This window comes from Pristis pectinata, chromosome 1, assembly GCF_009764475.1.
Source record: "Pristis pectinata isolate sPriPec2 chromosome 1, sPriPec2.1.pri, whole genome shotgun sequence".
Taxonomy (NCBI): Eukaryota; Metazoa; Chordata; class Chondrichthyes; order Rhinopristiformes; family Pristidae; genus Pristis; species Pristis pectinata.
The window spans coordinates 145700863-145815603 of NC_067405.1; the positions used below are offsets into that span (position 1 = coordinate 145700863).

At 47.0% G+C, this 114741-nt stretch overlaps 3 protein-coding genes across 4 annotated transcripts in view; 2 read left to right on the forward strand and 1 right to left on the reverse strand.

The window, feature by feature from the left end:
* The first annotated feature begins 13059 nt into the window (after positions 1 to 13059).
* LOC127578985 (uncharacterized) lies at positions 13060 to 73408 on the forward strand. The gene is made up of 12 exons (XM_052031633.1): positions 13060 to 14165; positions 23226 to 23308; positions 25764 to 25872; positions 33516 to 33598; positions 36565 to 36673; positions 51257 to 51406; positions 56611 to 56716; positions 57461 to 57513; positions 61117 to 61211; positions 66915 to 67132; positions 72312 to 72443; positions 73281 to 73408. Exons 1-11 carry the CDS (start codon positions 13115 to 13117, stop codon positions 72430 to 72432), a joined length of 2178 nt encoding a protein of 725 aa, XP_051887593.1. The 5' UTR covers positions 13060 to 13114; the 3' UTR covers positions 72433 to 72443; positions 73281 to 73408.
* A 16922-nt stretch (positions 73409 to 90330) lies between these two features.
* On the forward strand, positions 90331 to 103982 carry LOC127579067 (uncharacterized). Its single transcript, XM_052031727.1, has 4 exons — positions 90331 to 90413; positions 91375 to 92350; positions 102641 to 102821; positions 103823 to 103982. The coding sequence occupies exons 2-4, from the start codon at positions 91402 to 91404 to the stop codon at positions 103827 to 103829; spliced, it is 1137 nt and encodes a 378-aa protein (XP_051887687.1). The 5' UTR covers positions 90331 to 90413; positions 91375 to 91401; the 3' UTR covers positions 103830 to 103982.
* Positions 103983 to 109016: 5034 nt separating this feature from the next.
* LOC127579166 (B2 bradykinin receptor-like) overlaps positions 109017 to 114741 on the reverse strand; it is an 8292-nt gene continuing 2567 nt past the window's right edge. Inside the window, exon 2 of one of the 2 annotated variants that reach the window (XM_052031808.1) lies at positions 109017 to 112828. In XM_052031808.1, coding sequence (XP_051887768.1) covers positions 111740 to 112786 — 1047 coding nt within the window. In that variant the 5' untranslated portion in view covers positions 112787 to 112828 and the 3' untranslated portion in view covers positions 109017 to 111739. The remainder of the gene's footprint in view (positions 112829 to 114741) is intronic. The other variant, XM_052031888.1, reaches the window with a different exon arrangement.

Consider the following 114741-nt stretch of genomic DNA (forward strand, 5'->3'; position numbering starts at 1 on the left):
TATATAATGGCAAGTGGCCAGTAATTCCCCAGCACATTCTGATCTTGGGAGCCTCTCCCCTTTAGGCTCATTCTGCCTGTGCTTTCCACATCTTCCCCAGTGACCAGCCTCTTTCACTGGGTCAATATTTATTAATTCTGAATGATAAATTTCACTATAGGGTTGCAAATGACACCCATATACTGGAGGCAATTTACAGCAGCCAATTAACCTACCGACCTGCATGCCTTTGGGATGAGGAAACTGGAGCACCCAGGGGTCACAGGGAGAACATACAAACTCTACACAGACAGTACGAGGTTAGGATTGAACCTGGGTCCCTGGTGCTGAGACACAGCTGCTTTACCTACTGCACCAGTGTGTCATTGCAAGAATCCACAGATACCGTGGAAGGTGAGAAACATTTCAGTCTTTGGAAAGAGATTGGTTTCTGAATGAAGCTCAGACTGAATCAAATGCATTGAGGTGTGTGATGCAGCTCAAAGTTCTGAAGGCCCCACACACCATTGTTCAATATTTCCACCAGCTACAACATGATCCCACCACCAGCCACATCTTCCCCTCCTCACCTTTCTGCAGGGACCACTCTCTGTGTGACTCCCTGGTCCTCTTATCTGTCCCCACCCATCCCTCCTTCTTAGGCACTTTCCCCTGTAGTTGTTGAGGTGTAATGCCTGCCTGTACAGCATCTCCCTCACCACCATCCAGGAACCTAAACAGCCCATCCAGGTGAGGCAGAGATTCACGTACACCTCCTCCAACCTTGTCCAAAGCATTTGGTGCTTGTGATGTGGCCTCCACATCGGCGAGATCAAGTGTAGACAAGGCGGCTGCTTTGCCGAACACCTGCACCCTACCCGCCATGGCCTCCTAGCTGTTACCATCTCAATTCCCCTCCCCATTCCCACACCGACCTGTCTGTCTTCAGCCTCCTCCACTGCCAGGGGTGAAGCCAAACTCAGACAAGAGGAACAGCACCTCATATTCCACCTGGGTCGTCTACAACTCGATGGCATGAACATGAATTCTTCAATTTCTTTTGACCTGCTTCCCCCCTGTCCCTTTTCTCTCTCCTCCTGATCTACCCAATTCCTCCTATGCACATCCAACTTCCTATCCCATCCCACCCCAGCACCCAGTTTCCTTCCCCCACTCCATGTGCCCGTCACCCACACACCCCTCCCACCGGGTCCCCTCCCCCCCACTGTTCCCATCTGCCCTCCCCACCTCCCTTAACTGGTTCCGTGCCCCACCTTCCTCTCCTATCAGATCCCACCATCTGCAGCCCTGTGTCACCTCCACCTCTCACCTCCCAGCCTCTGTCGCTATCTCCACCCTCCCCTCCTTCATCTGCCTATCACCCCCCTTCACCTGGATCCACATCCCCTGCCGGCTCTTGCCCCTCCCCTTTCTCTCACCCTGGCTATCTTTCAGTCCAGAGGGTCTTGACCTGAATCGTCAAGTCCATTCCCCTCCACGGATTGCTGTCTGACCCGCCGAGTTCCTCCAGCAGTATGTCTTTCCATGATGTTACAGCAGACTGGCACATTGGCAAATTGGTTTATTATTGTCACATGTATCGAGGTGCAGTGAAAGACTTTGTTTTGCATGCCATCCATACAGATCATTTCATCACATCAGTGCATTGAGGGAAAACAATAACAGAATGCAGAATAAAGTGTCACAGTTACAGAGAAAGTGCAGTGCAGGCAGACAATAAGGTGCAAGATCATAACAAGGTAGATTTTGAGGTCAAGAGTCCATCTTATAGTACTAGGGGACCATTCAATAGTCTTATAGCAGGATAGAAGCTGTCGTTGAGCCTGGTGGTACGTGCTTTCAGGCTTTTGTATCTTCTGCCCGATGGGAGGGGGGAGAAGAGAGAATGTCCAGGGTGGGAGGGGTCTTTGATTATGTTTGCAGCTTTACTGAGGCAGCAAGAAGTGTAGACAGAGTCCATGGAGGGGAGGCTGGTTTCTGTGATGTGCTGGGCTGTGTCCACAACACTCTGCAATTCCCTGCGGTCAGGGCAAAGCAGTTGCCGTACCAAGCTGTGATGCGTCAGGATAGGATACTTTCTGTGGTGCATCTGTAAAAATTGGTGAGGCTCAAAGGGGACATGCCAAATTTCTTTAGCCTCCTGAGGAAGTAGTGGCGCTGGTGGGCTTTCTTGGCCATGGCGTCTACATGCAACTGGAGCATGATGGGAGAAGATAACAGCGTCAGTGGGCAATGTACGTGAGTCAGACAGTGCAGAGACAGAATGCTGGAGGTGATAGGTTGTAATGTCAAGCAGCCCAGTAGGAAAAGGAAAATGTCAAATGTCCACAGGGCACAAAGCAGCTTTCCTGAAAGCACAACATGGTGATTTGAATTTCACAACGTTATCTCTTCCGCGTTACATACTGCAGAAATCTATACACATAAACAATGCAAGCAGCCAGTAATTCCCCAGCACATCCTGGACATGCTGATTCTGGGAGCCTCTCTCGTTTAGGATAATTCTGCCTGTTCTTTCTGCATCTGCCCCACTGACCAGCCTCCTTCCCTGGGTCGAGATTCAGTAATTCTGCGTGCTGAATTTCACTGCAGGTTGTAACCAAGGTGCAGGAGGAGAGTGGAAGGATTTCAATTGCCCAGCTGTGGGGCATCCAGCAAGGATTGGAGGGTCCTAAAGGGTCAGAGGTGCAGGAGATGCTACACCTGCCCCTTTACCTCAACCCTTGCTGCCATCCAGTGACCCAGTCGTACCGTGTGCAAAGAACAAAACTGCTGGAGGAACTCAGCGGGTCAGGCAGCATCTGTGGAGGGAAATGGACAGTCAACGTTTTGGGTCGAGAACCTTTCATCTGGACGCAATAAAGAGATTTCATCACATGCAGTCCCTTGTGTCTCTAGTCATACCATGTGATCTTCCAACTTGGTGCACTACGTTGGAGAATCCAACACTTCATTCACTCTACAAGTGTGACCGTGAGCTTGCAGTTGCCTCTCGTTTTAATTGCCTGTCCCACTCTGGCCTGCTGTCTTTGTCCTCCTGCACTGCCCCAGTGATGTCCAATGTAAGCTCCAGGAACAACACCTCATCTTCAGCTGGACAGCGAGTTTAACATTTTCAGGTAAATGCCTTTCTCTTTCTCTCCACAGATGAACATTTTTTGGTCTCAATTTGTTTCTTTTTTCTTTTCTGTCTTATGATCAAACAGTTGTCTTATTATCTTGACAACCTTGCTCTATGCCCTGTCACAGACCTTGGGGTTGCAGTCCACAATATCCTGAATGTAATAGTGCAACTAGGAGGGGGGGGAAAGGGTGGAATAGAAACATTGGATAGACCGTACTTTGAATAGTGTGTGCAGTTCTGGTCACCACACTATAGGAAGGATGTGATTAAACTCGAGAAGGTGTAGAGAAGCTTCACAAGGATGTTGCCTGGACTGGAGGGCTAGAGTTATAAGGAGATATTGGATAGGCTGGGACTGTTTCCCCTGGAGCAAAGGAGCTGAGGGGTGATCTTATAGAGGTTTATAAAATTATGAGGGGAATAGATAGAGGAGGTGGTCACAGCCTTCCCCCAGGGTAGGGGAGTCTAAAACTAGAGGGCATAGGCTTAGGGTAAGAGGGGAAAGATTTAAAGGGGACCTGAGGGGCAAGTTTTTCCACACAGAGGGCTGCCAGAGGAAGTGGTCAAGGAGGGCACAATTACAATGTTTCAAAGATACGAGTATTTGAACACATTGCCATTAGCTTTTGTTGACATGCTGACAGCTTTAAGCAGATGCTGGACTGAAGGTTTCTGGAAGCAAGGTTGCACTTTATAGAATCCCACCGAATCACCTCACAAAGTTGAACTTCTGTGACATCATACCCAAGATCCACTGCTTCCACTCACAGTGTCACACAGAAAGGGAGTTTTGTACAAAATGGCTGCGTGTGTAAGAATGTCGCGCTAACTCTGAACAAGCACCGGAGCAACAAGGAGTAATGGAGAGGTGGCATTGATGTCCACAGGTCAGTTTCTCATGTTGGGTTACCCTCCCCCTGCCCTTTTATTCTGACTTCTGCCCTGTTCTTTCCCGTCCTGATGAAAGGTCTCAGCCTGAAATGTCGACTGTTCATTTCCCTTTATGGATGCTGCCTGACCTGCTGAGTTCCTCCAGCACTGTGTGTGTGTGTGTGTGTGTTGTTATAGAACTATTTAGTTGGACTTCAGACAGGACTGAGGGAGCCCCACCCTGGGTGTTGTGCTGTAGGAAGTGCATTAGAACTGAGAGCCATCTGCCCCAAGTGGCCACTGAACTCTCAAGGGCAGCAAGCTGCATTCTTGCTGGAGACCTAGCAAGAGTTATTTCTTTGCCAAGATCACATAACCAGATTGCACTGATCATTATCACAATCCTATTAGTGGGAGGATATAAGAATATAATTAGGTGACTGAACCCTTCGAGTCCACTCCACCATTAAGACCACGACTGATCTTCTACCTCAGTCAAGCTTCTTGCTACGTACGGTTTGATTCAAGAGAGCTTATACTTCTGAAGTAGTATATTCCTTGGAGTTTAGTAGGATGAGTAGGTAGTGACCTTATTCAAACATAAGGGGGTTTCGCAGGATAGATGTTGAGATTTTTTTTCTCGTGGAAGAGTCAAGATCCAGGGGACATAACCACAAGATGAGGGATCAGCTTTTTAAAACCGAGGTGTGCAGAAATTTCTTCTCTCAGGGCGTAGTGAATCTCTGGAATTCTCTGCCCCCCAGGGTGGTGAAGGCCAGATCATTAGATATACTTAAGGCAGAGATAAATATTTAGAAGATCGAGGAATTAGGGCCTGTGGGGAACTAGGTCAGGAGTTGAGGCCTGCATAGATCAGCCATGATCATATTGAATGGCAGGGCAGGCTTGAGGGGCCAAATGGCCTACTCCTTCTCCTATGATCTCGTGTTCTTGCTTTAGCAGATCTTCTGAAATTATTTCCTTTTTCTTTTTAATCTGCTTCTGCTGCAAACAACGAGTTGATTAGCTGCGTGGTTTGCCACCTCAATTACAACATCTTGCTCCACCAGCCTGCAGGTCAGGATTGAACACAGGTTGCTGGAGCTGGGAGGCAGCAGTCCCAGTGAGACTGGAGTAGGAGTGGTCCCATTATCCTCTGCCTTGGGATCTGGTCCTATTGTGACATTAGAAGTGGCAACACCTTGTGCTGTCTGTGTGGAGTTTGCACGTTCTCCCCGTGACCATGTGGGTTTCCTCAGGGTGTTCCGGTTTCTTCCCACATCCCAAAGATGTGCAGGTTGGAAGGTTAATTGGTTGCTGTAAATTAGATTCATAGATTTGTAAAATCCTAGTTTATACAGCGCCAAAACCTGCTGAGCCACTGTGCCACAATTTACACACCACCATTTGGGCAGTCCCTCAGGATGGAAGATGACTGGTTCTGTGGGTGCTAGGGTCAATGTGGGAACGGTGAACGACACTCTTTTCCACAGATGAGGCAGGGAGACAAGGGTGGGCAGGTACTTGTGAGGTGGTCCACTCCTTCCGTTGTCTACTCAGGGTCCGACACCTGCCTGATAAATCAACCACATCCAACCAGGACAACCCGCTAACATTATTGAAAACCAGATGCAGCTTCTGCTCACTTTTTGGGTCACTTCATCATGTGGTGCCTGCAGGACTGACTGCTCCAGAATGGCAACAGACCCGTTCCTCAATTGTAAAAAGCTTTGCCAAATCCCTTCTTGCATAGTTGTTAATATAGAAGGCTTTGCTGAGTTAATAATTCAGATTTTTAATTCTAACAGCATTTCCAAAGCCTGTAAGTAGGCTAATTCCTGGTTTGAGGGTTGTCCTAATGGTTTGAGGGTGAAGGAACTCAGAGAACTTTGGAGATTAGAAGAATGAGAAGTGATCGTATTGAAACAGTATTGTTTAGTATTGTTTTTTTACTGTCACATGTTCCAAGGTACAGTGAAAAGCTTTTGTTTTGCGTGCCATCCACAGATAATGCTATACATAATTACACTGAGGTAGTAAAAAGAAAACAGAATATAGTGTTACCCTCCAAGTCACACAGCATCCTGAGTTGGAAATATACTGGCATTCCTTCATTGCCACTGGGTCTAAATCCCAGAAATCCACAGCAGCACTGTGGGAGCACCTTCATGAGAAGGACTCAAGTGGTTCAAGGGGTCTCCCCCCACCTTCCACCAGGGACATGGGCCAAACGCAGGTAAATGAGACCAGCCTAGAGAGGCATCTTGGTCAGCATAGACAACATGGGACAAAGGGCCTGTTTCCGTGCTGCATAGAACATAGAATATTACAGCACAGTACAGGCCCTTCGGCCCACCACGTTGTGCCGACATTTTATCCTGCTCTATCTAACCCTTCCGTCCTACAAAGCCCTCCACTCTTCTAACATCCATGCGCCTAAGAGTCTCTTAAATGTCCCCAATGTATCTGCTCCACCACCTCTGCCGGCAGTGCATTCCACGCACCCACCACTCTGTGTAAAAAAAACTTACCCCTGACATCCCCCTTATACCTTCCTCCAATCACCTTAAAATTATGCCCCCTCATGTGAGCCATTTCCCGTCCGGCCCCAGTGACTTATCTATCTTAATGGTTTTAAAAAGTTCCAGCACATCCTCTTTCCTCACATCGACATGCCCCAGCGTATCAGCCTGTCATACGCCACCTTCACAAACGTCAAGGTTTCTCTCTCTGGTGAACACTGAAGCAATGAATTCATTAAGGACCTCCCCTACCTCTTCCGACTCCAGGCACGTTTCCTCTTTTATCCCTGATCGGTCCTACAGTCATCCTCCTATTCTTCACAGGCGTGTAGAACGCCTTGGGGTTTTCCTTAATCCTACTCGCCAAGGACTTCTCAAGCCCCCTTCTAGCTCTCCTAAGTCCATTCTTAAGCTGCCTCCTGGCTACCTTGTAATTCTCCAGAGCCCTGTCTAATCCATGCTTTCTAAACCTCAGGTAAGCTTCTTTCTTCCTCTTGACAAGATGTTCTATGTCTCTTGGCAACCATGATTCCCTCACTCTACCATCCTTACCCTACCTCAAATGGGACAAACCGATCCAGACACCCATTCAAGTACTCCCTAAACAATCTCCATATTTCAATTGTGCACTTCCCCAATTTCCCCAACATCTCTTCCCAATTTATGCTTCCAAGTTCCTGCCTAATAGCATCATAATTCCCCCTCCCCCAATTAAATACTTTGCCATATCGTCTGCTCCTACCCCTCTCCAAGGCTATGGTAAAGGTCAAGGAGTTATAGTCACTGCCCCCAAAATGCTCTCCCACCAAGAGATCTGAAACCTGATCAGGCTCATTACCGAGTACCAGGTCCAGTATGGCCTCTCCTCTAGTTGGCCTGTCCACATACTGTGTCAGGAATCCTTCCTGGACACACCTAACAAACTCTGCCCCATCTATCCCCTTTACACTAAGGAGGTGCCAATCAATATTAGGGAAGTTGAAATCACCCATGACAACAACCCTGTTATTTTTGCACCCCTCCAAAATCTGCCTCCCGATCTGATCCTCAGTGTCTCTGCTGCTATTGGGGGGGGGGGGGGGATCTGTAGAATACTCCCAATAGAGTGATCGCTCCCTTCCTGTTTCTGACTTCCACCCACACTGACTCAGTGGATGATCCCTCCAGGACATCCTCCCTTTCTACAGCTGTGATACTGTCCCTGATCAGCAAAGCCACTCCCCCACCTCTTTTACCTCCACCCCTATCCCTTTTGAAACATCCAAACCCCGGAATATCCAGCAGCCATTCCTGCCCTTGCAACAGCCAAGTCTCTGTAATGATCACAATGTCGTAGTTCCATGTACTTATCCACGCTCTAAGTTCATCACCCCTGTTCCTGATACTTCTCACATTAAAGTAGACGCACTTCAGCCATCCAACTGACCGCAATTTGCGCTTTCAAATGCCTGTCTTTCCTCAGTCTTTCTACATGCTGCATCTACTTGTACACTAAATGAACCAAGCTCTGACCTATCACTCTGGTTCTCATCCCCCTGCCAAACTAGTTTACACCCTCCCCAAAAGTTCCAACAAACTTGCCCACAAGAATATAGGTCCCCACTCCAGTTCAGGTGTAACCCGTCCCTTTTGTACAGGTCGTACCTTCCCCAGAAGAGATTCCAATGATCAACAAATCTGAAACCCTGCCCCCTGCACCAACTCCTCAGCCACACATTCATCTGCCAAATCAACCTATTCTTACCCTCACTGGCGTGTGGCACAGGCAGCAATCCAGAGATTACTACGCTTGAGGTCCTGCTTTTCAGCTTCCTTCCTCTCTATATTCCCTCTTCAGGATCTCATCTCTTTTCCTACCTATGTCATTGGTACCAATATGTACCACGACCTCTGGTTGTTCACCCTCCCCCTTCAGAATGCTGTGGACCTGATCCGAGATGTCCCTGACCCCGGCACCTGGAAGGCAACATGCCATCTGGGAGTCTCTTTCATGACCACAGAATGTTCTGTCTGCCCCTCTTACTATGGAATCCCCTATCACTACCACCCTCCTCTTCTCCTTCCTTCCCTTCTGTACCACACAACCAGGCTCAGTGCCAGAGACCTGGTCACTATGGCTTTCCCCTGGTAGGTCGCCACCCCCCCCCCCCCCCCCCCCAAAAGTATCCAAAGCGGTATACCTGTTATTGAGGGGAATGGCCACAGGGGTACTCTGCACTACCTGCCTATTCTCTGTCCTTCTCCTGACAGTCACCCAGCTACCTGTCTCCTGCAGCTTAGGAGTAACGGCCTCCCTGTAGCTCTTATCTGTGAACTCCTCGTTCTCCAGTAGGAGCCGAAGGTCATCCAGCTGCTGCTCCAGTTCCCTAACACAGTCTGTAAGGAGCTGCAGCTGGATGCACCTTGTGCAGATGTAGTTACATCTCACAAGCTGAACACACCACTGACCCCGGAGCCATACTAACTACTCTAGCCTGGCACTAAAGGAATAATCAAAGAAAGTAAGAAAGAAACTTACCTCTTCTCACTGAAGCCTCTTGAGCCAAAGCCTCAGTCCCCCCACTGTAACTGGCCCACTCACACAATGGCAGCCCCAAAATGGCCACTCTGCTTATATCTACCTTCCTTTTATTTTCTGCTGTTAATCAGCCAATCAACTGGAAACAATTTGCAAATGTGTCTCGTTTAGACTCTTGCAAGGTGAAACTCATCAGCACAAGCACAGAGACTCACCTCTTTTCAAAGCTCCCACTCCAAATTTCGCTCCAACTCCCGACTCTGCAAGGTGAAACTCCTATCACTATCTCCTAGCTCTATCACTCTGTTCTTAGAACAATTAAGGATGGGCAATAAATTGGTAATCTGTTTATTACTGTCACATGTACTGAGATACAGTGAAAAGCTTTTGCCATCCAGGCAGATCATTTCAGAACATAAATACATCGAGGTAGTACAAAAGGAAAATAGTAAGAAAATGCTGAATATAGTGTTACAGTTACAGAGAAAGTGTAGTGAAGTGGTAGACAAATAAAGTGCAAGGGCCATGACGAGGTAGAATGGCAGATCAAGCATTCATTTTTTGCATACAAGAAGTCTGTCCAAGAGTCTTTGTAAATAAGTTCCTTGTCAGTGACGCACAGATCTTGGAAATCATATGGAACAAAATGAAGATGTTTCACCTTGTGGGCATGTCTGGGACCAGGTTGGCATCAATTTCCCATCCCTGGTGGTCTTCAGGATGAGCACCCCTTGGTGGTGCTGCTGTTAGCAGTTTTGGCATTTTGATGTAGGAAGGGGTCGAGATGTGCCCAAAACCTGGTGGTGATGCACTACAATGGACCTTTTTATTTTGTTCTAATGGTGTTCTGTCTTGTATAATTTATGTTTACCTTGTGAACGTTGTGTCTGTAATGCTGTGCCAGCGATGCTGCTGCAAGTAGGTTTTTCATTGCACCTGTGCATAGGTGTACTTGTGCATATGACAATAAACTTCACCTTGAGTCTTTGAGTGGAAAGGAGAGAAGCAAATTAGACACATGCAAGTTACATATAAATTACTCTAATTTAAGTTGATGGTAACTCATGTTTGTCCTCGTCTTGTAATGTAGTGTGCTGCTGCTGCAAAAAGCTAAGTTTCATGGCACTGATACCCTGGGTATGTACGCTGCTGACAATAAACTTGAACTTGAAAAGACCTCAACTTGCACTAATGTTGTTATGTTTATTGTTGATTAATTGTTGTGCAAGTTGTGTATAATTTATGTTGGTCAAGTTTATAATGTACTGTGCTACTGCTGCAAAGAGCTAATTTTCATGGCATTTATACCCTGTGCATATATGTCAGAGTTTATAAAATTATGAGAGGGATAGATAGACAACTGGTATCTTTTCCCCAGGGTTGAAATGTCTAATACTAGAGGGCATACATTTAAGGTAAGAAGGGGGAAGTTCGAAGGAAATGTATCTCCTATTTCGAGGTGTATAAATTCATCAGGGGCATATATAGGGTGAATGCACTCAGTCTTTTTCCCAGGGTTGGGGATTCAAAATCTAGGGGCATAGATTTAATGCAGGTGGCCGGGGGTGGGGGTGAGATTTAACAGGAACCTGAGGGACAATGTTCTTTCTATTTACACAGAGGGTGGTGAGTACATGGAATGAGCTGCCAGAGGAAGTGGTTGAGGCAGGTACATTAACAACAGTTAAAAGACAGTTGGACATGGATAGGAAAGACGGTTAAAAGACATGGATAGGAAAGGTTTAGAAGCTTATGGGTCAAAACGCTGCTAAATGGAACTAGCTTGGATGGGGCATCTTTGTTGGTATGGACCAGTTATACCAAAGGGCCTGTTTCTGTGCTGTATGACTTAGAGAGTACTTTTTTTGGGGGGGTGGGGGGGGTGCCAATGTGTTTTTTCGTTACACTGAGAGTGGTGGGTGCCTGGAATGTGCTGCCAGGGGTGGCGATGGAGGCATATACGATAGAGGTGTTTTTAAGAGGCTCTTAGATAGGCACATGGATGTGCAGAGAATGGAGGGACATGGACACTGTGTAGGCACAAGGGATTAGTTCAGTTAGGCATTTAATTAGTTCGGCACAACACGTTGGGCCGGAGGGCCTGTTCCTATACTGTTTCAGGTTCCTAGAATCACTGAACAGTACAGCACAATACAGGCCCTTTGGCCCACAATGTTGTGCCAACCTTTTATATTTAAATAAACATAGAACAGTACAGGCCCTTTGGCCCACAACGTTGTGCTGACCTTTAAACCTCGCCAAAGACTATATAACCCCTTCCTCCCACATATCCCTCTATTTTAAATTCCTCCATATGCTTATCTAGTAATCTCTTGAATTTGACCAATGTACCTGCCTCCACCACCGCCCCAGGCAGCACATTCCATGCCCCAACCACTCCCTGGGTAAAAAACCTTCCTCTGATATCTCCCTTGAACTTCCCACCCATTACTTTAAAGCCATGCCCTCTTGTATTGAGCATTGGTGCCCTGGGAAAGAGGCGCTGGCTGTCCACTCTACATTCTATGACCGCGGGGCCGGTTGCCGGACTGTTGTTCCATGACCGCGGGGCCGGTTGCCGGACTGTTGTTCCATGACCGCGGGGCCGGTTGCCGGACTGTTGTTCCATGACCGCGGGGCCGGTTGCCGGACTGTTGTTCCATGACCGCGGGGCCGGTTGCCGGACTGTTGTTCCATGACCGCGGGGCCGGTTGCCGGACTGTTGTTCCATGACCGCGGGGCCGGTTGCCGGACTGTTGTTCCATGACCGCGGGGCCGGTTGCCGGACTGTTGTTCCATGACCGCGGGGCCGGTTGCCGGACTGTTGTTCCATGACCGCGGGGCCGGTTGCCGGACTGTTGTTCCATGACCGCGGGGCCGGTTGCCGGACTGTTGTTCCATGACCGCGGGGCCGGTTGCCGGACTGTTGTTCCATGACCGCGGGGCCGGTTGCCGGACTGTTGTTCCATGACCGCGGGGCCGGTTGCCGGACTGTTGTTCCATGACCGCGGGGCCGGTTGCCGGACTGTTGTTCCATGACCGCGGGGCCGGTTGCCGGACTGTTGTTCCATGACCGCGGGGCCGGTTGCCGGACTGTTGTTCCATGACCGCGGGGCCGGTTGCCGGACTGTTGTTCCATGACCGCGGGGCCGGTTGCCGGACTGTTGTTCCATGACCGCGGGGCCGGTTGCCGGACTGTTGTTCCATGACCGCGGGGCCGGTTGCCGGACTGTTGTTCCATGACCGCGGGGCCGGTTGCCGGACTGTTGTTCCATGACCGCGGGGCCGGTTGCCGGACTGTTGTTCCATGACCGCGGGGCCGGTTGCCGGACTGTTGTTCCATGACCGCGGGGCCGGTTGCCGGACTGTTGTTCCATGACCGCGGGGCCGGTTGCCGGACTGTTGTTCCATGACCGCGGGGCCGGTTGCCGGACTGTTGTTCCATGACCGCGGGGCCGGTTGCCGGACTGTTGTTCCATGACCGCGGGGCCGGTTGCCGGACTGTTGTTCCATGACCGCGGGGCCGGTTGCCGGACTGTTGTTCCATGACCGCGGGGCCGGTTGCCGGACTGTTGTTCCATGACCGCGGGGCCGGTTCCCGGACTGTTGTTCCATGTGCTATGACCGTGGGGCCGGTTCCCGGACTGTTGTTTCATGACCGCGGGGCCGGTTGCCGGACTGTTGTTCCATGACCGCGGGGCCGGTTGCCGGACTGTTGTTCCATGACCGCGGGGCCGGTTGCCGGACTGTTGTTCCATGACCGCGGGGCCAGTTCCCGGACTGTTGTTCCATGACTGTAGGGCCGGTTGCCGGACTGTTGTTCCATGTTCTATGATCGCGGGGCCGGTTCCCGGACTGTTGTTCCATGTGCTATGACCGTGGGGCCGGTTCCTATACTGTTGTTCTATGACTGTAGGGCCAGTTCCCGGACTGTTGTTCCATGTTCTATGACCGCGGGGCCGGTTCCCGGCCATACCAATGACAATAAACTTGAACCTGACCTAACTCTGCTTTGCCCCCCCGCCCCCCCTCAGCTTCGAACACCTGAGCGTCCCGGGACAGCCACACCGGGCGAACGCCATGCCTGAAGCCGAGGCTGGCAAGAGCAGAGGGGACGGGAAGAGGGCGAGGAGGAAGAAGGAGCAGCAGGAGCCAGAGGCCGAGGGGGAGAGCCGCCCCCCGCCGCTGCCGCCCGCCGGGACGGAGACCACGCCCGCCTCCTATGTCATCGAGTGGCTGTGTGCCCAGCCGGCCGCCGGCCCCGCCGAGGACCCGCCGTCCTTCCACGACGTCTACCACCGGCACGACGCCGAGAGGCCGCCGTCCGCCGCCGCCGCCTCCTCCTCCTCCCGGGGGCAGCGCAACGGCCTCGACAGCTACGCGCAGACCATCCGGTACTGCGGCGGGCAGGAGAGGCCCGAGGAGCCGGTGCGGCTGGAGCGGGGGCCGAGGGAGGGCGGGCCGGCGGCGGTGAGTGGAAGGCCCGGCATCACGGTCGCGGTGGGCGACCGGACGGTGGTTTCCCGCCCGCAGCCGCGCCGCGCTATTGGCTGCCGCCGGTCTCCCGGGCAACCGGCGGGGGCGGGCGGCCCGCAGGCGGGGCGCGCTATTGGCTGCCGCCGGTCTCCCGGGCAACCGGCGGGGGAGGGCGGCCCGCAGGCGGGGCGCGCTATTGGCTGCCGCCGGTCTCCCGGGCAACCGGCGGGGGAGAGCGGCCCGCAGGCGGGGCGCGCTATTGGCTGCCGCCGGTCTCCCGGGCAACCGGCCGGAGAGTGCTGCCCCCAGGCCGTGCGCGCTGATGCTGCGGCTTACGCAGGGATCGCCGACGTCACGGCCGGGGCTTGCGCAGGGATCGCTGACGTCACGGCCCGGGCCCACACCGAGCGCAGGGAGCCGGAGCCCGGCGCTCGATTATCTCCCGCCCGGGGTCCGGGCAGCCCCGGTCCCAGCCCGGAGCGGGGCAGGAAGCCTCAGGATGCAGCGCCTGGCAGGCAGAAGACGACGACGCCGACGACGGAGCCCCGGCGAGCAGCGACCAGCACCGGGGACAGCGGCCCGGGCGACGGGCCCCGGCTCCCGGGAGGGGCCGAGGTGCCCCGGCGGATCTCCGGCGGGCAGCTCCCGGCACTCGGTAGGTCCGCCGGTGGGTTCGGGGGGCCGAGGGTGGGTGCGGGCGTCACAGAGAGTCCTACAGCGCGGAAGCAGGCCGTTCGGCCCCTCTGGCCCATGCTAGCCATCTCAGCCGGTCCCATTTGGCCCATGCCCCTCTACACCTTTCCCCATCCATGGAGCTGTCCCAGGTACCTGTTAATGTAGCTGCCTCGCCCACTTCCCCTGGCAGCTCTTCCATATACGGACCATCCTAACGTAGAATGGTCCGGTACAGTACAGGCCCTTCGGCCCACAATGTTGTGCCGACCTTTAAACCTCGCCTAAGACTATCTAACCCCTTCCTCCCACATATCCCTCTATTTTAAATACCTCCATATGCTTTAGTAATGTCTTGAATTTGACCAGTGTATCTGCCTCCACCACCACCCCAGGCAGCACATTCCATGCCCCAACCACTCTCTGGGTAAAAAACCTCCCTCTGATATTTCCCTTGGACTTCCCACCCATTACTTCAAAGCCATAAAGTAATGGGTGGGAAGTTCAAGGGAGATGCCCTCCGGGTGAAAAAGTTCCTATTAACTCTTCCCCTCTCACCTTAAACCTGTGCCCCCTAATCCAGATGAAGGGTCTCGACACCAAATGCCGACTGACCCACTGAGTTCCTCCAGTTTTTTTGCATTGCTCTGCCCTCTCGTTCTTGATTCCCCAACCCTAGGAAAAAGACTGTGTGCATTCACCCTGTCTAAGCACCTCTGTAAGGTCACCCCTCATTCTCCAACACTCCAATGAATAAAGTCCCAACTTCTCCCTATAACTCAGTCCCTCAAGTCCTGGCACCATCCTCGTAAATCTCCCCTGCTCTCTTTCCAGCTTAATGGCATCTTACCTATAGCAGGGTGACCAAAGCTGAACACAATGTTCCAAATACAGCTGCACCAGCTTCTTGTACAACTGCAACGTAACATCCCAACTTCTATACTCATTGCCCTGATAGATGAAGGCCAGCGTGCCAAATGCCTTCTTAACCACTCTGTCTACCTGTGAAGCCACTTTCAGTGAACCATGCACTATTACACTCCCCAGGGCCCTACCATTCACTGTGAAGGTCCTACCCTGATCTGACTTTCCAAAATGCAGGTTGGAGCCCGTCACCTAACGAATCCTGAGTCCCCTGTACGAGCAGGTGGGAGTTAGCGGGAATTGCTGCCATGGTGGGGAACATCTCAGACCATTCGGTTGGGTTGTACTATCCTCAGAGGTCACTTCCAACGCATTGGCAAAGTGACCTTGTGAGTTGGAGATTGAGGTATTTAGATGAAGGAAAGGGGTAGGAGGTTGGAGGGAGGGGAAGGGTAAAAAAGAAGATCTGAAATGTTTCTCTCAGCAGGAGGCTCGTGTGATCAAGAATCATTCTTAAAGCTTTTATATGGCTGTGTTATTAGGTGGTTTTGTAAGCTGAAAAGTTTTGGATAGTATATTGTATGAATGAGTGAAAGATCAGTGTCGTAAAGGGCAATCTGAGGGAAGCAGAGAGAGAATTAAAGTATTGGAACATGTGGTTAATGAAATCATAAAGTCGAAGGGAAGGATCTCTGTCCTGGCGCCACCAGCCAGTCCACATTTTATGACATTTTCCATGCAACCATGGACGATGCAACACTTGTCCATTCAACCTCTTCCCTTCCTACCCTCCAGAGATCCAAACATTCCTTCCAGGTGATGCAGTGATTCATTTGCACTTCTTCCAACCTAGTGTACTGCATTTGGTTTTAACAATGTGGCCTTTATGTTGGAGAGACCAAACACAGATTGAGTGACCACAACGCAGAACATTTGCACTCGGCCCTCAGAAGTGACTCTGAGCTCCCCATTGCCTGTCACTTGAATTCTCCATCCCACTCCCCACTCTGACCTATCAGTCTGTGACCTCCTGCACTGCCACATTGAGACTCAATGCAAGCTTGAGGAACAGCACCTCATCTTCCAACTGGGCATATTGCAGCCTTCTGGACTTATTATTGAATTCTACAGCTTCAGGTAACCTTGATTTCTTGGTCCCTATCGGTCGTTCATCTGTGATGCTGGCTCAGTTTGTGTATTTTTTTATCTTCTCCTCCTCTCTGGGTGTGGAGGACATACCCAGCCTGACCTGCTGGGCATGTCTTCCTGCTCTGACATTTGCAACTCCTACATTATTTTGTCGATGTTCCCACCCTCTAACTGCTCCCATTCACTCATTGACCAGATATCCTTCAGGTATTTCACGTTCTGTCCATACTGGAACTGTCGATTTGCGCTGTAACTTGTCCATCTGTAATATTCTCTCTCTATTAGCCCTTCCTGACCTGCTGGGCATGCCCCACAGCCCTGCATTTCACAGCTTTTACATTCCTTTGTATTCCCACTTTTTAATTGCCCTCATTTCATTGTTTTATTGTTCATTTTCTCCTTCTCTAACACTCCTCATTAACTCACCGACCAGATGACCGCTCCAAGTTATCCCCGTGGCAACCCCGGCCACACACTCTCAGATATTCCCCTGGTCCTCTCCATCCTTTCTCTATCCTCTCATAGTCATACAGCAGGGAACAGGCCCTTTGGCCCAACATGTCCATGTCGTCCAACAAACCATCCATGTGTACTAATCCATTTTATTCTCCCCACATTCCCATCGACTCCCACCGGATTCTACTACTCACCTAAAGTAGGGCCAATTTATAGCGGCCAATTAACCAACTCTCCTGAATGTCTTTGGGATGTGGGAGGAAACCAGAACCCTCAGGAGATACCGACGGGGTCACAGGGAGAACGTGCAAACTCCACACAGACAGCAGCCGAGGTCAGGATTGAACCCCAGTCTCTAGAGCTGTGATTTAGCAGCTTTACTAGCTGCACCACAGTGCTGCCCGTTTTTAATCTTGGTTATGATTAGTACCTCCCCTTTACCCCTCTTTGCACATTACTTATAATTAATTTGTTTTCTCTTTTTCCCAGTTCTGACAAAGAGTGGTCAATTCTAAATCTTAGCTGTTTCTCTCTCCACAGATGCTGCCTGACTTGCTGAGTGTTCCCAGCCCTTTCTGGTTTTATTTCAGATTTCCAGCATCTGCAGTCTGTTGATTTTAATTCCCAGAACCTGTTCCGTGTGCGGAGAACACCTTGCGATTCCACGTGGCGGGGAGTGAAATCACTGACTCATTTTCCGGCCCTTCCAGGTTTCCATTGCACTAACACTATTGGTCTGGAGCAATGAGAGGAATCCCTGAGGGTGACTGATCTGCAAGCACCCTGACTGGGTTGACGTCCGGAATGAGCCATGGGTCTTTCTGAAGGAAGTGGCGCAGCGGGTAGAACCACTGCCTCATAGCACCAGAGACCCAGGTTCGATCCTGACCTCGGCTTCTGTCACGCATAGAACAGTACAGCACAGTAACAGGCCCTTCAGCCCATGAAGTCGTGCCAGATGTATTAAACTAGTAATTAAATGCCCAACTAAATGAATCCCTTCTGCCTACAGAATGTCCATATCCCTCCATTCTACATATTCATGCGCCCATCTAAGAGTCTCTTGAACACCTCTATCGTATCTGCCTCCACCACTACCCCTGGCAGTGCATTCCAAGCACCCACCGCTCTCTGGGTAAAACAAAAAAAAAACTTGCCCTGGGCATCTCCTTTGAACTTTCCCCCCTTCACCTTAAATCCAGTATTAGACATTTCAACCCTGGGAAAAAGTTACCGGCTGTCTACGCTATCTATTGCCCTTCATAATCTTATAAACTTCTATCAGATCTCCCCTCAGCCTCCGCCACTCCAGATAAAAACAACCCAAGTTTGTCTAACCTCTCCTCATAGCACATGCCCTCTAATCCAGGCAGCATCCTGGTGAACCTCTTCTGCACCCTCTGCGAAGCTGCCACATCCTTCCTATAAAGGGGTGACCAGAATTGAATGCAACCCTCTAGATATGGCATAACTAGAGTGTTACCGGTCTGTGTGGAGTTTGCACGTTCTCCCTGTGACTGTGTAGATTTCACCCGGGTGCTCTGGTTCCCTGCCAGATCCCAAGGAGGTGCAGGTTGGTGGGTTAACTGGCTGCTATCAGTTGGCCCTAGGTGAGTACGAGGCAAGTTAATGCAGAACTTGCATTGGGCACTCGATGGTCAGCATGGACTTGGTGGGTCGAAGGGCCTTTTTTGTGCTGTATTACTCCACGATGAGAATAATCTAAAGAAACAAAATTACACAAAATTGTTTTCTATTTCAGAGGTGAAAGTCCTACAAGAGTTCTAGGACTTGACCTTGTCCTGGTACCACTCATCTGTACCCAAACCCCATCCACTCTCGCTGGTTCCTTCACCTTTAATCCACTTGCCAATAAAGAACACCTATTCATCTCATTTTGGGATCTTTGCCTCAACTGCATAGTTCATTGAAAGTGGCTTCACAGGTAGACAAGGTGGTGAGAAAAGGCGTTTAGCACGCTGACTGTCATCAGTCAGGGCACTGAGTACAGGAGTTGGGACGTTATCTTGCAGTTGTACAAGTCGTAGGTGAGGCCGCACTTGGAGCACTGTGTACGGTTTTGGTCACCCTGTTATAGTAAAGGCGTGGTTAAACTGGAAAGAGTGCAGAGAAGATTTACGAGGATGTTGCCAGGACACGAGGGCCTGAGTTATAGGGAGAGGTTGGCCAGGCTAGGTCTTTATTCCTTGGAACATAGGAGAATGAGGGGCGACCTTATAGAAGTGTTTAAAATCATGAGGGGCATAGATAAGGTGGATGGTAACAGTCTTTTCCCCAGGGTAGGGGAGTCCAAAACTAGGGGGCATATATCTAGGGCGAGAGGGGAAAGATTTAAAAAGGACCTGAGGGGCAACTTTTCATGCAGAGGGTGGTGAGTATATGAAACGAGCTGCCAGAGGAAGTGGGTGAGGCAGGTACAACGGTATCATTTAAGAAGCACTTGAATAGGTACATGGAGGGATGGGGCTTGGAGGGATAGGGGCCAAATGCAGGAAATTGGGACTAGCTGGGAGGGCACCGTAGCTGGCATGGACTGGTTGGGTGGAAGGGCCTGTATCTGTGCTGTATTGCTCTCTGACACTATGACTGCTTCCTTGGGGTGGAGAGTTGCTGACTTCCCTTACCCGCCGGGTGGGAACAGTTTTCCTGAACAGTCAGCCTCGAAGCCCGTGTCCCCTTGATCCTAATCCCCTTGACCAGAGGGAAGAGTTTCTCTACCACCTTAAATCCTGTGGTCAGCGTAAACGCCACAGTTAGTTCACCCCTTGCTCCATTATACTCAATGGGGTACAAGCCTTGCTATTGCAATGCTGATTTATTTCCAGTGGGATACTCAACAGTTTACAGTGGTGCAGAGGCACAGCAAGTAGTGCTGCAGTCTCACAGCTCCAATGATCCAGGTTCGATTCTGACTTTGGGCGTTGTCTGTGTGGAGTTTGCATGTTCTCCCTGTGACCACATGGGTTTCCCCCAAGTGCTCTGTTTACATCTCACATTCCCAAAGCCGTACAGGTCGGTGGGTTAATTTGCCGCTGTAAATTGCCCCTAATGTGCAGGTGAGGAGTAGAATCTAGGGGGAGTTGATGGGAATGTGGGGAGCAAATAGTTTACAGTGAAATAAGTGGGGGATGGGAGTGATGGGATTAGTCTGAGAACCAGCACAGACTCGATGGGTTGAGTGGCCTCTTTCGACATGATAAGAAAAATATGAGAAAAAAAAAGATTTATCATAAAATACTGTCCAAAAAAATTAATTCCACGCTGCAGTTTTACAGCTGTGTGTGCTTGAAGTCCTTCTTTTCCCAGAGAAAGTCAACAGCCCCCATTTTCAGATCAAATTGCAACATTCTGGAAGTTCTACCAGGTACTTCAGGGCATGAGCCAAGACGTAGACACAAGATGTGGGGACACACGACAGGAAGAGGAGGGGGCCAACCCCTAATTACAACCGTTGACATTGGGAAAGCAGACCATCCAGCCCGTCAAGTCTGTTTTGCCACTTCAGTAGATTTTTGCTGATCTGTACCTCTTCCAAGAACACTGATTTATTAATTCTTTAATACTGTTTCTCACCAAAAATCTTCCCAGCTCAACTTTGGCCTTTCCAGTTAAACTGGCATCTCGACTGCATTATGGGATGGAGGAGAATTCACAGATTCCTCCTACATTTCATTTGAGGAACCTCTTCCTCTCCTGGATGCCCTGTTCATTCTGGGCTGTGGAATTTTTTGGATTTACACCCAACGTATTCTCCACTGGTGTGATGCCGTGGCCTGCGAATTATTATATTTTCACTCAGTTGCCTAGAAATTGGGTGAGTGGAATTGGATCGTTGCCTCTGTTTAATGGATAAATCAGGCACAAGGAGTGTTTTATGCAGGTTTTGAAGCGCATCCATTTCCAGCAGAAGTCTCGCTGACTGGGAAGCTGGAGCAGGCACTAACGTGGGCCAGAAATCCCTGCTGTGTTTCGTGCAAGTGTTGATTTGATAGTGCCATGCAGCAGGCAACATGATATTGAGATGGTAGCTGCAAGCTCAGGTAGGAGACACTACCTATGTGCAGCTATAAGGCCATAAGACGAAGGAGCAGAAGTCGGCCATTCAGGCCATCAAGTCTGCTCTGCCATTCTATCATGAGCTGATCCATTCTCCCATTTAGCCCCACTCCCCTGCCTTCTCACTATAACCTTTGGTGCCCTGGCTACTCACAAGATCACAAGACAAGGGAGCAAAAGTAGGCCATTTGGCCCATCGAGTCTGCTCCAAAGAAAAGAAAAGGAAAAAGAAAAAAAAATGAGAAATTGGGGGGGGGCCAAAAAAAACCTAACCCCAGTTTCTGGCATTACCCCCCTATCCCTTGATGCCCTGACTATTTAGATATCTATCTATCTCTTCCTTGAACGCCCCCACTGATCTGGCCTCCACTGCTGTACGTGGCAAGGAGTTCCACAAATTCACCACCCTCTGGCTAAAGAAATTTCTCCTCATCTCTGTTTTAAACCTGTACCCTCTAATTCTAAGATTGTGCCCTCTGGTCCTGGACTCACCCACCAAGGGAAACAGCTTGACCACATCTACTCTGTCCAGTCCTTTCAACATTTTAAATATCTCTATGAGGTCCCCTCTCATTCTTCTGTACTCCAGTGAGTACAGTCCAAGTGCTGACAAACGCTCATCATACGTAAGCCCTTTCGTTCCGGGAATCATCCTCGTAAATCTCCTCTGAACCCTCTCCAACATCAGCACATCTTTCCTAAGATATGGGGCCCAAAACTGTGCACAGTATTCCAAATGAGGCCTCACTAGTGCCCTGTAGAGCCTCATCAACACTTCCTTACTTTTATACACTATACCTCGCAAAATGAATGCCAACATAGCATTTGCTTTCTTTACCACCTGTCCGACCTGGTGGTTAACCTTTAAGGTATCCTGCACGAGTACCCCCAAGTCCCTTTGTACTTCTGTACTTTGAATTTTCTCTCCTTCTAGATTATAATCTGCCCGTTTATTTCTGTTTCCAAAGTGTACAACTGCACACTTCTCAACATTGAATCTCATCTGCCATTTCCTTGCCCATTCTCCTAAACTATCTAGGTCTCTCTGCAACCTTCCTGTCTCCTCAATACTCTCTACTCCTCCGCTTATCTTGGTGTCATCCACAAACTTAGCCACAAAACCATTTACTCCATCATCCAAATCGTTAATCTACAAGGTAAAAAGAAGCGGCCCCAACACCGACCCCTGCAGAACACCACTAGTAACTGGTAGCCAACCAGAACAAGATCGTTTTATTTCCACTCTTTGCTTCCTGCCAACCAGCCAATGCTCCACCCATTCTGTTATCCTACCTGTAATTCCATGACCTCTCATCTTATTAATCAGTCTCTTATGCAGCACCTTGTCGAAGGCCTTTTGAAAGTCTAAATATACAACATCTACCACCTCTCCCTTATCCACCCTACCTGTGATTTCTTCAAAAAACTCCAATAGGTTGGTCAGGCAGGATCTTCCCTTCACAAAACCATGTTGGCTAGGACCTATCTTGCCTTGCAGCTCTAGGTATTCCATAACTCCATCCTTGAGGATCGATTCCAATAACTTTCCCACCACTGACGTCAGACTAATAGGTCTGTAATTTCCTTTATGCTGCCTCCCACCTTTCTTATACAGCAGAGCTACATTTGCGACCCTCCAGTCCTCCGGAACCATGCCGGAGTCTATCGATTCCTGGAAAATTATCACCAATGCCTCTGCTATCTCTAAAGCCACCTCCTTCAGAACCCGGGAATGCACTTCATCCGGTCCGGGAGACTTATCAGTCTTTAGCCCATTTAGTTTTCCTAGCACCTTCTCTCTAGATACCTATCAATCTCTGCCTGAAATACACCCAATGACTTTGCCTCCACAGCTGCCCGTGGCAACAAATTCCACAGATTCGCCACTCTGGCTAAAGAAATTTCTCTGCATCTCTTTTCTGAATGGGCGCCCTTCAATCCTGAAGTCGTGTCCTCTTGTACTAGACTCCCCTACCACGGGAAACAACTTTGCCACATCTACTCTGTCCAGGCCTTTTAACATTCAAAATGTTTCTATGAGGTTCTCCCCTCATTCTTCTGAACTCCAAGGAGTATAGCCCAAGATCCGTCAAACGTTCCTCATATGTTAACCCTCTCATTCCTGGAATCATTCCAGTGAATCTTCTCTGAACCCACTCCAACATCAGCACATTCTTTCTTAAATAAGGAGCCCAAAACTGCACACAGTACTCCAAGTGAGGTCTTACCACTGCCTTATAGAGCCTCAACATCACACCCCTGCTCTTATATTCTATCCCTCTAGAAATAAATGCCACGTCAGCCTCCAGCACCTGAAAACTACCACAGCATAAAGTGAGGCTGTCCTGGATCACTGAAGTTTTTATGGTGACATCCAGTTTGGAGTTAGAGCAAAACGTCTACGCATTTAGTGACATTTAAGCAAGCACGTTAAGTCTGTGACCAAAACATTTCTGCAAAGTAACTGGTGTGGATTTTTAACATTTTTATCTCACAGGCAACGAGAATCAGGACGTTGGAGGGGAAGACTTGATGCATCAACCACTGGGCAAAAGACTTAGCAGAGCTGGAGCAGATAAGGTGACAGACTTGAGGTTTGGACTGTGCTAGAAGAGTCATAGTGAACTCAATGTGCCAGCAGTTACTGGTGCAGAATATTCCAATCCTAAATGTTCTATGGCAATTATCCTTCAACGGATAGTACAGCACAAGGCAGCTCTTTGTGGCTGTGTCGTCTCTTTGAAAGTACTTTCCAATTGGTCGCATTGCCTTTATTGCTTCCCCAGCCTTCAGGGGTATGTCACACTCCCATCAGTGAGTCGTATGCAAGACATTCTCCTCATCTCCCCTCTGATTCTGTTGCCTTAACCATTACCATTGGTTGTTGCAGTCCACAGATCCCCCAACCACCCCCAACCCACACTCCTCCTTTTCACCTGCTGACCTCCTTGGCAACGAACAGTGGGCACCATTGAAGGGCTCCATACCGGAGCCCGGTCTCGCCCTCCAGAGTGTCCACGTTGCACCGAGAGAAACTGGGCTGCCTACAAGTTTGTGACTTATTGGGAGCAGCGACGTCAACTCAGTTCGGACTGAAGCCGATAAAACAAACTGCTGGACAAACTCGGCAGGTCAGGCAGCATCTGTGGAGGTATTGGTATTGGTTTATTATTGTCAATTGTACCGAGGTACAGAGAAAAACTTGTCTTACAAACCGATTATTACACAGTGCAGTTACATTGTGTTAGTACAGAGTGCATTGATGTAGTACAGGTAAAAATTATAACAGTACAGAGTAAAGTGTCACAGCTACAGAGAAAGTGCAGTGCAATAAGGAGCAAGGTCACAACAAGGTAGATCGTGACGTCAGAGTCCATTTCATTATATAAGGGAACCGTTCAATAGTCTTATCACAGTGGGGTAGAAGCTGTCCTTAAGTCTGGTGGTACGTGCCCTCAGGCTCCTGTATCTTCTACCCGCTGTCAGCGTTTTCAGTGCCCACTTATCATGGTAATTTGCTTTGTAAAGCGGTCACTTGCTCTGTTGGGATTGGCCCCATATATCCCAGCTGTCCAACCAGATGTCTGAAGGGACACTTCCCATGTTTAGATGTTCATCCTTCAATAACGGCATAAAATGTAATTCAAAAAATAAGCATAGAAGCTGTGAACTTTATAATGGAGAACAAGTAATATCTTTAACCCCCATGTGCGCTAACCCCTGGTCACATGATCCTGACGGCTGAGCTTTGACACTTGGCCTGGTATTAGGCACATTGATTTTCAATGCTATAGAGCCATATAGCACGGAAGCAGGCTCTGCGGCCCATCGAGTCTTTGCCAACCATCAGCCACCCACTTACACTAAATCGATGCTAATCTTATTCTCCCCACACTCCCATCAACTACAACCCCCAAGATTCTACCACTCACCCACACACAAGGGGCAATTTACAGCGGCCAATTAACTGACCATCCCGCATGCCTTTGGGACGTGGGAGGAAACCGGAGCACCCGGGGGGGGGGAACCCACACGATCACAGGGAGAACGTGCAAACTCCACACAGATAGTGCCCGAGGTCAGGATCGAACCCAGGATCTCTGGTGTTGCTGGGCCGGCCAACAGACAGAAGGATTCCACAGTGATCTGCTCAGTCGGCAAGTGTGCACCCCATCCCCTTCACGTTCTGAACTACACCCAGCTCCTCTGTTTAAAAGAGCTGGCTTTCATTTCTTCAGTATTTCTTTAAACTTTCCCCTTCTTACTTAAACCAATTCCCTCTAGTATTTGACATTTCCACCCTGGGTAAAAGATGCTGACTATCTACTGTATCTATGGCACTCATAGTTTTATAATCTTCTATCAAGTCACCCTCATCCTTCGCTCCAGAGAAAACAACCCAAGTTTATCCAACCTCTCCTCTAATCCAGGCAACATCCTGGTGAACCTCTTCTGCACCGTCTCCAAAGCCTCCACATCCTTCCTGTGATGGGGTGACCGGATCTGCACACAATACTCCAAATGTGGCCTAACCAAAGTTTTACACAGCTGCAACGTGACCTCCCTTTGATTAAGTTGGCTGGTCTACACTTCTTGCTGCCTCAGCAATACAGCCAACGTAATCAAAAACCCCACCGACCCCAGACATTCTCTCTTCTCCCCCTCCCATCAGGCAGAAGATACAAAAGCCTGAAAGCACATACCACCAGTCTGAAGGACAGCTTCTATCCTGCTGTTATAAGACTATTGAATGGTCCCCTAGTACCATACGATGGACCTCACAATCTACCTCGTTATGACCTTGCACCTTATTGTCTGCCTGCACTGCACTTTCTCTGTAACTGTAACACTTTATTCTGCATTGTGTTATTGTTTTCCCTTGTACTACCTCGATGCACTGATATGATAAATTGATCTGTATGAACAGTATGCAAGTTTTTCACTGTACCTCAGTATATGCGACAATAATAAACCAATTTACCAAATACCAGTCTTCCAACTCTTACCATTCTGACTGTCCAAACACCTCTTTCAGGACATTCACCTGTCAGGAGCATCAGTGCCACTGGACAAAATGTCGACCGGGGAAGTTTCCAAATGGCTGACAGACTCTAGCTTCCAGTCATGTGTCCAACGTGCCATAGGTAAAGAGATTAACACCCATATGTCTGCTACATTTAGGAATTCCAATGTGCATTAACAGGGTAGAAATCTGCGGGGTGGGGCGGGGCCAGAAGTCACCTCCATTCCATATTTCTTAACAGAATAGGAAGAGGTCATTTGGCCCATTGAATCTATACTGGCTCTCAGACCAATTGCATTCCCCCACTAAATTTTTCCACATTCCCATGAACTCCCCGTTTACACCAGTTTACAGCAGCCAGTTAACCCACCGACCTGGACGTCTTTGGGATGTGGGAGGAAACGGGAGCACCAGAGGGAAACCCACGCGGTCACAGGCAGAACATGCAAACTCCACACAGCACCAGAGGTCAGGATTGAACCCAGGTCTCTGGAGCTGTGAGGCAGCGGCTCTACCCGCTGTGCCACTGTGTTGCTTTCTTGGCCACAGGTAAATGGGATGTGGGACCTGAAGCTTTGTGCATATTGGAGCAAGCATTGGAATATTTTGGGAACACTTCCAAAAGAAAATTCCCCCACGAGTCATTGCCCCTATGGTCACCAAAACCCAAGATAACCCCGTGGATTCACAGAGTCATAATGTTGTACAGAACAGAAATAGGCCCTTCGGCCCACCACGTCTATGTTGACCTTTTTACCCATCTACCCTAATCCCACATTAGGACTGTATCCTTCTATGCCTTGCCTATTTAAGTGTCTGTTTAAGTGCCTCTTAAACATGGTCATAGAACTATACAGCATGGAAACAGGCCCTTCAGCCCAACTGGTCCATGCTGGCCAAGATGCCCATCCAAGATAGTCCCATTTGCCTGCATTTGGCCCATATCCCTCAACCTTTCCTATCCATGTACCTGTCCAATTGTCTTTTATTGTTATTATAATAAAAGAGTTGTTATTGTACCTGCCTCAACCACTTCCTTTTGCAGCTCATTGAATACCACTCTCTGTGATTTTAAAAATAATAGTTGCCCCTCAAGTTGCAATTAAATCTTTCCCCTCTCACCTTAAACCTATGCTCTCTAGTTCTTGATTCCCCAACCCTGGGAAAAAGACTGAGTGAATTCACCCTGTCTCTGCCCCTCATGATTTTATACACCTCTATAAGATCACTCCTATGCTCCGAGGAATAAAATCCTAGCCAGTCCAACCTCTCCTGATAACTCAGTCCCGGGAGTCCTGGCAACATCCTCGTAAATCTTTTCTGCACTCTTTCCAGTTTAATAATATGGTGATTGTATCTGATTCCAACACCTCCAATATTCTATTGACTAGTGGGCTACTGCAGGGATCAACGCTTCGACCCCAGCTATTCATGATACGTATCAATTATCTGGTTGAGGGGACCAAATGTAACGTTTCTAAGTTTGCTAATGACTCAAAACAATGGGATTGTGAGCTATGATATTTATTAGTCACATGTACATCTACCATGTGGGAAAAGATTTTGACTAACTACCCTGTGCACCTCTACCAGGTCACCCCTCAGCCTCCTTCACTCCAGGGAAAACAAGCCCAGCCTGTCCAATCCCTCCCCATAAATAAACACCTGCAATCCAGGCGACATCCTGGTGAATCTCCTCTGCTCTTTCTCCAGCTCAATCACATCCTTCCTGTCTTGTGGTGACCAGACTGCACATAATACTCCAAGTGCAGCCTAGCTACTGTCTTGTAGAGTTGCAGCAAGACATCCCCAACTCTCATATTCTATGCCCCAACCTATGAAGGCAAGCACGTCGTTTGTCTCCAACCTGTCTACCTGTGTTGCCACCTTCAGGGAACAATGGACTTGAACCTTAAAGTCTTTCTGTTCATCGACACTCCTTAGCACCCCACCATTTACTGTATTTGTCCTATCCCTATATGATTTACCAAAAACAATCACCTCACATTTGTTGGGATCAAATTTCATCTACCAACCTTTCACCCAATTTTCCTGCTAAATATATTGGGTGTATAGGGCACAATTTCCAAATTTGTAGGTGACACAAAATGTGGGCAGACGGTGAGCTGTAAGGAGGAGAGTAATAGGCTTCAGGGAGAGACAAAGAGCCTGGTGGATGGTGGCAAATGCAATTTAGATTGTCAAGTTGACTGACTTCCTCAAGGGGAACAGGAGGTGTCAGTGTCACATACTGTGGCTGAGTAATAACTCCTCAAGGAAAAGCCATCCTCTACCACCTCGCAGCTTCTGGCAACAGACAGCATCCACTGAGCCAATTAGATCAATTATGTTTGTCTACAATTAACAAACTCCTAGTATGTAAGAGATAAAGACTCAAATCTTGATCCTTTGAGTCATTCCATTCTACTGTAAACTGTTTGGGTTGCAAATAATCTTAATTGAATTTGATTGAGATTTGATGGACTCAGTGACCTAATCAACGCCTGTAGCATCCACTTTAATGTTATTTGTCAAGTGTATTTTTAATTGGATTTTCAGAACATTGTTGATAAAGTATCACAAGAAATTGGTGTGCTAAATTAAAGCACGGGGGACTGGCATGGACAGGAAACCAGGAGCAGGAATACAGTACAGAACTTGCTCTAATGTTATGTTTATTTTGTCATTTAAATTGTGTATAATTTGCTTATTTAAGTTTACGTTAACTTATGTTTGTCATGTTAGTAATGTACTGTGCTGCTGCAAGAAGCTAATTTTCATGGCATTTATGCCCTGGGTGTGTATGCCTATGCCAATAACCTTGAACTTGGCAATAATTTTTAACCTGACAATAAACTTAACCTTGACAATAAACTTGAACTTGAATTAATGGATCTCTTCTGGAGTGACAGCTATTGACTAGTGGGCTACTGCAGGGATCAACGCTTGGACCCCACCTATTCATGATACGTGTCAATTATCTGTCAATACGTGTCAATTATCTATTGACTAGTGGGCTACTGCAGGGATCAACGCTTGGACCCCACCTATTCATGATACGTGTCAATTATCTGTCAATACGTGTCAATTATCTATTGACTAGTGGGCTACTGCAGGGATCAACGCTTGGACCCCACCTATTCATGATACGTGTCAATTATCTAGATGAGGGGACCAAATGTAACATTTCCAAGTTTGCTGATGACTCAAAACTGAATGGGATTGCGAGCTATGATAAGATATTTATTTACTAGTCACATGTACATCGAAACACACAGCGAAATGCATCTTTGTGCTGGGGGCAGCCCACAAGTGTCGCCACGCTTCCGGCACCAACATAGCATGCCCACAACTTCCTAACCCGTACGTCTTTGCAATGTGGGAGGAAACCAGAGCACCCGGAGGAAACCCACGCAGGCACGGGGAGAACGTACAAGCTCCTTACAGACAGTGGCGGGAATTTAAACAGGGTCGCTGGCGCTGTAAAGCGTTATGCTAACCGCTACACTACAAACAAAATGCAGTTTTTTATTTAAATAGAGACTAGGAATATTGAAGGAAGCATCCAGGTGTAGCCATAGGTTAAGAAGATAAATGTTAGGTTGATTTTCATTGCAGGAGGTTTTGAATACAGGAATCAGGGTGTCTTGCTACAAGACCAGATATTGAGGGCAGTGTGCAATTTTGATTTCCTTATCCAAAGAAGAGATCCCATTGAAATGGGCAATTTCTGATAGGGTTTCAGAGACTGGATGCAGGGAGGATGATTCCCCTTGCTGGGGGGAGGTATAGAAACGGGTCACAATCTTGTGATACAACGTTAACCTTTCCCTACTCTAATTGGAAGTCCCCACCTGCTTTGAGAAGGCCACTATCATCCCAGTACCTAAGAAAAATAAGGTAACATGCCTTAATGACTACCGCCCGGTGGCTCTGACATCCACCCTCATGAAGTGCTTTGAGAGGCTGGTCATGGCACACATCAACTCCAGCCTTCCAGAGATCCTTGACCCACTGCAATTCACCAAAACAGGTCTACGGCAGATGCCATCTCCCTGGCCCAACACTTGTGTCTGGAGCATCTCAATGGCAAAGACACCTAGATCAGACTCCTATTTTTTGACTACAGCTCTGCCTTAACATAATTCCAAACAAACTCACCTCCCAAACTCCTGGACCTAGAACTCAGCACCTCCCTTTGCAACTGGATCCTTGACTTCCTGACCAACACGGCAATCAGTAAGGATAGGTAATGGCCAAGAAAGCTCACCAGTGCCTCTACTTCCTCAGAAGTCTAAGGAAAATGAGCCTATCCCTGTTGACCTTCACCAACTTTTATAGATGCACCATAGAAAGCATCCTATCCGGATGCATCACGGCTTGGTACGGCAACTGCTCTGCCCAAGACCGCAAGAAACTGCAGAGAGTTGTGGACACAGCCCAGCACATCACGGAAACCAGCCTCCCCTCCATGGACTGTCTGCACCTCTCGCTGCCTTGGGAAAGCAGCCAGCATAATCAAAGACCTCACCCACCGTACACATTCTCTTCCATCGGGCAGAAGATACAAAAGCTTGAAAACACGCACCAGCAGGCTCAAGGACAGCTTCTATCCCCACTGTTATAAGACTTGAACGGTCTCTTGTATGTTAAAGATGAACCCTTGATCTCACAATCTACCTTGTCGTGGCCCTTACACCTTATTGTCTATCTGCACTGCACTTTCTCTGAAACAGTAACACTATACTCTGCCTGCTGTTATTGCTTTTTTTCCTTGTACTACAAGCTCAAAGTCGAGTTTATTGTCTTATGCACGAGCACATGTAAGCACGGGTGCAATGAAAAACTTGCAACCATGTCACAGGCACATAGCATCAGCTATGCAACATTCAAAAAAAGAAACAAATTATATATAAATTATACACAATTTTTACAAGAAACACAATTAGAACAAAAAAAAATTCCATTGTAGTGTAAAGTAGTCGTAGTGTTGCTGTACTGAGGTAGTGATTAGGGTTGTGCTGGTTGGTTCAAGAACTGAATGGTTGAAGGGAAGTAGCTGTTCCTGAACCTGGTGGTGTGGGACTTCAGGCTTCTGTACCTCCTGCACGATGGGAGCTGCGAGAACGTGGCACGGCCCGGATGGTGGGGATCTTTGATGATGGATGTTGCCTTCTTGAGGCAGCGCCTCCTGTAGATACTCCCGATGGTGAGGAGGGATGTGCCTGTGACGTATTGGACAGAGTCCACTATGCTGCTTCTTGCATTCCTGTGCATTCGAATTGCCATACCAGACCATGATGCAACCAGTCAGAAGCTTCCTCAACGTACTTATGTTTTCAAAAGATGTGTATGGATTGCATGCAAAACTAAGTTTTTCACTGTATCTCAGTACACCTGACAATAACAAACCAATTCCAAGGTAAGCTGTATAGGACTGAGATGAGAAGAAATTTCTTGACTGAACCTGTGAACAAGGATTTCATTGCACCCTGGTGAACATCACAATAATCTGCAGAATTCTCTACCACAGAGGGCTGTGGAGACTGCATCGCTAAATATATTCAAGGAGGTAGATAGATTTCTAGGCATAAGGCATCAATGGCTGAGAGCAGGAAGATGGTATTGATATTGAGGGTCAGCCAAGATATATTGAATGGTGGAGCAGCATCAAAGGGCTATAGGGCCTACTCCTATCTCTTATGATAAAATGGACTCTTGACCTCACAATCTACTTCGTTATGACCTTGCACCTTATTGTCTGCCTGCACTGCACTTTCTCTGCAGCTGTGACACTTTATTCTACATTCTGTATTGTTTTACCTTGTACTACCTCGATGCACTGTGTAATGAGTTGATCTGTATGAACGGTATATGTTTTTCACTGTACCTTGGTACATGTGACAATAATAAATCAATTCCAATTTTTCTATGTTCCAACACTTTGATTTTATCTTTGTCCAAGGATTGTGAAGGAAAGTTTAAAATTGTTTTAGGGCTTTGGTAGACGCTGCTGGCTCATAAAAGAAGTTGTCTTGCAGTTGATCTGTACCTCCTTGTCTAGGTTCTTTATGATAAGATTACATTTTTATCTGGTTTGCTATTGAATCCTCTAAAGCAGGTAAATTGAATCCGGTAAAGCAGCCAACATAATCAAAGACCCCTCCCACCCCGGACATTCTCTCTTCTCTCTACTCCCATCGGGCAGAAGATACAAAAGCCTGAAAGCACATACTACCAGGCTCAAGGACAGCTTCTATTGAACGGTCCCCTAGTACGATAAGATGGACTCTTGACCTCACAATCTACCTTGTTATGGCCTTGCACCTCGTTGTCTACCTGCACTGGACTTTCTCTGTAACTGTAACACTTTATTCTGCATTCTATTATTGCTTTTCCCTTGTACTACCTCAATGCACTGATGTGATGAAATGATCTGTTTGGATGACATGCAAAAAAAAAATTTACCTCGGTACATGCCACAATAATAAACCAATTTACCAATTCAGGTCCAAAGACCTTTCTTCAGAACTAGAAGAGTCTCCGACCTGAAATGTTAACTCTGTTTCTCTTTTGACAGATGTCTGCCATGCTGATTGATACCTTACCTGTTTCTCTCCCCACTGATGCTGCCTGACCCACTAAGTATCTCCAGTATGTTCTGTTTTATTTCAGGCTTCCAGCATCTGCAGCATTTTTGCTTTTGGGGGAAAACGCATTTCACTGTGTGCTTCAATGTACATGTGACTAATAAATATCTTACCTTAATATAAATCCAAGCAAAGATAACTATTTATCACAAGCAGTTACAATGACTCCATCCCTGCCAACCCTAACCCTCAAAATCAGGAAAATCAGTTAAGAGGTTGCTTTGAGAGCACCACACGTACTTTGAGAACCATTGAGTGCAGAGGAGATTTACAAGGATGTCACCGGGACTCGAGGGACTAAGTCACAGTGAGAGGTTGAGCAAGTTGGGACTTTATTCATTGGAGCGTAGGAGAATGAGGGGTGATCTTATAAAGGTGTATAAAGTGGGGCTTACATAGGGTGAATGTGCACAGTCTTTTACCCAGGGTTGGGAAATCAAGAACTAGAGGGCATAGGTTTAGGGTGAGAGGGGAGAAATTTAATTTGGAACCTGGGGGGCAACATTTTATTAACACAGAGAGTGGTATTTATGTGGAACGAGCTGCCAGAGGAAGTGGTTGAGGCAGGTACATTAACAACTTTTAAAGGACAGTTGGACAGGTACATGGATAGGAAAGGTTTAGAATGTTATGGACCAAACACTGGCAAATGGGACCAGCTTGGATCGACACCTGGTCAAAGGGCCTGTTTCTGTGCTGTATGACTCTTTGACCATGTTTAAGGGGCATTTAAACAGACACTTAAATAGGCAATGCATAGAAGGATACGGTCCGTATATGGCAAGCCGCTAGAGGAATTGGTTGAGGCAGGTACAATAATGACATTTAAAAGACATTTGGACAGGTTCTTGGATAGGGAAGGTTTAGAGGGATATGGGCCTAGCTTAGATGGGATCCTTGGTTGATATGGACCAGTTGGGCCGAAGGGCCTGTTTCCATGCTGTACGATTCCGTGACTCGGTGTCTCCCTCACACCCCTCTCCCCATTTAGCGCTTAGGTTTTGAGAGCTACATTTTGAGAGTTAGAAGCTGTGCAGCTATTAGAGTCGAGGGGCACGTGTAAATCTTCGTACCGTGACTGAGACTAAAACTGAAATGACTTTGCTCGTTGCAGGCAATCAGTGCAAAGCCATTGAGCAGCAAACTGAAGAGCCTTGGGCCGTGAAGGACAGGTGTAGCTCTTGTGGAACTGAAAAGGTAACTAGTGCTGTGATTTAACAGTGGAGTTAGCTGTAGCTCCAGGTGAACATGCACTGTTCCAATAAATATCAAAGATAATACTTTGCATCTCAATCCTACTGGTATACCCTAACCCTAACCATTTAAGCCCCCAGGACCCACACCCTAATAGTCCAAGCCCCAAGGTCCCCGAACACTATTAACCTAAACACTAATGCCCCAAGAGTGGAAACTACCCCCTGCCCACAAAGAGACATCCGATCCCAGTGTAAGCCCCCAGCCTCCTTTAATGACCAAGGCTCCAGCTTAACCCCCAATAGACTCATGGGCAGTTCACCAGCACCTACTAACTTTCACTCTAGACCCTCAAACTCCTCAACCCGCTTCTAGAAACCAATCCCCTGAACAATAGATGTAATTCAGACACAGTGCGACAGACTTTAAAACTGACCAGAGCTGTCACTTTCAAGATAACTGATCCTAGCCTCCCAAGCCAGTCCCTCAATTACTAACACAACTGCTCCTTCAACAACATCTCCCAAACAAACTGATATTTCGCCTGACCTCTCCAATATAAGCCCAGTCTGGTGCGTAAAAGCAAGTGGATTTGGACTAAAGGTATGAATGTCCAAATCATTCCCATATATTTAAAAACAACAAGGTTCCCAGCACCAATCCCTTTGGAACACCACCAGTCACAGGTACTCAATCACAAAAATATCATCTTACTAAATAAACACACACAAAATGCTGGAGGACCTCAGCAGGTCAGGCAGCATCTATGGAGGGAAATGAACAATTGACATTTTGGGCTGAGACTCTTCATCTGAACTGGATGTCCAGACTTCCAGTTTCTCTTGTGTCCCTAATACTAAATAATCCTGTCTCAATAGACAATGTTAGATCTAAATTATTCTGTTAGATGATATTTTACATGTATTTCTAGAAAAACATATTGAATGCATTTTATGAGATCCTGCAAATTGATTTTACCAATCAATTGAAAGGTTAATTTTCACGTAACTATTACACAGACCTTGCCACATACTCCTCCAATTTGCTGTTACACTCTGTCCAACAATATAATAACTATTAAAAGGGCCCATAAACTAGTTCCAACAATTTTCTGTCCTTTCCTATTAATAATACAAGTATAATACCTAAACTGAGAGGTTGTAACTATCGGAAAAGCCTCAACCTGTGACGTTTACTCGAGAAAGTGGAAGGCTGAAGATGACCTGCTACAGGTCTTTACAATGACGGATGGTTTGATGGAATTGGTATCAAGATGTTTTCACTTGAAGGGAACACCTTTTAGAGTTATAAAGATGGTCATTCTTCCCCATGGGATTTTTTGGTTACCGCAGGATCACTAACTAACCCTGTCCAGTGAGACAATGGATCCAGTAGTGGCTACAGGGGAAATTTCTTTACCAGAGAGAGTTGAAAATACAGAGCTGGATATCACAAAAGCGGCAACTGGAGTGGAGCAAGGGCTCGATGAGTGTATGAGGGAGAGAGAAGTAGAAGGATATAGCATAAGATTCAATGAAGTTGGTGGGAGCAACACTTTTCTCCTACATAAAACATAAATTCTCCAACATAAATTTTGGTTGACTTATGTTTTTCTTGTGAATGCTGCTTATCTGATGCTATGTGCCTGTGATGCTGCTGCAAGCCAAGTTTTTCATCGCACCTGTGCACACATGGACTTGTGCATATGACAGTAAACTCAACTTTTTTAAGACTTTAATCTCTCAGGTAGACAGAATAGCCAGTGTCTCCGCCATGAATTCCATGTGGTCTATGTGGTTCTATCTAACTAATAGGGGAGATCAGGACCAGGGTCACAGTATAAGGATAAGGGATAAACCCTTTAAAACTGAGATGGGGAGAGATTTCTTCTCCCAGAGGTTGTTAACTCTGAGGAATTCTCTACCATAGAAAGCAGTTGATTAATTAAATGTATGCAAGAACGCAAGAGACTGCAGATGCTGGAACCTGGAGCAGCAAACAATGTGCTGGAGGGACTCAGTGGGTCAGGCAGCATCTGTGGAGGGAAATGGACAGTTGACATTTCAGGTTGAGACCCTTCATCTGGACTGAAAGATAGAGGGGTGGTAGCTGGTATGATAGAGGTGAGGGGAAGGGGTGGAGCACGAGCCGGCAGGTGATGGGTGGATCCAGGTGAGGAGGGGTGATAGGCAGACAGAGGAGGGGAGGGTGGGAGTAGCGACAGAGGCTGGGAGGTGAGAGGTGGAGGTGACACAGGGCTGCAGATGGTGGGATCTGATAGGAGAGGAAGGTGGAGCCTGGAACCAGATAAGGGAGGTGGGGAGGACAGATGGGAACAGTGGGGGGGAGGGGACCCAGCGGGAGGGGTGTGTGGGTGCTGGGCAGATGGAGTGGGTGGGGGAGAGGAAAGAAACTGGGTGCTGGGGGGCTGGGGTGGGTGTGGGAGGATCTGGGTCCCCCATCTGCCTATCACCCCCCTTCATCTGGATCCACCTACCACCTGCCAGCCCTTGCTCCACCCCTGCCCCTCACCTCTTTATACTGGCTATCTCCCCAGATGAAGGGTCTCGACCCGAAACGTCGACCGTCCATTTCCCTCCACAGATGCTGCCTGACCCGCTGAGTCCTTCCGGCATCTTGTTTGTATATTCAAGAAGGAATTAGGTATTGTTCTTGGTGTAGAGGGATCAGGAAATATGGAGGGAAAGCTGGAACAGGGAACTGAATTTGATGGTCAGTCATGATCACATTGAATGGTGGAACAGGATTGATGGGCTGAATGGCCTGCTCCTGTTTTCTGTGCTTCTACCTCATTAGGGAAGGGTGTCACAGGATGCAGGTTCAAGGTTGGTCGAGACTCAGAGCCACTGTGGTGTTAATGGATGCAGAACAGTCTTGTGTTACAGATGGGCCTCTTGCTCCCTCATTCCAATGAATCGCCCTCATCCCCTGTCTGCTTCTCTGTTTAGGAGGCTGACACATGTGGAGCAGCAAAATCACTGGAGAGGATGACAACAGAAGAGGTCTGCAAGTGGTTGACTGACTCCGGGTTCGAGACATACGTGCCCTACATCAGAGGTAAGGTCTGCCAAGATCAGAATCAGTGCAAAGACATAAAATTGCTGTAAATTACTGTTATGTACCAGCAACAATAGAAACACAACGAGCCAGGTTTCCTCTATTTATTAATAACAATTTGTAATAATAAGAGAAAAGAAAATGTTAGATGTTAGATATTGATCAAAATAAACCAAAGCGTGTGTGTTGCTAGTTCCCAAACCACCCAGTCTAAGAATAGTTCTCAAAGTTTTATGATGGTAAACCAGTTCAGTTCAGCAAGCCATGAAGCAAAACGATGAGCAAAGGCTTCTGAAAACCACGTTAATATGTAGAGTAGAATGTAGAGAGAAGGAGTTTACGGAATCCACAAATTCCACAATGGAACCACTACGACGCCACAGTCACCGAAGTATCTCCATTTGCTTTGTTCCGAAGTATCTGCCACACCGAGGGCACTCGATATGTGGCCGCCCACAGATATACCTGCTTCCTGGTACAGGTTAACGACAAAATGGACTCCACAGATTGCTCCAAAAATCCATGTATGGATTTTAAAGTGACAGTCACAATGATTGTGCTTCACCCATAGATACAGAGACTGGCAGTCAGTGCTACCAACACTCTCCTCTCTCTCCCCCTCTCTGTTCTCTGTTGCTGGGTTCGAGAGTCAGCTCACAGATATCTGCATTTGCCAGCGCTTCAGTGAATCCTCCTTCAGACACCTGCAGCATTCCAGTTTTCGAAGCTCCCACTCTCAGACAAAGCCACACACACTACCATTCAGGCGCCTTAAAGGGACACTCATCAAGTAGCAAACTGGGCTCGTAACATTACAAAAATAAATAATTAGTGCAATAACGAGCTAGTGCATTCCCTCCAGCCGAAAGAGGTCTCCTGGGAATAAGCCCTTTCCTTGCACTATCCTCCCTTGGATTACCATTGGAAGGTTAGACTTGCCCACTATTTTGTCAGCCACCTGTCTAAAGGTTTCTCGCTCATCTGCACTGAGTGGAACAGGGAGTCAAGGTATATCAGAGGGGAAGACAGTGCAGAACCATATCTACAGCAACACCCATTTGTCCCAGACACGAAGCATTTTTCTATATATGTTCATTCAAGAGATGTGGGCTTCGCAGGCTGAGCCAGCATTTAATTGCCCGTCCCTAGTTGCCCCTGAGAAGGTGGTGGTGAGCTGCCTTCTTGAACCACTGCAGTCCCTGAGGTATGGGTGTGCCCACAGTGCTGCCAGGGAGGGAGTTCCAGGACTTTGACCCAGCGACAGCGAAGGAACGGCGATATATTTCCAAGTCAGGATGGTGTGTGGCTCGGAGGGCAACTCCCAGGGGGTGGTGTTCCCCGTGCTTTTACTGCCCTTGTCCCTCTGGCTGGTAGAGGTGGTGTGTTTGGAAGGTGCTTTCTGAGGCTCTGGGAGACATTACTGGAAGATGCCCAACTTAGAACATAGAACACAGAACATGGAACATTATAGCACAGGAACAGGCTGTTTGGGCCACAATGGGAACAGTTCAATAACCTATCCCGCTGTTGTAAAACTACTGAACAGTCCACTGGTACGTTAAGGTGGACTCTTGACCCCACAATCTAACTTGTTATGACCTTGCACCTTATTGTCTGCCTAACCTGCTCTTTTCTATAACTGTAACACTTTATTCTGCATTCTGTTATTGTTTTCCCTTGTACTACCTCAATGCACTGTGTAATGAATTGATCTGTACGATTGGTATGCAAGACAAGTTTTTCACTGTACCTCAGTACATGTGACAATAATAAACTAATTTACCAATTTACCAAATTAAGCTAAATCTCTTCTGCCTGCACATGATCCCTCCATTCCCTGCATATTCATCTGCCTCTCTAAAGGCCTCTTAAACGTCACTATCGTATCTGCCTCCACCACCACCCCGGCAGCTAGTTCCAGGCACCCACCACTCATTGTGCAAAAAAAACTTGCCCTGCACATCTCCTTTAAACTTTCCCCCTCTCACCATAAATGCATGTCCTCTAGTATCTTGACATTTCTAACCTGGGAAATATATTCTGACTGTCTACCCTATCTATGCCTGTCATAATTTTATAAACTTCTATCAGGTCTCCCCTCAGACTTCAACACTCCAGAGAAAACAACCCAAGTTTGCCCAACCTCTCCTTATAGTTTATACCCTCTAATCCAGGAAGCAACCTGGTAAACCTCTTCTGCACCCTCTCCAAAGCCTCCACATCCTTCCTGCAATAGGGCGACCAGAATTGGTCGCACACAACTTAACCCTCTCACTTTGCCCCTGTTTCAATGCCAGTGGATGTAAGTGAGGCAGGAAGTGCTCAGGAATAATGGAGGGGCGTGGGAACAACTTTGATTAACTGACTCTTAGACCTTTCACCTGACAGCTCCAGTGTGGTGAGCTGACAGCCCCCATAATGAGCACCCATGTGCACAAGTCTCTTGGTCTTCCCTAACCCAGAATCTACTCTGAAACCTTTGGAGCCCTGGTAATTTGCATAGACTACTAGAGACGCCAGATCAAACTTGGGTAAGGTTGTTGGGGTCATACTGAGGGGTCTGGTGCTGCTTTACTTCTGGTCAGCCAATAGTTTCCTGTCAATCAGGATCATGCAAGGGGTGATGCAGAGAGGGCTTCCTCTTGTGGGAGGATCTCAAAATGGGGGTCACTGTTTAATGTTACTGGGGGAGGGGGCTATGTTCCTAGAAAACGGTCCACATTCACGATCTTCACTAACGCCAAGCCACGATATCTGTGTATGCATCCAGGAACGGGAGCTGAAAAATAAAAAAAAGTTTATTTATTTACTTTTTTTTTTGCAGATAAATTCTGTCAGAACAAATTTTATTCCATACCTTAAATATTTGGGTAGTGATCTGTGAATTCTGTAAGGACGAATTTCCGTTGCCTGAATGGCTCTAATGCAGGGGTCATGTGTATGGGGTCAGAGGGCGGTGTGAGCCTTTGGAACTCTCTAAAGTGTGTTACGAACTCAGTGAAAGTCCCTTTAAGATAGAGAGTGTGTGTGTATGTGTGTGTGGGGCGTGCTTACATCAATAGAAGATAAAGGACGTAATGACGTTGTTGAAGAAGGTAGAAGAAGAAGAAGGAGAGAGAGAGAGAAGGGAGAGAGACACCAGCCTGCTTGTTTTCTCTATCGATGGATGAGAAACAATAACTGTGTTTGCCACTGAAATCCATGTATGGAAGTTGGAAGTAATCCGGTGGAGTTCACTTTGTTGCTGACCTGTAGAAGGAAACAGGTATATGTGTGTGGACGACCACGGTTCGGATGCTTTTCGGGGTGAGGAAGTCACTACCGAGTAAACACTGAAGTGTCGTTTGGGTTCCATCATGGAACATTCGGATTTCGTATGTACTCTCTCTATGTTTTTCTACATCTACATCTTATCTTCAGACAACGGTGGTTGTTGAAGAAGCCCTTGCTCATGTTTCACCTTATGGCTTGCGGAACTGAACTTTAAGAACCATTCAGGGACTGGGAGTTTTGGACTTTGTCACACACACACACGAAGAGTTTAGTTTTGGGGTTAACGTTCGAGGTTTAACATTCTTGAATTCTAACATACTAACATTTTTTTTACTTTTATTTTACGTATTATCAATAGTAGTGATTAATAAAATAGTTTTTAACACTGAATCATGCTCAGTGTGTTTCTTTTGTTGCTGGTTTGTGACAAAATTGGGGGCTCGTCCGGGATAGTTCCCAAGGTTAACGAGTGTCGTCTGGGATTGTACCCCAGATTGACGAGATTTGTTCGAGATTCAATCCAAAGATTTTGAGGGAGGTCTGATAAATTCTTTTTAATTGGCTTGTGTGTGTGGAAACCAGCAGCAATGGATATTAAGGCATTTTTGTAGTCACCAACCCAAAAGGGATTGGAGGTGGCGAAAAAGGATGATCTGATAAAGATTGCTACAAGGTTAAACCTTACAGAAGTAAAGCAGTCTATGAGAAAGGCAGATATTCAGAGACTGATAGCTGGCCATTATGTGGAAAAGAAGGTGTTTGAGAAGGAAGTGTTAAAACAGTTTCCTGGCAGTGAAATAGCAATTTCTGAGGCACAGGTGCAGCTGGCGAAGATAGAGGCTGAACGAGAGCAAAATAAATTAGAAGCTGAACGAGAACAAAAGAGATTAGAGGCCGAACAAGAGGAAAAGAGATTAGAGGCTGAAGGAGAACAGACCCAGTTAAAGATAGAGGCCGAACGAGAGAAATTAGAGGCCGAACAAAAGATAACTCAGATGAAGATAGAGGCTGATCTAGCAATGAAGCAGATGGAATTGAAGAGGATGGAGCTGGATAGTGAGGAAAAGGAGAAACAGAGGCAGCATGAGTTACAAATGAAGCGTAGGAGTTTGGAATCTGATTCTGAAGATGGTTTTTCAGCCAGCAGGGAGGTTCGATTAGTCCCTCCGTTTGAAGAAGATCAGGTTGATCAGTATTTCCAACATTTTGAAAAGGTTGCTGTGAGTTCAAACTGGCCAAGGAAAGGATGGGCTCTTATGGTACAGAGTGTGATTAAAGGTAAAGCTCAAAAAGCTTATTCTGCTTTGTCTGCTGAGGATGCAGCTGATTATACCAAGGTAAAACAAGCTATTTTGAAGGCCTATGAATTGGTCCCTGAGGCTTATAGACAAAAATTCAGAGACTTGAGGAAATCTGCAGATCAGACTTATATGGAATTTGCCAATGGAAAGAGAATATGTTTTGAACGATGGTGCCTGGCTAAAAATGTAGATGGGGATTATGATAAATTGACAGAATTGATACTGGTGGAAGACTTTAAAAGATGTGTTCCAGCTGAATTAACAACATATTTAAATGAAAAGGCAGTGGAAACTTTACAAGAAACTGCTAGGTTGGCAGATGATTATGCTTTAACCCATAAATCCAAATGGGGACAACCTAAAACCTTTCAAAAGAGTTACAAAGACAATCCAGGTAAACCAGAGATTAAATTGGGAGGTAATCAAAAAGGAAAAGATGAAAAGAAGCCAGGGCTGGAGAAACCTGTTGAGCGTACTTGTTATTACTGTAGGAAACCTGGCCACGTGATATCTAATTGTGCCCTTTTGAAGAAAAAGAAGGAAGCTGGGCCCAATGCTTGCTTTCAGGCAATTAAAAATCAAAAAGGTTCAGGAGATGCTGTTAAAGATCAGTCCTTGCAAGAGGGAAAAGCGGAAAAGTTGGAGGAGGTGAGAAAAGAATTCCGTTCGTATGTATCAGAGGGTTTTGTTTCACTGAATGATGAGTCACCCCAGGTGCCAGTGAAAATTCTTAGAGATACTGGGGCTAGTCAATCTCTCTTGCTGGACAGTGTTTTAAATTTTGGTGAAGAAAGTGACACTGGTGAAGTAAATCTAGTACGAGGCGTTACAGGTGAGACCATGTCTGTCCCTTTTCACAGGGTGATTTTAAAGTCAAAGTTCGTAGAAGGACCAGTCGAGATAGGGATAAGACCTAGTTTGCCAGTGGAAGGAGTTTCTTTGTTATTGGGAAATGACCTTGCAAATGGAGAAAGTGATCCTGTGGTACGGTTAACAACCAAACCAAGGATTGATGAGTCTGAGGATGATTCAGATGTTTACCCATCATGTGCGGTGACTCGAGCTAGAGCTAAAGAATTAGCCAAGAAAGACAGTCCGGTGCAGTCTGATGTAGTTCCTTGTGACAATCCTAAACAGGAAGAAAATTTTGATGCCTTATCTGAGACTTTTCTGTCTTCACTGGAGGATCAACATCCTTATAGTGAGCCTGAATTTAAAGATTTGTCTTTGTCGAGGAAGGATTTTATGGTGGAACAGACAAAGGACCCTGAGTTGACAGAATTGAAAGAAAAAGCACTCTCATGTGAGGAGATTGAAAAAGTGCCAACTGGATACTATGTCAAAAATGGAGTGTTAATGAGGAAATGGAGACCTCCCCATGTTCCTGTTACTGAGGAATGGGAAGTTATTCATCAGGTTGTTGTTCCAAAAGTTTATAGGAATGAGATTTTAAACCTGGCCCACAGTATGCCTTTGGGTGGTCATTTTGGTGTGAATAAAACTGTAGGGAAGATCTTGAAACAATTCTATTGGCCTGGTTTGAGAAAAGATGTGGTGATGTTTTGTTGAACCTGCCACACATGTCAGATGGTAGGTAAACCAAATCAAAAACCCCCTGTGGCTCCTTTGAAACCAATTCCTGCTTTTGATGAGCCCTTTTCGAAGGTGATTGTGGACTGTGTTGGCCCCTTACCAAAGTCTAAGACTGGAAATCAGTATTTGTTAACCATCATGTGTGCCACTTCTAGATTTCCAGAGGCAATACCCCTTAGAAATATTAAGGCCAAGACGGTGTCAAAGGCTCTTGTAAAATTTTTTACCTTGTTTGGTTTGCCAAAAGAAATCCAATCTGATCAAGGCGGTAATTTTATGTCAAAAATTTTTCAACAAATAGTCTATGAGCTGGGAGAAAAGCAGATTGTATCATCTGCATATCACCCAGAATCTCAAGGAGCTCTGGAGAGATTTCATTCTACTCTCAAAAATATGCTGAAGACTTATTGCTTTGAAAACCCCAAGGATTGGGACGAAGGTATCCATTTACTTTTGTTTGCCGTTAGAGAATCAATCCAGGAGTCAATAGGATTTAGTCCTTTTGAGCTTGTATTTGGACATAGGGTGAGAGGACCTTTGGAGTTGTTGAGAGAGCAATGGGTTAATGAGGAAGTTCACTTGAGTCTGTTGGACTATGTCCAAAAATTTAAAACTCGGTTGGAGAGAGTCTGCCAGCTAGCGAGAGAGAATTTGAAAACAAGCCAGATAAGAATGAAGACATATTTTGATAGACGTGCTCGGCCTAGGACATTCGCAGTGGGGCAAAAGGTGTTGGTATTTTTCCCTAGCCAAAATAATCCCTTGCAATCTCGTTTTTCTGGACCCTATGTTATTGAATCTCGAGTGACTGATCTAACATATATAATCAAAACACCAGATAGACGCAAGAAAACACAACTCTGTCATGTAAACATGCTAAAACCTTATTATGAGAGGGATTCAGTTGTGGCCTTGGTGGATGGTGTAAAGGTTGTTTCTAGAATGCCTGATGTTGATGTTGAGGAAGGCCAATTTAGACCAAATATTGTTCCATCGAAACTAAAAAACCAAAATATCCTGGAGAACCTTGAAACGAAGTTGGACCATTTACAAGTTTCACAAAAACAACAGATGAGAGAATTAATTTTAAAATTTAAAAATCTGTTCCCAGATGTTCCAAACAGAACATCGATAATTACCCATGATGTTGATGTTGGGGATGCAAAACCAATCAAACAACACCCATATCGAATGAATGTGGAAAAAAGTAAACTTGTTGATCAGGAAATAAAATACATGTTGGAAAATGATATTATTAGACATTCTACTTCAAATTGGAGTTCGCCCTGTGTTATTGTACCTAAACCTGATGGAACTGTTAGATTTTGCACAGATTACAGGAAAGTGAATGCTGTAACAAAGTCAGATGCTTACCCTATTCCTAGAGTGGATGATTGCATAGACAGAGTGGGAAAGGCAAAATTTCTTACAAAGATTGACCTATTAAAAGGGTACTGGTGTGTTCCATTAACAGATAGAGGAAGGGAGATTTCAGCCTTTGTAACCCCTTCTGGATTGTATGAATACAATGTTTTGCCATTTGGAATGAAAAATGCTCCGGCAACATTTCAAAGAATGATTAATTCAGTGATTCATGGGTTAAAACCTACAGATGCCTACATTGACGACTTAGTGACTGGGAATGATACTTGGGAAGATCACATCTCTGCGTTAGAAAGGTTGTTTGAAAGACTTTCCAAGGCTAACCTTACAGTTAACTTGGCTAAAAGTGAATTTGGCCATGCCACTGTGACGTATCTTGGTTATGTTGTAGGTCAAGGCAAGCAAGCTCCTGTTCAGGCAAAAGTTCAAGCAATATCTGAGTTCCCTATTCCCACAGGTACGAGGACTGTTAGAAGATTTTTGGGAATGGTTGGATATTATCGAAAATTTTGTAAAAGTTTTGCTGATATTGCTCTTCCCCTAACTAATCTTCTGAAGAAGGGAGTAAAGTTTGTTTGGACAGATTCTTGTCAAGAAGCATTTGAGAAGCTGAAAGCCATTTTATGCTACCATCCTGTGCTCAAAACACCTGACTTTGAAAAGCCATTTTTCATTAGCAGTAGATGCCAGTGATGAAGCTGCAGGAGCTGTGTTGTTGCAGAAGGGTGACCTTGATGATATTGACCATCCTGTAGCTTACTTTTCAAAGAAATTTAATGAGCATCAAAAGAATTATTCCACCATAGAGAAAGAATTACTGTCGCTTGTTTTAGCCTTGCAACATTTCAGTGTATATGTTTGCACCGCTCAGCAACCATTGACTGTGTATACAGATCATAACCCATTGGTGTTTCTGAGCCGAGTCAAAAACAAGAACAGAAGGCTGTTAAACTGGAGTTTAATTTTGCAAGAGTTTGATCTCAGGATAACTCACATTAAAGGCAAAGATAATGTGATTGCTGATTGTCTTTCCCGATGTTAAATGGGAAACATGTATCTGTACTAATCTGATATTCTGTAGTTGTGTAGCATGATAATTATTAACATTACTAACTATGCGCGGTTAAAATTTTTCTTGGGAAAATTTTTTTTTAGGTGGGAGGTGTTACGGACTCAGTGAAAGTCCCTTTAAGATAGAGAGTGTGTGTGTATGTGTGTGTGGGGCGTGCTTACATCAATAGAAGATAAAGGACGTAATGACGTTGTTGAAGAAGGTAGAAGAAGAAGAAGGAGAGAGAGAGAGAAGGGAGAGAGACACCAGCCTGCTTGTTTTCTCTATCGATGGATGAGAAACAATAACTGTGTTTGCCACTGAAATCCATGTATGGAAGTTGGAAGTAATCCGGTGGAGTTCACTTTGTTGCTGACCCATAGAAGGAAACAGGTATTTGTGTGTGGACGACCACGGTTCGGATGCTTTTCGGGGTGAGGAAGTCACTACCGAGTAAACACTGAAGTGTCGTTTGGGTTCCATCGTGGAACATTCGGATTTCGTATGTACTCTCTCTATGTTTTTCTACATCTACATCTTATCTTCAGACAACGGTGGTTGTTGAAGAAGCCCTTGCTCATGTTTCACCTTATGGCTTGCGGAACTGAACTTTAAGAACCATTCAGGGACTGGGAGTTTTGGACTTTGTCACACACACACACGAAGAGTTTAGTTTTGGGGTTAACGTTCGAGGTTTAACATTCTTGAATTCTAACATACTAACATTTTTTTTACTTTTATTTTACGTATTATCAATAGTAGTGATTAATAAAATAGTTTTTAACACTGAATCATGCTCAGTGTGTTTCTTTTGTTGCTGGTTTGTGACAAGTGGAAGCAGAGTCTTTGAATAGTCTTAAGGCAGGGATAGAGAGAGTCTCGATAAGCAAGGGGCTGAGAGGTTAGTGCAGGCCGGCAGGAATGCTAAGGTCACAATTAGATCACCCAGGAGCAGAGATGGGTGGAGCGTCCTACTCCTGCTGCTAATTTGCATGATTGTAATATCTGATGGCTTTCTCTCTCTGGAAATTTGCCATATGCAAATTGGTTGCTACGCCCCTGTGGTGACTATATTTCCAAAGTACTTGGTGGTGTGTAATCTTCCAGCCAATAGAAGTATTGTTTAAAAAAAAACTAGAATGCACAAGATGTTTAATCAAGCAATAAGAGGGGTTTCCATGGATCAGCAATGGGATGGTGAAGTAACATCTGCCCGTCACCCACACACCTATCCATCCCAACTACTTCTTCCTTGGTTCACCTTTCCTATTTCCTTCTCCAACCTGCTTCCATCTGCCCGTCATCTTCCCTTATCTGGTTCCACGTCACCTACCGGAGAACACAGAACAGTACAGCACAGGAACAGGCCCTTTGGCCCACAGTGTTGTGCCAAGTTAAACTAGTGATTACATCCCTAACTAAACTAATCCCTTCTGCGTACACAATGTCCATATCCTCCATCCTCTGCACATTCATGTGCCTGTCGAAGAGACTCTCAAACCCCTCTATCGTATCTGCCTCCGCCCCCACCCCTGGCAGTGCATTCCGGGCACCCACCACTCTCTGTGTAAAAAAAAAACTTGCCCCGCACATCTCCTTTGAACTTACCCCTCTCTAGCATTAGACATTTCAACCTTGGGAAAAAGATACCGGCTGTCTACTTTATCCCTGCCTCTCATAATAGAACATAGAACAACTACAGCACAATTCAGGCCCTTTGGCCCACAAAGCTGTGCCGAACATGTCCCTACCCTAGAAATTACTAGGCTCACCCATAGCCCTCTCTTTTACTCAGCTCCATATACCGATCTAACGGTCTCTTGAAAGACACTATCGTATCAGCCTCCACCACCATTTCCGGCAGCCCATTCCATACACTCACCACTCTCTGAGTAAAAAACTTACCCTTGACATCTCCTCTATATCCCCAGCACCTTAAACCTATGTCCTCTTGTGGCCATCAATTCAGCCCTGGGGAAAAGCCTCTGACTATCTACCCGATCAATACCTCTCATCATCTTATACACCTCTATCAGGTCCCCCCTCATCCTCCGTTTCTCCAAGGAGAAAAGGCCGAGTTCCCTCAACCTGCTTTCATAAGGCATGCTCCGCATCCCAGGCAGCATCCTTGTAAATCTCCTCTGCACCCTCTCTATGGCTTCCACATCTTTCCTGTAGTGAGGCGACCAGAACTGAGCACAATACTCCAAGTGGGGTCTGACCAGGGACCTATATAGCTGCAACAATACCTCACGGTTCCTAAATTCAATTCCCTGATTGATGAAGGACAATACACCATATGCCTTCTTAACCACAGAGTCAACCTGCGCAGCCACTTTGTGTCCTATGGACTCGGACCCCAAGATCCCTCTGATCCTCCACACTGCCGATCTTATAAGCTTCCATCAGGTCTAAACTTCTACCAGCCTCTGCTCAAAACTCGCCAAGCTCCATCTGCTCATCACCTGCCTTCATCTGCTTCCACCTATCAAAGTCAAAGTCAAAGTCGAGTCTATTGTCCTCTGCACAAGTCCATGTGTGTATGGGTGCAATGAAAAAACTTACCTACAGCAGCATCACAGGCACACAGCACCAGATAAGCAGCATTCACAAGAAAAACATAAATTAAACAAAAATTATACACAATTTTTACAAGATAGAACACAATTAGAACAAAAAAAAATTCCATTTTAGTGCAAAGTGATGAAAGTGGTCAGGGTGTTGCTAAACTGTAGTGATTAGGGTTTTGCTGGTTGGTTCAAGAACCGAATGGTTGAAGGGAAGTAGCTGTTCCTGAACTTGGTGGTGTGGGACTTCAGGCTTCTGTACCTCCTGCCCGATGGTAGCTGCGAGAAGTCGGCACGGCCCGGATGGTGGGGATCTCTGATGATGGATATTACCTTCTTGAGGCAGCACCTCCTGTAGATACTACAGATGGTGGGAAGGGATGTGCCCGTGATGTATCACCTATACCAGCCCCTGCCTCTCCCCTCCCACCCCCTCCCCCTCACCTCCTTATTCTTGCTATCTCCCCTCTACACTCTCAAACCTGGCGCAGGATCTCAACCCGAAACCTCAACCATCCCTTTGCCTCCACAGCCGCTGCCTGACCAGCTGAGTTCCTCCAGTAGTTTGTGTTTTGCTACATGAATACACAAGGTACAACTTCCGTAGCAGACTGCAGGCACTAATGCAACCAGCGCATTACTCTGAAATCTGGTTATCTGACTTGTAACCTCTACACACCTGTTGTGCAGCCTGCCTCCGAGGACCAGGGGAACCATCATTGGGAGATGATCACAGTCTAGCTATAGTTAGCATTGTTATAGAAAAGGACAATCGTAAACGAGGAGTAAAGGTTCTCAGTCAGGGGAGCTGAACTTTGGAGACGAGAAGTGATTTAACAGCCACCATCTGGGAACAGTTACTTAAAGGTTAATCAGGTGGTGAGTATTGGGAATCAGAAAATCTGTGCACACTGGAAATCTGATATAAGAAGTGGAAAATGCTGGAAACATTCAGCAGGTCAGGAAGCATTTATGGAATGAGAAACAGAATGAATGTTTCAGGTTGAAGACCGTCCGTCAGAAATGGGAACGAGAAAAAAATCACATTATTTTAGGTTGCAGAGAAGGTGGGCAGAAGGATGGCTAGGTCAAAGGATAAGGTGAGGCCAGGGTTACTGAGGAGATAAGTTGCAGACGACCTCCAGTGAATGGGCGCAGTTGATAATCTAAACAAAAAGAGTAACTTGTTACAAAATGCAGCGCTGTGGGACATGCCCAGCAGGTCAGGTGGTGTCTGGAGAGAGAGAAAATGGAGCCAATATCACAGATGGGTGACGTACAGCAGGAACAGCCAGTTCTGATACAGACTGGATAGGCACGGTAGTGTAGCGGTTAGCGTAATGCTATTACAGCGCCAGCGACCCGGGTTCAATTCCGGCCCCTTTCTGTAAGGAGTTTGTACGTTCTCCCCGTGTCTGCATGGGTTTCTTCCGGGTGCTCCGGTTTCCTCCCACATTCCAACGACGTACGGGTTAGGAAGTCGTGGGCATGCTATGTTGGCACTTCTGGCGCCAACATAGCATGCCCACAACTTGGCACCAGAAGTGTGGTGACACTTGCGGGCTGCCCCCAGAACACTCTCCGCAAAAGATACATTTCACTATGTGTTTCGATGTACATGTGACTAATAAAAATATCTCATCTGAGTAAGTGAGTTACCCCAAATTGTAAAATTGGTATTGAGGCTGGAAGGCTGTAAAGTGCCCAGACAGAAGGTGAGGTGTTGAACCTCCAGCTTGTGTTGACAGTGCAGGAGGTCACAAACCGATAGGTCAAGGTGGGAATGGGATGGGCACTTAAAGTGGGAGGCAACCAAAAGCTCAGTATCACCACTGCAGACTGAATACAAGTGCTTTGCAAAGTGATCACCCTATCTGTGAGGGGTCTCTCCCTTAAAGAGGCCACTTTGTGGATGCAGTTCACTAAATCGGAAGAAGTACAAGTGAATCACTGCCTCACCCGGAAAGACTGTTTGGGTCTCTGGAAGGTGGGAAATGAAGTGGTGAAGGGACTTGTGTTGCATCACCTGTGGTTGCACGGAAAATGTCATAAGGTGTGGGGTGGCTGGTGGCGCCAGGACAGAGAACCTTCCCTTCGATTTTATGATTTCGTTAATCACATGTTCCAATACTTTAATTCTCTCCCTGCTTCCCTCAGATTGCCCTTTACGACACTGACCTTTCACTCATTCATACAATTGAAATATACTATCCAAAGCTTTTCAGCTTACAAAGCCACCTAATAACACAGCTATACAAGGCCAATACTATTTTCAAAAGCTTTGAGAATGATTTCTGTTCACACATGGTGTCTTCTGAGAAACATTTCAGACCTTCCTTTTCACCCTCTCCCCTCCCTCTAACCTCCTTTCCCCTCTCTCTGCATCTTAAGACCTCATTATCTCTGAGGAAAGATGGGAGTACTAACTGTGTTTCTCTCTGTACTGACCTGCAGTTTTTTGTTTCAGATATTCAACATCCCCAGCATTTTACATTGTCTGAGGCTGCTGCACCCGCCAGCATTTATAGACCATAGAAGAGTACAGCACAATACAGGCCCTTCGGCCCACAATGTTGTGCCAACCTTTAAACCTCGCCTAAGACTATCTTACACCTTGCTCCCACATATCCCTCTAGTTTAAATTCCTCCATATGCTTATCTAGTAATCTCTTGAGTTTGACCAATGTACCTGCCTCCTCCACCACCCCAAGCAGCGCATTCCATGCCCCAACCACACTCTGGGTAAAAAAACCTTCCTCTGATATCTCCCTTGAACTTCCCACCCATTACTTTAAAGCCATGCCCTCTTGTATTGAGCATTGGTGCCCTGGGAAAGAGGTGCTGGCTGTCCACTCTATCTATTCCTCTCAATATTTTGTACACCTCTATCATGTCTCCTCTCATCCTCCTTCTCTCCAAAGAGTAAAGCCCTAGCTCCCTTAGTCTCTCCTCATAATCCATACTCTCTGAACCAGGCAGCATCCTGGTAAATCTCCTCTGCACCCTTTCCAACGCTTCCACATCCTTCCTATAATGAGGTGACCAGAACTGGACACAGTACTCTAAGTGTGGTCTAACCAGAGTTTTGTGGAGCTGCATTATTACCTCGTGGCTCTTAAACTCGATCCCTCAACTTATGAAAGCTAACATCCCATAAACTTTCTTAACTACCCTATCCACCTGTGAGGCAACTTTCAGGGATCTGTGGATATAGAGTCCCAGAGCCATTTATGGGCTAAACACAGGCAAATGGGACTATTGTAAACGGGCATCTCAGGCGGCACAGATGAGTCGGGCCGAAGGGCCTACTTCTGTGCTGTATTACTCGAATCAATGAAACCCACGAAGCATACGTAAGTGGGATCGGCAGAGCAGATTGTGATCTGGTTTCTACATGTGTCTTGTTTCCCTGTAGAGTTTGGGATCACTGGCAGACAGCTCGCCAACACCGACTCTGAGCTCTTTGACCAGCTGCAGCTGCAGGGAGCCGAGGACAGGGAGAGGCTACTGTTTGCCCTGTACCAGGAGCTCAACCCATCCGACATGAATGTTGAGGAGATTCTGGGTAAGCAAAGCAACACTTGACACACTTCAATAACAACAGAAAATGCAGGAAACACACCAGCCTGACCTTCTGAGTATTTCCTGCATTTACTGTTTTTGTTTTAGATTTCCAGCATCTGCAGTTCTTTTGATTTTCACAAACGTAACCAGAGCGTCAGTGCTGGGGCTGTTGTTCTAATTGAGAACACAGATATTGGTTTCCCTAATCCCCCAACATATAAGGAGGATGTTGCAGAGACAGCTTTATAGTATTTGATTGTAATACAACCCCCTGAGGCACACCACTGTATATCTCCTTATGTCTGAAGAACAATGATTCACCACTACTTTCTGGTTTTTTTATATCCACAATGGCACATACCACCAGGCTCAAGGACAGCTTCTGTCCCACTGTTATAAGACTATTGAATGGTCTCCTAGTACGATAAGATGGACTCTTGACCTCACAATCTACCTTGTTATGACCTTGCACCTTATTGTCTGCCTGCACTGCACTTCCTCTGTAACTGTAACACTTTATTCTGCATTCTGTTATTGTTTTCCCTTGTACTACCTCAATGCACATGTGTATGGATGGTATGCAAAATAACATTTTTCACTGTATCTCGGTACATGTGACAATAATAAACCAATTTACCAATTTAATTTACCAATTCACCTTGCCAAACACTTTCTGAGTACCCACAGACACAATACCAGTGGTGACAAGACCCTTCAGTAATCCCAAGTGAAACCCAGTTTGCCTCTTGTGGAAGTGGACTTAATGTTTCGGCTCAATGACCTGAGGAAAGAGAGAGGGAAAACAACTGTAGGGTGCAAAGGAAGTGTGGAGAGGAGGAGAGAACTACATAGACCAATACAACACAGGAACAGGCCCTTCGGCCTACCATGTCTGTGCAGAACATGATGCTGACTTAAACTAAATCTCTTCTGTCTGCATATGATCCATATCCCTCCATTCCCTGCACATTCATAGTCAAAAGCCCCTTAAGCACGACTATTGTATCTGCCTCCACCACCACTCCTGACAGCCCATTCCAGGCACCCGCCAAAAAGACTTGCCTCATGCATCTCCTTTGAACGTTCCCCCTCTCACCTTAAGTGCATGTCCTCTAGTATTTGACATCTCTACCCTGGGAAAACGACTGGCCGTCTACCCTATCGATGCTTTTCATAATTTTATAAACTTCTATCAGCTCTCGCCTCAGCCTCCGATGCTCCAGAGAAGACAACCTCTCCTTATAGCTCATTACGCTCTAATTCAGTCAACATGCTGGTGAACCTCTTCTGCACCCTCTCCAAAGCCTCCACATCCTTCCTGTAACGGGGCGACCAGAACTGCACACAATAATCCGACTGCGACCTAACCAGAGTTTTATACAGCTGCAACATGTCTTACTAACTCTTGTACTCAGTGCCCTGACCAATGAAGACAAGCATGCCATACACCTCCTTTACCACCCTAGCAACCTGTGCAGCCACTTCTAGGGAGCTGTGGACTTGGACCCCAAGACCCCTCTGTACATCAACGCTGTTAAGGGTCCTGCCATTAAATGTATACATCCCCCTTACATTTGACCTCTCAAAGTGCAACACCTCACACTTGCCCGGATTAAACTCCATCTGCCATTTCTTTGCCCATATCTGTAACTGATCTGTATTCTGCTGTATCCTTTGACAACTTTCTTCACTGTCCACATCTCTACCAATCTTTGTGTCATCTGCAAAGAAACTACAGAGACAGTAGATTGGAGCCCAGGGGAGATTAAACAAGAAGGGGACGGTATTTTTTATTAATTTGTTTATGGAATGTTGCCATTACTGGCGGTGTCAACATTTACAAATCTGTCCATCCCTAATTGCTCCTGAACTGAGTTGGCAGTTATGAGTCCACCATATTTCCGGATCTGGAGTCACATATAGACCAGTAGCCTCTCATCCTCCATCACTCCAAAGAGAAAAGCCTCAGCTCGCTCAACCTTTCCTCATAGGACATGTTCTCTGGGTAAGCATGGCAGAGCTCATAGTCATAGAGTTAGAGAGCAATACAGCACGGATACATAGAACTGTACAGCACAGTACAGGCCCTTCAGCCCACGATGTTGTGCCAACCTTTTAACCTACTCTAAGATCAATCTAACCCTTCCCTCCCACATAACCCTCCATTTTTCTATCATCCATGTGCCTATCTAAGAGTCTTTTAAATGTCCCTGTTGTATCATCCTCACCGCCACCCCCGGCAGTGCGTTCCAGGCACCCACCACCCTCTGTGTAAAAAACCTACCTCTCACATCTCCCCTAAACTTTCTTCCACTCACTTTAGATGGATGTCCTCTGATATTGGCCATTGCCGCCCTGGGAAAGAGGTGCTGGCTGTCCACTCTATCTATGCCTCTCATAATCTTATACGCCTCTATCAAGTCACCTCTCATCTTGCGTTGCTCCAAAGAGAAAAGCCCTAACTCGCTCAGCCTATCCTCATAGGACATGTTCTCTAACCCAGGCAGCATCCTGGTAAATCTCTGCACCCTCTCTAAAGCTTCCACATCCTTCTTATAATGAGGCAACCAGAACTGAACACAATACTCTAAGTGTGGTCTAACTAGAGTTCTGTAGAGCTGCAACATTACCTCATGGCTCTTGAACTCAGTCCCCTGTCTACTGAAGGCCAACACACCATATGCCTTCTTAACCACCCTATCAACTTGCACGGCAACTTTGAAGGATCTATGGACTTGGATCCCAAGATCCCTCTGTTCCTCCACACTGCTAAGAATCCTGTCATTAACCTTCTACTCTGCCTTCAAGTTCGATCTTCCAAAGTGTATCACTTCACACTTTTCTGGGTTGAACTCCATCTGTCCAACTCTGCATCCTGCCTATATCCCATTGTAACCTACAACAACCTTCTGCACTATCCACAACACCACTAACCTTCGTGTCATCTGCAAACTAACTAACCCACCCTTCCACATCCTCATCCAAGTCATTTATAAAAATCACAAAGAGTAGGGGTCCCAGAACAGATCCAGGATACAGGCCCTTCGGCCCAACCAGTCCATGCAACCACACTATCCACCCAACTAGTCCCAATTTACTGCATTTAGCCCATATCCCTCCAAGCCCTGCCCCTCCATGCACCTATCCAAGTGCTTTTTAAATGATACTGTTATACCTGCCTCACCCACTTCCTCTGGCAGCTCGTTCCATATACTCACCACCCTCTGCATGATAAAGTTGCCCCTCAGGTCCCTTTTAAATTGTTCCCCTCTCACCCTAAACCTATTCCCCCTAGTTTTGAACTCCCCTACCCTGGGAAACAGACTGTTACCGTCCACCTTATCTATGCATTTCATCTTAAACACAGTCCCTCCCCTAACAAGAGGGAACCAGGTGAACTTTTACAACATTCCAGTCACTTTACAGTCACCCGTCCTGGGAAGAGCTTTTGTTTTTAGTTTCTAGGGTTATTTAATTACTTGGATTTCAATTCCCCAGATGCCATGGTGGGATTTGAACTCCTGCCTCAGGGTGGATGGTCCAGGTCTGGTCCAGAAACTGGAAGATGAAAAACGTTGGAAGTGGGACAGGGATCGATAGTTGGTGTGGAAGAGGTGTAAGGGAGGTGCAGAATCAGTATCTGAAGTTACCAAAGGAGCCATTGTGGGCTCGGTGTGCCAAGAGGCCTTCTTCTGTGCTTTAGTGTCTCTGTGACTTTAAGAATACCATGAATGTTGAGCACTGGAACAGTCCAGGAGGTCACAGCGGGAGTGGGATGGGGAATTACTGATCAAGTCGTCAGGTTTATTGTCATGTGCACAAGTACGGTGAGGTACAGGTACGAGGAGAAAACTTGCTTGCAGCAGCATCACAGGCACATAGGTACAGACAACACACAGAACATAAATTATATATAGATTGTACAAGACAGTAAAGAAGAAGATTCTGCTAAACAAGACACTAGTGCAATCAGAGACAAATCCGTGGTAGTGCAAAAGGTTGTCTGGGGTAGGGTTAGGGTTGTGCAGGTCGGTTCAATAACCTGATAGTTGCAGGAAAGTAGCTGTTCCTGAACCTGATAGTGTGGGACTTCAGGCTTCTGTACCTCCTGCCCGACAGTAGCAGTGAGAAGAGGGCATGGCCCGGATGGTGGAGATCCTTGATGATAGATGTCTGGGAACCATCACACCATCCTCGAGCCACATTACAACTAGCCAACAGCAAGTCCAAAAATTTCAGATCATTAGCAGTTCAAGTGATGTTTTTTCACTTTCCAGTATTTTATCCATATTCCCACAGTAATTTCAGAAACTGATTCTCCTCTTCCCAAACTTGTCCCATTGTAAGTGGGAAAGCCTTCCCTAAGTTTCCCCTACCTCAAACGGGATTGCCATAACTTTCCAAAAGCAAAAAATGAAACACAGATGCTGGAAACCTACAATAAATGAATGTTGGAAATACTCAGCGGGTCAGGCAGTGTCTGTGGAGAGAGGGAGACAGAGAGAGAGACAGAGTTAACATTTCAGGTCCGCGACCCTTTGTCAGAACTGACGAGAGAGTCTCCAACTTGAAACATTATTTGTGAGGAGATCGAAGGTTTTGGGGAATTGGCACAGAACAGGAGTTGAGATCAGCACAGATCAGCCAATGATATGGGCGAGCACGGTAGTGTGGCGGTTAGCATCACGCTATTACAGCGCCATCGACCCGGGTTCAACTCCCGCCACTGTCTGTAAGGAGTTTGTACGTTCTCCCCGTGTCTGCGTGGGTTTCCTCCAGGTGCTCCGGTTTCCTCCCACATTCCAAAGACATATGGGTTAGGAAGTTGCGGGCATTCTATGTTGGCGCCCGAAGCGTGGCGACACTTGCGGGCTGCCCCCCAGAACACTCTACGCAAAAGATGCATTTCACAGTGTGTTTCTTATATTGAGTGGCGGGGAGGCTTGAGGGGCCGAGTGGCCTACTCCTTTTTTTACCTTTTGTTCCTGTGTTTCTTGCTCCATAGATGCTGCCTGACCTGCTGTGTGTTACTGTCTTTATTTCACTCTTTGTGGGGTTATTTTATCTTATTTTAATGTGCACAAATTTCCTGCATTAGCTAGCGATCACACTCTCGAAAAAGAACCTCAGTACCTGGAGGACAAGCCTGGCTGTGTGGGTCAAGGCATTATTTAGATCAAACTAATTCCCTCTGCTCTCACATAGGAGGCACCGACATTGACAATGTGTTCTCCAGTGTGGAGTTACCAACGGACAGGCCAGGCTCGGAGGACAGGATTTCAGGAGAACATTTGCTTCAGGCGAACTCCAGGTAGACAATAGTAACCTCTGCTCTCTCACCCAGGGCTTTCCCCAGTCCTCCGTACCCACTCCCTCAGCAACCCGCCAGTACGTCACAACCCATTCCTGTAACTGTGTAACAAAGGTGCACACACATCCGTGCCCCAGGGAATGCTGTGAGAGTTGGGTCCCGGGAGAGATGGGTCCCAGCTGGGATAGGGGAGGGCAAGGGATTGGATTGAAGCTGAGATACCGTGTGCCAAGGACTGCAGGCGGTTACCTCTCCAGGTAGATATCCCTAACCCTAACACTTCATAATCAAGGACCCTTCCTCCCACCCTTGTATCTTCTCTCTTCTCCCCCCTCCCATCGGGCAGAAGGTACAAAAGCCTGAAAGCACGTACCACCAGGCTCAGGGACAGCTTCTATCCCACTGTTATCAGACTCTTGAAGAGACCTCTTATGCAATAAAGATGAACTCTTGATCTCCCAATCTACCTCATCGTGGCCTTTGCACCTTATTGTCTGCCTGCACTGCACTTTCTCTGTAACTGTAACACTATGTTTTGCATTCTGTTATTGCTTTTCCTTTGTACTACCTCGATGTACTGATGCATGGAATGATCTGTATGGATGGCATGCAAAACAAAGTTTTTCACTGTTTCTCAGTACATGTGACAATAATAAACCACTGAATCTATCCCATAAACAATATTACTCTGGTTTGGTTTCGCTTTGTGTAATTTTCATTCAGAACTATTTAATCCTTTTTCAGTTACATAATTCTCGAAGATTCAGCGGTGGAATCAATGATCAAGAACTCACCAGGTATAAATATCTTTTATAGTAAATGGTAAGACCGTGGAGAGTGTTGTAGAACTGAGAGACCCAGGGGTACAGGTGCATAGTTCCCTGAAAGTGGCAACACAGGTAGACAGGGTGGCGAAGAAGGTGTTTGGCAAGTTGGCCTTCATCGGTCAGGGCACTGAGTACAGGAATTGGGACGTCATGTTACAACTGTACAAGTCGTTAGTGAGTCCATACTTGGAATATTGTGTGTAAGATTCACAAGGATGTTACCAGGACTGGAGGGCTTGAGTTATAAGGAGAGGCTGGACAGGCTGGGACTGTTTTCCCTGGAGCGAAGGAGACTGAGGGGGGACCTTACAGAGGTTTATAAAATCATGAAAGACGCATGTAAGGTGGATGGTCACAGCCCTTTTCCCAGGGTAGGAGAGTCTAAAACTAGTGGGGATAGATTTATGGTGAGGGGGGAAAGATTTAAAAGGGACCTTCATATGGAGGGTGGTGGGTATATTAAACGGGCTGCCAGAGGAAGTGGTAGCAATTGCAATGTTTCAAAGATATTTGGACAGGTATGTGGATAGGAAAGATTTGGAGGAATACCGGCCAAATGCAGGCAAATGGGACCAGCTCGAACAGACACCTTGGATGGCATTGACGAGTTGGGCAGAAGGGCCTGTTTCCATGCTGTATACTCTGTGACTCCAAAACTACATCCAAACTGAATTACGCTATATTCACACTGGGAGAGATTATATGTAAAAGTTTGGAGACTCAAATTCAAGACTGATTTGCTTATCAATTCCCCTCCTGCACTCATGAATCTTTAGCGGTCTCCACTACAGGTTTAGATGGTGTTTTGGTCTATGCGGCGTTATGAATTGTGTGTTAATTTGAGTGTGATGAGTGACATATAGAAAGAGGAGACGATGACACGATCAGATTAACTTTACCCTCCACAGATGCTGCTCGACCCACTGAGTCCCTCCAGCAGATTGCTTGTTGCTCCAGACTCCAGCGTCTGCAGTCTCTTGCGTCAGAGTCACACAGCACAGAAACAGGCCCTTCGGCCCAACTTGTCCATGCTGACCGAGATGCCTATCTAAGCAGGTCCCATTTGCCCGTGTTTGGCCTATATCCCTCTGAACCTTTCCTATCCATATACCTGTCCAAGTACTTTTTAAATGTTGTTAATGTACCTGCCTCAACCACTTCCCCTGGTAGCTCGTTCCATGTACTGACCACCCTCTGTGTGAAAAAGTTGCCCCTCAGGTTCTTTTTAAATCTCAGACACAAAATAATTCTGCAGATGCTGGAATCTGGAGCAATACACAATAAGTGCTGGAGGAACTCAGCAGGTCAGGCAGCATCCATGGAGGGAAATAAACAGTCGACGTTTCGGGCCGAGACCCTTCACCAGGACTGGAAAGGAAGAGGGCAGAAGCCAGAACCTTTTAAATCTCTCCCCTCTCACCCTAAACCTATGCCCACTAGTCCTCGGTTCCCCAACCCTAGGAAAAAGACTGTGCACACTCACCCTATCTACGCTCCTCATGATTTTATACACCTCTATAAGGTCACCCCTCATTCTCCTACGCTCCAATAAAAAAAGTGCCAACCTGTTCAACCTCTCTCCTTAACTCAGTCCCTCAAGTCCCAGCAACATCCTCGCGAATCTCTTTTGTCTCCATTTTACTGCTCTACTGCGGTCTCTTCAAAGCATGCTCACTCTGAAGAAGTTTTCCTCCTCTTTGTGGGCTGAAGGGCCTGTTCCTGTGCTGTACTGTTCTATGTTCTCTTTGGTGGAAGTTTTGTGGGACCCTCTTTCCTCACTGCCTCCCCTCTGTGGTTTCATCTCCAGCCTCTGTCTCACCCTTCCCTTCTCCACTTTATACCGGCCATCTCCCCTGTCCCCTCTCAGTCCTGATGCAGGGTCTCGACCCGAAACGTCTATTCCTCTCCCTCCACAGATGCTGCTCAACCCACTGAGTTCCTCCAGTTGATTGGTTACTGCATCACATTGGTCGTAGAGTCGTAGAGCTATACAGCACGGAAACAGGTCCTTTGGCCCAACTCATCCATACCGACTAAGATGCTCATCGAAGCTAGTCCCATTTGCCCGCATTTGGCCCATATCACTCTAAACCTTTCCAATCCATGTACCTGTCGAAGTACCACCTAAATGTACCTGCCTCAACCTCTTCCTCTGGCAGCTCGTTCCATATACTCACCACCCTCAGAAGTTGCTCCTCAGGTCTCTTCTAAATCTTTCCCCTCTCACCTTAAAGCTATGCCCTCTAGATTTTGATTCCCTTTCCCTGGGAAAAGGACTGTGGCCATTCACCCTATCCATCCCCATAGACTGTCATGATCTTATTAATTGGCCGAGCAGGCTTGTGGGGCTGAATGGCCACCTACTGCTTCTGTTTCTCATGTCCTTATCACCCTATCTATGTCAAGAAGCCATGTCCAACAGGGAGATCAGGAGAAACTTGTTAGGCAGAGAATGTGAACGTATGACTTCAGGGATGGGCAGAACGAATAGCATTGAGGTGTTAAGGGAAAGCTAGAGGAACTAAGGTAGCACAACAGTCCATTCTGCCCATTGAACCATGCGCATTGAAGGAAACGCTGATAGAGTGAGACATGGATGGGTGGAAGGAGTGTAACATAGAACATTATAGCACAGAACAGGCCCTTCGGCCCACCATGTTGTGCCGACATTTTATCCTGCTCTAAGATCTATCTAACCCTTCCCTCCCACATAGCCCTCCATTTCTCTATCATTCATGTGTCTATCTAAGAGTCTCTTAAATGTCCCTAATGTATCTGCCCCCACAACCTCTGCTGGCAGTGCGTTCCACACACCCACCACTCTCTGTGTAAAAAAAAACTTACCCCTGACATCCCCCTTATACCTTCCTCCAATCACCTTAAAATTATGTCCCTCATGTTAGCCATTGTCACCCTGGGAAAAAGTCTCTGACTGTCCACTCGATCTATGCCTCTTATCATCTTGTACACCTCTATCAAGTCACCTCTCATGTTCCTTCTCTCCAAACAGGAAAGCCCTAGCTCACTCAACCTATCCTCATAAGACATGCTCTCCAATCCAGGCAACATCCTGGTAAATCTCCTCTGCACCCTCTCTAAAGCTTCCACATCCTTCCTATCATGAGGCAACCAGAAATGAACACAATACTCCAAGTGTGGTCTAACCAGAGCTCTATAGAGCTGCACCATCACCTCACGGCTCTTGAACTCAATACCCCGACTAATGAAGGCCAACACACCATACGCCTCTTAACAACCCTATCGATCTGCGTAGCAACCTTGAGGGATCTATGGATGTGGACCCCAAGATCCCTCTGTTCCTCCACACTGCTAAAAGTCCTGCCATTAACCTTGTATTAACCCTGATGGCCTGTTTTGGGCTGACTCACCCATGCTGATGTTAGTGCCATATTGATGCCCTGACCAATGAAGGCAAGCATGCCATACGCCTTCTTTACCACCCTATCTACTTGTGTTGCTGCTTTCAGGGAGCTGTGGACTTGGAGCCCTGTTCTATGTTCACCTTTTCAGTGCTGTAGGTGTGTAGTAACTCCATGTACTTTCCCCTGGCAGTGGACATTTCATACGCTCACCAACCTCAGCAATTGGCTCCGGACACACCAAGTAAATTGCTACCATCGCCTCCCGCTGTTCCTGAACAGGACCAGGTAATACTTCCTCACTGTCACGTACCAGCAACAAAAGAAACACATTGAGTCATGTATGTGTTAAAACTATTTTATTAATAACTACTTAAGATAGTAAGAAAAATAAAAGGAAAAATGTTAGAATGTTAGAAGTAAAAACGTTAGATCTTAAATATTAACCCTAAAAACTAAACTCGAAGTGTGTGTTTGGCAAATTCCCAAACTCCCAAGTCTGGGAATAGTTCTCAAAGTTCAGTTAGCAAGCCATAAGGTGAAACGTGAGCAAAGGCTTCTGCAAAGCCACCGTTGACTGAAGAGGAAGTGTAGAGAGAGAATAGAGAGAAATTATGAAATCCAAATGTTCCATGATGGCACCCATACGACACCTCAATCACGGATGATCTCCATTCCTTTGTTCTGAAGTATCTGCCACCCTGAAAGGCACTCGAGACATGGCCATCCACACAAATACCTGTTTCCTTCTACAGGTTAACGACAAAGTGAACTCCACTGGATTATTCCAAGAATCCATACGTGGATTGTAGTGACAGACACAGTTATTGTTTTTCATGCATCGATACAGAGACCAGCAGGCAGGTGGCTCTCTTCCTGTCTCTCTCTCTCTGACTGATGCTCCAAAAACGTCATCACATCCTTATCTCCTGTTGTTGTCGTAATCACGCCACACACACACACACACACACACACACACACACACACTACTGTACTATGTCTTAAAGGGACATTCACCAATAGTAACTTAATCCGTAACATCACTGGATGGCTGAGGGCGATCTAGGACTAAAGGTGGGAGAGCAGCCACCAGCTCAGAGAAGGTTGGGCAGAGAGTCATAGAGTGATACAGCATGGAAACAGGCCCTTCGGCCCAACTGGTCCATTCCGACCAAGACACCCATCGAAGCTAGTCCCATTTGCCTGCATTTGGCCCATATCCCTCTAAACCTTTCCTATCCATGTACCTGTCCAACTGTCTTTTAATGTGGTTAATGTACCTGCCTCAACCACTTCTTCTGGCAGCTCGTTCCATGTACTGACCACCCTCTGAGTGAAAATGTTGTCCCTCATGTTCCTCTTAAGTCCCTCCCCTCTCACCTTAAACCTATGCCCTCTAGTTCTTGATTCCCCAGCCCTGGGAAAAAGACTGTGTGCATTCACTCTATCTTTGCCCTTCATGATTTTGTACACCTCTATAAGATCACCCCTCATTCTCCTACACTCCAATGAATAAAGTCCCAACCTGCACAACCTCTCTCCATAACTCAGTCCCTCGAGTCCTGGCAACATCCTTGTAAATCTCCTCTGCGCTCTTCCCAGCTTAATGACGTCTTTCTTATAGCAAGATGACCAAAACTAAACACAATATTCCAAATGCAACCTCACCAACGTCCTGTACAACCGCAATATAACATCCCAAACTCTTGACTGATGAAGGCCGGTGTGCCAAACGCCTTCTTCACCACCCTGTCTACCTGTGATACCCTTTCAGAGATCCATTGTATATCTAGGTCCTTCAGGTTCTAAATCTTCTCAGAGGTACCGCCACCCAATTCGCAGCTGCCTGACAGAGGAGCCAAGGTGTTAAAACTGGTTCATAGTTATTTTTATTGCCAGCCAGTGGGCTTTTCTCACAGCCGGATTGACCTAAAGATGAATCCTCAATCCCTGGAGGTTCCAGGATGTCCGGAATGGTTGTGAATTCCATTCTGGGTGATGCTCCAGTTATTGGACCTGCCACACAGTGTGAAGCATCGTGTTGGAGGGAGGGTGATGAAGGAAGGTCACACTGCTTGTTTGGGCTCCTTGGATACCATTGCACAAAGGGTCTCATCAGCCACAGAGAACAACTCAACTGTATGGATTGACGGGCTGGCTACAGGGTTGGAGCAGAGGAACAGGTCTCACCTTAGGTTTAGGGTGAGGGGGAAAGATTTAAAGGGGATCTGTGAGGGGCAAGTTTTCAACACAGAAGGTGGTATTTATATGAAACAAGCTGTCAAAGTGGTAGAGGCGGGTACAATTACAATATTTAAAGAGCCTTTGGACAGGTACATGGGTAGGAAAGGTTGTGGAGGCTTAGGAGAGGGTACAGAAGAGGTTCACCAGGATGCTGCCTGGATTAGAGGGTATGTGCTATGAGGAGAGGTTGGACAAACCTGGGTCGTTTTCTCTGGAGCATCAGAGGCTGAGGGGAGACCTGATAGAAGTTCATAAGATCATGAGAGGCACAGACAGAGTAGACAGCCAATATCTTTTTCCCAGGGTGGAAATGTCTAATACAAGAGGGTATACATTTAAAACGAGAGGGGGTAAGTTCAAAGGAGATGTGCAGAGCAGGTTTTTTTTACACAGAGAGTGGTGGGTGCCTGGAATGTGCTGCAGAGGTGGTGGTGGAGGCAGATATAGTAGAGGTGTTCGGGAGGCTCTTAGAAAGGCACATGAATGTGCAGAGAATGGAGGGATATGGACATTGTGTAGGCAGAAGGGATTAGTTAATTAATTACTAGTTTAATTAGTTCGGCACAACATTGTGGTCCAAAGGGTCTGTTCCTGTGCTGTGCTGTTCTATGTTCTATACTTCGAGGGATATGGGCCAAATGCATGCAAATGGGACAAGCTTAGATAGGCATCTTAGTTGGCATGGATGTATTGGGCTGAAGAGTCTGCTTCCGTGCTGTATGAATCGATAAACAGAGAGCTTCTGTTTTGTAGACTGGAGATCAGGAGACTGGGAAGGGAGGGAATCTCCTCCCGGCTTGCGTGAACTCATATTTATGCAGGAACAGGAACTTCTTGCACATAAAAAGAGGAGAGGCCACTCAGCCCCTTGGGTTTTCTGCACAGGAACAGGAAGAGGCAACTCTGCCACTTGAGCTTGTTGCAAAGGAACAGGAGGCCATTCAGCCACCATTACATGGGAGATAGGAGGCCTTTCAGTTTCCTGGCTCTGTTACATGGGAATGGGAGGGCATCATTTAGTTCCTCAAGTAGCACAGAAGGATACCATTCAACCCTCGAGACCTACATAGGAGTAGAAGAAAGCTGGACATCCTCTTGGCCCCTTAAATAAGAGCAGCTGGAGGGCGTTCAATTCCTTGAGCCCATTACATAGGAACAGAAAGAAGCCATTCAGCTCAACCAGAACACCAATGAATCTTATCACTGTTGATTCATCTACAAATTTACTTAAAATACAGGAAGTCCTGTACTGACACCTTAAAACTTTAACTATGTTGTTTCATCAAATGATTCAAAATGATTTGTACCACTCAGGGTAAATAAAGGAACTGTTAGCACAGATGTAGAACTCAAATATTGAAGGTTTTAACCTAGATTACAAAGAGTGCTGCAACATTGTGCATTTTGCACTTGGCTGCATTTGAAGCAAACATTCTGAGCACCGACATCTTCGAGTGTTTATGTTACCTACAACACTTCTGTACAATGCGGTGCTGTTGAGGTGAGAATATTTCATGGGAAGCCCGTTGCCTGACAGAAATGGAAATACACCACGCATTTAATCACAGTCTAGACCTTCTGGCTGCGTGTAATTAGCAAATCCCTCCCGTGTCAGGAACCAGCCTGAGCTATTATCTTCAACAGCGGATGAAAGCCCAGAGAGGTTCAGCGACAATTTTCCGTTTCCAAGCTTAATGGGAGCTCCTTGAACATTTGCTACTCAACCCACTGAGTTCCTCCAGCAGATTGTTTGTTGCTCCAGACTCCAACATCTGCAGACTCTTGTGTCACAGAGTCATACAGCACGGAAACAGGACCTTCAGCCCAACTGGTCCATGCCGACCAAGATTCCCATCTAAACCAGGCCCACTTGCCTGCGTTTGGCCCGTATCCCTCTAAACCTTTCCTATCCATGTACCTGTCCAAGTGCCTTTTAAATGTTGTCCTCAGTGAACAGACGATGCCAACAGAGGAGTGAACTTGCTTTTTGTGATGGTGGGAAAACATGTACATTTTGGTGTACAGAGGGGTCCCCCTGAAAGTGGCAACACAAGTAGATAGGATGGAGAAGGTGCATGGCATACTTGCCCTCATCGTTCGGGGTGTTGAGTATAAAAGTTGGGAAGTCATGTTGCAGCTTGGTGGGAAATAAAGGGTGAGGGGAGAGTGGGATTAGACTGGGAGCGCTATTGAAGATAAGATAAGATATCTTTATTAGTCACATGTACATCGAAACACACAGTGAAATGCATCTTTTGCATAGAGTATTCTGGCGGCAGCCCACAGGTGTCGCCACGCTTCCGGTGCCAACATAGCATGCCCACAACTCCCTAACCCGTACGTCTTTGGAATACGGGAGGAAACCGGAGCACCCAGAGGAAACCCACGCAGACACAGGGAGAACGTACAAACTCCTTACAGACAGCGGCCAGAATTGAACCCGGGTTGCTGGCACTGTAATAGCGTTACGCTAACCACTGCCTGGTGTGGGGAGTGAGAGGTTAGTCTGGGAGGGGTTTTAAAGGGTGTGGGGGGGATACGGGCCAAACGCTGGCAAATGGGCCTGGTTTAGATGGGAATCTTGGTTGGCATGGACCAGTTGGGCCGAAGGGCCTGTTTCCGTGCTGTATGACTCTGTGACACAAGAGTCTGCAGATGTTGGAGTCTGGAGTGTCTGATATCGAGTAAAACATTGCTGCTGTCTCGATAGACTGATAGATGGTTAGCAGTTAGTTATTGCTTCAAGGCTCTGAGGATGAGTCATGAATCACAGAGCTACAGCACGGAAACAGGCCCTTCGGCCCACCGAGTCCGTGCCAACTATCAACCACACATTTACACTAATCCTACACTAATCCCATTTTACTCTCCCCTCTTCCACCACCACCCCCCCCCCCCCGCCCCCCAGATTCTGCCACTCACCTACACACCAGGGGGATTTATGGCAGACAATTAATTCAGCAACCTGCACGTCATTGGGAGTTGGGAGGAAGCCAGAGCATCCAAGGGGTCTGGGGGGGAGCCCACACTGTCAAACTGACAGCACCCGAGGTCAGGATTGAAGAAAAAGATATAAATTTGAAGGCTTCTGATTTACATATTCTGGCTTTTATTTCTCTTATAGCCAGGAGAGCTGTATTGCTTAAATGGAAGGAAGTTACTCCACCTACGCATGTTCAATGGTTATGGGATGTTATGTCATACTTGAATCTAGAGAAGATTTGCTGTTCAGTTTTTGAACCTAACCTAGATTTTCAAACCCTGTGGGGACCTTTTTTGAATTATTTTCAAAATCTCTGATTTGGGGACTAAAATGCAGATATTGGCTGACACACTGTTATGTTTTTAAAAGTTTGTCCTTGTTTTTTTCCATCTAACAGCTTCGGGTTTTGGTAGTGGGAGTAGATTTTTTTTTAATAACAAAATATTTCAATTTTTTCTTCCTTTATTAACTAACTACTATATATGATTATTAACTTAGAGTATTGTAATCTAAGTACAATTTAATACAACGTATTCAGCAGTGTTTTTATTCTCTTTCTTGATGCATGTACTCTGTATTTTTTTCATGGATTCAATAAAAATATTGTAAAGAGAGGATTGAACCCGGGTCGCTGGCACTCTGAGGCCAGCAGCTCTACTAACTGCACCATTGTGCCACTGAAGACTACATCCCAAAGGTCAAGATGTTGCCCAGAGCTGACAGCTCCCTTGGTGGTGACGTCCTTTGCTGTGTTCACTCCTCAGATGCCTCTGCTGGATCAGAGGGTGCTTGAACTGTCACAGGTGGTGGAAGACGGACTGCGGGAAGCGGGGCGCCAAGTCCAAGAGTGTGATCTTCGGAAACCAGTGGATCCGGTGCTGATGAAAGACCGGCTGGGCTGTATCCAAGCAATGATGGAAGAGGTGGAAGATAATATCTTGCAGATCGAGTTACGGCAGCGGTCCTGCAGTTGGGAAGACAGGTCAGTCGAGCTTAGTGAAGCCCGCGCAGAAGCAATAAGTGATGAACCCTTTGACCTCTCTGTCTAATCCTGCACTGGACTGAACCCATGAATCACCCAGGCATAGAAGGCTCCGGACCAAAGGTTTGGAAAAGGGGATCCCTGTGGATGAGGAACTGGAATTGCGATTGGTTTATTATTGTCACGTGTACCGAGATACAGTGAAAAGCTTTTGTTTGCGTGCCATCCAGACAGATCATTTCATACATAAGTACACCAAGATAGTACAAAAGGAAAACAGAATGCAGAATATAGTGTTACAGTTACAGACAAATAAAGTGCAGGGGATACGATGACAGATATTTAGATATTTTTTTTAGATATTTATTTATTCGTCACATGTAGATTGAAACACAGTGAAATGCGTAGGTTATTGCACTGCACTTTCTCTGTAGCTGTGACACTTTACTCTGTACTGTTATTGTTTTACCTGTACTACATCAATGCACTCTGTACTAACCCAATGTAACTGCACTGTGTGATGAATTCACCTGTACGATCAGTTTGCAAGACAAGTTTTCACTGTACCTCAGTACAAGTGACAATAATAAACCAATACCAATACCAGAGTGTTCTGGGGGCAGCCCGCAAGTGTCGCCACACTTCCAGCGCCAACATAGCATGCCCACAACTTCCTAACCCGTACGTCTTTGGAATGTGGGAGGAAACCGGAGCACCCGGAGGAAACCCACGCAGACATGGGGAGAATGTACAAACTCCTTACAGACAGCGGCCGGAATTGAACTCAGGTCGCTGGCGCTGTAATAGCGTTACACTAACATTGAGAGATCAAGGTTCATCTTTTAGCGTATGAGAAGTCCATTCAAGTCTTATAACAGTGGGATAGAAACTGTCCTTGAGCTTGGGTGGTACGTGTTCTCAAGCTTTGTATCTTCCGCCCGACGGGAGGGGGGAGAAGACAGAATGTCCCGTGTGGGAAGGGTCCTTGATTATGTCGGCAGCTTTTAGGCAGCAAGAAGTGTAGATGCAGTCGATGGAGGGGAGGCTGGTGTCCGTGATGTGCTGGGCTGTGTCCACAACTCTCTGCAGTTTTCTTGCAGTCTGGGGCAGAGCAGTTGCCGTCCCAAGCCGTGATGCATCCAGATAGGATGCTTTCTGTGGTGCATCTGTAAAAATTGGTCAGAGTCATCGGGGACATGCTGAATTTCGTTAGCCTTCTGAGGAAGTAGAGGTGTGGTGAGCCTTCTTGGCCCCATCGTCCACATGGCTAGACCAATCAAATTGTTGGTGATATTTACACCTAGGAACTTGAAGCTGTCAACCCTGTCCACCTTAGCACCATTGATACAGACAGGGAGGTTGCTGGTCAGCATGGATATGTTGGGCTGAAGGGTCTATTTTGGCGGTGTATTTCTCTATGATTTCAGACAAAGTCCCTTCATCATCATAGTGCATGCCACTCCTTCTGATTACATCGTCTCAACCTTCTGTCAAGAATCAGGTGACTAGCTCCAAAAAGGGTCCATTTTTACACTGATTATTAAACCCTTGCAGCACATGGAGCCTGTCCGTGGTCTTCGAAGGAACTGAAAACAGATAATGCTGGAAACACTCAGTGGCTCAGGCAGCATCTGTGGAGATTTTCAGATCCAGGACCCTTCGTCAGAACTAAAGGAACGTTAGCGTTGCCTGACCTGCTGAGTGTTTTCAGCATTTTATTTAAGATTTCTAGCATCTGCAGGTTTTTTTTGATTTTCTTTGAAGGAACTCCCCAAACTAGTCCCACTCTTCCCTGTTGATTCTCTTAATCGTGCAACTTATTTTCCTTTCCAGATATTTGGTGATAGAAATTATCAAAGAACCTTCTTCCACCACCCCTTCCAGCAATGAAGTCCGGATCAAACAGTTCACCATCTAAATACTTTGCTCCTCATCCCCCCTCTGAGGACTTCACCAGTTATCTAAGACCTGTGTCATCAGCTTCATGTTCCCCCTGCTGCATACAGATTCCCCAAACCACCTGGATGATGTTGAACGTCATTCTTGTAAGCCCCTGAACCTATTTTGATTGATTTCTTTATTAGTCACGTGTACATCGAAACACACAGTGAAATGCACCTTTTCCGTTGAGTGTTCTGGGGGCAGCCCGCAAGTGTCACCACGCTTCCAGCGCCAACATAGCATGCCCACAACTTCCTAACCCGTACGTCTTTGGAATGTGGGAGGAAACCAGAGATCCCGGAGGAAACCCACACAGACACGGGGAGGATGTACAAACTCCTTACAGACCATGGCCGGAATTGAACCTGGGTCGCTGGCGCTGTAATAACGTTACGCAGGTGTCCAGGAGGGAATCTGAGAGAAATTTCTTCTCTCAGAGCGTAGCGAGTCTCCGGAGTTCTCTGCCCCAGAGGGTAGTGAGGCTTGATGTGGACTAAGGCAGTGAGAAGCTCCCTGTGCAGATGGTATTGGCTGGACTGTGATGACCACCCAACAATGACGTAAAACATAGAACACTACAGCACAGTACAGGCCCTTCGATCCACAATGTTTGTGCCGACATTTTATCCTGCTCTAAGATCTATCTAACCTTTCCCTCCCACATAGCCCCTCATCTCTCTATCATTCATGTGGCTATCTAAGAGTCTCTTGTATCCCTAATGTATCTGCCCCCACAACCTCTGCCAGCAGTGCGTTCCCACGCACCCACCACTCTCTGTGTAAAAAACTTACCCCTGACATCCCCCTTATATCTTCCTCCAATCACCTTAAAATTATGTCCCCTTGTGTAGCCATTGTCACCCTGGGAAAAAGTCTTTGACTGTCCACTCAATCTATGCCTCTTATCATCAACCCTCTGGACACCTCTCATCCTCCCTCTCTCCAAAGAGAAAAGCCCTAGCTCACTCAACCTATCCTCATAAGACATGCTCTCCAATCCAGGCAGCATCCTGGTAAATCTCCTCTGCACCCTCTCTAAAGCTTCCACATCGTCCCTATAATGAGGTGACCAGAACTGAACACAATACTCAAGTGTGGTCTAACCAGAGTTCTGTAGAGCTGCAACATCACCTCGCGGCTATGGGCTCAGGGCTATAGGCAGACTGACGGCAGTGAATGTAGAACAGTACAGCACAACAACAGGCCCTTCAGCCCATGATAATATGTCAGTGATAATAAACCTGATTCTAATGTCTGTGCCAACCATGATGCCAATTTAAACTGCACATCTGCCTGCACATGGCCCATACCCCTCCATTCCCTGACAGTTCATGTGTCTGTCTAAATATCTTTTAAATGTCACAATCGTATCTGCTTCCACCACCACCCTGGCAGCCTGTTCCAGGCACCCACCACTCTCTGTGTAAAAATAAAACTTGCTTCCCTCACCTCCTTTAAACTTTCCCCCTTTCACCTTAAAACTATGTCCCTCCGAGCATTTCCGTTCCCGGGAAGCCTTCCTGAGCGTTAAGCCAGTGTATATTCCAAATTGGATAAGGACAGGAGGCTCCTTCCCTGCCCAACATCAGTGAAAGAAATGGGTTTTGAAACAATGCAGAAATACTATGGTCACCATAACCAATTCTGCTTTCAAATTCAGATTAAGATTCAGATTAGTTTATTGTCATATACAACATATGAAACCCCTTGCTCATGTGAAGCTCACAGAGTAAAAGTGTACATGGTAATAATGAATACAACAATAAATACGTACAGGTTCCAAAGACGTACGGGTTAGGAAGTTGTGGGGATGCTTTGTTGGCGCCGGAATAGCGTGGTGACACTTGCGGGCTGCCCCAGAACACTCAACGGAAAAGGTGCATTTCACTGTGTGTTTCGATGTACATGTGACTAATAAACATAGAACATAGAACACTACAGCACAGTACAGGCCCTTCGGCCCACCAATGTTGTGCCGACATTTTACCCCTGCTCTAAGATCTAATCTAACCCTTCCCTCCCACATAGCCCCCTATTTTTCTATCATTCATGTGCCTATCTAAGAGTCTCTTATATGTCCCTAATGTATCTGCCCCCACAACCTCTGCCGGCAGTGCGTTCCACGCACCCACCACTCTCTGTGTCGAAAACTTACCCCTGACATCCCCTTATACCTTCCTCCATCACCTTAAAATTACGTCCCCTCGTGTTAGCCATTGTCGCCCTGGAAAAAGTCTCTGACTGTCCACTCGATCTCTGCCTCTTATCATCTGTACACCTCTATCAAGTCACCTGTCATGCTCTCTCTCTGCAAAGAGAAAAGCCCTAGCTCGCTCAACCTATCCTCATAAGACCTGCTCTCCAATCCAGGCAACATCCTGGTAAATCTCCTCTGCACCCTCTCTAAAGCTTCCATATCTTTCCTATAATGAGGCAACTAGAAACTGAACACAATACTCCAAGTGTGATCTGACCAGAGTTCTATAGAGCTGCAACATCACCCAGCGGCTCTTGAACTCAGTACCCTGACTAATGAAGGCCAGCACAACCATACGCCTTCTTAATAACCCTATCGACCTGCATGGCAACCTTGAGAGATCTATGGACGTGGACCCCAAGTTCCCTCTGTTCCTCCACACTGCTAAGAGTCCTGCCATTAACCTTGTATTCTACCTTCGAATTCGATCTCCTGAAGTGTAACACGAACTTATCCGGGTTGAACTCCATCTGCCACTTCTCAGCCCAGCTCTGCATTCTATCAATATCCTGTTGTAAACTACAGCAAGCTTCTACACTATCCACAACACCACTAACCTTCCTATCATGTGCGAACTTACTAACCCCACCTTCCACATCCTCATCCAAGTCATTTATAAAACTACAAAGAGCAGGGTTCCAGAACAGATCCCTGCAGAACACCACTGGTCACCGACCTCCAGGCAGAATACGCTCCATCTACCACCACCCTCTGTCTTCTATGGGCGAGCCAATTCTGAATCCAAGATATCTTAAGATATAAGATATTTTATCTTATAAGTACAGCGACAGGCTCAACAAACAAATACAATCTGAAGTAGTTCAAAAGGAAATGAATTAAACAAAGTTAAATTCCCTGGTGCCTTGGTGCCAAGTCTCCAGGCTATTGGTTGGGTACTCATTGGGGCAGCAGTGGGTATTGTGCCTCAACGTTGTCTATTGAAGGTTGCCCCAGATGCCCATCCACTTCCTCTGTGTTTAGGAACCCGGCCAAAGCCTCAGGTGAAGGAACTGCGCTGGAGCTGCATCTGATCCAGCAGAAACTGGCCTTAATCCAGCTGATGCAGCAGTTTTCCCAGGCGGGAAAACACAGCTCCATGTGAACAACCTCCAGGTATTCTCAATCCGACTTCCTCCTGGGATTGGTGGGTGAGGGCAGCAGGAGGGAGGTTATCATTTATTTTGGAATGTGAGTTCACTGGCAGTGCCAACTTTTTATGTCAATCGTTAGGCATTCCCAAATGTCCAAGATTGGGAATGATGGAATTTTGTGAGTAGGAAAAGGGAAGTGGGTAAAAAGAACTGCAAATCTTGATCTTACCAAATCGCAGGGGGTGAGCTAAACAGACCCCAGCTATTCTCTGCTGCCCTGAGATATGTTGGGTGGTCTTCCTGAACTGTCAGAGTGTCCTCAGTGTCCTCTGTGGTGGATTCACTGAGCTGCCCGATCACTTCAGAGGGATGTTAAGTATCGGCCACTCTAGTGTGAGATGTATAGACCTGGGCCAGGTTGCCGGTAGTTTCAGGACAGTGCTGAGGGTGTGCTGCTCTATTAGAACTGCCAACCTCTGGACCAAGTTAAATCGATGTCCCAACTGACATCTGGGATGTCCAAACTCCCTAGGTCCTCATTTAGAAGAAAGGGGGATCACTCCAGGAGACCTGGAAAATATTCATCCCTGACCCATTTTCCATTGCTCAGATTATCCGGTCAATCCCATCTTGCAGGAGTGAGCTTACCTTGTGCCAATTGGCCACTGGATTTCCTATACTGCGGACATTACATCTTCCCCAAAATTTTGGGCGTAAAATTGTTTGGGTTCTCCTGCTCAGCCTCGCTCCTTGCTGTCTGATATGTAGAACACGTCTCTCCGGAAATGGGAAGTGTTGTAGAATGAGGGTGTGTCAGTGTCAGCCAAGGGTCAGTTGCTAAACTCGCTTGTGACCACAGGGCCTGTTGCAGCAGGGAAGGAAACCTCTGTCACCGCTGTTTCCTTCTGCAGCCCAGTTAACCTACATGTGGAGGTGGACATGAACCCACGAGAGCTGTGCTTCAGTCTGGACATTGATTCGTCAGGGACCCCCGTAGTGACATCATCTGTGGTACCAGTACTGGTTGAAGGAGATCGGTAAGTACAATGGCAATGGTGAGAAGGGTCCAACCCTCCAGGTATCCAAGTTATAGGAAAGATGCCCATCAAGCTGGAAGAGTGCAGAGGAGATTCATGAGGATGTTTCTGGACTCGAGGGACTGAGTTACGGAGAGAGGTTGAGCAGGCTGGGATTCTATTCAGTGGAGCGTAGGAGAATGGAGGGTGATCTTATAGAGGTGTATAAAATCATGAGGGGCATAGGGTGAATGCGCACAGGGTTTCCCAGGGTTGGGGAATCAAGAACCAGAGGGCATAGGTTTAAGGTGACAGGGGAGAGATTTAATAGGAACCTGAAGGCCAAATTTTTCACCCAGAGAGTATATAGAGAAGTGGTTGAGGCAGGTACATGTTAACAACATTTAAAAGACACTTGCACACGGGGACGTGGATAGGAAGGGTATAGAGGGATATGGGCCAAATGCAGGCAAATGGACTAGCTCAGCTGGGTGTCTTGGTCGAGCTGGGCTGAAGGGCCTGTTCCTGTGCTGTATTACTCTAGTGTGGTATTCCCAGTCTCAAAGCTCCCATGGTTCTCTCCCTCCCTCCCTAATCCCGCATGAAATCCTGGTGCAGCCAATCTGTGTTAGACCCCTGGCTTTTCACTGTCCGCATCTGGAGGCCTGTCCTTCTATCATTCCTGAGAATCCCACCTCAAAGCACTGGTCAGTAGGTCTTGTTTCTATAAACAGAAGCTAACCAGCAAAGGCCATTGCTGCCTTTAACAGTAGTAGTATGTCAGGTGCTTAATAAGGTAGCTGGGCCTGTGTTAACTTTTTTTTAACTGCCTTAGTGATCACCTTAAACCCATCGTTTTTTCTTTGAAGCTGTGAGTGGACATTGTAGAGGAGGCTTACTGTCTACCTATCTAATCCATGCTGTCCCTGCCCTGGGAGCTGTGTGATGGGACTGGTGTAGAGGGAGCTTCACTCTGTGGTCTGACCCAGGAGTGTGTGATGGTGACGGTGTAGAGGGAGCTTCACCCTGTGTCTGACCCTGGGATGTGTGTGATGGGACGATGTAGATGGAGCTTCAACCCTGTGTCTGACCCTGGGAGTGTGTGATGGTACGATGTAGAGGGAGCTTCACTCTGTGTCTGACCCCAGGAGTGTGTGATGGGATGGTGTAGAGGAGCTTCACCCTGTGTCTGACCCTGGGAGTGTGTGATGGGACAGTGTAGAGGAGCTTCACTCTGTGTCTGACCCCAGGAGTGTGTGATGGGACGATGCAGAGGAGCTCACCCTGTGTCTAACCCATGCTCTTGTGAGGGACAGTGTAGATGGAGTTCATGGAAGCGAGGATGACTTTACTGTATAACAAACCTGTGCTATCCCTGGCCTGGGGGGTGTTGTGATCGGACAGTGAAGAGGGTGCTTTACTCAGTATCTAACCCATACTGTCAATGTCCTGGGAGAATTTGATAAGATAAGATGTGTAAAATTGCTTTGAAATCCACCAGGAGACTTCAGAAATAATTACCAAGGGCCACTTACAATTCAGAATTTCAAAACACTTTGTTACAGTGATTGTCTGCACCCGGCATTTCAGAAAAATCAGACACATCTCTTTCCCCTGACTCTGGCAACTCATTCTTCCATTCTAGTTCCCTGTGGAAACTTATTATTGAATCAGCTTGCACCATAGTTTGTCATTGCATTCCAGAATGGAGCCTCTCACTGCCTTAATCCTCTTCTGGATTCTTCAGCAGTGATCTCCAACCTCTCTGTATGGTATCAGCCTTCCTGCCTTTGGAAATAGTTTTGCTCTTTCAACTGCAGAGGGGACTTTGTTCAGTCTTCACTGCACTTTGCCACAGACCCATTTTCTCAGTGAAAATTGTTTCTCAACCATAGTTCCATCCTCTGCGGCAGTTCCTCTATATCCTTCCTGGAATTGGATGCAAAACTATGTACTCCAGTTTGGATCCAATTGAGTTATTTATAATGTTTTGCATATTTCCTTGATTGCCATTTTTAAATATTTGCATTAGCTTTCTCAATGATAGATGTTGACCACATGTTACATCAGGGTGCCATTAAGAACTGGTGTAAACTGGCACCGATTTTTTAATATTAAATGAAAGTTTTATGGCAGGTTGACTTTATCCTCCAAACATTGGAGAATTTGGAGCATCAGCGCTAAGTGCTGGTTCATTCACGCCAAGGACACGAGACGTAGATGGTGTGGCCTCAGGATAAGCTGTTGGCCATTTAAGGTGATGAATCTTTGGAATCCCCTAGCCCAACAGGCAGTGGAACCTCTGTCAATGAATATATCCACAACTAAGATAAACAGATTATTGAGCCCAACGAATATTGGAAATCAGACACAGAGGAAGATAGTAAAACAGAAAATGCTGGACAAACCCAGCATCTGTGGAAAGAGAATGGATAGTTCATTTTCGTATACCCGGCTCCTTCTGTGTGAACAACTTGCCCTGGAGAAGTTTACAAAATTATGAGAGGAACAGATAGGGTAGACAGTCAGAATCTTTTTCCGAGGGTAGACATATCAAATACTGGAGGAAGTGCATTTGAGAGGGGGAAAGCTTTAAGGAGATGTGCAGGGCAAATTCTTAACACAGAGAGCCTGGAACGGGCTACCAGGGGTGGTGGTGGCGGCAGATACAACAGTGGCATTCAAGAGGCTTCTAGCCAGACGTGAAGATGCAGGTACTGGAGGGATATGGATCATGTACAGGCAGATGGGATTAGTTTAATTTGACATCATGGTTGGTGCAGACCTGGTGGACCAAAGGGCCTGTTCCTGTGCTATGTTCTCTGTTCTATTTATTAATTTGCAGGATATGATCAGCAAGACCACCATTGTGCAGTTCTGAGACTTGGTGAGATCACACCCGGAATATTGTGTGCAGTTCTGGTCACCATACTAAAGAAAGGATATGATTACAATAGAGAGGATGTAGAAAATATTCACTAGGACGTTGCCGGGACTGGAGTGCTTGAGATATAAGGACAGTCTCTGGAGGGAGTTTTCCCTGGAACAAAGGAGGCTGAGGGGTGATCCTCAAGAAGTTTATAAAATCATGAAGGGTATAGAAAGGCAAGATTGTCACAGTCTTTTCCCCAGGGTAGGGGAGTCTAAAACAAGTGTGCATAGGTTTAAGGTGAGAGGGGAAATATTTAAAGGAGATCAGGAGGTAAGTTTTTCACACAGAGGGTCAAAGTCAAGGTCAAAGTCGAGTTTATTGTCCGATGCACAAGTCCATGTGTGCACAGGTGCAATGAAAAACTTACTTGCAGCAGCATCACAGGCACAGAGCATCAGATAAGCAGCATTCACAAGAAAAATATATTAAGCATAAATCATGCACAATTTTTACAAGAAAGAACACAATTAGAACAAAAAAACACAAAGTCCATTTTAGTGCAAAGTGGTCATAGTGTTGCTATACTGAGGTAGTGGTTAGGGTTGTGCCGGTTGGTTCAAGAACTGAATGAACCACACCACCAGCTGTTCCTGAACCTGGTGGTGTGGGACTTAAGGCTTCTGTGCCCCCTGCCTGACGGTAGCTGCAAGAAGAGGGCATGACCCAGGTAGAACAAGCTGCTGGTAGAAGTGGGTACAATTAGAACTTTTAAAAGGTACATGGATAGGAAAGGTTTAGAAGGATGTGGGCCAAACGCAGGCAAATGGGACTAGCTCAGGAAGGTACATTGGTCAGCATGGATGAGTTGGGCCAAAGGGCCTGTTTCTGTGTAACTCTATGAATCTATGAATCATTTACTACCCATCCCTAATTGCCTTAATGAGGAGCCTGCTGGGGCATTCAAGGTTAACAGATGGTCTTGGTCTGGTCACATATAAGACCAGACCAGGTAAGGATGCATCCCTGAAACACATCAGTGAACCAGGAGGGTTTTAGCTAGTGTTGTAATGATTATTACTAATGACGAGGTATCTTCTGAAATTCCAGATCAACAATTGAATTTAAGTTCTACAGTGGGATTTGAACTCACAACCTGGATTACTAGTCACTGCCCAGTACCTTACCCCTGTGATGTTGAATTGTAGAGTACGGCCTATTTCTGCAGTTAACATTCTGAATGGAGGTATGTCATTCTCAACAATCTTTGCAGGCTGATTGAGATCGATGGAACAAGTGCACGGGATTGCTCCAAGGAATCTCTGGAGCAGATGTTTGGTGGAGCAGGCACTGCCCAGATCCTGGTCCTGCGGAACGGAGAGAAGCAGAGCAGCAAGTCAGCAGAAGATGCCTGCTCTTTAGAGAGCGCCCTCAAGGAGTTGACAAACCTGCAGTCGGAGTTCATTGCCACCAGTGTCGAGCTGTCAGCCCTCAGGAACGAGAAGGAGGAGATGTGGGCTGAGATCGAAAAGTAAGTGTCACCTTGAGAACTCTGGGCAAAGTGTTCACTACAACTTACTTCTTCCTACTTCACAATTCCCTCGTGATTAAACTGCCTCTGTTCCATGAGCTTTAGTTATAGAATGAAGCTCCCTCTACACTGTTCCATCACACACTCCCGGGGTCAGACACAGGGTGAAGCTCCCTCCACACTGTCCCATCACACACTCCCGGGGTCAGACACAGAGTGAAGTTCCCTCCACACCATCCCATCACACACTCCCGGGGTCAGACACAGGGTGAAGCTCCCTCCACACTGTCCCATCACACACTCCCGGGGTCAGACACAGAGTGAAGCTCCCTCCACACCGTCCCATCACACACTCCCGGGGTCAGACACAGAGTGAATCTCCCTCTACACCATCCCATCACACACTCCCTCAACAAGGAATGATGATATCAAACAAAAGAAAATCCAGCTATCTCTCCTTGACATTCAATGGCATTACCATCACTGAATCTCCCACTATCAGTACCCTGGGAATTGCCATATCCACAATGTGGCTGCAAGAGCAGGTCAGAGGCTGGGAATCCTGTGGTCAGTATCTCACCTCCTAACTCCCCAAAGCCTGTCCACTATCTACAAGGCTCAAGTCAGCAGTGTGAGGGAAGACTCTCCACTTGCCTGGGTGAGTGCAGCTTCAACAGCAGTCAAGAAGCTCGACACCATACAGGACATAGCAGTCCGCTTGACAGGCACCCCATCCACACCCACTCCATCACCAACACACAGCAGCAGCAGTTTGTACCATCTAAAGGAGGCACTGCAGCAACTCACCAAGACTCCTCAGACAGCACCTTCCAAACCCACCACCTCTACCAGCTAGAAGTTCAACGGCAGTAAAAGCACGGGGAACACCACCCCCTGGAAGTTGCCCTCCGAGCCACACCCCATCCTGACTTGGAAATATATCGCCATTCCTTCACCGTCGCTGGGTCAGGTCCTGGAACTCCCTCCCTGGCGGTACTGTGGGCACACCCACACCTCAGGGACTGCAGCAGTTCAAGAAGGCAGCTCACCACCACCTTCTCAAGGGCAACTAGGGACGGGCAATTAAACATTGGCTCAGCCTGCAAAGCCCACATCCCTTACGAATGAAAGAAAAGCTTCTCTGATATCATTTGGAGGTCGATAATTGCTGAATTAGTCATGCTGCCTTCATCAACCCTTGCTACTAGTCATCAGGCACCCAAAACAAGTTTGTCAACCGTGTATGAAGTCCTGCATTACTCTAGGATGGTTCTACAATGTAGAAGATGACCATTAATCCATAGATGTATTTTTTGGGTAAGTACTCACTGTTGACAAGACTCGATCGCCCAGTTACCTTCCAGAGTGACAGGTAACTCTCTCTCTGGTACTGATGTGAATGAGGGGACATCGTCGGGTTTTACCGAGGGGGGAGTTCAGTCCAGACCCCACCTCAGTGGTAAAAGGACCCCCACAGTTCCAAAACCTCACCTCATGACGTCCCCTGTCCAGTTCTGGGAAAACACATCCAACGCTCTCCAACATTTTCCAACAACAACCCCTGGAAAATAGCCCGCCCACCCATCCACTAAACACCCAATGATGTCACTGGCCGTTCCTTTTAAGGAGCTGGGGATGCCCCAGGAACCCCTGGGCACAGCCAGCAACCTTTCCCTGCGAGCTCTTTCCCTGCGAACTCTTTCCCTGCGAACTCTTTCCCTGCGAACTCTTTCCCTGCGAGCTCTTTCCCTGCGAACTCTTTCCCTGCGAGCTCTTTCCCTGCGAGCTCTTTCCCTGCGAACTCTTTCCCTGCGAGCTCTTTCCCTGCAAACTCTTTCCCCGCGAGTTCTTTCCCTGCGAGCTCTTTCCTTGTGAGCTCTTTCCCTGCGAACTCTTTCCCTGCGAGCTCTTTCCCTGTGAGCTCTTTCCTTGCGAGCTCTTTCCCTGTGAGCTTTCTGCCTACATTAGGGCAGTATGTTGAAGCCTCACGGACTCCCTATGATCTTTACAACCCACCCCACGTAGGAAACACAGGCCTGGAACCACAGCATTTAAGCCTTGTACATCATGGCCATCTGGTGGGATGGTGAATTCAACAGACTGCTTCCAGGGATGGTGGTTTTGCGGAAAGCTCGAGTGGACGGGGACTGTGTTCTCTGCAGTTTAGAAGGTTGTGAGGTGATCTCATCAAAAGTTATAAAAGGGCTCAAGAGGCTGGATACAGGGAGGGTGTTTCACCTGACTGAGGGATCCAGGACTTGAGGGGTACAATCTCAAGGTAAGGGTTGGGAGAAACCTCTTCACTCGGGAATTCTTCACCAATAGGACAGCAGATACTAAGCCAAACCCCTCAACCTCAGGAACAGACAGAAGAAAGAGTTGGTGAAGGAAGCATTTGCCTTGGGCCCAAGCAGAAATAATGCCATGGACACAGGTCGTAGCCATGGGTGTAGACGTTATAGAGTCACACATCATGGAAGCAGGCCAACTCCTCCATGCCGACTGTGTTGCCCAGTGAGCTAGCCCCATCTGCCTGCGTTTGGCCCAGAGCCCTCTAAACCTCTCCTATCCATGGACTTATCTAAACGTTGCTAATGTGCCCGCCTCAACCACTATTTCTAGCAGCTCATTCCAAATACACACCACCCTTTGCGTGAAGAATCTACGTAAAGAATCTGCCCCTGATGTCCCTTTTAAATCTCTCGCCTCTGCTCTTAAACCTAGGCACCCTCCTTGGGAAAAAGATGACGTGCTTTCACCTTGTCTCTGCCCCTCATGATCTTGTATTCCTCCATCAGGTCACCCCTCAATCTCCTACGTTCCAGGGAATAAAGTCCTAGTCTACGCAACCTCTCCTCGTAACTCAGGCCCCCAAGTCCAGGCAACATCCTGGTAAATCTTCGTTGCTCTCTTTCTAATTTAATAACATCTTTCCTATAACGGGGTGACCAGGTAAATCTGTTTATTTCAAACTGGTCAAAGGGTCATAACACAAGCAGAAAAAATATAATACAACAGATGTGTGCACCTCAGGGTAATGAGACAATGATCTCTGAAATCACATTAAGATTTAATTATTATTTGTCTATCTCACTGCAGAGGGCATGGTGCAGTTGTTTATTCTACAGTTCTGCTGCCTTGGGGTACTTGCTATAATGGTTTACCTTCCTGTTTGCTGACACTGATGCAGTTTGCTGGTGCTGAGCTATCTTTCAATTTGATTAAGTCGTTCATTATTTCTTCCCCGAGAACATACTGTAAAAGCGGCCCTCAGGTTCTTCTGTGGTGTCCCAGGTGTCCAGCATCATCCTTGGAGTGAAAACCGGAGTTAATAATATAAACTGGTAAATTGGTTTATTCTTGTCACATGCACGGAGGTACAGTGAAAAACTTGTCTTGCATACAGATCAATTCATTACACAGTACATTGAGGTAGTACAAGGAAAAACAATAACAGAATAAAGTGTTACAGTTACAGAGAAGGTGCAGTGCATGCAGACAATAAGGTGCAAGGCCATAACGAGGTAGATTGTGAGGTCAAGAGTCCATCTTCTCATACTAGGGGACCGTTCAATAGTCTTATGACGGCGGGATAGAAGTCTTCCTTGAGCCTGGTGGTACGTGCTTTCAGGCTTTTGTATCTTCTGCCCGATGGGAGAGGGGAGAAGAGAGACTGTCCTGGTTGGGTGGGGTCTTTGATTATGTTGGCTGCTTTACCAAGGCAGTGAGAAGTGTAGACAGAGTCCATGGAGGGGAGGCTGGTTTTGTAATCTCAGGTTCATTGGAGATGTCCAGACTGGGAATGAGGAGAGAGAACCAAAAAAGGAAGGTCTGTAATAAAGAATCGGTGGCGTTGACATTCAAAGGGTCCTGGATGTTCTCGCCTATCCATGTACTTATCTCGATGGTTATTAAACGTTGCTTATGTGCCCGCCTCAACCACTGTTTCTGGCAGCTCATTCCAAATACGCACCACCCTTTGCGTGAAAAAGCTGCCTCTTTGTGCAGGATCCCAGTGAGACCACGCCTGTAGCACTGTGTACAGTTCTGGTCTCTTTCCCTCAGGAAGGATGCACTTGCCATGGAGAGAGTGCAGTGAAGATTCACCAGACACATCCTGGAGATGGCAGGTTTCCCCAGTGAGGAGAGATTGGCTCAACAGGGACTGTGTTCCCTCGAGTTTACAAGAATGGTAACGATCACCCAGAGTTCCAAAACCTTGAGGAATAGCAGGTGGAGTTTAATGCAGATAAATGCATATTTTGGTCAGACGAACCAGGACGGGACTTACACAGTAAATGATAAGGTCCTGGGGAGTGTTGTAGAACAGAGAGACCTAGGGGTACAAGTACATGGTTCCCTGAAAGTAGCGACACAGGTAGACAGGGTGGTGAAGAAGGCATTTAGCACGCTGGCCTTCATCAGTCAGAATATTGAGTACAGGACTTGGGACGTCATGTTACAGCTGTACAAGATGTTGGTAAGGCCACATTTGGAGTACTGGGTACATTTCTGGTCACCCTGCTATCAGATGCATGTCATTAAACTGGAGAGGGTGCTAAAAAGATTTAAGTGGATGTTACTGGGACTGGATTATAAGGAGAGACTGGATAGGCTGGGACTTTATTCCCTGTAGCATTGGAGGCTGAGGGGTGACCTTACGTGGGGTTATAAAATCATGAGGGGCATAGATAAGGTGGATGGTCACAGTTTTTTTCCCAGGGAAAGGAAGTCGAATACTAGAGGGCATGAGTTTAAGGTGAGAGGGGAAAGACCTCATTCAAACTTACGAAACTGTTAGAGGGATCGACAGTCTGGATAGTAGGGAGGATGTTTCCCCTGACTTGAGGGGTCCAGAACCAGGGGGCACAGTTTGGGAAGAAGGGGTTGGTTGTTTAGCTCTGAGATCAGGAGAAATGTTTTCACCCAGAGGAGGGAGAACCATTGGAATTCTCTGCCCTGGAGGGGTGTGGAGGCTCGGTCACTGAGTTCCTTCAAAACCAGAGGTCGATAGATTTCTGGATGTTAAGAGGATCAAGGGATAAGGGGATGGTCCACAATTTTCCAGCATGATTCGCAATTCCCTTGATTCCCTTAATGTCCAGAAATCTAACACACACTTATCGAATGATAGAATGCTTACATCCTACCGATCCTTATTTAGAATGAATCACCAAAGGTCTCGAGGGTAGGGAGGTCCACAGATTCACCCAACCCTTACCTTGAGATTGTACCCATTGGTCCTGGATTCCTTAGTCAGGGGAAACACCCTGTATGCAGCCTACCGAGCCCTTCTAGAGGTTTTGATGAGATCACCTCACAACCTTCTAAACTGCAGGAAACGCAGTCCCCGTCCGCTCGATCTTTCCTCAACCCCCAGCTCTGGAAGCAGTCCTTTGTATCCTGCTTTCCCATCAGATGGCCAGGATGTACAAGGTTTAAGTGCCATGGTTCCCAGCCTGGGCTTCAGGGGTGGGGTGGGTTGTAAAGATCACAGGGAGTCTGTGAGGCTTTAACACACTGTCCTAATGTAGGTAGAACGCTCACAGATGAAGAGCACACACACACACCACCTGCCCCACTGCTCGGCTGTTGGTTCCGCCCAGGGGTTCCTGGGACATCCCCAACTCCTTCAAAGGAACAGCCAGTGACATCATCAGGTGTCTATTGGATGAGGGGTGGGCGGGCTATTTTCCAGGGGGTGTTGTCGGAAAATGTTGGGGAGCGTTGGGAGTGTTTTCCCAGAACTGGACAGGGGACATCATGAGGTGAGGTTTTGGAACTGTGGGCGTCCTTTTACCACTGAGGTGGGGACTGGACTGAACTCCCCCCTCTGTAAAACCCGACGATGTCCCCTCATTCACATCAGCACCGGACGAGAGAGTCACCCATTACTCTTGAAGTTAACTGGGTGGTCGAGTCTTGTCAGCAGCGAGTACTTACCCAAAAACTACATCTATGGCTTAATGGTCATCCCCTACATTGTAAAACCATCACATCATTGCATTTTAGAAATTCAAACCAGGGCAGGACCTATACAGTGAGTGGCAGGACATTGACGAGTGTTGTGGAACAGAACGACCTGGGAGTACAAGTGCACAGTTCTCTGAAAGTGGCCATGCAAGTAGACAGTGTGGTGAAGAAGACATATAGCACACTGGCCTTCATCAGTCAGGGCATCAAGTTTAGGAATAGGGACATTATGTTGTAGTTATATAAGTCGTTGGTGAGGCCACACCTGGAGTACTGTGTGCAGTTTTGGTCACCCTGTTATAGGAAAGATGTGGTTAACCTGGAAAGAGTGCAGAAGAGATGTACAAGGATGCTGCCTGGACTAGAAGGCCTGAGTTATAGAGAGAGGTTGGCCACACTTGATCTTTATTGCTTGGCGTGACCTCATAGAAGTTTATACAATCATGAGGGGTATGGATAAGGTGCAAGGTCATGGTCTTTTCCCCAGGGTTGGGGAGTCCAAAACTAGAGGGCACAGATGCAAGACAATTAGGGCAAGATTTAAAAGAAACCTGAGGTAACTTCAGCACACAGAGGGTGGTGAGTACCTGGAACGAGCTGCCAGAGGATGTGGTCGAGGCGGATACAATTGCAACATTTAAGAGGCATTTGGATAGGTACATGGAGAGGAGGGGCTTGGAGGGATATGGGCCAAATGTGGGCAACTGGGACTGTGCTGTGGTCGGCATGGACTAGTAGGGCCGAAGGGCCTGTTTCTGTGCTGTATTACTCTATCCTAGTGATACAGGATTTCATACACATTGGACAAACTTGTTTTGAGAAGCAAAGGTTAATGACGGCTTTATGACTAATTCAGCATTTATGGACCTCCAAAAGATATCAGAGAAGCCTTTGTTTTCATTCAAGGGACATGTCAGCATTTAATTGCCCATCTCTAGTTGCCCCTGAGAAGGTGGTGGTGAGCTGCCTTCTTGAACCGCTGCAGTCCCTGAGGTGTGGGTACACCCACAGTGCTGCTAAGGAGGGAGTGCCAGGACTTTGACCCAGCGACGGTGAAGGAACGGCAATATATTTCCAAATCAGGATGGGGTGTGGCTTACCCGAAAGCTACATTATCACATCCTAGAATGATACAGGACTGTATCATCAAACCCACACTGGCTTTTTCAGGGAGCACCTCCCTCCCTCTGTCCCCTAACCTCTGCAGTTTCTTCTTATAAGGTTTTTATCTAACATCATTTAGAAGGGTGCTATTGGATGTGTCTCATTCACCCTCTGCAGCAGTGCTTTCCAACCCCTAACTATCCACTGGGGAGGCAGGTACTTTCATTTCCATCAAACCTACCATGAATCATTGACCCTGTTTCTCTCCCTACAGGTGCTGCCTGACTTGCTGAGTGTTTCCACCATTTTGTGTTTGTATTTCACATTTTCAGCATCTGGGAACAGGGCAAGTTGGTAACTGATAGTAGATGAATGGATCCCATCCGCCTGCCATGTTAACTCTCTCTGTGTCTCTGTCTCTCCCTGTCTCTCTCTCTCTGTCTGATTCTCCCTTCCTCCCTCTCTCTCTCTCACTCTCTCACTACCTCTGTCTCTGTCTCTCTCTGATTCTCTCTCTCTGTCTCTCTCTGATTCTCTCTCACACTGTCTCTCACTATCTCTCATTCTCTCTCTCTTTCTGTTTCTTTCTCTGTCATTCTCTCTTGTCTCTGTCCCTTTGTCTGTTTCTCTCTGTCACTCTGCCTTTCTATCTGTCTGTTTCTCTCTCTGTCTCTGTCTCTCTGTTCCTCTCTCTCTTTCTCTCTCTGTCCTTCTCTGTCACACTCTGTCCCTCTCTCTCTGACCCTCTCTCTCTGACCCTCTCTTTCCACAGATGCTACCTGACCTGCTGAGTATCTCCAGCACTTTTGTCTTTTTATTTCATGACTGAAGTGATTGCAGAACACCCACTCTAAAGTGAGCACAGATACTCCCCTCCACGGCCACCACACTAGTTTAGAGCGATAAGCATGGCCACTGCTGTAAGTGCTGATCTCTTTCTCCTTTTCCACAGGCTTCGAGAAAGAGAGTCCCTCCTTCTGCAGGAGAACCAGCGAGTTCTTCAGTCAGCTGACTCACTCAAACAGCTGGTTAGTAGTCGTCCCAAGCAGAGGAACACCACGTCTTCATCTTCTTCTGTTAATTATCATAACAAGGGTTAAAAGCTTATCCCTCAAACAACGTTACTGAGACAGTAACAGTTGTGGAAGCTTGCTGTGGATTCATGGAGTCATACAGCACGGAAACAGGCCCTTCAGCCCACTGAGTCTGTGCCGTTCATCAACTACCCATTTACACCAAAGTCAAAGTCGGGTTCATTGTCACCTGCACAAGTATGTAAAAGTCGACCCACGCTTTGTAATAAATCAGACAACAGCAGAACCAAAGAACTTACGATCAATGCTTTATTAGGTTAACGCTAGTGGGAGTGGGGGATACAGAGAAAGAGTAAACAGCGTAACCTGAGCTCTGTTCTGATCCCACTCGAAGATGCCTCGGTTAGTGTGTAACTTTTATACCCCATTTCATGAGAAACCTTCGTGGGAAGTTGTACTCACTACAGCAATTGCTTACAGCAACCTTTAGCAAAACAAGATATATCTAAAATAACTATGTCTTCCTTACCCACACCTGGCCTCAAATCCAGTTATAACTATAGCCACCCCATGGCTGAGGTAATTCCTTACCATGGGAAGAAGCTGACAATGAGAAGCATACCATTAACCCTTACATTGCCAGTCATTAACCCCTGCACTCCCAGCTATCTTTTACAAGTCCATGTGTGCACAAGTGCAATGAAAAACTTACTTGCAGCAGCATCACTGGCACATAACATCAGAATCAGGTTTACTATCACCGACATATGTCATGAAATTTGTTGTTTTGTGGCAGCAGTACAGTGCAGGACATAAAGACCTAAAAATTACTATAAGTTACAAAAATAAGTAAATAGTGCAAAAGAGGAATAACGAGGCAGTGTTCATGGGTTCATGGACCATTGAGAAATCTGATGGTGGAGGGGAAGAAGCTGTTCCTGAATCGTTGATTGTGGGCCTTCAGGCTCCTGTACCTCCTCCTTGATGGTAGTAATGAGAAGAGGGCATCTCCTGGATGGTGAGGGTCTTTAATGATGGATGCTGCCTTCTTGAGGCGCCACCTTCTTGAGGCACCGCCTCTTGAAGATGTCCTCGATGGTGGGGAGGGTTGTGCCCGTGATGGAACTGGCTGAGTCTACAACCCTCTGCAGCCTCTTGTGATCCTGTGCATTGGAGCCTCCATACCAGGCGGTGATGCAACCAGTCAGAATGCTCTCCACTGTACATCATATAAGCAGCATTCACAAGAAAAACATAAACATAAATTGTACACAATTTTTACAAGAAAGAACGCATTTAGAACAAAAAGAAACAGGCCTTTTAGTGCAAGGTGGTCATAGGGTTGCTAAACTGTAGTGATTGGTTCAAGAACCAAATGGTTGAATGGTTCTTGAACCTGGTGGTGTGGGACTTAAGGCTTCTGTACCTCCTGCCCAATCCTAGCGTAGCCCATTTTATTCTCCACACATTCCCATCAACTCCCCCCAGATTCTCCCACTTAACACACTCCCAGTGGCAATTTACAGCAGCCATTTAACCCACCAACCCGCACGTCTATGGGATGTGGTAGGAAACCGGAGCATCCAGAGGAATCCCACGCGGTCACAGGGAGGACGTGCAAATTCCACACAGAGAGCACCTGAAGTCAGGATCGAACCCGGGTCTCTGGTGCTCTGAGGCAGCGGCTCTACCAGCTGCGCCACTATGAGCAAATCCCGCCCTGTTTCCCACATTCCAAGAATGACAGCATTCCAAAAAACACTCCGGCTACTTTGGAAATTTGTGGAATGGACAAAATTAATGGAAGTTGTGTCTTTCCCTTGCAGCTGGAGAGGTCAGAGTACCGGTGGATGTTCCTGAAGGAACAGCTGGAAGCAATGAAAGGAGCCTTCCACCTGGAGACAAGGAAGCTGGACACAGTGGAGGCAAGGCTGAAGGTTGGTACACCGTGCGACACCGGACCAGGCTCGCCTGTACTCTGAGGACTGCTGCCAACTAACGCCCTTGGCAAGTAGAGAAACAAAGGACTGCAGATGCTGGAATCTAGATGAAAACCACGATGATGCTGGAGGAACTCAGCAGGCCAGGCAGCATCCGTGAAGAAAAGCAGGCGGTCAACTGTTAATAGGAGAGTGTTTGGGTCCCTTATTTAGACTTGTTAACTTATTAGCTCTTGGTTTCGGGTCAGGGCCCTTCTTCAAGACTGAAGATAGGAAAAGGGGAAGCCCAATATATAGGAGGGAAAAGCAGAGCAGTGATAGGTGGACAAAAGAGGGGAGGCAGGGTGGGCACAGGGTGGTGATAGGTAGATGCAGGTAAGAGATGGTGATAGGCAGGTGCGGGGGAGGAGGGGAGAGCAGATCCACCAGGGGATGGGTCACAGGTAAGGAGAGAGAGGGAAGAAAAGGGGCTAGGAAAGGGAAGAAGCATGGTGGGGGAGGGGGGATGTTGTGTGGAAGGGGGGGTGGGGATTACCTAAAGTGGGAGAATTCAATGTTCATGCCATTAGGCTGCAAGGTTCCAAGACGGAAAATGAGGTGCTGTTCCCTCCAGTTTACGCTTGGACTTCTCCGGGCAGTGGGGGAGGCCGAGGACTGACATATCAGTGATAGTGTGGGAGGGGGAGTTGAAGTGACCGGCAATGGGGAGATGCAGATCGCGGTTACAGACGGAGCACAGGTGTTCTGTGAAACAGTCACCTAGTCTGCGTTTGGTTATTAAGGGAGGTGCAGGTGAATTTCTGTCTCGCCTGAAAGGACTGTTCAGGTCCCTTATTAAGACGTGTTAACTTATTAATTCTTGGCAATTAGACTGATTCCTCGCCTTCAATGAGATGAAATGACTCAGCTGAGCGCTAACTGAATTATTACACTTTTCCAGAAATGTTTTGTGCCAATGTTGATGTTAGAGGAGAGCAGGAGAGACAGCTAGATGACTACACGATGTGGCTAAACAGTGAACATCAACATGTATACAACTGTGTATACATACACAGTGTGGCTTAGCACAGTGTATGTAAACACATATATAAAACTACATACATATAGCATACACACAGTGTGGCTAAACAGTGTATATAAACACATGCATACAAAAGTGTATATACTGTATACAGTATATTCAACTGTGTTTGAAGGTTGTGAAATGCACTAAATAAATGGAAGTTCTGTTTTCTGCCTGGATTAGAGAGTGTTAGCCACAAGGAGAGGTTGGACAAACTTGGGTTGTTTTCTCTGGAGCGTCGGAGGCTGAGGGGAGACCTGATAGAGGTTTATAAAATGATAAGAGGCAGAGATAGGAGAGATAGTCAGAGTGTTTTTCCCAGGGTAGAAATGTCAAGTACTAGAGGGTATAGATTTAAGTGAGAGGGGGAAAGTTTATAGGAGATGTGTGGGGTAAGTTTTTTTTTACACACAGAGCAGTGGGTGCCTGGAATGTGCTGCCAGGGGTTGTGGTGGAGGCAGATACAATCAAGGTGTTTAAGAGGAATTCAGACAGACACATGAATATGCAGGGAATGGAGGGATACGGATCATATGCAGGTAGATAGGTTTAGGTTACTTTGGTATCATGGATGGCACAGACGTCATGAGCCGAAGAGCCTGTTCCTGTGCTGTACTGTCCTCTGTTTTATTTTCTATATATACACAGTGTAAACTGTATATAAACACATATATAAAATTGTATATACACACAGTGCAGCTAAACTGTATATAAATAAACACACATAAAATGATATGTATACAGAGTGTGGCTAAACACAGTGTATATAAACACATATAAGATGAGATAAGATCTCTTTATTAGTCACATGTACATCGAAACACACAGTGAAATGCATCTTTTGCGTAGAGTGTTCTGGGGGCAGCCCGCAAGTGTCGCCATGCTTCTGGTGCCAACATAGCACGCCCACAACTTCCTAACTCCCTTTGGAATATGGGAGGAAACCAGAGCACCCGAAGGAAACCCACGCAGACACGGGGAGAACGTACAAACTCCTTACAGACAGCGGCCAGAATTGAACCCGGGTCGCTGGCGCTGTAATAGCATTACGCTAACCACTACACTACCATGCCCGCCATGACTGTATATATAGAGTATACGTGTGCAATGTGGCTAAACAGTGCATGTAAACACAGGTATATAACAGTATATATACACACTTTATAATGTGAAGTGTGCCATATACAGTGTACGTAAACCCTCATGCAATATCGACCTGTGCCATCTCATGGACAGTATCCATTTGAACCTTCCGGGTTTTTTGCCTCTGTGTCTAAAGCACAGATGCCACGTATCGCTCTGTATCATGCATTCTCCTCCCTGGCCCTCTAAACCCATGAAACTAACGACTAAATCTTGTCTTTCAGGAAGAGATAGAAGCCCTGAAACAGAAGTCCTTCCAAGACGACAAGAAAATCAAAGACCTTGCAGCGGCGCTTAGAGAAAAGGTTCAGCCAGACCTGTGTGTTTCTTTCCTGTTACGACCAGGGGTGTTTGGGGTTCTGGCCTCTGAGGAGAGATTGGATCGATTGTGTTTATGTTCACAAGCATGTAGAAGAATGAGAGGAAATTCTTATAGAAACTTACAAGATTCTAACAAGATTGAACAGACTAGGAGGAGGAAGGATGTTCCTGAGGGCTGAGTGTCGAGGACCAGGGTCATGGTCTAAGGATCGGGAGTAATCTGTTTAATGCTGAGATGGGGAGAACTATCTCTCCAGGAGAGTGGTGAACCCAGGCAGTTACATATCCCAGAGAGTAGTTGAAGCCAAATCATTAAATATTGGAAATGGAATCGGTTTGTTATTGTCACATGTACCGAGGTACAATGAAAAGCTGTTTTGCTTGCCATCCATACAGATCATTTCATCACATCAGTGCATTGAGGTAGTACAAGGGAAAACAATAACAGAATGCAGAATAAAGTGTTACAGTTACAGAGAAAGTGCAGTGCAGGCAGACAATAAGGTGCAAAGTCATAACGAGGTAGATTATGAGGTCAAGAGTCCATCTTGTCATACTAGGGAACCATTCAATAGTCTTATAACAGTGGGATAGAAGCTGTCCTTGAGCCTGGTGGTACGTGCTTTCAGGCTTTTGTATCTTCTGCCCGATGGGAGGGGGGAGAAGAGAGAATGTCCAGGGTGGGAGGGGTCCTTGATTATGCTGGCTGCTTTACCAAGGCAGCGGGAAGTGTAGACAGTCAAAAAGGAGTTTGATATGGGGCTGGAGGGATTAAGACACGTGGGGCGAAAACTGGGACTGAGCTTGGATGATCGGATGTGATCTTATTGAGTGACGGAGCAGGCTCGAAGGGCCAAATGGCCTACCTCTGCTCTTATTTTCGACCACTTCCATGTGCTAAAGGGATACTTATTGCAGAGAGCCTAAGGTGACATTTCTTTGTCGTTTGCTTCATTAAGAGTGTGACATCAGAGCAGCTGAAGGCAATGCAGCAGCAGGAGTATCAGGCGGACGTCGAGGGCAGCTGGCACCCGGAACAGCTGGAGGACCTGCAGATGTCAGGGAACCAGTGCCAAGGGCCGGAGACCCAGCCGCGGGAATGGCCGCGCTCTCCGGGCCAGCGGGCTGACTGCCAAGTATCCCGTCCAGCCTCCGAGCGGATGGCCACCCAGAGCCAGTGGCTCGACCACCAGGCCTGCGGCGACCAACAACTGCTGTGCCCGGCTATCCCGCACCAGCGGGACCAGGTGTACGACGACGGCGAGGACAACTGGTCTTGCTCCCAAGGCGGGCGGTGCGGGATCCGAGCCCAGCGCCCCGATCAGGAAGCAGGGAGCTCAAGGGGCCCTGGGGACGGACACCAGCCACACGGCTCTCAAGTGGAGGCCTGGTTGGACGGCATAGAGCGAGGACATCGAGGCTTACGCCGCGAGGGTCACCGTTGGCAGCGGCGGGACATCTCACCAGAATCTGATGCCACACCACGTTACTCCAACCAGGGGCAACCCACGGGCAGTCTCCCAGGAAGCGAGGGGGGCTTCCACCCTGGGTGTCCCTTCGACCAGCAACAGCAGCCTCCCTGTAAGTCCCGTGGCAGGGGACCCGACCAGCAACGGCGTCGCTCCCCCCAGAGGTCCAGCCCTCGGGTCACCTGCCCCAAGGAAGACCAGGCGGCCCAAGGTGGCGGAGCAGGGGAGAGCGGACGGCTCCCGCCGCGGGAGGAGGAGGGGGCAGGCGGCGGAGCAGGAGGGGGTGCGGAAGGCCGTGGATGCCGGCGATGGAGGCTCCACCAAGGGCGGGCGCGCTGCCCGCAGACCGGGCTGCCAGCGGAGCACCTCCTGAGGCTGAGCGTGAAGCTGGGGGAGCCGCCGGCCAGAGCACACCGCAAGAAGCGAGCATCCCACCGATCGGCCGGGAAGAGGCATCCCTTCCCAGGTACTGACTTCACCTGACGCCAGCTCACCCCAGTTCGATCCCCGCCTCTGGTGCTATCGGTGCGGAGTTTGCACATTCTCCCTGTGTCCACTCCGGTTTCCACCCCATGTCCCAACGACGTGCGGGGTCGGAGGGCTAATCGTCCGCTGTAACTTTCCCCCGGTGTGTGGGTAAGGGGTAGAATCCTGGGGGGGGGGGGTAGATGATGGGAACGTGGGTAGAATAAAATGGGACTAGTGTAGGGTTAGTAAATGGGTGGTTGATGGTCCAATGGGCTGAAGGGCCTGTTTCTGCATTCTATGACCACGTGACACTTCACAAAGTTGTATTTATAATCGGCCTTTAATATAGAAAAATGAGGAAGAGTTAGTCTTCCATCAAAAGCTTGACTAGGAGATATTAGATGAAAATAAAAAAGCTGCAGATGGTGGAAATCTGAGATAAAAACTAACGGTGCTGATTCCCACAGCAGGTCTAACCTGAAATCGGGATTGGAATCAGTTTATTATTGTCACATGTACAGTGAAAAACTTGTCTTGCATATCGTTCCTACAGATCAATTCATTACACAGTGCACTGAGGCAGTACAGGGTAAAACAATAACAGAATGCAGAATAAAGTGTCACAGTTACAGAGAAAGTGCAGTGCAGGCAGACGATAAGGTGCAAGGTCACAACGAGGTAGATTGTGAGGTCAAGGGTCCATCTTAACGTACTAGGGGACCATTCAAAAACACACACACAACCCTTCAGCTGATGCAGAAACAGAATACAGAGTATTGTAAATCTGGAGTAAAATCCAAAAGTGTCCGGAACACTCAGCAGGTCAGGCAGCATCTGTGGGGAGAGGAGCAGAGTTAACATTTCAGGTTGGAGACGCTTCACCTGCACCAGTGAAAACCCATTGATGAAACATCAGCTGGTTTTCTCTCGCCCCACATCCATCAGTCAGTATCTGTGGATTAAGGTTTGAGATAAGAAGGGCTGATGGAGGCTTGGCGACTGACCTGGATTATGATCTAAGCCTTCTCCAAGGGTCGAGCAGAAGGAAGCATTTTCATGCAGTACTTAAAGGGCTGTACTTGAAGGTGCTCGAGGGGAAATGGTCAGTAGAGACACAAGAGACTGTAGATGCTGGCATCTGAAACGTTGACTCTCCAACTCCCTCCACAGATGCTGCCTGACCCGCTGAGTTCCTACAGTAGTTTTTCCCTTGTGAAGTGGCCAATGTTGATCCTATGCCTCTGTCCAAACTCAGCTGGATATCAGGGGTCATTCCTTTGATATTAAACTCCGACCCTTGCTTTGAAATTCCTCTGTGTCCTTGTCGTTTCCCCTGTTTCCTGCAGTTTTCCTGCAGGAAGCAGGCACCAAGGCAAAAGGGCCCAATGGCCTTCTGTGTTGTTGCCTCTCTACCTCCTGTCACGAACCAGCAACAAAAGAAACACACTGAGCATGATTCAGTGTTAAAAACTATTTTATTAATCACTACTTATGATAATACGTAGAATAAAAGTAAAAATGTTAGTATGTTAGAATTCAAAAATGTTAAACCTCGAACGTTAACCCCAAAACTAAACTCTTCGTGTGTGTGTGTGTGACAAAGTCCCAAACTCCAAGTTCCGGAATGGTTCTTAAAGTTCAGTCCCGCAAGCCATAAGGTGAAACATGAGCAAGGGCTTCTTCAACAACCACCGTTGTCTGAAGATAAGATGTAGAGGTTGAAAAACATAGAGAGAGTACATACGAAATCCAAATGTTCCAGGATGGAACCCAAACGACACTCCAGTGTTTACTCGGTAGTGACTTCCTCACCCCGAAAAGCATCCGAACCGTGGTCGTCCACACACAAATACCTGTTTCCTTCTACAGGTCAGCAACAAAGTGAACTCCACCGGATTACTTCCAACTTCCATACATGGATTTCAGTGGCAAACACAGTTATTGTTTCTCATCCATCGATAGAGAAAACAAGCAGGCTGGTGTCTCTCTCCCTTCTCTCTCTCTCTCCTTCTTCTTTTGCCTTCTTCAACAATGTCATTACGTCCTTTATCTTCTATTGACGTAAGCACGCCCCACACACACATACACACACACTCTATCTTAAAGGGACTTTCACTGAGTCCGTAACACCTCCCACCTAAAAAAAAATTTTTCCCAAGAAAAATTTAACCGCGCATACAGTTAGTAATGTTAATGATTATCATGTTACACAACTACAGACTATCAGATTAGTACAGATACATGTTTCCCATTTAACATCGGGAAAGACAATCAGCAATCACATTATCTTTGCCTTTAATGTGGGTTATCATGAGATCAAACTCTTGCAAAATTAAACTCCAGTTTAACAGCCTTCTGTTCTTGTTTTTGACTCGGCTCAGAAACACCAATGGGTTATGATCTGTATATACAGTCAATGGTTTCTGAGCGGTGCAAACATATACACTGAAATGTTGCAAGGCTAAAACAAGCAACAGTAATTCTTTCTCTATGGTGGAATAATTCTTTTGATGCTCCTTAAATTTCTTTGAAAAGTAAGCTACAGGATGGTCAATATCATCAAGGTCACCCTTCTGCAACAACACAGCTCCTGCAGCTTCATCACTGGCATCTACTGCTAATGAAAATGGCTTTTCAAAGTCAGGTGTTTTGAGCACAGGATGGTAGCATAAAATGGCTTTCAGCTTCTCAAATGCTTCTTGACAAGAATCTGTCCAAACAAACTTTACTCCCTTCTTCAGAAGATTAGTTAGGAGAAGAGCAATATCAGCAAAATTTTTACAAAATTTTCGGTAATATCCAACCATTCCCAAAAATATTCTAACAGTCCTCGTACCTGTGGGAATAGGGAACTCAGATATTGCTTGAACTTTTTCCTGAACAGGAGCTTGCTTGCCTTGACCTACAACATAACCAAGATACGTCACAGTGGCATGGCCAAATTCACTTTTAGCCAAGTTAACTGTAAGGTTAGCCTTGGAAAGTCTTTCAAACAACCTTTCTAACGCAGAGATGTGATCCTCCCATGTATCATTCCCAGTCACTAAGTCGTCAATGTAGGCATCTGTATGTTTTAACCCATGAATCACTGAATTAATCATTCTTTGAAATGTTGCCAGAGCATTTTTCATTCCAAATGGCAAAACATTGTATTCATACAATCCAGAAGGGGTTACAAAGGCTGAAATCTCCTTTCCTCTATCTGTTAATGGAACACACCAGTACCCTTTTAATAGGTCAATCTTTATAAGAAATTTTGCCTTTCCCACTCTATCTATGCAATCATCCACCCTAGGAATAGGGTAAGCATCTGACTTTGTTACAGCATTTACTTTCCTGTAATCTGTGCAAAATCTAACAGTTCCATCAGGTTTACGTACAATAACACAGGGCGAACTCCAATTTGAAGTTGAATGTCTAATAATATCATTTTCTAACATGTATTTTATTTCCTGATCAACAAGTTTACTTTTTTCCACATTCATTCGATATGGGTGTTGTTTGATTGGTTTTGCATCCCCAACATCAACATCACAGGTAATTATCGATGTTCTGTTTGGAACATCTGGGAACAGATTTTTAAATTTTAAAATTAATTCTCTCATCTGTTGTTTTTGTGAAACTTGTAAATGGTCCAACTTCGTTTCAAGGTTCTCCAGGATATTTTGGTTTTTTAGTTTCGATGGAACAATATTTGGTCTAAATTGGCCTTCCTCAACATCAATATCAGGCATTCTAGAAACAACCTTTACATCAGCCACCAAGGCCACAACTGAATCCCTCTCATAATAAGGTTTTAGCATGTTTACATGACAGAGTTGTGTTTTCTTGCGTCTATCTGGTGTTTTGATTATATATGTTAGATCAGTCACTCGAGATTCAATAACATAGGGTCCAGAAAAACGAGATTGCAAGGGATTATTTTGGCTAGGGAAAAATACCAACACCTTTTGCCCCACTGCAAATGTCCTAGGCCGAGCACGTCTATCAAAATATGTCTTCATTCTTATCTGGCTTGTTTTCAGATTCTCTCTCGCTAGCTGGCAGACTCTTTCCAACCGAGTTTTAAATTCTTGGACATAGTCCAACAGACTCAAGTGAACTTCCTCATTAACCCATTGCTCTCTTAACAACTCCAAAGGTCCTCTCACCCTATGTCCAAATACAAGCTCAAACGGACTAAATCCTATTGACTCCTGGATTGATTCTCTAACGGCAAACAAAAGTAAATGGATACCTTCGTCCCAATCCTTGGGGTTTTCAAAGCAATAAGTCTTCAGCATATTTTTGAGAGTAGAATGAAATCTCTCCAGAGCTCCTTGAGATTCTGGGTGATATGCAGATGATACAATCTGCTTTGCTCCCAGCTCATAGACTATTTGTTGAAAAGTTTTTGACATAAAATTACTACCTTGATCAGATTGGATTTCTTTTGGCAAACCCAACAAGGTAAAAAATTTTAAAAGAGCCTTTGACACCGTCTTGGCCTTAATATTTCTAAGGGGTATTGCCTCTGGAAATCTAGAAGTGGCACACATGATGGTTAACAAATACTGATTTCCAGTCTTAGACTTTGGTAATGGGCCAACACAGTCCACAATCACCTTCGAAAAGGGTTCACCAAAAGCAGGAATTGGTTTCAACGGAGCCACAGGGGGTTTTTGATTTGGTTTACCTACCATCTGACATGTGTGGCAGGTTCGACAAAACATCACCACATCTTTTCTCAAACCAGGCCAATAGAATTGTTTCAAGATCTTCCCTACAGTTTTATTCACACCAAAATGACCACCCAAAGGCATACTATGGGCCAGGTTTAAAATCTCATTCCTATAAACTTTTGGAACAACAACCTGATGAATAACTTCCCATTCCTCATTAACAGGAACATGAGGAGGTCTCCATTTCCTCATTAACACTCCATTTTTGACCTAATATCCCATTGGCACTTTTTCAATCTCCTCACATGAGAGAGCTTTTTCTTTCAATTCTGTCAACTCAGGGTCCTTTGTCTGTTCCACCATAAAATCCTTCCTCGACAAAGACAAATCTTTAAATTCAGGCTCACTATAAGGATGTTGATCCTCCAGTGAAGACAGAAAAGTCTCAGATAAGGCATCATAATTTTCTTCCTGTTTAGGACTGTCACAAGGAACCACATCAGACTGCATCGGACTGTCTGTCTTGGCTAATTCTCTAGCTCTAGCTCGAGTCACCGCACATGATGGGTAAACATCTGGATCATTCTCAGACTCATCAATCCTTGGTTTGGTTGTTAACCATACCACAGGAACAATTTCTCCATCTGCAAGGTCATTTCCCAATAACAAAGAAACTCCTTCCACTGGCAACCTAGGTCTTATCCCTATCTCGACTGGTCCTTCTACGAACTTTGACTTTAGAATCACCCTGTGAAAAGGGACAAACATGGTCTCACCTGTAACGCCTCGTACTAGATTTACTTCACCAGTGTCACTTTCTTCACCAAAATTTAAAACACTGTCCAGCAAGAGAGATTGACTAGCCCCAGTATCTCTTAAGAATTTTCACTGGCACCTGGGGTGACTCATCATTCAGTGAAACAAAACCCTCTGATACATACGAACGGAATTCTTTTCTCACCTCCTCCAACTTTTCCGCTTTTCCCTCTTGCAAGGACTGGTCTTTAACAGCATCTCCTAAACCTTTTTGATTTTTAATTGCCTGAAAGCAAGCATTGGGCACAGCTTCCTTCCTTTTCTTCAAAAGGGCACAATTAGATATCACATGGCCAGGTTTCCTACAGTAATAACAAGTACGCTCAACAGGTTTCTCCAGCCCTGGCTTCTTTTCATCCTTCCCTTTTTGATAACCTCCCAATTTAATCTCCGGTTTACCTGGATTGTCCTTGTAACTCTTTTGAAAGGTTTTAGGTTGTCCCCATTTGGATTTATGGGTTAAAGCATAATCATCTGCCAACCTAGCAATTTCTTGTAAAGTTTCCACTGCCTTTTCATTTAAATATGTTGTTAATTCAGCTGGAACACATCTTTTAAAGTCTTCCACTAATATCAATTCTTTCAATTTATCAAAATCCCCATCTACATTTTTAGCCATGTACCATCGTTCAAAACATATTCTCTTTCCATTGGCAAATTCCATATAAGTCTGATCTGCAGATTTCCTCAAGTCTCTGAATTTTTGTCTATAAGCTTCAGGTACCAATTCATAGGCCTTCAATATAGCTTGTTTTACCTTGGTATAACCAGCTGCATCCTCAGCAGACAAAGCAGAATAAGCTTTTTGAGCTTTACCTTTAATCACACTCTGTACCATAAGAGCCCATCCTTTCTTCGGCCAGTTTGAACTCACAGCAACCTTCTCAAAATGTTGGAAATACTGATCAACCTGATCTTCTTCAAACGGAGGGACTAATCGAACCTCCCTACTGGCTGAAAAACCATCATCAGAATCAGATTCCAAACTCCTACGCTTCATTTGTAACTCATGCTGCCTCTGTTTCTCCTTTTCCTCACTATCCAGCTCCATCCTCTTCAATTCCATCTGCTTCATTGCTAGATCAGCCTCTATCTTCATCTGAGTTAGCTTTTGTTCGGCCTCTAATTTCTTTTGTTCGGCCTCTATCTTTAACTGGGTTTGCTCTCGTTCGGCCTCTATCTTTAACTGGGTTTGTTCTCTTTCAGCCTCTAATCTCTTTTGTTCTCGTTCAGCTTCTAATTTATTTTGCTCTCGTTCAGCCTCTATCTTCGCCAGCTGCACCTGTGCCTCAGAAATTGCTATTTCACTGCCAGGAAACTGTTTTAACACTTCCTTCTCAAACACCTTCTTTTCCACATAATGGCCAGCTATCAGTCTCTGAATATCTGCCTTTCTCATAGACTGCTTTACTTCTGTAAGGTTTAGCTTTGTAGCAATCTTTATCAAATCATCCTTTTTCGCCACCTCCAATCCCTTTTGAGTTGGTGACTCCAAAAATGCCTTAATATCCATTGTTGCTGGTTTCCACACACACAAGCCAATTAAAAAGAATTTATCAGACCTCCCTCAAAAATCTTTGGATTGAATCCCGAACAAATCTCGTCAATCTGGGGTACAATCCCAGACGACACTCGTTAACCTTGGATTGGATCCCGGACAAATCTCGTTAACCTTGGGAACTATCCCGGACGAGCCCCCAATTTTGTCACGAACCAGCAACAAAAGAAACACACTGAGCATGATTCAGTGTTAAAAACTATTTTATTAATCACTACTTATGATAATACGTAGAATAAAAGTAAAAATGTTAGTATGTTAGAATTCAAAAATGTTAAACCTCGAACGTTAACCCCAAAACTAAACTCTTCGTGTGTGTGTGTGACAAAGTCCCAAACTCCAAGTTCCGGAATGGTTCTTAAAGTTCAGTCCCGCAAGCCATAAGGTGAAACATGAGCAAGGGCTTCTTCAACAACCACCGTTGTCTGAAGATAAGATGTAGAGGTTGAAAAACATAGAGAGAGTACATACGAAATCCAAATGTTCCAGGATGGAACCCAAACGACACTCCAGTGTTTACTCGGTAGTGACTTCCTCACCCTGAAAAGCATCCGAACCGTGGTCGTCCACACACAAATACCTGTTTCCTTCTACAGGTCAGCAACAAAGTGAACTCCACCGGATTACTTCCAACTTCCATACATGGATTTCAGTGGCAAACACAGTTATTGTTTCTCATCCATCGATAGAGAAAACAAGCAGGCTGGTGTCTCTCTCCCTTCTCTCTCTCTCTCCTTCTTCTTTTGCCTTCTTCAACAACGTCATTACGTCCTTTATCTTCTATTGATGTAAGCACGCCCCACACACACATACACACACACTCTATCTTAAAGGGACTTTCACTGAGTCCGTAACACTCCTCTTTGTGATGTTCTCCACAACATCCTGCAGCCCTATTATTGACTACAGCTCCGCCTTCGATACTATAGTTCCAAGCAAACTCATCACCAAACTCCGAGACCTGGGACAACACCTCCCTCTGTAACTGGATCCTTGACTTTCTGACCAACAGACCGCAATCAGTGAGGACAGGCAGCAATACCTCCGGCACGATTATTCTCAACACTGGTGCCCCACAAGGCTGCGTCCTCATCCCTCTACTCTACTCCCCATGCACTCATGACTGTGTGGCCAGATTCTGCTCTAACTCCATCTACAAGTTTGCAGATGATACCACCGTAGTGGGCCGTATCTCAAATAACAATGGGTCGGAGTACAGGAAGGAGATAGAGAGCTTAGTGACATGGTGTCGTGACACCAACCTTTCCCCCAATGTCAGCAAAACAAAAGAGCTGGTCATTGACTTCAGGAAAGGGGGCGGTGTACATGCACCTGTCTACATCAACGGTGCTGAGGTCTAGAGAGTTGAGAGCTTCAAGTTCCTAGGCGTGAACATCACCAAGAGCCTGTCCTGGTCAAACCACGTAGAAGCCACGGCCAAGAAAGCTCACCAGCGCCTCTACTTTCTCAGGAGGCTAAAGAAATTTGGCACGTCCCCCTTGACCAACTTTTATCGATGCACAGCTTGGTACAGCAACTGCTCTGTCCAGGACTGCAAGAAACTGCAGAGAGTTGTGGACACAGCTCAGCACATCACAGAAACCAGCCTCCCCTCCATGGACTCTGTCCACACTTCTCACTGCCTCAGTAAAGCAGCCAACATAATCAAAGACCCCACCCACCCCGGACATTCTCTCCTCCCCCCCCCCCCCCCCCCCATCGGGCAGAAGATACAAAAGCCTGAAAGCACGTACCACTAGGCTTAAGGACAGCTTCTATCCCACTGTTATAAGACTACTGAATGGTCCCCTAGTGTGATAAGGTGGACTCTTGACCTCACAATCTACCTTGTTACGACCTTTCACCTTATTGTCTGCCTGTATTGCACTTTCTCTATAGCTGTCACATTTTACTCTGCATTCTGTATTGTTTTCCCTTGTACTACCTCAATGTACTGTCTAACGAATTGATCTGTATGAATGGTACGCAAGACAAGTTTTTTACTGTACCTCGGCACAGGTGACAATAATAAACCAATTCCAGTTCCCTGCCAGATCATGAGGTCTCCGCACTCCAACCCTCCGCAGCCCTGACTGGACCACCATTGTCAGGTACAGTCAGTCCTTCCTTTCACCTCCCTCCCCACCCTATCATGGGCCGAGCTGTTGGACGTCTATCAGTGTATCTCCTCACCGCATGGAAGGAGGCCATTTGGCCCTTTGAATCTAAGCCAGCCCGGTGCATTCCGATCAGTCCCACCTTCCCACTCATTTCCCATGAAATTTCAGTTCATAAGAGCCACCAGGAATATTGTGCTGTGGGGACAGGGAATGCGCATTGTGTTTTGATGGGAAAGACATTGGGTAGCAACAATGTCAGGAGCAAAGCAAGAGACACCTGTCACATGTTCTATGTTCTAGAACACAGAACAGTACAGCACAGGAGCAGGCCTTTCAGCCCACAGTGTTGTGCTGAACTAATTAAGCTAATGACACCTGATCCCTTCTGCCTGCACATGGTGCACATCCCTCCATTCTCTGCACATTCACGTGCCTATCAAACAGCCTCTTAAATGCCTCTATCGTATCTGCCTCCACCACAACCCCTGGCAGCACATTCCAGGCACCCACCACTCTCTGTAAAAAAACTTGCCCTGCACATCTCCCTTGAACTTTGCCCCTCTCATTTTAAATGCGTGTCCTCTGGTATTAGACATTTCAACCCTGGGAAAAAGATAACAACTGTCTATCTGTGCCTCTCATAATCTTATAAACTTCCATCAGATCTCCCCTCAGCCTCCGCTACTCGAGAGAAAACAACCCAAATTTTCCTCATAGCTCATACCCTCTAATCATATTCATAGCTCATACCCTCTAATCCAGGCAGCATCCTGGTGAACCTCTTCTGCACCCTCTCCAAAGCCCCCACACCCTTCCTGTAATGGGGCGACCAGAATTGGATGCAATACTCCAGATGCGGCCTAACCAGAGTTTTATAAAGCTGCAACATAACTTACTGACCCTTGAACCCATTGCTTCGACTAATAAAGGCAAGCACACCGTTCACCTTCTTTGCCGCCCTATCAACCTGTGCGGCCACTTTCAGGGAGCTATGGACTTGGATGCTAAGATCCCTCCGTACAATGACAGTGTTATTGGTCCTGCCATGAAATGCGTACTTTCCCTTCACATTTGATCTCCCGAAGTGCAACTTCTGCTTGCTACCAACTCACCTTTCTGTCATTGTTTTACAGAACCTGATTTTAAACCAAACTCACTCAGCACGAAGCTCCACAGAGACCAGAGAACAGAGCTAGTCCTGACCTCTCAGGATATATCCAAGGAGACGACTGCAAAGAAAAAGCAGCTGGCCCAACTATTACAGATGGTGGCAAGTCACACCTCCCATCTTCTCAAGGGCAACATGCTGGGAAAGTATGTGGAAGCTCACCTGTTTTGTGTTTGTTAGATAGTGTGATTATCGACCCCTCGTTTGCAGAAACAATACCAGGACTTCATTGCAGAGCAAAGCTCCCTCCGCACTGTCCCATCACACACTCCCGGGGTCAGACACAGAGTGAAGCTCCCTCCGCACTGTCCCATCACACACTCCCAGGGTCAGACACAGGGTGAAGCTTCCTCTACACCGTCCCATCACACACTCCCGGGGCCAGACACAGAGTGAAGCTCCCTCCACACCGTCCCATCACACACTCCCAGGGTCGGACAGAGAGTGAAGCTCCCTCTACACTGTCCCATCACACACTCCCGGGGTCAGACACAGGGTGAAGCTCCCTCTACACCGTCCCATCACACACTCCCGGGGTCAGACACAGAGTGAAGCTCCCTCTACACTGTCCCATCACACACTCCTGGGGTCAGACACAGAGCGAAGCTCCCTCTACACCGTCCCATCACACACTCCCGGGGTCAGACACAGAGTGAAGCTCCCTCTACACTGTCCCATCACACACTCCCGGGGTCAGACACAGAGCGAAGCTCCCTCTACACTGTACCATCACACACTCCCAGGGTCAGACACCGAGCTCCCTCTCCACACACGTCCATCCCTAGTTCTTGAAAGAGGTCTCCAACTTATCCCGCTCTCCCTACACCCTTCTGAATTTCTCCATTCCAAATGTGCCGATCCGAGGCTACAAGTTCTCAATGAACCCGTTTCCACTGCCCTTTCGGGTAACAGCTTCGACGAGACTTACAGCTTCTCGTCTCCTCACCTGGTTCCCTGTGCCAATTAATTCAAGCACGTCCCTCAGTTCCTGACTCTGGCTGCTTACCACACAGCTCCCTGAGAATGATGGAACTCCCGCCGACGGGTCAGGAACTGAGCAACATGGATGGAATTAATCATCACACAGAACGAGGGGACTCCATCCAACTTGATACATTGTGTTGATGGATTTTTTTCGTTTCCTTAGCAGGTAATGTGGAAAAAATTTCCCACCAGCAGGAGAGCAATGGGAATATTCCAGGACAGCCTGAGATACAAACCAATTACAGATTGTTCACAGAGAGACTGAGCTGCTGAACCTCATATGAGCTGGGATTCGAGAACACCTCTGCTCTCATACAGCTACACAGAAGCATATTAAAATGTTTACATTCAACGTGAGGTGTCCTGTCAGTGATTTTCATTCACTTGCTATCACCCAGGGGAGTTCATGTTGCACGTGGCAGTGTGAAGTACCTTAAGGTCTGAGAACCCCTTGACAAGGTTGGCGGAGAGAAGCTGTTTTGCCAGCGGATTAAATCTGAGAGAGAGGGACAACATATTCCATTCAGAGTCCAGCCAAGCATGAGTGAGATTGAGATGCCCCTCTCCACACAGTGGGAAGTTAGGTTGCAGTCGTACAAGTTGTTGGTGAGGCCGCACTCAGAGTACTGTGTACAGTTTTGGTCGCCCTGTTATAGGAAAGACGTAGTTAAACTGGAAAGAGTGCAGAAGAGATTTATGAGGATGTTGCCAGGACTCGAGGGCATGAGTTATAGGGAGAGGTTGGCCAGGCTGGGTCTTTATTCCTTGGAACATAGGAGAATGAGGGGCGACCTTATAGAAGTGTTTAAAATTATGAGAGGCAGAGGTAAGGTGGACGGTAACAGTCTTTTCCCCAGGGTGGGGGAGTCCAAAACTAGGGGGCAAGGTTTAGAGTGAGAGGGTGTTGCCTTCTTGAGCCAGCGCCTCCTGTAGATACTCCTGATGGTGGGGAGGGATGTGCCCGTGATGTATTGGGCTGAGTTCACTGCTCTCTGCAGCCTCTGTATTTTCTTGCAGTCTATCCTATCTACACCCCTCATAGTTTTATATTCCTCAGTCATGTCCTCTCATAACCTCCTCTGCCCCAGTGACGAAAGACCCTGCCTCTCATAACTGAAATCCTCCAGCCCTCAGAGGATGTTGTAGGCCACTCCAGGTCTACTCATCCCACTGATATCTGTAATCATCCCCAGTCCTACTGCCCCTCTGAATTTTCTGCAATTTCCTTGTCTTCCAGCCTCATAAATTCTTACAACAAAGAGGCCAATTGACCCATCAAGTCTATTCTAGCTCACAGCACAACCCATTCCCCCACTTTATTTCATTGAACCTATTCCTCCAGCAGCTGGTTCTCCCTAAACCTGGGGTGATTTATAGCGGCGAATTAGTGTGCATTGGAACCTAGGAGGAAACTGGAGCACCCGGGGGAAACCCACGCGGTCACAGGGAGAACGTGCGAACTCCGCACAGCGCCGGAGGTCGGGATTGAACCCAGTTCGCTGGAGCTGTGAGACAGCGGCTCTACCGACAGATTTATATAAAGGGATTATCTCGCTCTGTGGCACGACGCAAATTGTACAAGAAGTTGGCGAGATTGTGTTCAGTTATGTCCAGGTTTGGTCACCCTGCTATCGGAAAGATGCTCTTAAACTGGAAAGATGCAGAAAAGATTTACAAGGATGTTGCCAGGACTCGAGGGACTGAGTTATAGAGAGAGGTTGGACAGGCTAGGATATTCCTTGGAATGTAAGAAGATATTTATTTATTAGTCACATGTACATCGAAACACACAGTGAAATATGTCTTTTTGCATTGCTAAGAATCTGCAGGGGGCAGCCCGCAAGTGTCGCCACGCTTCCTGCGCCAACATAGCACGCCCACAACTTCCTAACCCGTACGTCTTTGGAATGTGGGAGGAAACCGGAGCACCCGGAGGAAACCCACGCAGACACGGGGAGAACGTACAAACTCCTCACAGACAGCGGCCGGAATTGAACCCCGGTCGCTGGTGCTGTAATAGCGTGACGCTAACCGCTATGCTACCGTGCCACCCCACGGTGGGAGAACGAGGAGAGATCATGAGGGGCATAGATTGGGTGAATGTGCTCAGTCTGTTTCCCAGGGTTGGGGAATCGAGAACTAGAGGACATAGGGTTAAGGTGAGAGGGGAGAGATTTAATAGGGACTGTTAAACTTTTTCACCCAGTGTGTGGTTAGTGTATGGAATGAGCTGCCAGAGGAAGCGGCTGAGGCAGGTACATTAACATTTTTCCCAGGGAAATCATAAATGAGAAGACTTATGTTAAAGGTGAGAGGGCAAAGAGTTAAAAGGAACCTGAGAGGCAAGTCCTTCACACAGAGGGTGGTGGGTACATGGAACGAGCTGCCAGAGGGAGTGTTGAGGCAGATACAATAACAACATACGGAGGACATTTGGACAGGTACGCGGATAGGAAAGGTTTTGAGGCATATGGGAAAAATGGGGGCAAATGGGACTAGCTTGGTGGGCACCATGGTCGGCATGGACCAGTTGGGCCGAAGGGCCTGTTTCCGTGCTGTGTGACCCTTATGTCTTCAAAAGCCACAGCCTTGAACATAAGATTTGAACCCTCACAATGATCCCCTGTGGACAGGGGAGTCAATTATCGGCAGTGGGAAATGAGATTAAAAGGTAGCAGAGGAAACGTCTGGCAGGAGATGGGCCAGTGTTACTGCATTAAGCACTGGTAACGAGGGGCCTGATCTAGTGAATGGATGTCGAGTTGGGGAGCTTTCTTCAGACAAATAACAGCAGCCTTCACTGCTTGGTAACCTAACAGGAAATGGTCGCGATGTCTGCGGATGGAAGGCAAATCACTATATTGTGGATTCCACATCAGGTCTCTGGGGCAGGTTGACAGCCAGAGCATCTCTGTCGAGTGTGGGCCACTGAGTCCCTCAGTCAGTGACACTCCCCCCCCCCCCCCACACATTGTCTCTCTCACATGAACACTGACTCTTTCACAAGCAGACGACCTCTTTACCTCTCCACTCTTGCCGTTCACCGACTCTCTCTCTCTTCAGCTCCCCTCCATTCATTCTCTCTCTCACGCACATACACACTGTCTCACTTTCACTGATGCTCTCACACACTCTACTGCGCTCACCGTCTCTCACATACAGACCCTCACGGTGTCTCACTCCGACCAACTCCCTCACGCACTGACTCCCTCATGCACTGACCCCTCACACACTGACTCTCTCTCTCTCACACACTAATGCTCTGTCTCACTCACTGATTCTCTCACACACTATCTCTCATAAACTTCACTCTATCTCTGTCTCTCTCACACACACACGCACACACACGCACGCACGCACGCACGCCCCAGGTCGATGATCTCAAATTGGAGATGTCAGGGCAGGACCTGATCTTGAGGGAGAGTTTGGGGGGATTTCAGGAAGTAGTTCCAGAGCTTAGTGCCTTGGGATTGAAGACTAGATACCAATGGTGAAGCAATTGGAACCGGGGATGGATGCCAGGAAGAGGAACTCAGAGGTGGGAGACGGTTGCAGGGCTGGTGGAGTCTGCGGAGATCAGGAAGGGTGAGGCCATGGAGAGAGTGGAGGACAAGGACACTTAGGGAAAAGGGCAGTGTTAAATCAGGGGCCGTCGTAGGTCAATGAACTACAGGGGTGACATGCAAAGGGGAACAGGACAGAAGTGAGATCAAGGGAGGCCGGTCTAGGGAATGTCGGAATTGTCAACTGTAGGCAATGGGATGGTCGAGGTCAGCAATTTCCATTCCTCGAAGGGCATTGGTGAACCCGGTGTGTTTTCATGTTACCTGTACCTGCATGGGTTGCCTCCAACAGATTAGCTGCAGAAAGGATTTACGTAGAGTCATAGAGTTATACAGCACAGAAACAGGCCATTCGGCCCAACTCATCCCTGCTCTCCAACTTGCCTACCTAAGCCAGTCCCATTTGCCCACTTCTGGCCCATATTCCTCTAAAACTTTCCTATCCACGTACCTGCCCGAGTGTCTTTTAAACGTTATAATTGTACCCACCTCAACCACGTCCTCTGGCAGCTTGTTTCATATACCCATTGTAAGAACAACTGGCCCCTTAAATCTTTCCCATCTCAATGGAAACCTTCCCTTCCCACCCTTTGTACTCAGGTCCCCGTCCGATGAAGGCAAGCGTGCCAAACACCTTCTTCACCACCTTTTCTACTTCTGCCATGACGTGTGGGGACGAGTACGTATCCCTGCATCTCTCTGTATCATAATGTATTCATAAAGGTTATAACACTGTTAACAGATGGTTCAGAAAGGAAGCCCAGGACAAAATAGAATGGATTTGGTTTGCTTTATCTGAGCACCACTCCTTCGGAACGGTGTGCTGGGCTCGGAGATGGTACAGGGTGCAGTCACTTGAACTCCAGCTGAGGACAGGATCCATTCTCCAGGAGGCAGGAGATGCCCTGCAGCTCGTTGTGTTGGTTCACCATCCCATCAGATCGGGGCTGATCTGCCCCTCACTCCATTCAGCCGCATCCCGTGAGAAGAATGAATCCGTGACTTTTCCCAGGGTGGAAATGTCAAATACTTGAGGACGTAGGGGAAAGCTTAAAGGAGGTTTAGATTAAGAGGGTATGAGCTACGAGGAGAGGTTGGACAAACTTGGGTTGATTTCTCTGGAGCATCAGAAGCTGAGGGGAGATCTGATGGAAGTTTATAAAATTATGAGAGGCAGAGAGAGGGTAGACGGTCAGAGTCTCTTTCCAAGGGTAGAAATGTCAAATACCAGAGGGCATAGCTTTAAGGTGAGAGAGGATATGTATAAAGGGGTGAGTGGTGGGTGCCTGGAACGGGCTGCCAGGAGCGGTGGTGGAGGCAGATACGATAGCAACATTCAAGAGACTTTTAGACAGACACATGAACAGGCAGGGAATGGAGGAATACAGACCATGTGCAGGCAGATGTTCAGATTAAATTGGCATCACGGTCAGCAGGGATATGATGGGCCGAAGGGCCTGTTCTTGTCCTGTTCTGTGTTCTATGATCTAAGTCAAGGAAGATCTGCTGCCCTCAGTCCAGACCATTACAGGTGGATCCTGCAGAAGGTCAGCTTTCAGTACCCTTCTGTGAAATGGACCACAACCCATCCAGATATCGGACGTCTCTCTATTCTTTTTGGTTCAGAGCTGCATCAGGAACCAACGTTGGTTTATCTTCCACACCCATAGCTCATTGCCTCCCTGAAGTGCATCGCATCCCCAATCCAAACCACAATGAGTGAGACACACACTGCGGTGTAGATGGCTTTGTTTCTTCTAGTCAGTCAGACACATTCAGAAAGCAGGACACTCATTAATTTAATTACCACGTTTATATTAACATAAGTAATATCATTGTGAGAGTTACCCGATGCACATTCCATTTGCTTTGTTACTACATAATTTAAGTGCTTTACATCAACTCAACGCTGACAGGTCAGGTGTAACATTATGTGGTTATCAGAGCCATCTTACTGTTATGCCGGTGTTTCTACGATGGACCTCTTGACCAGCAATGATTTCCTTTGGTCGATCACCGGCAGTTGCCACCATCCCAAACTCTGGGATACCCTCTCAGTCCCATTTCACAATGCTGTTCAAAAGTCTGTTTCTTGTCCTGGTATCTCCTTGCAAAGTCAAATCGTAAATCCTCCCGGATATTAAACACAGGTCGACGTTAGGTTCTGTGGTCGTGTCTACACAGATTTCCGATGTATTGGCTGCATTTAACAGTATTATTCTCAGACCTTATCCAGCTTCCTCACGATGCTGCCTTTGTACCCGAACTGCCGTCTGACCTGCGGAGTGCTTTCAACATTCTCTGTACCTATCCCTGCCACAGTGACCCCTGGGTCCTCAGTCGCCTCGTTTCTTCTTGCTCTGAGTCTACATCCTTGTGCTTTCTGGGTCAGTCGCTCTTTCTATATTTTTGAAACCTTTGGAGGGAAGGGCAGAGCGTGTGGGATAAACTGGGGCAGCCTCTCATTCTGTGAGTCAATGAATTGGTTCTCCCCGGTTACTCACTCTCCTTCTACAGCCACTGACCTGGGTAGTGTGGAGATATAATATTCTGTGTGCCTCACAGCTTCAGGGACCTAGAGTTACAGAGTCATACAGCACAGAAAAGGCCCTTCAGCCCATCACATCCATGCTGGTCTTTTTGTCCATCTATACTAATCAATTCCATGCCCAATTCACATGCCTGTCTAAATGTCTCTTAAACCCAGAGATTTATATCTGACTCCATCACCTCCACTGGCAGCGAGTTCCAGATATCAACCGCTCTCTTTCCCCTCAGATTCCCTTTAAAAGTCCTTCCTCTCACCTTAAACCTCTGCCCTCTGGTTTTTGGAACCACTACCACAGTGAAAAGATGCTGACTGCCCCGGTTAATCCCACACACTACCTACCTGATCTATGCCCCTAATAATCTCATACCCTTTTGGCAGGTCGCTATCCAGCCTCCTTTACCCCAGGGAAAACAAGCCCTACCTATCCAAACTAAAGTCCTCCAAACCAAGCAACATCATGTCTCCTCTGCACTCTCTCCAGTGCAAGCACACCCTTCCTATAGTGTGGCGACCAGAACTGCCCACAGTACTCCAGCCAGTTCACCAATTTACCAAGTGTTTTGGAAAGTTGCAACATAAAGTCCCAAATTTTACATTCTATGCCTCAACCTATGAAGGCAAGCATGCCATGCGTCTTCTTCACCACCCTACCTACCTGTGTTGCCACCTTCAGGGAACATAAACTTGAACCCCAAGGTATCCCTGTTCATCAACGTTCCTTCGTGCCCCACCATTTACTGTACACGTCCTACCCGTTTGGCTTCACAAAAGGCAAATCCTCTCACTTGCCTTCCTTCCCATCCCAACACCACCAACCTTTGTGTCATCCGGGTATCTAATAACAGCCTTTGCTCCCCCTTGGGAACAAACTCCACCTTAGGGGCGCTACGTGAATTTGAGCAGTTGTGGTTGATGAATCTTCCTTGCAACCTCAGCCAACAGCCGCTGTTATAAGACTATTGAACAGACCTCTTGTACGATCAGATGGATTCTTGACCTCACAATCTACCTCGTTATGACCTTGCACCTTATTGTCTGCCTGCACTGCACTTTCTCTGTAACTGTAACACTTTATTCTGCATTCTGTTATTGCTTTTCCCTTGCACTACCTCGATGCACTGATGTGATGAAATGATCTGATCGATGGCATGCAAAACAAAGTTTTACACTGTACCTCGGTACACGTGACAATAATAAACCAATTTCCCAGCGTTTCCAACTTACTGAACCTTTGGGTTACGGACAGTTCTCAGAACCCTTACATTACCTGCCGAGTGTCTACAGTTAAAAAGAACAGTTCTCCTGCTCAGTGGAAGATGAACAGGACAAGTTCTATGGTCTGGATCTTCTGTGGTTTGACGCTAGTTCAGGTCCCAAGGACACCAGACAAGAGAAATCAAGAGAGGCAATCCAAGGGAGACTCATCAGTATCATTGCCGAGAGGAGAGGATTGTCCTATCAAGGGAGGCTTGAACAGGTCCCTGTAGCTCAGAAAATAAGGGGTGATCTTAACATGTACAAGATCCTGAGGGGGGCATTGATATTTAGGTGTTTCGACGAGTGGGACAATGTCAGACAAGGGGACATGGTTTCAAAATAAAGGGCCAGTCATTTAGAGTCATAGAACAATACATCACAGAAACAGGCCATTTGGCCCAAATGGTTCGTGCTGTCCAAGACGCCCACCTAAGCCAGTCCCATTTAAGACCAAAGCACGACGAAATTTCTTCTTGCAGAGGGCGGTGAATCGCTGGAAGGCTCATGAAGGTTGGATCACTGGTGGAGCAGGTTTGAGGGGCTGAATGGCCTATTCCTGGTCCTATTTTCTTGTACACGTAACTGACAGGACTTCCTATCATCAGAGAGGACGCACAAGGCAAGGAAGGTCATTAAGAGGGGTCCATGCAGATCAGGGAAGGAGAGGATCTTCCGCCATTGCCCGCACGCCCCCGCCCCACCGCCCACCTCAGTGTCCCACCCTCTCCAGACTGGAGATGGAGGTGTTGTGAGTCACCGGGGAGTCCCTGAGGGTCAGCGCCGACTTCCTCCTGGCCACCGATTGGTCGTAGAGCTCCCTAGCTTTGGTCCTGAACTGCTTCCCCACCATGACATAGAGGACAGGGTTGACGCAGCTGTTGGTGCAGCCGAGGAAGGTGACGAGCTGGTTGCCGTTGCTCAGGACCCTCTGCCAGGGGCAGCCCGTCAACAGCCCCACCTGGTAGAAGAGGTGGAGCACCCGGAAGAGCTGAAAGGGCACCCAGCAGACGAGGAAGGCCAGCAGGACCACAAGGATCAGGCGCACCGCCCTGCTCTCCTTGCGCACCCGCTTGAAGAGCTGCAGTCGGTCGTTCCGGAGCACGCGGAGGATCTTGGTGGTGCAGAAGAACAGGATGATGTCGGGGATCAGGAAAATGATGACGATGAAGGTGATGTCCATCTTGAGCTGCCAACTCGGGTGAGGGTACTGGAGCAGGCAGGCGGAGATGTTCACCTCCGGCACGAAGGTGACCTGGCGGAATATGAAGGCAGGACTACTCATCGCCAGGCTGAAGAGCCAGATCAGGCAGCAGTTGATCTTGGCGCAGGAGACCGTGCGTATCCGGCCGGGGTTGAGGACCTTCACCAGGGCGAGGTACCGGTCGATGCTGACCATCACCAGGAAGTAGATGCTGCTGCACAGATTCATGTAGATGGCAAGGTTGACACAGCGGCACAAGAGCTCCCCAAAGGGCCAGGAGAATCGCTGGGCGATGTTGACGGCCCAGAAGGGAAGGCAGGCCAGCAGCAGGAGGTCGGCACCGGCCAGGCTGCCCAGGTAGATGTCGGGCACAGTACGGTGGCTCCGGTGCAGGCACAGGACGAGCAGCACAAAGGTGTTCCCCACCAGGCCGAACACGCACACCACCATGATGTAGGCAGGCAGGAAGGTGTAGATCCAATCCAGGAAGATGCCTTCAGGGCAGGAGGTGGAATTGATGGGGCTGTCAGCCGTGCTGAAGTTGAGAGATGTCATCTGGGCAACTGGATCTGCCGTCGGGGGTCTTTGGGAACTGGACTGCGGAGAGAGAGAGAGAGAGGGAGAGAGGAGGGTAATGTGTGAGACCTATAATCCCAACAGCAATATCCAAGTACTGAGGCACACAGGAACTTATATACAGCACTACATAGGGACAGAGGCAGGCTCAAGTCCAGAAGTATATAGAGGCACAAGCAGCTGGAAAGAATTCTACATAGTAGAGGTATAAGATGAGATAAGATTTCTTTATTAGTCACACGTACATCAAAACACACAGTGAAATGCATCTTTTGTGCAGAGTGTTCTGGGGGCAGCCCACAAGTGTCGCCACGCTTCCAGCGCCAACATAGCACGCCCACAACTTCCTAACTTGTACGTCTTTGGAATGTGGGAGGAGACCGGAGCACCCGGAGGAAACCCAGGCAGACACGGGGAGAACGTACAAACTCCTTACAGACAGCGGCCAGAATTGAACCCGGGTCACTGGCGCTGTAATAGCGTTATGCTAACCGCTACACAACCTTGCTTGCCCTGTGTAGGTGTAGATAAGGTGGATGGTCACAGTCTTTTCTCCCCCCAGGGTAGGGGAGTCTAAAACTAGAGGGCAGAGGTTTAAGGTGAGAGGGGAAAGATTTAAAGGGGAACTGAGGGGCAACTTTCTCACACAGAGGGTGGGTCTATGGAACGAGCTGCCAGAGGAAGTGGTAGAGATGGATACAATTATGTTTAAAAGATTTTTGGACCGGTACATGGATAGGAAAGGTTTAGAGGGATATGGGCCAAGATTGGGCAAGTGGGTGGGGGAAGGAATTAACAATGTTTTGGGTCGAAACCCTGCATCAGGATATGGGGCTTCAACCTGAAACGTCGACAATTCCTCCCCCCCCACCCCCCGCACAGACACTGCCCGACCCGTGGAGCTCCCCCAGCAGATTGCATGTTGCTCCAGATTTCAGCATCTACCATCTCCTGTGTCTCCGTGTGCAAGTGCGCTGAGCTTGGATAGACAACTTGGTCAGCATGGATGAGCTGGGCCAAAGGGTCTGTTTCCCTGCTGTATGACTCTATGATGTGCCCTGGGGGTAAGAGCAGGGATGTAAAGGCACTACAAGGTCAGGTGTAGCTCCCTGAGGGGTGGTCGAGTGTCAGGAACACACTGAAGTCCCTGCAAGACTGTAAGATATAGGAGCAGAATTAGGCCATTCGGCCCATCGAGTCTGCTCCACCATTCGATCGTGGCTGATTTATTTTTCCCTCTCAACCCCATTCTCCTACCTTCTCCCCGTAACCTTTGATGCCCTTACTAATCAAGAACCTATCAACCTCCGCTTTAAACACACCCAATGACGGCCTCCACAGCCGTCTGTGGCAATGAATTCCACAGACTCACCACCTTGTGGCTAAAGAAATTCCTCCTCCTCTCTGTTCTAAAGGGACATCCCTTTATTCTGAGGCTGTGCCCTCTGGTCCTAGACTCTCCCACTGCTTGTCTCCACATCCACTCTATCCAGGCCTTTCAATATTCGGTAGGTATCAATGAGATCCCCCCTCATCCTTCTGAACTCCAGTGAGTACAGGTCCAGAGCCATCAAACGCTCCTCATACATTAACCAGAAGGAGCCTGTAAATAACATGTCCACCCTGTGGGGCACCTCCCGCCCCATCTGTGGGAGAGTCCATGGTTGCCCCATTGCTCTCACCAGCCACCTCAGAACTCACAGAAGCAAAGTGGAAGCAAATCATAGAGACAGAGACAGGCCCTTCGGCCCACCATGTCCATGCCAACCTTTTTGCCTGTCTACACCAATCCCACTTGCCCGCATTAGTTCCACAACCTTTGATCCTCACCAACTTTTATCGATGCACCAGAGAAAGCATCCTATCCGGATGCATCACAGCTTGGTACGGCAACTGCTCTGCCCAGGACCGCAAGAAACTGCAGAGAGTTGTGG

Coding starts and splice junctions, on each gene's coding strand:
- LOC127578985 (XM_052031633.1), top strand. CDS start 13,115: ATGCCTGAAGCCGAGGCTGGCAAGAGCAGAGGGGACGGGAAGAGGGCG. Junction 56,717..57,460: donor TTGCTTCAGGCGAACTCCAG/GTAGACAATAGT, acceptor ATCCTTTTTCAG/TTACATAATTCTCGAAGATT. Junction 57,514..61,116: donor AATGATCAAGAACTCACCAG/GTATAAATATCT, acceptor TTCCCCTGGCAG/TGGACATTTCATACGCTCAC.
- LOC127579067 (XM_052031727.1), top strand. CDS start 91,402: ATGCAGCAGCAGGAGTATCAGGCGGACGTCGAGGGCAGCTGGCACCCG. Junction 92,351..102,640: donor GAAGAGGCATCCCTTCCCAG/GTACTGACTTCA, acceptor ATTGTTTTACAG/AACCTGATTTTAAACCAAAC.